Raw genomic sequence first — 144,179 nt, 5'->3', positions numbered from 1 at the left:
AAAGAGAAAGTATAGGTGAAATTATGGGTAGTATTTTCAGTGCACTGATACCTGGAGTGGGAGTGGTTCTGAACACTCACAGAATTTGCAAATTGTCTACTATAGTGGATGTGCTGTCTACTGAAACAGCTCATGGATTTCTGCTGGTCAATACTGAAATGGTTGCGATCAGATCGATGGTTTTGCAGAATCGACTTGCTCTTGACACCTTATTAGCGAAAGAGGGCGGAGTCTGCCGGATGTTGAAGGCGCAACATTGTTGCACTTATATTCCGGATAAAAGTATACAGATCAAAAGATATGTGAAAAACATTACTAATTTGACAAAAGAACTCAAACCACTCGAGGTTGATAGTGCCTGGAAGAGACTGGTAGATGGTCTCTCAAATGTAGGTCATTGGCTTGCTAGCATAGGTAAAAGCTTATTGTTCAAAATTCTGATGCCAATTGGTATTATAGGTCTTATTATACTTTCCATTTTCTTGTGCTGTAAATACCGCAAGCGCACCAAAAAGCACGAGGTAAATGCAAGAGGAGTGAAACGAAGTGTGGATGAGATTGAATTAGAGGAAGTGAATGATCAGATATACAAAAAGGTGAAGACTTCTCACCCTACTAAAACTGAGAGAGAAAAGTTAGAACGGTTGCTGGAAGAGATAGAACTTTATAAAGTGTGAAAGAAAGTTGGCATCTGGTTCCATTATAATTTGTGATGATAGTAAATATCATCAAAGAGGGGATTGATGAAGCAAAGCTTCGCATATTTTGCGGCTTGCCGAAGTCAAGAACCTCGTTTATGTGTAATACGGTAACAAGTGTATGTTCTACTAACATTTATGTTTAGTTTGGATAAGGATCGTGAAGCTTGCACATGTGTTTTACTAAAATAATTTACTCGAGTCATCTAAAATGGCCGCCGCTTGTATTTAGTTACTGCGCATGCGTCAGCCACACTCACGTGTCCTGACGCGTCTGCAGAAGTGGAGGGAAAGTTATGCGCATGCGTAATTCATAGCTGTGCTTATCATGTGGTACTGCTCGTGCCACTGCTTTTGTGACTGTATCAATGTGGCTAACATTTAAACGCAATAGTTTTATTTCTTGATGATGAGTTAAAAGTATAAATCCTGTGGTGTGTTTTCATAATGACATTACTATGTATTAATTTGTTTTCGCTTACTTTTCATGTACCGCGGGGAATGGGGTTTTGTCTGTGCCGAGAACCATCTTGGAGGTCCCTCTGCGCCTGCGCGACTTGCCGAGGCATGACAGACCTTGACTGATGGAACACAGCCAGTTGGCAGTGATGAGCAAGATGCTCCTGAGAAACGACCCGAAAACTCGGCTGAACCAATCATATGTGCTCACAGAGCAACAATGTTAAAGTTACCATTGTATTTCTGCACCAGTTCTCATGAGAACCCCAATCTAGTTAGGCGGTACCCTATTATGCAAATGTAGGCTTGAAACACTATGTCGTGATTGGTGTGTTACCCAAATCCTACCTTAGGACCAATCGAAATTAAGGGATTCTGACACTTTGCAACATTGGGGGGTGGTACACTGTCCCCAAACTGTATATCTACCCTGGGTTCACCTAGTGAACCGTCCGACTTGTCTGGTTTAGCTGACCTGTCACTGACCCAACGCACTCAATAGGTGACTGAAGATACAGAGCGCTGCGAAGCACTCTGTCCGAATTTGACCATAGACTGAGGTTCTACTGAACCTTAAAGTGCTGGCAAAGCACTTAGCTGGGAGTTCGCTGACCCAATCGGGGTCTTGATCGATAGCTGCAGAGCGGGTGGAGCGCAGGCGTTGCTTCCGAACTGTGGGTTCCGGTCCTGTCCTGAAGAGGGTCCTGTCCTGAGGGTTTGCTGTCCTGTCTTGAGGGTCCTGTCCTGACTCCTATTCCGAGGGTATCCTGTTCTGTCCTGGGTGTCCATTCTGCACCTGCTGTCCTTTGAGGGGTATCCTTCCTTGAGGGTTTCCTGTCCTTAACTGACCCGTGGCCAGGGTTTGGTTTCCACACCTTTCTAGGTAAATATTGCTCTGAAACTCTTAAATCTTGCACCTTCTGAATTTCTAACTTTTGCTTTAATAAAGTTCATCATTGCATATGTTATATTTTCCATGCCTTTCCGCAACTATTGAAAATCAATTACATATTTTTCAAAGGTTTGTTCCTATGTCTTCTCACTGGTTAGAAATTATATTTTGCATTGCAGTTTGTAATTTTCTGATATGGTCTAGAACTTCATTGCCTAGATTGTTCAAAGGCCCATTCACCTTAAGTGAAGCGTGTTACTCTTTATAGGCCCTCCCATAGTTATTCATGCATAAACTGTCCATGCTTAAACATTTCTGAGATTTTATAGTATTTTCCATCTGCATTTCATATTACATTTGAAAGATTACCCTGTCATTATTTCTTTATGCCTATATAATTTACGTTATCTTGGTTATTGATTGCCTTATTTTACTGTACCTCATGCAAGAAAATAATGAATTTTAGATAAACATTTTAAAACTTCCAGTTGTCCGTGGTCATTTAAACAGTATTTGAATGTTATTGTTTGGGTTTGTATTTTGCTGCCTTTCTTTTACAGCTAGCTCCCTGATTCATTGTGGTCATTAGGTACCCGCATCGGTGGATGGTAAGTCGGGTGCACTGAAAATTATTAGCAGGGAACACACACACATCAACTTGGTAGAGCTCGTGAAGTCACCTGATTAATGTATATGGTGATTTGAAAGTATATGGGCCCTGAAGCCGGAAACGGCGAAAACTATTGGTCGGGTGGCCTCGCGCGCTCTATCAGTAGCACCACACCACAAGGGGAGAGTTTGAACTTACTAATAACAGATCAGATTCTAGCTATTTAGCAAATAAAACATTGCTTAAAAAAGCCAACATTTTTAAATCGCACTACATTTTTTCCTTGAATAAAAGTAGGTTGTATTGCTTATGTTAAAAATCAGACAGTGAACTGCACCAGTGCCTAATTTGTAAATAAATAAATGTAAATAACTCCAAGGGTCCAAACGTTTTCTTTGTGGCCCATTGCTAGTGCCTTTAATTGACAGGGTTGTCAAATACCAAGGATGCCTAGTATTAATTCCACCTCTTGACTCTTTTTTTATCCACCACCCTACATTTATTGTCTCACTCGTGCTGGTTCTTCCTCATCGCCATCCATGCTTCTACCTTTATCTCTGTTTTTCTATTTTGTCCATGCTCTTTCTTTAGCCCTTTTCTGCTTTTCTCTCGCTTGTTCTAGGTCAGTGTTAGGTGATAAAAAAAATAAGACCAATCGCCAAAAAAGAGCGTCGCTGCCCAGCACCTGCACAAATTACCCACTTACCTATTCCCACGTTCTATCCAGGACGCAGCATAGATTGCAACGTGGTTTCCCTTTGCTGACCAATAAGAAGGAGGGAGCTAAAAACGGCGATAGGCCTACAAGAGAGAGAGCTGCTCTTGCGAACGAAATGAAATAACTCTGAAGATTGAGGAAAATGTTCAATTGGTCTTTTTCTGCTGCAGTCTCCCAAGACATTATTGATTTCCTGTAGAAATGTCGTCTGGGTGTGGGTGAGGGAGTAGGGAGGGGCTATCTTTACGTCTGTATTCCTAATCTTAGTTGAGTGTCTGGGGTGTTAGACATTTTATCTACAAGATGGCTGGTAGAAAAGAAAATTATTTTTGCCTCAGCTTGCCCCTTCCAACACGCTCTGATAGATTTCAACCCACTCTGAAATCTGTTGGACAAGGGTGCTCAATTTATCTTTCAGCCCAGGCACTTTTACACCTCCCTCTGTCCACTCAACCACGTTTGGTGCCTTTTGTATGATAATAAGAAACCACATTATGATTCGCTTGCAGACCCTCTCTAGTCTGGTCAAAGGTGTGATGCATAATAGGATTCGAGATATTATTATCTGTTTCTGTGAAATTACATACAGTTTTTTTCTTCTCAGATGCACCAGACGTTGTGTCCTACACTATCCAAATATACTCGTTCTTTACCAACCTGAGATAATTGACTATTTTCGCAAGGGTTTATAGTTGAGATTTTCAGGTGGAACACGTTTTTTTGTAGTGTCCAGTGACTGAATTGCCGAAAAAACAATGTTTTAGCAAAAATTCATATATGGAATTTTTTATTTTTCGATTAGTTTGGGCAACACAAGTATAAGTAGTTAAGAGAGAGAAAGGCAGGAAACATTTTTAAGCAGAAACATGTCATTAAAAGTGGGAAAGCAGCCAAGCGCTTTGCAAGAAATAAAAAACAGGCCTTGCGCCTATTCGAAATTATACAGTGGTGTCTAAATTGTATTGTAATGGAGTTGTATCTATATAACTTTTCACTCCATATTGCGTGGTACTTCAACATAATGTCGTAAAAGCAGCACGCTACACTGTGGAGGAGTGTTAGATCTGAAGGATGTTCCCTTTCTTTTGTTAACAATTACACATTTAAGAATGGCATTTCTGAAAGTTTCACCTTTACTGGTTTTGTGAAAAGCTGAAGTAATGTATCATAGACGTTTGGGAACACATTGTTTCTGTTCCGACAATGTAAGATAAAGAAGCCTGCTGTACTTTCTCAAGTAGTGCACTAAGAAAATGAGCTTTGATAAAGTAGAATATTTAGATCAAAATACCCACACATTAAAGCTGACATTTACCTAGAATTTAACATGGAGAATGTACATTAAAGGAGAATATAGTGCAAATGTGCCTTGCATACACGTGCAAATGTTATCGACCAGTATTATTATTTAAGCAGAAAGCTTTGATTTCTATCGTACTTTAGCTAGGCCCCAGTAGGCTTTATTTATTCTTTCCTTTTTCCTTTTTCCTTTGAATAAAATAGATGTCTTCTTAGAAAATACTACCTAAGCTGTATTAAACCTTAATCCTTACTGTGAAATGTGTTGTTTTAAATTTGTATTTATTCAGCTTCACCCACCATATGATTTCATCAATATGATTTCATCTATTTAGGATTCATTTCTCTATGCTTAGGACAGATTGTTAGAATAAATGACAGTGTATTACAATCAATAATGTTCAGTAGGAGCTTAATTCTCATGATGTAACTAGGAAATTGTGAATAGAGAATGTTTCATTTTATCGAATAGTTCATTGATACACAATGGAGCGCTGAACAGCTAGTAGAGTAGGTTTGCAGAGGTTCTCATGAGAACCTCATCGGTAGGTGACAATCATATGAATGCTTACAACAATTTAGATACTGTTATGCCATCCTGTGTGACTGAGTGAATTATCGGGAGGATTCATCCTGATAGTTTCAACATGATTTCACCGGTAGAAGCATGAATACATATGTTTTTAGGTTTATAATAATACGTGTTCCCGGCTAAAGAGACAAGTCTTCTTGTTTTCACTTCTATACCTTGAGCACTTAGCAGTGTTTTTCTCTCTTTTACTTGATTGCTGTAAGCTACTGCTGAAGGTGATTGTTGTTGCCTGATATTTTGTTGGTGACTACTTCTTTTCAAATGTCATAAGCTACTGCTGTGACTATTTTTCCTTGACCTAATTTCGAAAGTTGCTACTGCAACTGAAAGAGACTCTGCTGAGTTTGTAAAATGACTCTATGGGAGGGAGGGGGGCAAGCCTAGCCGAGACCAATTTGTGTGTGAAAAAGGCTGCTTTATTGAAACAGGTGCATATCACAATTTATTAACACTGGCAACTGCCCCACAAAACTAAAACCTCACTATGCATAAATTACCTGACCCCTTGTTCCCCCCCACCCCTATGATCCCCACATCAAAACCCCCACCCTGCTAAATACAAAATAACATTACATAACAATATCATTACACAATGCTACACAATATAGCATTTACAACTCCTAACCTCCCAAGATCCAAACCCCTACCTGCCTTTGTGCAACTGTAACTAACAAACCTCTAATGTAAACGTATCCTACCTGTATACCTTTTCTCTGCACCTGCTCACAAACTCCCAAAACTTAACTAAAAACTACACCCAATCTTGGCCACCATTCAACAACCCCGCCAGCACCTGTTCCAAGCGACAAATATACAACAAATCAAGCCCCTATGAACCTGTTCCAATAAACCACCTCTATAAAAAAAAACTGGATAACAAAACCCCCCAAAAACACGTAAATTAGGGAGGGAAGGCGGGGGCAAAAACCTAAAATGTGCAGCAATCCCAGCTACCAGGTCACCAAACCTAAAAAGGTGGCTGGGGGAGCGCGAAAAACCCATATATACCTAATGGGCTACAAATATAATTTTGGGCTACTATTGGGCTAGTCCCTAAGCAGCCCAAATATTGCAAAATGGCCACTCTTCGGCCCGCCCCTCCCCCTCCCAATCTGCCATGGGGGCAGACCTCACGGTGCTCGGCTGCCCCCCAAATGCACCTTGGGAGGGAGGGGGGCAAGCCAAACCAAGACCAATTTGTGTGTGAAAATGGCTGCTTTATTGAAACAGGTATATATTACAATTTATTAACACTGGCAACTGCCTCACAAAACTGAAACCTCACTATAAATATAATACCTGACCCCTTTGTTCCCCCCACCCCTACGATCCCCACATCAAATCCCCCCCTGCCAAATACAAAATAACATTACATAACAATATTATCACACAATATAGCATTTACAACTCCTAACCTCCCATGACCCAAACGCCTACCTGTCTTTATTCAACTGTAACTAACAAACCTCTAATCTAAACATATCCTACCTGTATACCCTTTCCCTGCTCCTGCTAACAAACTCTCAAAACGTAACTAAAAACTACAGCCAATCTTGGCCAACTTTCAACAAACCCCGCCACCCAGGAAAAGGCGGGAGGGTAGGCGGAAACGTAACCTCCCCATTTTCCTGGCCCCCCTGCTTCCTAGGTCTAACTCCCCCTTAGCGCCTTTGCACCTCCAACAGTCTGGTCAGGACTTCCCTAAGTTCCAGCAAGTACAAATCCAAGCCCATCCGGGGTAAATGGACACCATCCCCCATAAAAAATTCCAGCATGTCATACTTGATATCCCTGTGAGTAAGCCTAAAAACCCGCAACGGCCGACAAAAATGCACCATCTCTGTGTTGAGCTTCCTCCTGGCTTTATCCACTGCCCCTGAATTTACCGCTCCTCTCCAGACCCTACGAGGAACAAATTCTGTCCAAAGGACAACACAACCCGACCACTGTCGCCTAATCAAAGTCTAATCCCATTTCATACCTCTCATCAAAGTCGAACCGGTCTCGTTTAACACATCATTTTCTCCAAGATGAATGACTAACACCTTGGGGCACCTACCAGCAACCAAATCCCATTTAAAACTGGTATCAACTCCTCCTATCGCATACCCCCTTTTCCACTCCAACAAACTTGAAACATTTCTTTATTAAAGCCAAGGTTGTCCCCAAAATAACTGGCATGGGCCTGAACCTGTGCCAACTTCACAAAGGAATGCCCAACAATCCATATGCTCATCTCCCTCGCGAGGGGACCCATTACAGAACCTGAAATGATAAACATAAATAAGCAAAATGAAAACAACATAACCTTGCTAAAACACCCCAGCTGAGCTGCACATGTAACGCTGGTAGCAGTTCGAGGACCACCTACCTAACTTCATTATGTTCCCTCGCCCCCAACCCCGATTATTCGCTTCTGACGCTGCCCCAATTCCAAACAAATGTTTCCCAAAACATTTTCCCTCAATCCCCAGCCCAGTCAGCGCCTTCCTCAGCACTGCCAAAAGCTGGGAAGCTTTCACACCCACTGTTGGCATTCCTGAATACGGACCCCACCATGTCAAAGGCCAAAGACCTCCACCTTGCTCCCCACCTGCATGGGCAAGTCAGTTGTGGATCGGAAGCTTATAAAGAGACCCCTCCCCTCTGATCCGTCTTAGACTTCCAAAGCCAAATGCAGATCCCATCCCTGCAAAGGGACAACTCGCTCCATAACAGCCCCTGGTCGGATTTTGATCCTAGCAATTCCGAGACCCGAAAGGCCCCAAAGAACATCCATGACACCAGGGTAGAGAAAAGACAAACTTCAATACCGTCTGTACATATCCTAGGCAAAATCTGAAGCACCCTCCCCAAAAGGTCCCAAGACAGGGGGTTCCGAACCCTGGTCGCACGGCCACATTCGTGGGGCCAACCTTACAGAATGCGCGTCCCGATTTCTCCAGCGTATGGCGCATATCCACACAACAATTTCCACATGAAAGCAATCCCTGCCAATTTCCCCACTATCGTAACCTTAGAAAGTCCCCTCTCGATCAGATCCAGAATAAACTGAATCACATCTTCCCATCAGCATGCTGGTGAGTCCAGTCGCTTAGTACCTGAGCGGAAAAATTCCTCCCATGCTGCCCTGTATACCGTTTTGTTGATTGCACAAGAGAACCTAAAACCAGCTGCAACATCCTGTGTTGCCTACGTACCATAAATGCAGCAGCATTCTGGCTGGGGTCCTGTCCGCTTTCCTGGCTAGCCCACGGAATCTCCCCCACTGTGAACGAGACAAAGCATCCGCTATGTCATTGTCCACACCTGGCACATGCACCGTGCAAAAGACATTATCATGCAGTAAGCAGCCCAACACAAACACCCTCAGCAATTTCAAGACTTGCTCATCCCTGGCAGACTGGCAGTTCACAATTTCTAACTCTGAAAGTTATCTGTCTATGTGCCAGCTGCTCCCCCCACAGTGTGACTGCCACCACCAAAGGAAATAATTCCAAGAAGGCTATGCTCCTCCCCCCCACCCACTCTGAATGCCACTGCTCCACACACTACTTCCCTTGCCAATACAGCCCAAAGCCATTGCTCCCTGCCGCATCCAAAAATATTTGCCTATCCCAAACCATGTCACCCTCCCGCATCATGGGGATGCCATTGAGTTTCTGCAAGAAAAACTGCCAAATTCTCAAGTCTTCCCTCACCCCCGCTGACAAATGCACATGATGATGCGGACGTCCCTGTCCTGATAATGCCCTACCCAGTCGCCTACAGAACATCCTCCCTACTCTCACAACTTTACAAGCAAAGTTAAGGTGGCCCAGTAACACCTGAATCTCCTTCACAGTGACCTTATTCTTTGACAACATGGTTGCCAGCAGCCCCAACATTTGCAGCTTTTTGTCCCCCTGCAAGCATACTTGTATTAATTGAGAGTTCAATTCAATGCCCAAAAAGGACAGAGCCGTGCTGGGCCCCATAGTCTTCTCCGGTGACAAATGCATGTTCAATTCCCTCATGATGTCACTGAAAATGTCCAGCGCGTTCTGGCAGTCCGTGGAGTCTGAGGTGCCTATAAAGATGTCATCCAGGTAGTGTGTTACTCCTTGGTGACCCGTCCGTTCCGTAAACAACCATTGCGGGAACATGCTGAAACATTCAAAATGTGCACAAGACATAGAACAACCCATCAGTAATGCCTAGTCCACGAATCAGTGACCGTTAAAATGGATACCTAAATGGTCCCAATCATCTGGATGGACTGGAAGCAGCCGGAAAGCAGACTTTATGTCATACTTTGCCATCATCGCCGTTGCGCCCGCGGTCACTACCAGTGACATGGCCACATCAACTGATGAATATGACACAGTGGCCTCATGCTACACAATATTGGTATGCAGTTCCCATCATAAAAATGCAGGGTTTATAGAGTTCTATGTGCGGACATCATAACTACTATGAATACATCAGCGTGGGGAGAGGGATCATCTCCATTCGGAAAAAGACCCTCACACACCCAGCCAGCTAGGTGTCTTGCTTCATCATCGGGTCTGCTCCTTATCGGGTCGGCGGTGCAATACCCGATCGGCACCTGTGATGGGGCCTTCTTGGTGGAGATCTTTTTTCCTTTTCCGGTGGGTGAGGTGCGTGTGAGGGCCCTCAAGCACTACCAAAAAGTGTCGGTATGTCCTTATTGGTCCTGATGAATTGCCATCTAATAAGTTAAATAGGCAATATTGCCCTTTCCATATACGTTCCTTAGTGGTCAGCATTAAATGCGCGCCCAATGGCTTAGTGACACCCATATACGGCAGCCTTTTGATCTTTAACTCTTTACTTTCTAATTTGGTCTCCGTGTCCTCCATCGTTACCTCTACCATCCCCTTTGTGTTAGTCTTGCTGCCTCCTGTGTTCCCGGATACCTTACCTGTGCCCTCCGCTGACCCCTTACCTGGGTCATCCGTGCCTACTCCCTCATCAATCACAAACGCACCTTTACTCATCCTACCCCCTGCCCTTCTCCTCCTCAACCTCCCCACCCCCACTGACACCATTAACTGACCCTATCTTGCTGCCTTTTTACCTGGTGCTAGGGATGGTGCCTGTCGCTCCACTGGCCGTCCTGCTGAGAGGGCTGACCTCTCGTCCCGTGGGCTCTGCTGGGCGTCATGACCCCTGGAAGACACTATGCACAGCATTACTTGGAACCCCCTCTCCCACGCCTTCCATGTCCCTCAACTCTCCCTCCTACATACTATCCTCCACAAAGTCTAAAACCTCTTCCTTTGTACCCCCGGCCCTCGCCGCCAGGGGTGCCGACTGCACCCTCCTAGAATAACTTGAAAAGAGGTTCTCATCGCTCCTCCTCTTGCGGTGTCCCCATGACCATTAAGGCCCAGTGGGTGGTGGGGCCGGCGAGCCCGCTTTGGCCCTACTTCTGCCAGCCGTGACGGGATCCCCTTCTGGTACTGGGTACACTGTGTGAGGCTCCACCCTCCCTTCTTCTTGGCACCCATGGGCCGCTCCCAGTCCTACCAACTATGGTGCCCCGCATTGCTCTGCTGCCTGCAAAACAAAAGCATGGTCTGGTTTGCTGGGCCTACCCCTTTTCTCCTTTCTTTCCCAGCTCCACTTCCTGCCTGCCCCTAATGTGCTAGCCACCCATGTTCGCCCCACTCTGCTCAGATCTACCATCTCCTCTCTCTCTACATGCTATCCTTCCTCGTCACTTTACTCCCAACCTACAGCGCCCTGTGCCCCAGCCCAACTCGGCACTGCCACCTCCCCTAAGGGGCCCACCTCCACCATTCTTTCCATACCCGACTATCTCCCCCTGCCGGCAACCCTTCGTCCTCCCCCCAAATCCAAGGACCCACGCTTTAATCCCAAACTATAGCGCCCTGTGCCCCAGCCCAACTCAGCCCCACCACCTCCCCCAAGGGGCCCACCTCCACCCTTCTTTCCACACCCCCACTATCTCCCCCTGCCGGCAACCTTTCGTCTTCCCCCCACATCTAAGGACCCACCCTTCCTGAGACGCACCTCTCCCCCATGCACCCCCCAACCTCCTCAGCCCATGACTCAAAAATGTCCAGGCCGTCCCTGTCCCTCTCACTGCCCTCTGACTCAATCAACAGGGGAGAAACCTCCCCCCTTCTGCCCCACAGTCACCCCTCCCTCCACAACTTCACCTCCATCTCCTGTCCCAGGCAATCCACCCATGCCGCCCTCGCTAAGCCCAGGTGCCTCCCCACCTTGCTCCATAAATATTAGACCACTATCTCCCTGTTCCCTGTGCATGAGGGCCTGCCTTCCCCCAGACCCCACCTCCGCTACTGGGCCTTTCTTCCTGCCAGCCGAGGTCACCAAAAGTGGCAGCTCAGCCCCTTCTCCTTAATGTGGGGCTGCTCTCCTGGCATGCAAGCGACCCCTGTCTTCTTTGGACCTCGGCGGGGAGACGCATAAAGCTTCACCCCACCTGGCCCTCCTGCCATGCACCCCAGACCCCTCCCCGCCCACCTGAGTCTCTGCCGCAACCTCTCTCCCCGCCCGACCCGTACACTCACCTTCCCTTTTTTGGCCTTCCGGGGTGCGAGCAAGCCACGACGACAACCGCCACCCCTGCTGACGTGCGCCTTACTGGACATGTTCCACTCAAGACCACCAGCATCAAGAGGTCCAGCCGGCCGGCCTCGCTAAGCAATCGAACCGCTGCCAACACGCGGTAATCCTCAAAAGACATCCTCGTCACATGCTACTAATCCACCCCTTACACTACAACTCAAGCCACCAGCTACCACTAGGCCCTAACTGGCAAAAACCTAAAATGTGCAGCGCTCCCAGCCACCAGGTCAAGCCACCAACTACCACTAGGCCCTAACTGGCAAAAACCTAAAATGCGCAGCGCTCCCAGCCACCAGATCACCAAACCTAAAAAGGTGGCTGGGGGAGCACAAAAAAACCCATATACACCTGATGGGCTACAAACATAATTTTGGGCTAGTCCCAAACCAGCCCAAATATTGCAAAATGGCCGCTCTTCGGCCAGCCCCTCTCCCTCCGATTTGCCCAAAGGCCAGACCTTGCGGTGCTCGGCTGCCCCCCAAGCCCCCCTTATGGTCAGTTTCTCCTATTATAGATTTTAACCTCAAGCCCCAAAACTCTTACTCTTTTCCAAATAACTCTTCATGGGTTCTATCACACTTAGTACTTAGTAGATTAGATTAGGAACTGTTTCTTTATGGAATATGCTGTCATTTAATTGTTAATTTCCTAATCTCATTTTATTTGATATTTCTGTAAACAAATGTATCTTCAGTTATTCTATAAAGAAATGGGAAACCAATATTAAACTTTGACCGAAGACAATAAAGGTTTAGAAAACCTTAACTCTCATCATTGACTCCTAAATTTAAAGTAAACGATAAATGTGATTGATGTGATTTTATTTCATGCTCCATTCTAAACCGGTGCTGCAAAGAACAGGGTTTAACCCAAAAGGAGTCACTGGGACCTGGGTATACAAGTATTATGGACAGAGGGGTCCCGGACTTGAAAGAATAATTTTTATACAGTGCGAAGATTTTGTAGCAATGAAAAAAAGAAGGAATCAAATGAACAGGTACAATGTTTGTATTCACAAAGCACCTATATCAACCTTTTCATGGTTATATGATATGTATCCAAGATAAACATTAGTATCATCAAAATATTTTTGTGCCCACATACGAGGGGAGGGAAGTGTTTTGTGAGGGAGATCGGTGAATGGAGAAGTACGAGGCAGTGATTACCTTATTGAAAGGTAGAGTACCTCTGAGAGATCTGGATTGGCTAGAATTAAAAGAACCTCCAAAGAGCCAAAAGAGACTGTACATGAATATGAGAGATTGTTGCAGGTGTTTCAGCAGTACAGTGGTAGTAAATAGCTTAAAGAAATGGATATGGGGATTTTTGTATCTGAGTTTGTTTTCAGTTTGAAACCAGAGATCTGTACGCACATTATGCAAAGTGTGATCTGTTGGCAAAACAAATTTCTCAACGAGATCCTGTGGTATGCAAAATACTGCAGTGACAAATTAGATCTGAAGCAGAAGAAAATAAAAGAGAAATTCATGTCAGCACAGACCAAGCAGGCTCAGAAGTGTTTTCAGAATCCTTATTTTGCAAGAAAACAAGGGAATATGCAAGGAGTTGCAGAGCCACAAACTGTTTTTCAGGGAATTGAACGTGTCTCAAGATAGAGGTAGAGGTGTTCCTGTGAGTAAAGGTTGTGGATCAAATATTGCTGTTACAAAATGGATGACCCCTTGTCACATCTGTCATAAAATTGGACATTAGAAGAAGAAATCTCAATATAATCCTGATGATGCTGCTGCATATGTACAAATGTCAAGAAGTATACAATTTCATAACCCGTCTGCTCAACAGGTGCAAATGCACATGCAGGGCCAAATTCCAATGATGCCTGTTTGACCAGTTTAAATGAATGTCCTTAACATGGGAAATCCTAAATTTATTTGAATCAGATGCCAAAGATGAATACAAATTCATTTCAACCTGCAATGCCACAATTCCAGAATTCAAAACAGAATGTATCACAGCAATTTCTTTGTTCGAATTTGATGGTTCAGGTTCTGATGCTTTACATGGAAGATGTCTGAGAGGGGAGGAAAATTGCGTACTTGTCGCAGTATTAGAGCATATGTAGATAGAGAGGTTTATGGCCACCCAGTATCCTTTTTTGATAGATACTGGTGCTACCAGGTCCACTGTAAGTACAGCAGATTTTCCAGACCTGCCTCTCGCTGGGAAAATAATTCAAGTCATAGGAGTAATGAATAAACAATTCATGAACCCAGTTTTTGAAAAAGTCTGAGTAAAAATAGGTTAATTTGTTGTATGCAATTCAAGTCCTGTAAATCTGCCCAAATTAAATTACACCATATACTGCACCTGAGTTGGTGTGGTATTTCAAACACATGATGAGGGTAAGGGTTTTATAATAATTAGGCAACACAATGAAACTGGAATATTTCCCTTACCAACTATTGAAGAGTTACCTGGGGATCTGAAAGAGACAGTACACACAGAGGTTTCGGACTTCACAGGAAAGGACATTGGACTTATTAAAGCTGTAGAATCAGTCTGAATAAAAGTAAAAGCAAATGCGTTCCTTCCCAGAACCCCACCTTATCATTTTATCCCTGAGACATTTGCAGGAATAATGCCAGTTATTGATGATATGTTACAAAAAGGAATATTGAGGGAATTAATTGGAAGTCCATGTAACTTTCCAATTATGGGCTTACAAAAGCCCAAAGGAAAATTCTGGATAGGGCGGGATATAAGAAATAATAAATGAGATTATGGTCCCTTGTTTTTCTGTGATACCGAATCCAGCCACCATACTATTCCAAAATCCTTGTACTGCAGAATGGTACAAATTCATTGATCTCTGTCAGTCATTCTTTTCAGTCCCCTTACACGAGGAGAGTCAGTTTTTGATCTCATTCATGTTCCAGCAGAGGACATTAGTATGGTGTTGTGTCCCACAAGGGTATACAGAGAGTCCTTCCATATTCAACCAGATCTTAAAGAGAAACAAAGAGATCTTGCAAATGCCATAGAAGTCTACCCTTGTCCAGTCTATAGGTGACTTCCTCGTGGCATCAGAGACACAAGAAGTCTGTAAACCAGACACCATTGCTGTGTTGAATCAACTGGCTGAAAATGGGCACACATGATCTCCAGGGAAACTGCAGTACGGTCTAAATGAAGTTCAATATATAGGGCACATCATTGTGAAGGGAGCTAGGAAGGTGTATTTAGAGAGAGTGGACTTTTTAAACAACAGCGGTCCCAAACATTAAGGAATATCACATGAATAAAATATAGACAGAGTCAATCTATACTTTCAAGAAAGACATGTCCAGCCGGACAGGGGTCTTTCAGAGATTTTACTCAAGATTTATGTATTGAAATCACATAAAGATACCATCCAAAAATCAACCAAAGTGGACCACAAGCCTGTGTCCAGTACTAACAGAGCAAGTACAAGAGGTGATGTAGACAGCAGAGAAGGGCTTTGTAAGGCGAAAAAACGTTACTCTATAAACAGTACAATTGTACAGAGTATAACAGACATGCACTGGACATTTCAGTAGTAATCACAGTTAGGTTCACGTGCATAAAAGGTCGACGGCGTTTCGGACCCCTATAAAATATCAGGGAACATCATCAGGACAAATACAATGAAAAGCCTTAGGTTAATTAAGCCTCTAAATGCCAGAATCGGGTCGCGACGGCCGCGGAAAGATTAAAGTCCGTCGGCTGGCCAGGATACCGGGTTAGTCGGCATGAATCATTTCCTGGCGAGAGTGGAAGCATTCTTGCAGATGAACCCACCATAAAATCGAAAGGAAGTCAGGATGTTTTTAGGAATGATAGGCTACCATAGACCATGGACGCCAAACTGCGAAATGGCAAAACCTCTACTGAGGTTGACACACAGAGATGTATCTGATCCGATTCCATGGAACAGCGCATGTTCAAAAGCATTCCTAGAGTTGAAAGAAAAATTGTGTTGTTCCCCAGCACTAGGAATGCCTGAATATTCAAAACAATTTATACTATTTTGCGGTGGGAGAGATGGGTAGGATCTCTCAGCATTAACAAAAACGCATGGTGATGCCTGTAAACCAATCAATAACTTCTCTACAACTCTTGATGCCGTAGCAACAGGTCTTTCAAGTTGCCTTACGGTGGTGGCGGCGGTAAGTACTTGTCTGGAACTGAGTGAGAACATTGTAATGGGATACCCATTAAATGTTATGGCCCGACACTCCGTGAGTTGCTTTTTAACCAGAACAAAAACGCAGTACATTGCTCACAAAGGATTGGCACACTATGAGCAGAAACTAATTATTTCAGAAAACAAAGCATTGAAAAGATGTATTGTACTAAATCCTTCAACACTGTTATCAGTAAATGATGCTGATTTTGACATAATTGAAGAATACTGCCTAAATATCACATATCTATGCACCAAGCCCCAACCAGACATTAAGGATGAACCTCTGATTGAGCCCAATCATGCACTGTTTGTGGATTGCTCATACTTGAGAAGTAATGATGGCACACTAAAAGCAGCATGTCGTGTGTACTATAAATGATGTAGTTGAAGCCTCATGGCTTCAAAGAGTTACCTTAGCACAAGTTGCAGTATTGGTCTGGTAGGAGCTACCAGAGCATGCAATTTAACTGCACAAATGAGAGTCACCATATTTACAGACTGCTAGTACAGACGTTGGTGTCGTCCATGATTTTAGGCAGTTAGGGCCCCAAAGGGGATTTCTTACTTCTACAGGTATGCCGATCCAGAATGGAGCCTATTTCAAGGATTTATCAGATGCATTACAAATACCAGGAGAGATTGCAGTGGTCAAATGTGCAGCGCATCAAAGCGGCAATGGGTATGTTACCATGGACAACAGATAAAAGGATTTCATGTCTAGGTATTGTGCTTTGTTAACCTGCACATTCAATGGAGGGTTCACATGTGAGTCCGGGGAACAGAATCTATTCACAATGTTGATGAAAGTCTCTGACTCTTGCAACAAGTTGAAAAGGGTCCAGGAAAATGTGTCTGAAGTAGAACAAAATGGTTAGGTAAAGGCAATTATGAGAAAAACACAAATGACATTTGGATGTTGGCAGATTGAAGACCAGTATTGCCAGACAGCTTGTTTTTTCCAATGACACAATCCCACCATGGATAAAAACATTCACAAAGGGATGCAATGGTGAGGTTTTTCAGACAGAGTTAGTATAGCCCCAGATTCCAAATATTAGCAGATAAAATGTGTCACAGATGTATGATATGTCAACAGTTGAATTCAGGGAAAATATTGTATGGTGCTTTGACACACATAGGAAGGTCAGGTGGTCCTTTCAACAGGCTGCAGATATATTTTATCAAGATTCCTTTTTATAGTGGGCTGAGATATATCCTGTTGATTGTGTGTACCTTCTCAAAGATGTGTAGAAGCCTACCAAACTAGAAATGACAGTCTGACTGTAGCAAAACTATTATGTGAACTCATAATCAGATTCAGCATGCTGATTTCCCTTGAGTGAGATAGAGGAACTCATTTCAATAGCGAGGTCCCAAAGATGATCTGCACAGCCCTACAAATTGGACAATGATTCCATTGCAGCTATAGACCCGAGGATTTGGGCAGAGTAGAACAGCTAAACTATGCCATCAACTCTAGATGGGAGAAGGTTTGTGCTTCCTTCACTGTCTCTGAAATGGGCAGATGCAATGCCTTTATTGTTGATGAGCATTCTAAGTACTCCATACAGCAAAGCAGGATTATCACCCCATGAGATTCTGGTAGGTAAGGTAATGAGATGACCTGCCATACCTTCAAATGCCCTCTTAAATATCACTGACGATATTATCCTGGACTTCTACAAAGGATTGGTTAATGGGGTTCATTCAGTTTTTTATCAGGTTTCAACACAGATCCTCATCAAGAACACTGCCATGACCTAAATCTTGGTGACTGGGTCGTGATCAAGAAGCACATTCGGAAGACTTGTCGTGAACCCAGATGGAAAGGCCTCTTCCAGTTAATTCTGACTACAAATACTGCTGTTAAGTGTGTTGGGATTCCCAGCTGGATTCATACTTCACACAGTGAGAGAGCGAGCAATTCAGAATAAGTGTCAGTGGTTTATGATCCTGAATAACGAGTAATAGTGACTGTACCAACAGTTGAGAGGCCCCCTAGACCAGTAGCACCTTTGCCAGTTCAACAGCAATAAGAAGAGAAGGGTGAAGATCCACAAGCATAAAGGCAAGTTCAAGACCCTGAAATCACACAGAGTGGTGTTGAGATCTCTAATGAAGGAGAAGCAGAGACTGACCCACAGAGCCAAAGTGCAGTTGAACCTGTGTCTGCCAAGAGGAAGAGTCAGGTGAAGGAACCAGTATTGATTGAGGAAGATAAACTGACAAACTGAATGGCCACAAAACTAACAGACTGAGAATCTAAGGAGAAGTACTTCAATAGCTGATACAATATCTGAAGAAACTGAATTTAGTGATGAACTTAGTACTGACCCAATTCAATAAAGACTTAGAAAATCCAAAAGAGCAAAGTTGCTTTGTTGCAGGTATTCTACACCTGAATATTCATACTACGTGAACACTCCTTTGAATGTCACAAAGATTTGTACAATTTGAATCCATAACTCTTTGAACCTCCTTGAGTTCAAATAAAGAGAATATTGGTAAAAGAGCTGAGCACATTAAGAAAATCAAGTTCGCTCAATACGAAAAGAACAAATATTAACTTATGCCTTTAGACATTTTTTGTTTTTATTTTTTACTTTACAGAAGATCAACCTAGGTCCGAGTCTGATTTAGAAGAATAGCAATATAATTTTAGAAGAACAAGGAGTAGGGTTACCGATTGTCTTTTTAGAAAAAAGTTCAGAAGATTTTTTGTACTAGAATCTACTGTGAGGTGCTCGACTCAAGTGAATGAGATCTAACTCAAAGAGAATGTGTTGTTTTAGAAATAAGTGTAAATAGATCATGTGTTCAGTTTTCTTAATAATAGTAATAGTTTGTGGTATAATATTAATAGGATTCTACTTGAATACAGAATTTACACTCACAAGCAAAAGACATGGGCACTGCCTGGTATCGTTTCTTTCCACATAACCCTATAGATAGTGTTAAATCTTATAAAGAAAATATAACCTGCTCGATGCAACCATTGGAGAAAATATACATAGTGACTTTAGAGGAGAAGTACACTAACATGATACAAAATAGTGACAAAATTAACAATATTTTAGAAAATGCTTAGAAAAAGGAAGAAAACAAATTGTGTTTACAGAAGACGGACACCTAGGAGAAATAGATACACAGGAATTAGCAGCTGTAAACACACATTTGCATTAATGGGAAGGATATGGCAAATTCTACAGGGAGATGAAAATACAATTCCCTGAGTTTAATACATGTGTGGACAGAATGCTTATTTTTTGTTTTCAGGCAATATGGAAGGTATCTGCTATTTAGGCAAACTAATTCCAAAAATGTGTTACGTGAAAACTCAAGATGCTTTAACTATGACAGCAGCACACAGACAGAAATATAGAGCAGAAACTGTAACAAGACTAGTAGGAGATATGTTTGGAGTGATCAATCCACCTGGAGGCATCATATTAAATAAAAAAAATATTTGAGAGCTAGCAAAGGTTGTCAACAAAATGGCAACAATCACTTTAGGAGCTTTGCTTGTAATTGACATAGAACTAATCCCTATAAGGTCTATGGTACTCAAAGACCGGTTTGCACTATAAATTTTACTTGTAGAGAAGTGCGGAGTCTGCAAAATGCTCAAATGAACTAATTGCTGTTCTTACAAGCCTGACAAATGTAAGGAGATAGAAAGATTTGCAAAGAACATATCAGGTTTAGAATCTGAATTACATGAATTGGAAACACCAAGTCTGTTCGGAAATTTTGGAAAGCGGGTTGCTACAATTGTAAATTCATTTTCAACAGCAGGGAAAGGTACCTTGAGGGATATTCTGATGCCAATAATAATGATAATAATGGCTGTGTTTAATATTTCTTTATGCCTTGTTTTCAGGCTATAAATATTTAATACTAAAAGGAGAGAAATGATGCAAAGGAAATTACATGAGAAATAATTGGGACTGAAAGGCATTATGAATGATAATTAAATGAAGTCCTTGAAATTTAGAGGCCAGAAGGAAAAGACAAGACTTAACTGATGATGAAGGTGAAACAATTTTGTGTGATAGTTAAAAGAACCATTAGATAAGGGGAATTGGTAAAGTAGAACATTTTGATCAAAATAACCACATAGTAAAGGTGACATTTACCTAGAATTGGACGCTGAAAATGCATACTAAAGTAGAATGTAGAGGAAATGTGCCTTGCTAAAATATGCAAATGTTATCGACCAGTGTTATTATTTTTCAGAAAGATTTCATTTCTTTTGTACTTTACCTAGGCCCTAGGCCTTATTTATTGTTTCTTTCCTCTTCCCTTTTCTCATTGACTAAAATAGATGTCCTCTTAAAAAATACTCACTAAGATGATTTAAGGCCTTATCAGCACTGTGAAATGTATTGTTTTAAAAATGTCTTTCGTTCTTTCCTCAAGCCATATGATGTCATTGTATTTTAAATTCATGTGTCTATGCTAGGCACAGAATGTTAGAATAAAAGACAGCGTGTTAAAATCAATAATGTTCCGATGAAGCTTAATTATCTTGATTAAACTAGGAAACTGTGAATAGAGAATGGTTCATTTTATAGGCTAGTCCTCTGCAGCTAACAAAGTAGGTTTGCAGAGGTTCTCATGAGAACGTCACCAGCATGTAACAAGCATTCAAATGCTTGGCAACAATTTGGATTCCGTCATGTCATCCGGTGCATTTACCATGGGAATTGAAAGGAGAGGTGACAGATTATTCTTCCCTATTGGTTCAAAAAGATTTCACTGGCTGAAGCATGGACACATATGTTTTAAGGTTTATAATAATATGTGTTCCTAGCTAGAGAGGCAAGTCTCCTTTTTTCCCTTGTATACCTGGAGCACTTAACCTTGTGTTTTTCTCTTTTGCCTATTGCTGTGAGCTACTACTGACTGTGATTGTTGTTGCCTGACATTTTGTTGGTGACTACTTCTTTTTGAATGTCATAAGCTACTGCTGTTACTATTTTCCTTAACCAGATTTAAACAGTTGCTAATGTGAATGACAGAGACTTGGCAGAGTTCCTAGAGCTACTCTTTATGGGACGTTCGTCCTCTTATAGATTTTAACCTCAAGCCCCAAAACTCTTACTTTTTTCCAAAGAACTCTTCATGGGTTCTATCAAATTTAGAACTTTTTACATTTGATTAGGGATTGTTTCTTTATGGAACTGGCTGTCATTCAATTGTTGACTTCCTAATTTCATTATATTTGATATTTCTGTAAACAAATTTATCTTGATGTATTAAATGAAGAAATGAGAAACCAATACAAAACTTTAAACAAAGACAGTAAATGTTTTGAAAACCTTGCCAAACCTCTCATCATTGACTCCTAAATTTAAAGTAAATGATTAATGTGATTGAGATGAGGTGATTTGATTTGAGGCTCCATTCTAAAATGGTGACAAAGGTCTATCGACCTGAGGGGAATTGGCATGGAGTTGGAGATCCCTTGGCAGCAAGTTACGGGTTGAGCTCGTATATGCTCATAGATAACCCATCTATAAAAGCCTTAAAAAAAATACATCTCCACTGATTGAGAGATACTTCTATAAATAATCTTTTTATATTATGTACTTAATAAATAGGCTCAGATTTGCCACCTAAAAAGTGTAAATATGTGTTCAAGTTATCTCTCTACTTTGAGTTTTGTAATTAGATTCGAGTTTTGGTTTTCCCCATATTCTTTCTCAAACTGATGTTGGCCTTTCAGTATCCATCTTTGCCTCTCTGACTCGCTCTGTAATATAACTTTCCCATGTGTTTTGAAAAGCTCTCTGACCCCTCCAGGTCTTTTATGCTCCTTACAAAGCTACCAATAAATTAAGGTGTGACACACTGTAAGTGGGTAAAAAAAATCTCACCAATCATTCATTCAATCAGGACATTTGTAGTGCGCTTCGTGTCACCTGTGATGGTATCCAGGTGCTGGCAGGGTCCTCTGCCTTATCGAGTAGATGAGGTATCTGCGTTGGCTCCCCTACCTCTTTAATATTTTTCCCTGCCTTTCCCAAGGGCAGTTATGGTAAGTTCCTCAACCCCATGGCCTTGCCCAAAGACCAGGGAAGTTTCACTATGTCTCTACATTGCACACATATGTTGGAGGATTTTCATTATTTTTTATTTTCATCAGGGCATTTACCAGCTGCCTCAATGTAATGGCCTCACATTTGTACCATTACTTTCATAAAGCTTCCAGCCTTGATCAGGTGCATGGATGGATCTTTCTGCCCATAGACAACCATCTTGCCTGCCATCAGAGTAGGTAACAGGCACATTTGTTTGCCTCCTCACATCCCTACATAGCCCAAAGTTGAAGCAATGTTTTTATTTATTTTAAAAACAGAAACCATGGTAGTTGGCAACAATAGGGTGACTCTTAGCTGACCAAGTGTTCCTCCACCCTCAAAGGGGGGGGGGGTGAAAGTGGATCAGAACAGTCTGTCCTTTGTCCCTGCACCATGTTTGCAATTTTCAAACCAGACAAGGAGAATTGAAACAACTGACAGCTGTGTTCAGTGGCAAAAAGTCACAGGGCTCTTAAGACCTTGTGGACTGGCCAGAACTGACCACATGATGATGCTAACCTACTACAGAGATAAAGGGGTGGTGGTCTACAATGGGAGGGCTACTATTAGTACTGCATGGCCTAGGGCTATTTCCATTATTTGTAGACGAACAGGTATATAAAAAGGGCATATTAAACAAAGTTTAATTTGCCTACCTAACAGTGTTGGTGTCTTCCATTCCTATAATGAGCTGTCAAGCAACTGGGACATGGCAACTGGGAATGGGACAATTTAAGTACTGTGTGCTGTACATCTGAAAGAAAAGTGAAGAGGAGTGCCAAAGCCCATTATTTACTTCTTCCCAAGCAGTTGCCTGCTCCTCATCTTTGCTCTGTGTTTCACCATCCACACTTCATGACCCCATGTCGCTAATGGAAACAGTCATCATACTTGGGAGCTGCAAGTGCTTGTGCAAACATCCATGCAAGTGGGCAGTGCAAACCTGACACGAACCACTCAACACAGTCTGCCATTTTCAGATGGTTAGCCACCTTGCTTCTTGCAGTCTCCCAAGGCAGACATCTGTGGTTGGGGGTTAGAGGCAGGCAGCACAGGCATCTGCACCACAAGTGTGTCAGTGTGTCCTGCCACCGGAATTACCATTATTGCTGCCATGTATGTGAAAGAACAACCAACCATGTTTCTCTCTCCTTCTCATTGTCTTCAAGTGAGCTGTGCACAAAGGCAACTTTAAAACTGCCACCCTAAGCAGCTCTATCATCTGTACAGAAAGCCTGCATACCCATGGGGCATGGCCATGTTGTCCCTTTAACCATGGCACAGTATGAGGCACACCAGGTGTGGACATTTTGTAGTTCATTAGTACTGAAAGAAAACCAGCAGTACATAACCGCTATCGTGAGGATACAAAACAACAATCACAAAATCATATCAGTTTGGTACACGTCAAGTCTAGGTGCATCCAAAAACATCACAAAAAAAAGAAACAAAAGAAGAAGGAAAAATTGCCTGACAATACAGCAAAGAACAACAAAATGAGCCAAAAATAATAAAGTTAAGAGGCCAAATCAGTCACGTCATATCTGCTTGCCGTGATGTGGTAGAGCAGAAAACCACTTATAGAGCACCCACTTTTCTTAAGCTACTGCCTTCTTTTGACATGTCCAATAGACACAGCCTTAGGTCATGGCAGGCAGCATGGGTAAATTAATTTGAAGAGTTCATAAAGGCGATAAAGCAAACCAAAGACAAATATGTCCTGCAAATACTCAAGAACCATGCAAGGTAATGAGATTAAAGAGCTCATGGAGACAACCTTGGGGGTAGCCGTGCGCTCTGTAAGATGCATAAAAAAAAATAAAAAAAACTTGGATAAAAAGACCCACAGCACTTTTAATAAATAGTTTGCCCAGAAATCAAATTTAGGTTAGAAGCGATAGATGTTTAACATAGCCTACCATATTAAAGGTGAGTCACTAGAATAATTGACATGGGGCCAGATGTATTACCATTGGATTTAGCACCTCGCAATTTGTCGCAAATTGCGAGGTGCTACATCCAATGTACAACAGTGTCAGAGACACTGATAGCGATTCCCAATGGGGTCACAAAATGCAAGGCTCATCAATATTCATGACCCACTCGCAATTTGCGACCCCATTGGGTATTGCCAGCCTCACAGGGATGTTGACTTGCTGGGGTCTGCATGTCTGTGACTGTTTTTCAATAAAGCAGTTTTTTTTATAATGCAGCCCGTTTTACTTAAAGGAAAACGGGATGCATTTAAAAAAGAAAAAATTAAACATTTTTGTTACATTTTTTAATTCCAGGTAGTGGTCCCTGTGACCACTGCCTGCCAATGAAAAATATTTTGCCCTGCATTCCCAAAAAAGGGAAGGGTCCCCTGGGAAGGGTGGTAAACTGCAACTGTTTTGCAACCGCATTTGGGGTCGCAAAAGAGTCATACATACCTGGAGGACTCGCTATTCGGAAGGGACGCCCTCGGAACGCCCCTTCTTAATAGCAACGCGATATTCCTCTTTTGCGAAATGGGAATAGTACATGCCAACTCGTTTTTCACAGTCGCAAAGGGGTCTGAAAAAACACCTCTGAGACCGCAAGAAACGGTCATACATCTGGCCGAATGTCCCTCAGGAAAATGATTAAACAATGGTCATTCAATTAAATAATTGATGAGGTGGCCATACAGCTATAGACCATTGATGGTTGTGAGTAGGAATCATACAGGCAACAACATAAAAAAAAAAGCTTCAATTCATTCTTCAAAGTCCTGGTGGTGTTGATCGATCAGAGAGGAAAGCTACCAACAATTAATCCACCCACGCATGTGAACAAGTCATGGCTAGCAAAAAGGGACATCATAAGACTGATTCGAGGTTATGTGGCACACCATTATGGTCACAAGACAATGGAATGGCAGAGAGATTTATTAGCACAGTAAAACCCCAAAAGCTCTAGTCAGACAGACACTGGGAATTTTTCAGGACATCATAAGACAATATGGATAGTAAAGTGGTTTTGAGAAAAGGAAAACACATCATAGTTCAGTTGATGAACTCACTGTCATTCCAGGAGAAAGGTAACGGGCTCCATATTCGATTTCACGTGGCTGAAAAGATCAAGTAAAAAAACTAAGACTAGTAACCAAAGCAGGTCTACTCTGGAGACTTGGTTGTCTTGATCAATTCGCAATTAACATAATCGAGTTCTCGTTTAAGTATTGACTAAAGTGGAAAAAAATCTTTAGAGTGCAAATGAGAGATTTCGTTCTATCATGGATGGAAATCAGTGATAGCATCAACTCAGGTATTGAATTTTCTTAAAAACACTTCATGTTTAGCACATTTACTTTTTGAACGAGTACTTTTAGCTAGTGGATCTTAAGCCCATCGAGCCAGAGAAATTTTGACCTTCTCTTTAATACAATGTTACTGGCTAAATATGTATTATGTATACGTGGTCGTGTGTATCTCCTGCTAAAAAGCAAATTAATAAAGCATGCTATGACGTGTCCTGTCCTGCCCTGCCACGATCATTGCCAAGACTATCCCCTTCCATGTCTTCAACAATGTGGGGCTGATTTATCAAAGTCATTCCATGGGTGGAGCGTTGGTGTACCCACACATCCACCCATGGATTTTGGCGCATACCCAGATTTACAATAACTGGAAGACCTGGGAATGTGTCAAAATGCCACGCCTCCCAAGGGGAGATATTTTTCAGCGATTTTCTTCCTCTTTCTATTTTTGCTGCACTGCATTTTGCAGATCACATAGAAAGAGAAAAACACCTCAGAGGATTTTTTGTGCAGGAAGGTGTTCCTTCAATCCTGTCTGCAACACAGGCACCCTGGCACCACGGCGCAAGGGTGCCAGGAAAGGACAGGAATGCGCCGTATTGTGTCAAATATGGTGCATTCCTGCCCTTTGTCTTTCACTCAGCGCTGGAAACTGGTTTGCTGCGCCGCATAAAATAAGGATAATTCTGCCCCAGAGAGGCGTCCATGCAGCACAGTAGCATTCTCCCCCTGACAGTGATTCTCGTTGAAAGCCCCTACGAGAAAATTGTTTCAAAAGGATACATCTGGTGGGTTTCAGGAAGAACCAGCTCCTAGTGGCCACAAATATCAGTGCCGAAGCAAATGAGATCGGCTGCCTTTGCTCCATGTTTTCCCAGCAGTCATACAGGGTTGTATGACACTACAACGCACTTGTGCTGTAAGCGCTGGATAGTGGAATAGTTTCATTTTCTATTCCAACTCCAGCCCACGTTACAGTAGGGAAGGTGTTGGAATAGAAAATTAAACTATTCCCTATCCAACAGCGCCCTCCAGCGCAAGTCATCGTAACGACTTGCGTTGTAAAAGCAGCGTAGTATTAACAGCGCGTGGTAATGCGCGCGTTGTAAAGGCTGCTCACCGTCATACAGCATGCTTAGATGAGAGGAACAGAGGCAATGGCACTATTGTAAAAGGGTTGTTTGTCTTCATGAGTCAAACTTTGGAAGCCTGAACAACTAATTTTGAGACGAATGTCTGTGTCCTTTCCACTTGAAAACATGGAGTTAGGGCTCTTGCAATGGCACAGTTACCAGTCGATTGTGGAGTCTCTTTGGAAAGGCTGGTGTTGATGGTTGGCAGTTAAAGAACACCTGGAGACTGGAGAGGCACTGATTACTGGTTACTTTATGCTTCTTGGGCAGTAGCTGTAGTGGGAAAGGACCGATCTCACGGGAAAGCAGCTTAAATCCTGTGTCACAATCCATCATGGTCACCTTAATTTAAGATGGTTATTTACCATAAGGAAACAAGGAAGATTTCCCTATCTGGTAGGTGGTCTAATCCACGTAGGTTGCCTTGTCTAACATGATGGCTTCTATAGGGAAACAATTAAGGTTTCCCAATCATAGTTCCCAATAAATGTTTACGGCCACTAAAAATAAACTGCTCTGCTGAACTCAATTACCTCATTGTACTTCATTGGAAAAACGTTTGCTTTGTCTTGAAATCTTGAACGCTGCAATCTGCGCCTGCTCTGGATCGCCAGCCCACTGGAATTCTTTTGCTCGTCCCACATATCCTACATGATATATCTCTTTTTATTGTTTGGTTTTGGCGCAGTTAATGCTGCTGACATTTTCTGGATTGCAACTGATGTCTCGAGATAAACCGAAGCGCTTTTCTTGGACAAGTGTGTTCTGTCCTAGAGGTATTTTTTCACAGTGCCTGAGTCACCTTACATAAGTGGTCCTATAAAGATATTCGTCTCTGGATGTAACTTTCTTCTATTTTCATATTAGCCCCTGTGGGTTTAGGTGCCTCCAGAAGAGTGTGCTTTTCCCACCCAAGGCTTTAAGGGGGCCGGGTCCCTCCGGGTCTTAGACCCCGTGGCATTTTATAAAGGACATTAAAACACTGATTAAAACACTGATGATTTCTGAACAATAATGTAATAAATATTCATGTGATTTATGTGAGTGAATTAGTTCCAGTGTTTATTTCACATCTTTCACTGAATCTTTCTATGTGGATTCTAGCTGTTTCCAGGATGCTGTGTTTTTTGTATTTTTAATTACTCTTGTATAGTGCATGTGTAGACCTGAGTTGCCTCCAGATGTTTATAACTGGCCATGATTGAGAGCTCTGGAGCCGAGGCTGAAGGCAGAAAGAGTTTCTCGCCGTGCCTGTCTGTGGGTTAAAAAAAGTGTTCAAAATACATGGCCATCCCATCCTTGGACTCTCTGCAGAAAGCACAGAGACAACCATTGACAAGACCAGTAGCCCTGGCATGTTTCAGGTGTATATCAGTTGTTGTGTTATTATATCTCGATGCATTACAGAAAGCTCAGAGAGATGCAGAAATAGCAGGTGGGTGGCCACTGTGGGAATCGCAGGAATTTAGTTTATATGTTTAGGCCGTGGCTATAACTACATAGGACATGCCCCTATTAGAGGCCCCACTACTTTTTTTTCATTCCACTTAAAGCCCTGGTCCCACCCATATGACACTTTCCTTGGTTTGCCTTGTTACACCAACATGAAATGTGTAGAGTGTGGCAAGGAGGGTAGGAAGATGCGACAAGTGTCTTGTGGCACTTCTAGAACATTCAGTGTAGCGTCTCTATAATTCAACAGCAAACTCAGCCGCGGCCTTGCAGATAAGAGTAGTGGGGCAGTGGGGTCGGGTGGGGGGATTTTGACAGATGAGGGGAACATTAATTATTTATTTCATTTTCCCTTGTGGTCGTCTGTCGAATCCCCCCAACCCAGCCCCATAGCCCCACCACTCTTACCTGCACAGGTTGCAGCTGAGCAAACTGATGAGATACCTGGGAGCATCCAACAATGATACTACTAATCTCCTGTCATTGTAACTGCCACATTACAATTTTGTACGCACTAATCTCCTTGCTACATACGCATACTTGTACTAATGATATATCGGTGGGAAAATGTATCCTTTTCTTTTGCAGGCGTTGGCTTATTGGGTCTAACTCAATCCACACCACCTCTTCATTAAAAATGGCACTGGCATTTAATGTGCTCTTCCGGCAATCGCTTTGTTCATAGGGACTTACACTGTTAACACCCTGACAGTGCTTAATGTGTTAAAGACAGTGCCACTGCCCGAAGCTCTGCTCAGAAATCTCGGCCGCTGCTATTAAATGTCACTGCACTGAATAACAGGCAGGGTAGTGTTGAATTCACTTCAAGCCTCTTTTACCCATTACCAGACATTCCCTTCCCCTTTATCTCACTCTTACAAGTTCCTTCTTTCTCCCTTTTTGATGGGTTTTTATGTCTATCTTTTTTTAGATTGTGTGTTTCCCCCTCTCAGTAAATTTCTGATGAGGGAAAACAAGTGCTGGTCCCCAAAAATGAGTGCTGGTGGCTGCCACCGGAAATCCACCGCTCACGTTAAGCACTGCAAATCTGACCTAGTAAAGAATTCATGTACCACTTTTAAAGCACTGTGCGCCTTATTTAAAGTTTGGCAAACACGACACTGTCAAAACGTGGAGGATACGCCGTCCACTGCATTACAAAGGCCCTGGGCTATAATGTAATTTTAATTCGGCAGTCAGGGCATTCACCACATTTGTGACTGAATATCCCCTCTTCCAAACTTTAAATAAGGCCGTAAATTTGTAAAACTGAGTTTTATTATAAATTGGTACATCATATTCAAAGGAACAATTGACTAAACAAAGATGGCCGTTCTAAAAATGCTTAATTGAATGTAATCTGAGTTTATTCTCTGGTGAGACAGTATAAAAACAGCATTTACATTACACTGTGTGATCATTTCACACATAACAACTATTAACATTCCATCTTGTTAGAACATGATGTCTTAGCAGCATTGATATTTTAATTGATGGCTTTACCTGACAAAAATGCTAGACAGCCACTGCCTGTCACACCCATAATAAACCAAGCTTGAAAAACACATATGGTACATAAGACAGGCTGGAATGATCACAGTGTGAATGATGATAAAATGTATCCATCGAAACAAGTAATAAATCAGTTATTAACCATTTATCCCATAAAACATCAACCGCCTAAAAGGCAGTTAAAGGAATTTCACCCTTGTCAACACCTCCAGCTAAAACAATGTGTAGTCTAGCCATTGAAAGGACTACTATGTGGAGGCCCGCTCTCCCAAGGTTGTGACACACAGTACTCCTTTAAAGTGTGCATGGTAATGCAGCAGTGGTAATTCTGCTCCTATAATTGCCGTTTCTGAGCTTTATAACTATTACAAGTCATACAGAATTAGCATACTTTTCTCGGTGTGTTTTTCTCATTACTAGCTGCGTACCTGGGACATTCCCCACTTATTTTGATCATCCAGTACCCCAAGTGAAGTCAAACCGCAGCATCCAGATTCAACCATAAACAGGAGTTTTCCTTCGTTATAGGGTTATTAGCCCCTTCTAAGTGGACGCCTAGAGGCAACGAGAGAGCAAGATATGAGTACAGGCGGATCGGTGCCTCCAGGGTGTCTATTTTGAAGTGAATCCCTATGCTGGGTACTGGGGAAGAGAACGAGTTAAGGTTGAAGCATCAACTCCAAGGTGAGAGGAGAGATCATGGAAGATGTATCTCACCAGAATACCATCCATCTGAGTACGTTGATGGAAGTGCCCTGCCAAAAACAGAACTGGGCAAAAGTATACACATCATTCCACAAGGAAAGGCAACAGAAAAGATAGGGTTTAAAGATCTTGGCTGAGCTGGGGCAGTCAGATTCGCTCACACTAGTACACGTCTGAAAGGGGGGGGCGAGGAAAGCTGTCAACTAATAAGGAATAATGTATTCCTCACTTACAGAGAAATACAATCAAAGTGCACACAAGTTACCATATGCAGATAAACAGACAGCAATGAAGCAGCCCTAACCCCTCAGGAGTGATGGTGTACCGAATGTTATTGTGAGTCAGTCCGTGGATGCAGGATTCGCATACTTGCTCAACCAGAAAGATAGGGATGTGCTGCAGTGGTGCAACTCATGGTTATTATGCAGCAGCTCGTGGTATTATGCAGATACGAAGATCCCTGAAGTGATGATATAACAGTGTCATAGTGGACTAAAGGAACTTTAGGTGACAATGAACCAGTATGTAGAAAGTGTTGATTGTTTCAGTAAATCTAACAGTTCAGCAAATAGAATTCGGTAAACTGGCCTAGATAAACAGGTACTGCAGAGCATGTCAGCTGCTCATGATTCCTAAACGACACTTGAGGCAGCAGGGTTGCTATGTTTAGAGCACATCGTTTGTGGAGCTGATGAAGGAAAGGCTGCGTGGGTCTCATATGTTAGGTCTAGAAAGAAGGGAGCCTAACTCAGAAGCTAGGTTTCGGGTCAGAGTTGCTGCAAGACAAATGAACAGCATCGCCAATGTGAAAGGCATACCAGATGAGCCCCCCTTGGGCTGCCTTCAGAGACCCTGGATGTGACCCTTCAGGCCATCAATAAAGTGCTTCATGTCATTACAGGACAAATTTGACTTACACTATTGTGGAAAATTATTATTTCCCATAGATTATGTCCCATCATACACCCTCTTCAGTCACGTCCCGAGCCCATCATGCCGGAACACGAGCACACGAGCACAAGAGCATACGAGCACGAACCGATCACGCGCTCACAAAGTTGCACACGCACTCTCCTTCCCCAAAAATTCAAAGGTACATCCTTATGGTCAAAGCAATTCCGAGTACCAGCTACCTCACTCAAACCGTACATTTCTGTGGTCAAGCCGATGCCGAGAACAAGACCCCCCATTCGTAACCATTTCCCTATAATCGGGCCGATTCCGAGAAATGGGCCCCATTCTGTTAGACCACGACAACCAATTCCGAGAAGAAGAGCCCCCGAATGCTGAAACACGACAAACAGACATCCTGTCACGACCATCTCTCTCTTATCTAAGGAACCAGCCTAGTGTTACTTCTCCACATTTCTGTTTCTCTTGTGCTTCCTCATTCCAATCATGACGCAGCCTCATCTCCTCTGCTATGTTTCCTCTTTTCATGACGCAGCCTCTTTTCCTAGTCATGACTTCTGTTTTATTGCAACATATGATCCGGGCCTGCATTGAAGGGAAGCTTCTTCCTCTTTTCTGTGTATAAATACTGTGTGTTCAGATAATAAAGTTAGAGATTATTCCGATCCTCCTCAGGTGACGGAGCTCTCCCTTAACTCGAGTTACTGAATAAAGCCCCTGAATTCGAACCACCACGGACTCTGCTCTTCATACTTAACCTTATTGATATAGAAATTATGATCAAGGTAAATTACTAAAATATTTACCACAGCAAATTGGCGCCCGAACAGGAGCTTCCCTTTCTTCCCACATGCAGGTGATGCGGACCTAGACCGGTCTCTTCATGACATAGACGGACTTCTACGTGCACACTGCAGGGTGTTCCTGCATGAACTCCTTCATGTCCAAGAGAGGCTGTACCAAGATCTGAGCATCCATACGAGGCGTTGAGGACGGCAGCGGAAGTCTCGACCCAGAGCCCGAAAACCTGTGAAGATTGCCGAGTCCGAGGCCGTCTGAAACCCGACCAGTCCCTGTCCACAAGCGCTGCGTAATCAAGTGTCCAGATCTTCAAGGTCTTCAAGTTCTCTGCACCTCGGTGAGTACTGCTGGGGGTGTATCAAGACGGGTTCTGATTTTCAGAGCACGGTCAAGACGGGTTTTGATCTTTTCAGAGCACTGTAAAGACGGGTTCTAGGTTTTCTAGAAAACTGTATGTTTGTATTCTGATACTCAGAATATATCAAGTTTTTTTCACGTGTAAGTTTTATTTGTATCTAATACAATGTCTTTGTTCTCTAAACTGTGTAAACTGGGTACCCGGAAGGGGTTACTGGAACAAGCTGTACCAGTCCCCCCGAAGTATACTCCTGGTTACTTCATGTATACAAAGTATGGAATTGGTGCCATCTTGTATTTGGATCTTTGGGAAGGTTATACTAAAGATTTAGAGATTGCGGTTAGATGGCCAAAGAGTGGTACATGGGATTTGAATTGTATTATGGCCATAGAAAAGAAGTGTTGGGAAAAGAAAGCAAGACCCTCGATGTTAGAGAGTATAGAACTATGGCGAAAAGAAGCACATCGAAGGGAACAGAAAGAGCAAGGGAAAGTTGAGAAAGCACAGAGAATGTCAGAAGAAAGTAAGACGAAAAATGTTACAGAATCAGAATGATGATATTTGTTTTGAACAAAAGAAAAGAGACGTCTCGGCCTCAGTAACGGGTATATATCCTGTCCTCTCACCAAAAATAGGGTCCGAGGCTAGCTCAGACTCTAGTACCCCTACAGCACCTCCACGTCCTAAGGTTCCTTCCGTACCCGACGATTTTATTACTACCTACTTAATGGAACCTCCTCCCGCTTATACCAATCAGATAATAGCTAGACGAATAGTCACCCAGACTGAACCCACCTCTGACACCCCAAGCGAAGTTCCACCCATGTTAGAGTGCGATTATGACCCAACCCCAGGGGAAGGGTCACAAGCAAATATCTCCCTTCGCCTACGAGAGGCTCTAGAAGGTTTACAGGAGGTACCGAATGTCACAAATTGCCTAAACAAAATTTACGAGGCTCTTCGAACAGGAGAAAATTTAGAAACCTTACAGGAAGCTATTAAAAATAGACCCATAGCACATAAAAAATGCCTCTCACGATTCATGATCACTTGTTTTATCCGAATGATAGCTAGCACAGGAAAAAGAGTCCCTGATGATGTACTACAATTAGATCAAGCAGTAGTCGCAGGAAATTACAATAAAATAAAAGAAATAGATCTTTTTATTCCACTCTTCACAAGCAAGGTTTCTGATTACCATCGAAAAGATGCTCATACCCAGGAAACCCAGAATGAGAATACAAGCGAAGACGGGGAAGAAGGAACTGCCTTTCATGGTGCAGTACGCTCCAGTATCCCTCGTTCTCAGAACAATGGACAATTCAAACTTAAAACTAAGAAATTGTCAGCCCCTACAGATAGGTTGTTCCAACGAACACAAGAAGCTCTAGATGATTGGATGGACGACAAGCCTCCACTCACCACACAAGAGCAGGAACTCGCTAGAACAAGCACCCATTGGGTATCTCAATACTCTATATATGGCCCTGATATAGTTGCTCAAATGTTTTTATCGATCCCTCTAGCATCTCAAAGGCTAGCTAGCATCTATATGGTTCAACACCTCATTACAATGTACGAAGACACTGGTTGCCCACCCAGAAAGTTACACTCTCTCTTACGAGACTGTTTAGAAGGGAGGTGGGTGGCCAGGGGACAAGAGTTTCTTAATATCTTCCTTGAACTATGACAGCGGTATATTCAATGTTTTACAGACAATTATGATGCAAGTCCCCATCACTATGACCAAGGACAGTTCCTCTCCGAGAAGTACACCCCTTTGCAGATTCCGCAGGAAAGTTACAACAAACGTTTGTTTACACTCCCCTGACAAAACTAGAAATACTAGAAATGAAGAAAATGGTCCCTTCTCATGAAAAAGACCCCTCCAGTTTCCATAGGGAACTCAAGGATATTCTTCAAATGGGTTCCTTTACCTATAAAGACCTCAATATTCTCCTCAAGGTCCTGCTACCTCAAGGAACGTAGGACAAGCTAAAGGGAAAGGATTGGGAGGTTGAAGGGAAAAAGTGGCATGGCCAGATTTAGGGAAAGAAGACATTACTCGTAATCCTGGACAAGGCTTGGGACTTCTAGTTCAGGAACTCCCTCGCCTTCTCCCTAAAATACTATCCCAGTTGCTGACCACTAAAAAAGAAGATTGGGATGCTATCTCTGCATGCAAACAGAAACCAGATGAGGATATAGGGGACTATTATACAAGATTAGAGAAATGTTTTCTCATCAATAGCGGCCTCTCCTCAGGTGGAGACGCCTATAATCGATTATTTGTCTCCAAACTCGTAGAAAATGCTTTGCCCTCGATCAAAAATAGAGCACTGAAAGTAAAAAAGTACTTGGCAAGCAAGCTCCCCTTCACAAGCACTTCAGATGCTCCAATATCACCAAAATAGAATTAGGGACGAACAAGAACAAGAAAAGAAAAGGACAAAAGATACTAAAATGAAGGTATTGGTAGCACAAACTAATACGATCCAACAGAACCATAAACAACCCCAAATGTCACAGGAAAAAGTTACTTGTAATCATTGTAAAAAGTCAGGTCATTTTGTGCGTGACTGTCCAGTATTACAACATAATATTGCCACTGGGAAAACACAACCCCGTAACTATCCCCCTCGACCTTCTGTTCCCACGTCAGCTCCTCCAACTGATGCTAAACCTACCACCCAGTGTCATCCTATCCTGAATTCCCCACGATTTCATGAGACAGGTGGGAGGAACACGATAGTCGTCCACTGATCCCGGTCCCAGTTGATCAAGAGGGTCCCTATGTACATGCTAAACTCCTAGGTAAAGAAGCAAAATTTCTGATCGACACCGGGGCTAGTAGGACGACAGTACAACACAACGAAGTTCCCAAGGTACCCCTCTCTGGCTCAAATAGTATTTCCTTGGGTTTTTCAGGTACACCTGTCATCAACAAAGTTTCTGAACCAATATCACTTCAAGTTGGTCCTCTTACAACTTCCACCGACTTGGTGCTTACAAAGTCCTGTCCCGAAAATCTCCTTGGCATCCAGACACTAAAAGAACTAGGTGCTATAATATGTTGTTGAGAATATGTTGTTCCCCGGAAGGGGTATGACTGTTTTTGCGAGATTTCAAAGGTCATTTCACCACACGAGAACTAGATGTCAGACTAAGAGACATTCCTGTTACGCTATGGGCTACTGATCCAACAGATGTAGGATTCATGGAAATTACACCACACCTAGTGACATTGAAGGAAGGCGTTGTCCTACCCCGTGTCCGCCAATACAAATTACCGCCAGATGCAGAACAAGCCCTTATTCAGATTATCGATGATTTGATAACAAAAGGAGTAGTCAGAGAAGTACCTTCCAACATACGTAACTCGCCAGTTCTGCCAGTCCGAAAGAAAACTGATGATGGTGCGCCACCAGTCTACAGACTCGTGGTTGACTTACGCGAACTCAATAAATGTGTAGTACCACAATACCCCGTGGTCTCAGACATCAGTACTCTGTTAACAGCTATAGATCCTGAGGCCACACACTTTACTGTAATCGATTTGAAGAATGCTTTCTTCAGTGTACCCATTCATCCAGACAGTCAGTACCTATTCGGATTCTCCCTACAAGGTCGTAGCTTCTGTTTCACAAGAGCTCCCCAAGGATATACAGAAAGTCCCAGTATCAACAGTCAGGCACTCAAAAGACAGTTAGATGACATTGACCTGCCCGCCAATACGACATTGTTACAATATGTCGATGACTTGCTGATCACCGCACGCTCTGAACCAGAATGTGAGCAAGCATCACAAGTTGTCCTAATGTTCCTTGCACAACATGGCCACAAGGTGTCACCCTCGAAGTTACAATTATTTTTACAGCAGGTGGCCTACCTAGGACATCTACTGTCAAAGGAGGGTAGAGCACTCACACCTGAAAGAATTCAACTCATTTTTAACATTCCTGTCCCCAAAACACAGAAAGAAGTCCGTGCCTTTATTGGCCTCACGTCCTACTGTAGATAATGGATTCCCCAGTTTGCATACTTGGCCAAACCCCTGATACAGCTAACGACCACAACCTCTTCCCCATTGCCATGGATACCTGATCATACTTTTTCTTTTGACACCCTCAAACAAGCATTATGCTCTGCACCTGTCCTAGCTACACCTGATTATGCCAAACCTTTTGTCCTCTTTGTCACAGAACGGGAAGGTACAGCCTTGTCAGTACTCACACAAACACAAGCCAACAAACATCGTCCCTGTGCTTATTTTTCTAGCACTCTTGACCCTGTTGCACAAGGTTTGCCTGCCTGCCTGAAATCTGTTGCAGCTACAGCTCTAGCAATACGACAAAGTGATTCCATAGTACTAGGACACTCTCTTGAAGTACAAGTTCCACATGCAGTAGAATTACTCTTGAATAGAACACAGACACAACACTTGACCATAGCTCGACTCACAGGTTATGAAGTCACTCTGTTCCAACCCCACATCATCATCAAAAGATGCAATATCCTCAACCCAGCTATGCTACTGCCTACTGTTCCAGTTGACAAGCAAATTCATGACTGCCTAGAGGTAGTCGAACTAGTCACAAAACCCCGGTCTGATCTTACAGATGTTCCTTTGAGTACACCAGAACACACACTGTTTGTAGACGGTTCCTGTATGCGCCTCCAAACAGGTGAACTTTCAGCAGCCTATGCTGTCACTACAGAGAACACAGTCCTTTTAGCCACCAGAATATCTGTACATTCAGCACAAGCAGCAGAACTAATAGCCCTTACTCAAGCATGTGAATGGTCCAAAGGAAAACGAGTCAATATCTACACCGATTCGCATTCGGGGTAGTCCAAAACTTTGGCATCCTTTGGAGGGAGAGAGGTTTCCTAACCTCTCATGGTACCAAGATCCAACATGGAGATCTTATCCTCCAGCTACTAGAATCAATTCACAGACCCACAGAAATAGCCATACGGAAATGCAAAGCACACACCAAGGTCACAGACTCTATCACAAGATGTAATGCTCTGGCAGACGCCACAGCTAAACATGCTGCTCAGACAAAAACACTCAACACCGAAACCACCATTAGAACTGTCTGTCCAGTTATCGATCCCACCAAAGATGTGGTAGACATCCAAAACCAAGCCACAGAGACCGAAAAGGGAAAATGGGAGGAGGAGGGAGGTTCACACACAGATCAAGGTTGGGTAACAAAGGACAAGTCCAAATGGTTTCTCCCTGACCTAATGGTTCCCATAATGATAGAAACTGCCCATGGTCACGCACATCTAGGAGAGAAAGGAATGTTAGACAGTATGAATCTGATATGGCACAACAAGCATCTGCGTGCAGCAGCCAAACAAAAAGTACGAACCTGTATGATTTGCTGTCAGTTTAATCCAGGGAAAAGTGTATCCGTTGAACAAGGAGGGTTCCATCCTCCAGATCACCCCTTCAAAGTCCTACAAATGGACTACATACAGATGGAGAGATGTCGGGGATATAAGTATGTCCTCGTAGTAGTCTGTACCTTAACTCGATGGACTGAAGCTTACCCCGTCCCAGACTATGGTGCCCAGATGACTGCCAAGCAATTGGTAAGAGAATTCTTCCCTCGCTATGGGTTGCCAAGAGTCATTTACTCTGACAACGGACAACCATTCTCCTCTAAATTGATGGAGGCTGTCTCCTTACTGTTAGGATACACCTGAAAGTTTCACTGTGTTAGGCATCCCCAAGCAGCAGGCCTAGTCGAACGACATAACCAGACATTAAAAACGAAGTTAGCAAAAATATGCGCTGACAAACAAATAGATTGGGTTACAGCTCTTCCGTTTGCCCTCTTCTATATGAGAATGGTGGCACACTCCTGGACGGGTCTGTCCCCTTACGAGATCACATTTGGGAGGCCTCCGAATATCTGGCGTGTCCCATCTCCTAAAAAGCTAATTCACATTGATGCAAATGTACTGACAGAATACTTGGCTTCTTTGATGTCTGCACTACGTTCTTGCCATTCACAGGTGGCTGCAGCCTTTTCAGACAGAACCACGCCAGACGAGCACTCCCTTCAGCATGGCCAATGGGTGCTCGTCAGAAACTTTGACCGAACCAGCCCTCTGGAAAGAAGGTGGACGACTCCCAAGCTGGTGCTGCTGACGACTAGGACCGCCGTCAAAATCGAGGGACGGAAAGGGTGGCTACACGGATCCCATTGTAAACCCTTCTACGGACCAACTCCTTTGGACGCTGTTGCTGATCCTGAGACCAGAGACATTGAGAAATCAGACTTTAAAGACATTGAAATGACAGACTTTATTTCACCCCTTCCAGAACTTTTACCCAAAGAAGAGTACGAATCACGGCTGCGATCCTATCCCAAACAGACTTGAGACATTGCATCTGACCTCGGCCTGCCAGTGGCTATTCAAGCCCAAGACGGACGCTTGGTGAAGCGGTTGCTGGGAAGTGTCCGGTCACTGGTGCATCTTTTACTCAAGACTAAGCAGCCGAAATCATGAAGATAAAGACTCATTGTGCGAAATTGTTACAGAACAAAATTTCCCTTTTTCTTTCTATCATGATTCTTATTTTCTGCATCATGGCTTGTCTAGGTTGGTTCCTTCATCTAGCTTTTCCCACCGTCTTCCCCCACGCCTTTGAACAACACTGCTATGCATTCGCACGTAGATCTTCCTCCACATCTCAAGAACAGAAGAAAAGAGTTCTTCAATAACACATTCATCTCCACACTCCACCAACATCAATTGGTGATTAACAAAACCAATTGTTGTGTCTGTGGTTTAATGCCACACTCTGTGCACGGAGGAATGCCTTTTATTCCTCTCCCTTTTGGCTATGCTGGATCTACCTATGCACTCTCTATGATATTTTCGGCCTCTGTTAGAAACATTCCTGAGACCCCAGATCAAGAACGCTAGTACCTGGAATGAGATAAAAACAAAAACAGTACGAGCTGTCGAAAGGATGGTAACTTTCACAGCAACATGGGGACAAGCAGACATTAGTGAAAACACCAGTTATTCCCTCTTTAATGACACTACCTCCTTAAGGTAGATATTCTCAGTCCAGAAGAGACAGACAGACCAGGGAGGATGGACCGTGCCCCACAAGGGCCTATTCTGCGTAGGAGGAAAGGGCAAGGGTCAGAAAATGGGAGATAGTGAATGTAACAAGACCTACACCCTACCTGATCCAAATTTCCCAACGATGGCCACTGCCCCCAACACCTACTTTATCTGTGGACCTCACACCCGCACTTGGCTACCTCAAGGCTGGTCCGGAAAATGCTACATTGCATTTCTCCTGCCCCCACCTACACCGCCCCAGCAGATCTCAGTGACCCTCCGACGGTAATTAATAGACGGCGAAGGGGGGCCATAGATGCTGAAGATACAGCGGACCAAGAGGCCGGCGACTTCTTTAAAGGAGCCATCCTATTCTGGGGGCCTATGATCAACCGCCGCCACATAAGACAACTGACTCGTGTAGTCCAGGGAGCCACAAACGAAACAGCTGGTGCATTAAGTAACATCACCGCTGAGATGGCTGCCGACAGACTCATGACGTTACAGAACCGTATGGTCCTGGATATCATAGTGGCTGACCGTGGTGGTGTATGTGAACTGATCGGGTTCAGCTGCTGTATATTTATCACAGATAATGCACCCTCGGTGTATTCCGCTATTTCCCGCCTTCATATACTTTCCAGAAAACTAGATGCAGACACTGGTGCCTGGTCCCTGACGGGTTGGCTCTGGGGCCTCCTGTCCTCATGGGGATGGAAGGTGCTTACAGTCATAGGTCTTGCTCTAGCTATTCTCTTCACCTGCTGCCTCTGTATTCAGTGCGGTCCAGCACTCTGTAGTTTCTGTATTACTACCTGCATTCCCAAAACCCAGTCCAGAAAGAAAGAAAAGGAAAGACTCATGTTACAGGAACAAGTAAACGGCCTAATGAGTATAGAAATGGATTAGAAAAGGAAAATATATTTTAGAAGGGTATATTATGGGACAAGGAGGGAATGTGGAAAATGATTATTTCTCGTAGGTTATGTCCCATCATACACCCTCTTCAGTCACGTCCCCGAGCCCATCATGCCGGAACACGAGCACACGAGCACACGAGCACAAACCGATCACGCGCTCACAAAGTTGCACACGCACTCTCCTTCCCCAAAAATTCAAAGGTACATCCTTATGGTCGAAGCACTTCCGAGTACCAGCTACCTTACTCAAACCGTACATTTCTGTGGTCAAGCCGATGCCGAGAACAAGACCCCCCCCATTCGTAACCATTTCCCTATAATCGGGCCGATTCCGAGAAATGGGCCCCATTCTGTTAGACCACGACAACCAATTCCGAGAAGAAGAGCCCCCGAATGCTGAAACATGACAAACAGACATCCTGTCACGACCATCTCTCTTGTCTAAGGAACCAGCCTAGTGTTACTTCTCCAAATTTCTGTTTCTCTTGTGCTTCCTCATTCCAATCATGACGCAGCCTCATCGCCCCTGCTATGTTTCCCCTTTTCATGACGCAGCGTCTTTTTCTAGTCATGACTTCTGTTTTATTGCAACATATGATCCGGGCCTGCATTGAAGGGAAGCTCCTTCCTCTTTTCTGTGTATAAATACTGTGTGTTCAGATAATAAAGTTAGAGATTCTTCCGATCCTCCTCAGGTGACGGAGCTCTCCCTTAACTCGAGTTACTGAATAAAGACCCTGAATTCGAACCACCACGGACTCTGCTCTTCATACTTAACCTTATTGATATGGAAATTATGATCAAGGTAAATTACTAAAATATTTACTACACTATAACGATTTCTTTGAGTACCTCCAACTCTGTCTAGAGATATTGGAGATCGCATTGTATGAGCCTTGAGAGGCCAGTTTTCATGGAAAGAGGATGTCCACAAATTCTTTAAAAAATATGGAAATACTGGGTGCAGTACAAGTTCATAATGCTGGAACTCTATGTGCAAAGTACCTAGTCTTTAAAGACGGAAATCCTCAACTAAATGCCTAAAAAGTAACTTGCCTTGTGTTCTGGAGATGATGGAGATGGAGTTTCTGAAAAACAAATAAATTGTCCTATTAAAAAAAGAAAATGTTCTGTAGACATCTTGTCACTCCTTATTCGGGAGCACTTGACAGGGGTTAGCATTTCAGACAGTTCAATTAGTGACATCAGTGGGATCCCCAGGTGAGTTGGCACTAAAAGTGAATCGGCTTAACCCCTTCGCTGCGGCGGCTATTCTGCCGCAGCGCTACGGGGAGGCGGGGCGGCGCGGTGCTCCCGTACTCGTGACGGAACCGCTCCGTCACGGCCCTCGGGTGAGCTGTAGAAAAAAAAGCAATGGACCGCACACCGCTAGCCCCTCCTCCGGGTCGCCCCTAAGCACTCTGGTATGTGCAGTGCCTGAAGTTCGAAGAATTACTGAAAGTTCATAAGTGGTTCACCTATGTAGGTGCAAGTAGATACTTGTTATTCCCCCGATCTCTAGACCCGGGACATGGCCCAGGTTTCGGATATCTTCCCTCATCAGTAGAGAAAGTCAATAGGGGTGGAAGAGAAGGCTGCCTCGTAACCATCACGGGCCTCGTTGCCCAGCACGCAGGTGCGTCGTCCAGAAGCTCGTCAGCTTGGGAGGCTCAAGGGAGCCCTTATGTAGAAAAAACAGCAATGGACCGCTCCCCGCTAGCACATCCTCCGAGTCACCCCTAAGCACTCTTGTATGTGCAGTGCCTGAAGTTCGAAGAATTACTGAAAGTTTGTAAGTGGTTCACCTATGTAGGTGCAAGTAGATCCTTGTTATTTCCCCGATCTCTAGACCCGGGACATGGCCCGGATTTCGGGATATCTTCCCTCATCAGTAGAGAAAGTTAATAGGGGTGGAAGAGAAGGCTGTCTAGTAACCGTCACGGGCCTCGTTGCCCAGCACGCAGGCGTGTCGTCCAGAAGCTCGTCAGCTTGGGAGGCTCAAGGGAGCCCTTATGTAGAAAAAACAGCAATGGACCGCACACCGCTAGCCCCTCCTCCGGGTCGCCCCTAAGCACTCTGGTATGTGCAGTGCCTGAAGTTCAAAGAATTACTGAAAGTTCGTAAGTGGTTCACCTATGTAGGTGCAAGTAGATACTTGTTAATCCCCGATCTCTAGACCCGGGACATGGCCCGGGTTTCGGGATATCTTCCCTCATCAGTAGAGAAAGTCAATAGGGGTGGAAGAGAAGGCTGCCACGTAACCGTCACGGGCCTCGTTGCCCAGCACGCAGGCGCGTCGTCCAGAAGCTCGTCAGCTTGGGAGGCTCAAGGGAGCCCTTATGTAGAAAAAACAGCAATAGACCGCACACCTCTAGCCCCTCCTCCGGGTCGCCCCTAAGCACTCTGGTATGTGCAGTGCCTGAAGTTCGAAGAATAACTGAAAGTTCGTAAGTGGTTCACCTATGTAGGTGCAAGTAGATACTTGTTATTCCCCCGATCTCTAGACCCGGGACATGGCCCGGGTTTCGGGATATCTTCCCTCATTAGAAGAGAAAGTCAATAGAGGTGGAAGAGAAGGCTGCCTCGTAAGCGATACGGCCTCGTTGCCCAGCACGCAGGTGCGTCGTGCAGAAGCTCGTCAGCTTGGGAGGCTCAAGGGAGCCCTTATGTAGAAAAAACAGCAATGGACCGCACACCGCTAGCCCTCCTCCGGGTCGCCCCTAAGCTCTCTGGTATGTGCAGTGCCTGAAGTTCGAAGAATTACTGAAAGTTCGTAAGTGGTTCACCTATGTAGGTGCAAGTAGATATTTGTTATTCCCCCGATCTCTAGACCCGGGACATGGCCCGTGTTTCGGGATATCTTCCCTCATCAGTAGAGAAAGTCAATAGGGGTGGAAGAGAAGGCTGCCTCGTAACCGTCACAGGCCTCGTTGCCCAGCACGCAGGTGCGTCGTCCAGAAGCTCGTCATCTTGGGAGGCTCAAGGGAGCCCTTATGTAGAAAAAACAGCAATGGACCGCACACCGCTATCCCCTCATCCGGGCGCCCCTAAGCACTCTGGTATGTGCAGTGCCTGAAGTTCGAAGAATTACTGAAAGTTCGTAAGTGGTTTACCTATGTAGGTGCAAGGAGATACTTGTTATTCCCCGATCTCTAGACCCAGGACATGGCCCGGGTTTCGGGATATCTTCCCTCATCAGTAGAGAAAGTCAATAGGGGTGGAAGAGAAGGCTGCCTCGTAACCGTCATGTGCCTCGTTGCCCAGCACGCAGGTGTGTGGTCCAGAAGCTCATCAGCTTGGGAGGCTCAAGGGAGCCCTTATGTAGAAAAAACTGCAATGGACCGCACACCGCTAGCCCCTCCTCCGGGTCGCCCCTAAGCACTCTGGTATGTGCAGTGCCTGAAGTTCGAAGAAATACTGAAAGTTCGTAAGTGGTTCACCTATGTAGGTGCAAGTAGATACTTGTTATTCCCCCGATCTCTAGACCCGGGACATGGCCCGGGTTTCGGGATATCTTCCCTCATCAGTAGAGAAAGTCAATAGGGGTGGAAGAGAAGGCTACCTCGTAACCGGCACGGGCCTCGTTGCCCAGCACGCAGGTGCGTCGTCCAGAAGCTCGTCAGCTTGGGAGGCTCAAGGGAGCCCTTATGTAGAAAAAACAGCAATGGACCACACACCGCTAGCCCCTCCTCTGGGTCGCCCCTAAGCACTCTGGTATGTGCAGTGCCTGAAGTTCGGAGAATTACTGAAAGTTCGTAAGTGGTTTACCTATGTAGGTACAAGTAGATACTTGTTATTCCCCCGATCTCTAGACCCGGGACATGGCCCGGGTTTCGGGATATCTTCCCTCATCAGTAGAGAAAGTCAATAGGGATGGAAGAGAAGGCTGCCTCGTAACCGTCACGGGCCTCGTTGCCCAGCACGCAGGTGCGTCGTCTAGAAGCTCGTCAGCTTGGGAGGCTCAAGGGAGCCCTTATGTAGAAAAAACAGCAATGGACCGCACACCGCTAGCCCCTCCTCGGGGTCGCCCCTAAGCACTCTGGTATGTTGAGTGCCTGAAGTTCAAACAATTACTGAAAGGTCGTAAGTGGTTCACCTATGTAGGTGCAAGTAGATACTTGTTATTCCCCCGATCTCTAGACCCGGGACATGGCCCGGGTTTCGGGATATCTTCCCTCATCAGTAGAGAAAGTCAATAGGGGTGGAAGAGAAGGCTGCCTCGTAACCGTCACGGGCCTCGTTGCCCAGCACTCAGGTGCGTCGTCCAGAAACTTGTCAGCTTGGGAGGCTCAAGGGAGCCCTTATGTAGAAAAAACAGCAATGTACCGCACACCGCTAGCCCCTCCTTCGGGTCGCCCCTAAGCACTCTGGTATGAGCAGTCCCTGAAGTTCGAAGAATTACTGAAAGTTCGTAAGTGGTTCACCTATGTAGGTGCAAGTAGATACTTGTTATTCCCCCGATCTCTAGACCTGGGACATGGCCCGGGTTTTGGGATATCTTCACTCATCAGTAGAGAAAGTCAATAGGGGTGGAAGAGAAGGCTGCCTCGTAACCGTCACGGGCCTCGTTGCCCAGCACGGAGGCGCGTCGTCCAGAAGCTCGTCAGCTTGGGAGGTTCAAGGGAGCCCTTATGTATAAAAAACAGCAATGGACCGCACACCGCTAGCCCCTCCTCCGGGTCGCCCCTAAGCACTCTGGTATGTGCAGTGCCTGAAGTTCGAAGAATTACTGAAAGTTCGTAAGTGGTTCACCTATGTAGGTGCAAGTAGATACTTGTCATTCCCCCGATCTCTAGACCCGGGACATGGCCCGGGTTTCGGGATATCTTCCCTCATCAGTAGAGAAAGTCAATAGGGGTGGAAAAGAAGGCTGCCTCGTAACCGTCACGGGCCTCGTTGCCCAGCACGCAGGTGCGTCATCCAGAAGCTCGTCAGCTTGGGAGGCTCAAGGGAGCCCTTATGTAGAAAAAACAGCAATGGACCGCACACCGCTATCCCCTCATCCGGGCGCCCCTAAGCACTCTGGTATGTGCAGTGCCTGAAGTTCAAAGAATTACTGAAAGTTCGTAAGTGGTTCACCTATGTAGGTGCAAGTAGATACTTGTTATTCCCCCGATCTCTAGACCCGGGACATGGCCCGGGTTTCGGGATATCTTCCCTCATCAGAAGAGAAAGTCAATAGGGGTGGAAGAGTAGGCTGCCTCGTAAACGTCATGGGCCTCGTTGCCCAGCACGCAGGTGCGTCGACCAGAAGCTCGTCAGCCTAGGAGGCTCAAGGGAGCCCTTATGTAGAAAAAACAGCAATGGACCGCACACCGCTAGCCCCTCCTCCGGGTCGCCCCTAAGCACTCTGGTATGTGCAGTGCCTGAAGTTCGAAGAAATACTGAAAGTTCGTAAGTGGTTCACCTATGTAGGTGCAAGTAGATACTTGTTATTCCCCCGATCTCTAGACCCGGGACATGGCCCGGGTTTCGGGATATCTTCCCTCATCAGTAGAGAAAGTCAATAGGGGTGGAAAAGAAGGCTGCCTCGTAACCGTCACGGGCCTCGTTGCCCAGCACGCAGGTGCGTCATCCAGAAGCTCGTCAGCTTGGGAGGCTCAAGGGAGCCCTTATGTAGAAAAAACAGCAATGGACCACACACCGCTAGCCCCTCCTCCGGGTCGCCCCTAAGCACTCTGGTATGTGCAGTGCCTGAAGTTCGAAGAAATACTGAAAGTTCGTAAGTGGTTCACCTATGTAGGTGCAAGTAGATACTTGTTATTCCCCCGATCTCTAGACCCGGGACATGGCCCGGGTTTCGGGATATCTTCCCTCATCAGTAGAGAAAGTCAATAGGGATGGAAGAGAAGGCTGCCTCGTAACCGTCACGGGCCTCGTTGCCCAGCACGCAGGTGCGTCGTCCAGAAGCTCGTCAGCTTGGGAGGCTCAAGGGAGCCCTTATGTAGAAAAAACAGCAATGGACCGCACATCGCTAGCCCCTCCTCCGGGTCGCCCCTAAGCACTCTGGTATGTTCAGTGCCTGAAGTTCAAATAATTACTGAAAGGTCGTAAGTGGTTCACCTATGTAGGTGCAAGTAGATACTTGTTATTCCCCCGATCTCTAGACCCGGGACATGGTCCGGGTTTCGGGATATCTTCCCTCATCAGTAGAGAAAGTCAATAGGGGTGGAAGAGAAGGCTGCCTCGTAACCGTCACGGGCCTCGTTGCCCAGCACTCAGGTGCGTCGTCCAGAAACTTGTCAGCTTGGGAGGCTCAAAGGAGCCCTTATGTAGAAAAAACAGCAATGTACCGCACACCGCTAGCCCCTCCTTCGGGTCGCCCCTAAGCACTCTGGTATGAGCAGTGCCTGAAGTTCGAAGAATTACTGAAAGTTCGTAAGTGGTTCACCTATGTAGGTGCAAGTAGATACTTGTTATTCCCCCGATCTCTAGACCTGGGACATGGCCCGGGTTTTGGGATATCTTCCCTCATCAGTAGAGAAAGTCAATAGGGGTGGAAGAGAAGGCTGCCTCGTAACCGTCACGGGCCTCGTTGCCCAGCACGGAGGCGCGTCGTCCAGAAGCTCGTCAGCTTGGGAGGTTCAAGGGAGCCCTTATGTATAAAAAACAGCAATGGACCGCACACCGCTTGCCCCTCCTCCGAGTCGCCCCTAAGCACTCTGGTATGTGCAGTGCCTGAAGTTCGAAGAATTACTGAAAGTTCGTAAGTGGTTCACCTATGTAGGTGCAAGTAGATACTTGTCATTCCCCCGATCTCTAGACCCGGGACATGGCCCGGGTTTCGGGATATCTTCCCTCATCAGTAGAGAAAGTCAATAGGGGTGGAAGAGAAGGCTGCCTCGTAACCGTCACGGGCCTCGTTGCCCAGCACTCAGGTGCGTCGTCCAGAAACTTGTCAGCTTGGGAGGCTCAAGGGAGCCCTTATGTAGAAAAAACAGCAATGTACCGCACACCGCTAGCCCCTCCTTCGGGTCGTCCCTAAGCACTCTGGTATGAGCAGTCCCTGAAGTTCGAAGAATTACTGAAAGTTCGTAAGTGGTTCACCTATGTAGGTGCAAGTAGATACTTGTTATTCCCCCGATCTCTAGACCTGGGACATGGCCCGGGTTTTGGGATATCTTCACTCATCAGTAGAGAAAGTCAATAGGGGTGGAAGAGAAGGCTGCCTCGTAACCGTCACGGGCCTCGTTGCCCAGCACGGAGGCGCGTCGTCCAGAAGCTCGTCAGCTTGGGAGGTTCAAGGGAGCCCTTATGTATAAAAAACAGCAATGGACCGCACACCGCTAGCCCCTCCTCCGGGTCGCCCCTAAGCACTCTGGTATGTGCAGTGCCTGAAGTTCGAAGAATTACTGAAAGTTCGTAAGTGGTTCACCTATGTAGGTGCAAGTAGATACTTGTCATTCCCCCGATCTCTAGACCCGGGACATGGCCCGGGTTTCAGGATATCTTCCCTCATCAGTAGAGAAAGTCAATAGGGGTGGAAGAGAAGGCTGCCTCGTAACAGTCACAGGCCTCGTTGCCCAGCACGCAGGTGCGTCGTCCAGAAGCTCGTCAGCTTGGGAGGCTCAAGGGAGCCCTTATGTAGAAAAAAACAGCAATGGACCGCACACCGCTATCCCCTCATCCGGGCGCCCCTAAGCACTCTGGTATGTGCAGTGCCTGAAGTTCAAAGAATTACTGAAAGTTCGTAAGTGGTTCACCTATGTAGGTGCAAGTAGATACTTGTTATTCCCCCGATCTCTAGACCCGGGACATGGCCCGGGTTTCGGGATATCTTCCCTCATCAGAAGAGAAAGTCAATAGGGGTGGAAGAGTAGGCTGCCTCGTAAACGTCATGGGCCTCGTTGCCCAGCACGCAGGTGCGTCGACCAGAAGCTCGTCAGCCTAGGAGGCTCAAGGGAGCCCTTATGTAGAAAAAACAGCAATGGACCGCACACCGCTAGCCCCTCCTCCGGGTCGCCCCTAAGCACTCTGGTATGTGCAGTGCCTGAAGTTCGAAGAAATACTGAAAGTTCGTAAGTGGTTCACCTATGTAGGTGCAAGTAGATACTTGTTATTCCCCCGATCTCTAGACCCGGGACATGGCCCGGGTTTCGGGATATCTTCCCTCATCAGTAGAGAAAGTCAATAGGGGTGGAAAAGAAGGCTGCCTCGTTACCGTCACGGGCCTCGTTGCCCAGCACGCAGGTGCGTCATCCAGAAGCTCGTCAGCTTGGGAGGCTCAAGGGAGCCCTTATGTAGAAAAAACAGCAATGGACCACACACCGCTAGCCCCTCCTCCGGGTCGCCCCTAAGCACTCTGGTATGTGCAGTGCCTGAAGTTCGAAGAAATACTGAAAGTTCGTAAGTGGTTCACCTATGTAGGTGCAAGTAGATACTTGTTATTCCCCCGATCTCTAGACCCGGGACATGGCCCGGGTTTCGGGATATCTTCCCTCATCAGTAAAGAAAGTCAATAGGGATGGAAGAGAAGGCTGCCTCGTAACCGTCACGGGCCTCGTTGCCCAGCACGCAGGTGCGTCGTCCAGAAGCTCGTCAGCTTGGGAGGCTCAAGGGAGCCCTTATGTAGAAAAAACAGCAATGGACCGCACATCGCTAGCCCCTCCTCCGGGTCGCCCCTAAGCACTCTGGTATGTTCAGTGCCTGAAGTTCAAAGAATTACTGAAAGGTCGTAAGTGGTTCACCTATGTAGGTGCAAGTAGATACTTGTTATTCCCCCGATCTCTAGACCCGGGACATGGTCCGGGTTTCGGGATATCTTCCCTCATCAGTAGAGAAAGTCAAGAGGGGTGGAAGAGAAGGCTGCCTCGTAACCGTCACGGGCCTCGTTGCCCAGCACTCAGGTGCGTCGTCCAGAAACTTGTCAGCTTGGGAGGCTCAAGGGAGCCCTTATGTAGAAAAAACAGCAATGTACCGCACACCGCTAGCCCCTCCTTCGGGTCGCCCCTAAGCACTCTGGTATGAGCAGTGCCTGAAGTTCGAAGAATTACTGAAAGTTCGTAAGTGGTTCACCTATGTAGGTGCAAGTAGATACTTGTTATTCCCCCGATCTCTAGACCTGGGACATGGCCCGGGTTTTGGGATATCTTCCCTCATCAGTAGAGAAAGTCAATAGGGGTGGAAGAGAAGGCTGCCTCGTAACCGTCACGGGCCTCGTTGCCCAGCACGGAGGCGCGTCGTCCAGAAGCTCGTCAGCTTGGGAGGTTCAAGGGAGCCCTTATGTATAAAAAACAGCAATGGACCGCACACCGCTTGCCCCTCCTCCGGGTCGCCCCTAAGCACTCTGGTATGTGCAGTGCCTGAAGTTCGAAGAATTACTGAAAGTTCGTAAGTGGTTCACCTATGTAGGTGCAAGTAGATACTTGTCATTCCCCCGATCTCTAGACCCGGGACATGGCCCGGGTTTCGGGATATCTTCCCTCATCAGTAGAGAAAGTCAATAGGGGTGGAAGAGAAGGCTGCCTCGTAACCGTCACGGGCCTCGTTGCCCAGCACGCAGGTGCATCGTCCAGAAGCTCGTCAGCTTGGGAGGCTCAAGGGAGCCCTTATGTAGAAAAAACAGCAATGGACCGCACACCGCTAGCCCCTCCTCCGGGTCGCCCCTAAGCACTCTGGTATGTGAGGTGCCTGAATTTCGAAGAATTACTGAAAGTTCGTATGTGGTTCACCTATGTAGGTGCAAATAGATAATTGTTATTCCCTGATCTCTAGACCCGGGACATGGCCCGGGTTTCGGGATATCTTCTCTCATCAGTAGAGAAAGTCAATAGGGGTGGAAGAGAAGGCTGCCTCGTAACCGTCACGGGCCTCGTTGCCCAGCACGCAGGTGCGTCGTCCAGAAGCTCGTCAGCTTGGGAGGCTCAAGGGAGCCCTTATGTAGAAAAAACAGCAATGGACCGCACATCGCTAGCCCCTCCTCCGGGTCGCCCCTAAGCACTCTGGTATGTTCAGTGCCTGAAGTTCAAAGAATTACTGAAAGGTCGTAAGTGGTTCACCTATGTAGGTGCAAGTAGATACTTGTTATTCCCCCGATCTCTAGACCCGGGACATGGTCCGGGTTTCGGGATATCTTCCCTCATCAGTAGAGAAAGTCAATAGGGGTGGAAGAGAAGGCTGCCTCGTAACCGTCACGGGCCTCGTTGCCCAGCACTCAGGTGCGTCGTCCAGAAACTTGTCAGCTTGGGAGGCTCAAGGGAGCCCTTATGTAGAAAAAACAGCAATGTACCGCACACCGCTAGCCCCTCCTTCGGGTCGCCCCTAAGCACTCTGGTATGAGCAGTGCCTGAAGTTCGAAGAATTACTGAAAGTTCGTAAGTGGTTCACCTATGTAGGTGCAAGTAGATACTTGTTATTCCCCCGATCTCTAGACCTGGGACATGGCCCGGGTTTTGGGATATCTTCCCTCATCAGTAGAGAAAGTCAATAGGGGTGGAAGAGAAGGCTGCCTCGTAACCGTCACGGGCCTCGTTGCCCAGCACGGAGGCGCGTCGTCCAGAAGCTCGTCAGCTTGGGAGGTTCAAGGGAGCCCTTATGTATAAAAAACAGCAATGGACCGCACACCGCTTGCCCCTCCTCCGAGTCGCCCCTAAGCACTCTGGTATGTGCAGTGCCTGAAGTTCGAAGAATTACTGAAAGTTCGTAAGTGGTTCACCTATGTAGGTGCAAGTAGATACTTGTCATTCCCCCGATCTCTAGACCCGGGACATGGCCCGGGTTTCGGGATATCTTCCCTCATCAGTAGAGAAAGTCAATAGGGGTGGAAGAGAAGGCTGCCTCGTAACCGTCACGGGCCTCGTTGCCCAGCACTCAGGTGCGTCGTCCAGAAACTTGTCAGCTTGGGAGGCTCAAGGGAGCCCTTATGTAGAAAAAACAGCAATGTACCGCACACCGCTAGCCCCTCCTTCGGGTCGCCCCTAAGCACTCTGGTATGAGCAGTCCCTGAAGTTCGAAGAATTACTGAAAGTTCGTAAGTGGTTCACCTATGTAGGTGCAAGTAGATACTTGTTATTCCCCCGATCTCTAGACCTGGGACATGGCCCGGGTTTTGGGATATCTTCACTCATCAGTAGAGAAAGTCAATAGGGGTGGAAGAGAAGGCTGCCTCGTAAACGTCATGGGCCTCGTTGCCCAGCACGCAGGTGCGTCGACCAGAAGCTCGTCAGCCTAGGAGGCTCAAGGGAGCCCTTATGTAGAAAAAACAGCAATGGACCGCACACCGCTAGCCCCTCCTCCGGGTCGCCCCTAAGCACTCTGGTATGTGCAGTGCCTGAAGTTCGAAGAAATACTGAAAGTTCGTAAGTGGTTCACCTATGTAGGTGCAAGTAGATACTTGTTATTCCCCCGATCTCTAGACCCGGGACATGGCCCGGGTTTCGGGATATCTTCCCTCATCAGTAGAGAAAGTCAATAGGGGTGGAAAAGAAGGCTGCCTCGTAACCGTCACGGGCCTCGTTGCCCAGCACGCAGGTGCGTCATCCAGAAGCTCGTCAGCTTGGGAGGCTCAAGGGAGCCCTTATGTAGAAAAAACAGCAATGGACCACACACCGCTAGCCCCTCCTCCGGGTCGCCCCTAAGCACTCTGGTATGTGCAGTGCCTGAAGTTCGAAGAAATACTGAAAGTTCGTAAGTGGTTCACCTATGTAGGTGCAAGTAGATACTTGTTATTCCCCCGATCTCTAGACCCGGGACATGGCCCGGGATTCGGGATATCTTCCCTCATCAGTAGAGAAAGTCAATAGGGATGGAAGAGAAGGCTGCCTCGTAACCGTCACGGGCCTCGTTGCCCAGCACGCAGGTGCGTCGTCCAGAAGCTCGTCAGCTTGGGAGGCTCAAGGGAGCCCTTATGTAGAAAAAACAGCAATGGACCGCACATCGCTAGCCCCTCCTCCGGGTCGCCCCTAAGCACTCTGGTATGTTCAGTGCCTGAAGTTCAAAGAATTACTGAAAGGTCGTAAGTGGTTCACCTATGTAGGTGCAAGTAGATACTTGTTATTCCCCCGATCTCTAGACCCGGGACATGGTCCGGGTTTCGGGATATCTTCCCTCATCAGTAGAGAAAGTCAATAGGGGTGGAAGAGAAGGCTGCCTCGTAACCGTCACGGGCCTCGTTGCCCAGCACTCAGGTGCGTCGTCCAGAAACTTGTCAGCTTGGGAGGCTCAAGGGAGCCCTTATGTAGAAAAAACAGCAATGTACCGCACACCGCTAGCCCCTCCTTCGGGTCGCCCCTAAGCACTCTGGTATGAGCAGTGCCTGAAGTTCGAAGAATTACTGAAAGTTCGTAAGTGGTTCACCTATGTAGGTGCAAGTAGATACTTGTTATTCCCCCGATCTCTAGACCTGGGACATGGCCCGGGTTTTGGGATATCTTCCCTCATCAGTAGAGAAAGTCAATAGGGGTGGAAGAGAAGGCTGCCTCGTAACCGTCACGGGCCTCGTTGCCCAGCACGGAGGCGCGTCGTCCAGAAGCTCGTCAGCTTGGGAGGTTCAAGGGAGCCCTTATGTATAAAAAACATCAATGGACCGCACACCGCTTGCCCCTCCTCCGAGTCGCCCCTAAGCACTCTGGTATGTGCAGTGCCTGAAGTTCGAAGAATTACTGAAAGTTCGTAAGTGGTTCACCTATGTAGGTGCAAGTAGATACTTGTCATTCCCCCGATCTCTAGACCCGGGACATGGCCCGGGTTTCGGGATATCTTCCCTCATCAGTAGAGAAAGTCAATAGGGGTGGAAGAGAAGGCTGCCTCGTAACCGTCACGGGCCTCGTTGCCCAGCACTCAGGTGCGTCGTCCAGAAACTTGTCAGCTTGGGAGGCTCAAGGGAGCCCTTATGTAGAAAAAACAGCAATGTACCGCACACCGCTAGCCCCTCCTTCGGGTCGCCCCTAAGCACTCTGGTATGAGCAGTCCCTGAAGTTCGAAGAATTACTGAAAGTTCGTAAGTGGTTCACCTATGTAGGTGCAAGTAGATACTTGTTATTCTCCCGATCTCTAGACCTGGGACATGGCCCGGGTTTTGGGATATCTTCACTCATCAGTAGAGAAAGTCAATAGGGGTGGAAGAGAAGGCTGCCTCGTAACCGTCACGGGCCTCGTTGCCCAGCACGGAGGCGCGTCGTCCAGAAGCTCGTCAGCTTGGGAGGTTCAAGGGAGCCCTTATGTATAAAAAACAGCAATGGACCGCACACCGCTAGCCCCTCCTCCGGGTCGCCCCTAAGCACTCTGGTATGTGCAGTGCCTGAAGTTCGAAGAATTACTGAAAGTTCGTAAGTGGTTCACCTATGTAGGTGCAAGTAGATACTTGTCATTCCCCCGATCTCTAGACCCGGGACATGGCCCGGGTTTCGGGATATCTTCCCTCATCAGTAGAGAAAGTCAATAGGGGTGGAAGAGAAGGCTGCCCCGTAACAGTCACAGGCCTCGTTGCCCAGCACGCAGGTGCGTCGTCCAGAAGCTCGTCAGCTTGGGAGGCTCAAGGGAGCCCTTATGTAGAAAAAACAGCAATGGACCGCACACCGCTATCCCCTCATCCGGGCGCCCCTAAGCACTCTGGTATGTGCAGTGCCTGAAGTTCAAAGAATTACTGAAAGTTCGTAAGTGGTTCACCTATGTAGGTGCAAGTAGATACTTGTTATTCCCCCGATCTCTAGACCCGGGACATGGCCCGGGTTTCGGGATATCTTCCCTCATCAGAAGAGAAAGTCAATAGGGGTGGAAGAGTAGGCTGCCTCGTAAACGTCATGGGCCTCGTTGCCCAGCACGCAGGTGCGTCGACCAGAAGCTCGTCAGCCTAGGAGGCTCAAGGGAGCCCTTATGTAGAAAAAACAGCAATGGACCGCACACCGCTAGCCCCTCCTCCGGGTCGCCCCTAAGCACTCTGGTATGTGCAGTGCCTGAAGTTCGAAGAAATACTGAAAGTTCGTAAGTGGTTCACCTATGTAGGTGCAAGTAGATACTTGTTATTCCCCCGATCTCTAGACCCGGGACATGGCCCGGGTTTCGGGATATCTTCCCTCATCAGTAGAGAAAGTCAATAGGGGTGGAAAAGAAGGCTGCCTCGTTACCGTCACGGGCCTCGTTGCCCAGCACGCAGGTGCGTCATCCAGAAGCTCGTCAGCTTGGGAGGCTCAAGGGAGGCCTTATGTAGAAAAAACAGCAATGGACCACACACCGCTAGCCCCTCCTCCGGGTCGCCCCTAAGCACTCTGGTATGTGCAGTGCCTGAAGTTCGAAGAAATACTGAAAGTTCGTAAGTGGTTCACCTATGTAGGTGCAAGTAGATACTTGTTATTCCCCCGATCTCTAGACCCGGGACATGGCCCGGGTTTCGGGATATCTTCCCTCATCAGTAAAGAAAGTCAATAGGGATGGAAGAGAAGGCTGCCTCGTAACCGTCACGGGCCTCGTTGCCCAGCACGCAGGTGCGTCGTCCAGAAGCTCGTCAGCTTGGGAGGCTCAAGGGAGCCCTTATGTAGAAAAAACAGCAATGGACCGCACATCGCTAGCCCCTCCTCCGGGTCGCCCCTAAGCACTCTGGTATGTTCAGTGCCTGAAGTTCAAAGAATTACTGAAAGGTCGTAAGTGGTTCACCTATGTAGGTGCAAGTAGATACTTGTTATTCCCCCGATCTCTAGACCCGGGACATGGTCCGGGTTTCGGGATATCTTCCCTCATCAGTAGAGAAAGTCAATAGGGGTGGAAGAGAAGGCTGCCTCATAACCGTCACGGGCCTCGTTGCCCAGCACTCAGGTGCGTCGTCCAGAAACTTGTCAGCTTGGGAGGCTCAAGGGAGCCCATATGTAGAAAAAACAGCAATGTACCGCACACCGCTAGCCCCTCCTTCGGGTCGCCCCTAAGCACTCTGGTATGAGCAGTGCCTGAAGTTCGAAGAATTACTGAAAGTTCGTAAGTGGTTCACCTATGTAGGTGCAAGTAGATACTTGTTATTCCCCCGATCTCTAGACCTGGGACATGGCCCGGGTTTTGGGATATCTTCCCTCATCAGTAGAGAAAGTCAATAGGGGTGGAAGAGAAGGCTGCCTCGTAACCGTCACGGGCCTCGTTGCCCAGCACGGAGGCGCGTCGTCCAGAAGCTCGTCAGCTTGGGAGGTTCAAGGGAGCCCTTATGTATAAAAAACAGCAATGGACCGCACACCGCTTGCCCCTCCTCCGGGTCGCCCCTAAGCACTCTGGTATGTGCAGTGCCTGAAGTTCGAAGAATTACTGAAAGTTCGTAAGTGGTTCACCTATGTAGGTGCAAGTAGATACTTGTCATTCCCCCGATCTCTAGACCCGGGACATGGCCCGGGTTTCGGGATATCTTCCCTCATCAGTAGAGAAAGTCAATAGGGGTGGAAGAGAAGGCTGCCTCGTAACCGTCACGGGCCTCGTTGCCCAGCACGCAGGTGCATCGTCCAGAAGCTCGTCAGCTTGGGAGGCTCAAGGGAGCCCTTATGTAGAAAAAACAGCAATGGACCGCACACCGCTAGCCCCTCCTCCGGGTCGCCCCTAAGCACTCTGGTATGTGAGGTGCCTGAATTTCGAAGAATTACTGAAAGTTCGTATGTGGTTCACCTATGTAGGTGCAAATAGATAATTGTTATTCCCTGATCTCTAGACCCGGGACATGGCCCGGGTTTCGGGATATCTTCTCTCATCAGTAGAGAAAGTCAATAGGGGTGGAAGAGAAGGCTGCCTCGTAACCGTCACGGGCCTCGTTGCCCAGCACGCAGGTGCGTCGACCAGAAGCTCGTCAGCCTAGGAGGCTCAAGGGAGCCCTTATGTAGAAAAAACAGCAATGGACCGCACACCGCTAGCCCCTCCTCCGGGTCGCCCCTAAGCACTCTGGTATGTGCAGTGCCTGAAGTTCGAAGAAATACTGAAAGTTCGTAAGTGGTTCACCTATGTAGGTGCAAGTAGATACTTGTTATTCCCCCGATCTCTAGACCCGGGACATGGCCCGGGTTTCGGGATATCTTCCCTCATCAGTAGAGAAAGTCAATAGGGGTGGAAAAGAAGGCTGCCTCGTAACCGTCACGGGCCTCGTTGCCCAGCACGCAGGTGCGTCATCCAGAAGCTCGTCAGCTTGGGAGGCTCAAGGGAGCCCTTATGTAGAAAAAACAGCAATGGACCACACACCGCTAGCCCCTCCTCCGGGTCGCCCCTAAGCACTCTGGTATGTGCAGTGCCTGAAGTTCGAAGAAATACTGAAAGTTCGTAAGTGGTTCACCTATGTAGGTGCAAGTAGATACTTGTTATTCCCCCGATCTCTAGACCCGGGACATGGCCCGGGTTTCGGGATATCTTCCCTCATCAGTAGAGAAAGTCAATAGGGATGGAAGAGAAGGCTGCCTCGTAACCGTCACGGGCCTCGTTGCCCAGCACGCAGGTGCGTCGTCCAGAAGCTCGTCAGCTTGGGAGGCTCAAGGGAGCCCTTATGTAGAAAAAACAGCAATGGACCGCACATCGCTAGCCCCTCCTCCGGGTCGCCCCTAAGCACTCTGGTATGTTCAGTGCCTGAAGTTCAAAGAATTACTGAAAGGTCGTAAGTGGTTCACCTATGTAGGTGCAAGTAGATACTTGTTATTCCCCCGATCTCTAGACCCGGGACATGGTCCGGGTTTCGGGATATCTTCCCTCATCAGTAGAGAAAGTCAATAGGGGTGGAAGAGAAGGCTGCCTCGTAACCGTCACGGGCCTCGTTGCCCAGCACTCAGGTGCGTCGTCCAGAAACTTGTCAGCTTGGGAGGCTCAAGGGAGCCCTTATGTAGAAAAAACAGCAATGTACCGCACACCGCTAGCCCCTCCTTCGGGTCGCCCCTAAGCACTCTGGTATGAGCAGTGCCTGAAGTTCGAAGAATTACTGAAAGTTCGTAAGTGGTTCACCTATGTAGGTGCAAGTAGATACTTGTTATTCCCCCGATCTCTAGACCTGGGACATGGCCCGGGTTTTGGGATATCTTCCCTCATCAGTAGAGAAAGTCAATAGGGGTGGAAGAGAAGGCTGCCTCGTAACCGTCACGGGCCTCGTTGCCCAGCACGGAGGCGCGTCGTCCAGAAGCTCGTCAGCTTGGGAGGTTCAAGGGAGCCCTTATGTATAAAAAACAGCAATGGACCGCACACCGCTTGCCCCTCCTCCGAGTCGCCCCTAAGCACTCTGGTATGTGCAGTGCCTGAAGTTCGAAGAATTACTGAAAGTTCGTAAGTGGTTCACCTATGTAGGTGCAAGTAGATACTTGTCATTCCCCCGATCTCTAGACCCGGGACATGGCCCGGGTTTCGGGATATCTTCCCTCATCAGTAGAGAAAGTCAATAGGGGTGGAAGAGAAGGCTGCCTCGTAACCGTCACGGGCCTCGTTGCCCAGCACTCAGGTGCGTCGTCCAGATACTTGTCAGCTTGGGAGGCTCAAGGGAGCCCTTATGTAGAAAAAACAGCAATGTACCGCACACCGCTAGCCCCTCCTTCGGGTCGCCCCTAAGCACTCTGGTATGAGCAGTCCCTGAAGTTCGAAGAATTACTGAAAGTTCGTAAGTGGTTCACCTATGTAGGTGCAAGTAGATACTTGTTATTCCCCCGATCTCTAGACCTGGGACATGGCCCGGGTTTTGGGATATCTTCACTCATCAGTAGAGAAAGTCAATAGGGGTGGAAGAGAAGGCTGCCTCGTAAACGTCATGGGCCTCGTTGCCCAGCACGCAGGTGCGTCGACCAGAAGCTCGTCAGCCTAGGAGGCTCAAGGGAGCCCTTATGTAGAAAAAACAGCAATGGACCGCACACCGCTAGCCCCTCCTCCGGGTCGCCCCTAAGCACTCTGGTATGTGCAGTGCCTGAAGTTCGAAGAAATACTGAAAGTTCGTAAGTGGTTCACCTATGTAGGTGCAAGTAGATACTTGTTATTCCCCCGATCTCTAGACCCGGGACATGGCCCGGGTTTCGGGATATCTTCCCTCATCAGTAGAGAAAGTCAATAGGGGTGGAAAAGAAGGCTGCCTCGTAACCGTCACGGGCCTCGTTGCCCAGCACGCAGGTGCGTCATCCAGAAGCTCGTCAGCTTGGGAGGCTCAAGGGAGCCCTTATGTAGAAAAAACAGCAATGGACCACACACCGCTAGCCCCTCCTCCGGGTCGCCCCTAAGCACTCTGGTATGTGCAGTGCCTGAAGTTCGAAGAAATACTGAAAGTTCGTAAGTGGTTCACCTATGTAGGTGCAAGTAGATACTTGTTATTCCCCCGATCTCTAGACCCGGGACATGGCCCGGGATTCGGGATATCTTCCCTCATCAGTAGAGAAAGTCAATAGGGATGGAAGAGAAGGCTGCCTCGTAACCGTCACGGGCCTCGTTGCCCAGCACGCAGGTGCGTCGTCCAGAAGCTCGTCAGCTTGGGAGGCTCAAGGGAGCCCTTATGTAGAAAAAACAGCAATGGACCGCACATCGCTAGCCCCTCCTCCGGGTCGCCCCTAAGCACTCTGGTATGTTCAGTGCCTGAAGTTCAAAGAATTACTGAAAGGTCGTAAGTGGTTCACCTATGTAGGTGCAAGTAGATACTTGTTATTCCCCCGATCTCTAGACCCGGGACATGGTCCGGGTTTCGGGATATCTTCCCTCATCAGTAGAGAAAGTCAATAGGGGTGGAAGAGAAGGCTGCCTCGTAACCGTCACGGGCCTCGTTGCCCAGCACTCAGGTGCGTCGTCCAGAAACTTGTCAGCTTGGGAGGCTCAAGGGAGCCCTTATGTAGAAAAAACAGCAATGTACCGCACACCGCTAGCCCCTCCTTCGGGTCGCCCCTAAGCACTCTGGTATGAGCAGTGCCTGAAGTTCGAAGAATTACTGAAAGTTCGTAAGTGGTTCACCTATGTAGGTGCAAGTAGATACTTGTTATTCCCCCGATCTCTAGACCTGGGACATGGCCCGGGTTTTGGGATATCTTCCCTCATCAGTAGAGAAAGTCAATAGGGGTGGAAGAGAAGGCTGCCTCGTAACCGTCACGGGCCTCGTTGCCCAGCACGGAGGCCCATCGTCCAGAAGCTCGTCAGCTTGGGAGGTTCAAGGGAGCCCTTATGTATAAAAAACAGCAATGGACCGCACACCGCTTGCCCCTCCTCCGAGTCGCCCCTAAGCACTCTGGTATGTGCAGTGCCTGAAGTTCGAAGAATTACTGAAAGTTCGTAAGTGGTTCACCTATGTAGGTGCAAGTAGATACTTGTCATTCCCCCGATCTCTATACCCGGGACATGGCCCGGGTTTCGGGATATCTTCCCTCATCAGTAGAGAAAGTCAATAGGGGTGGAAGAGAAGGCTGCCTCGTAACCGTCACGGGCCTCGTTGCCCAGCACTCAGGTGCGTCGTCCAGAAACTTGTCAGCTTGGGAGGCTCAAGGGAGCCCTTATGTAGAAAAAACAGCAATGTACCGCACACCGCTAGCCCCTCCTTCGGGTCGCCCCTAAGCACTCTGGTATGAGCAGTCCCTGAAGTTCGAAGAATTACTGAAAGTTCGTAAGTGGTTCACCTATGTAGGTGCAAGTAGATACTTGTTATTCTCCCGATCTCTAGACCTGGGACATGGCCCGGGTTTTGGGATATCTTCACTCATCAGTAGAGAAAGTCAATAGGGGTGGAAGAGAAGGCTGCCTCGTAACCGTCACGGGCCTCGTTGCCCAGCACGGAGGCGCGTCGTCCAGAAGCTCGTCAGCTTGGGAGGTTCAAAGGAGCCCTTATGTATAAAAAACAGCAATGGACCGCACACCGCTAGCCCCTCCTCCGGGTCGCCCCTAAGCACTCTGGTATGTGCAGTGCCTGAAGTTCGAAGAATTACTGAAAGTTCGTAAGTGGTTCACCTATGTAGGTGCAAGTAGATACTTGTCATTCCCCCGATCTCTAGACCCGGGACATGGCCCGGGTTTCGGGATATCTTCCCTCATCAGTAGAGAAAGTCAATAGGGGTGGAAGAGAAGGCTGCCTCGTAACAGTCACAGGCCTCGTTGCCCAGCACGCAGGTGCGTCGTCCAGAAGCTCGTCAGCTTGGGAGGCTCAAGGGAGCCCTTATGTAGAAAAAACAGCAATGGACTGCACACCGCTATCCCCTCATCCGGGCGCCCCTAAGCACTCTGGTATGTGCAGTGCCTGAAGTTCAAAGAATTACTGAAAGTTCGTAAGTGGTTCACCTATGTAGGTGCAAGTAGATACTTGTTATTCCCCCGATCTCTAGACCCGGGACATGGCCCGGGTTTCGGGATATCTTCCCTCATCAGAAGAGAAAGTCAATAGGGGTGGAAGAGTAGGCTGCCTCGTAAACGTCATGGGCCTCGTTGCCCAGCACGCAGGTGCGTCGACCAGAAGCTCGTCAGCCTAGGAGGCTCAAGGGAGCCCTTATGTAGAAAAAACAGCAATGGACCGCACACCGCTAGCCCCTCCTCCGGGTCGCCCCTAAGCACTCTGGTATGTGCAGTGCCTGAAGTTCGAAGAAATACTGAAAGTTCGTAAGTGGTTCACCTATGTAGGTGCAAGTAGATACTTGTTATTCCCCCGATCTCTAGACCCGGGACATGGCCCGGGTTTCGGGATATCTTCCCTCATCAGTAGAGAAAGTCAATAGGGGTGGAAAAGAAGGCTGCCTCGTTACCGTCACGGGCCTCGTTGCCCAGCACGCAGGTGCGTCATCCAGAAGCTCGTCAGCTTGGGAGGCTCAAGGGAGCCCTTATGTAGAAAAAACAGCAATGGACCACACACCGCTAGCCCCTCCTCCGGGTCGCCCCTAAGCACTCTGGTATGTGCAGTGCCTGAAATTCGAAGAAATACTGAAAGTTCGTAAGTGGTTCACCTATGTAGGTGCAAGTAGATACTTGTTATTCCCCCGATCTCTAGACCCGGGACATGGCCCGGGTTTCGGGATATCTTCCCTCATCAGTAAAGAAAGTCAATAGGGATGGAAGAGAAGGCTGCCTCGTAACCGTCACGGGCCTCGTTGCCCAGCACGCAGGTGCGTCGTCCAGAAGCTCGTCAGCTTGGGAGGCTCAAGGGAGCCCTTATGTAGAAAAAACAGCAATGGACCGCACATCGCTAGCCCCTCCTCCGGGTCGCCCCTAAGCACTCTGGTATGTTCAGTGCCTGAAGTTCAAAGAATTACTGAAAGGTCGTAAGTGGTTCACCTATGTAGGTGCAAGTAGATACTTGTTATTCCCCCGATCTCTAGACCCGGGACATGGTCCGGGTTTCGGGATATCTTCCCTCATCAGTAGAGAAAGTCAATAGGGGTGGAAGAGAAGGCTGCCTCGTAACCGTCACGGGCCTCGTTGCCCAGCACTCAGGTGCGTCGTCCAGAAACTTGTCAGCTTGGGAGGCTCAAGGGAGCCCTTATGTAGAAAAAACAGCAATGTACCGCACACCGCTAGCCCCTCCTTCGGGTCGCCCCTAAGCACTCTGGTATGAGCAGTGCCTGAAGTTCGAAGAATTACTGAAAGTTCGTAAGTGGTTCACCTATGTAGGTGCAAGTAGATACTTGTTATTCCCCCGATCTCTAGACCTGGGACATGGCCCGGGTTTTGGGATATCTTCCCTCATCAGTAGAGAAAGTCAATAGGGGTGGAAGAGAAGGCTGCCTCGTAACCGTCACGGGCCTCGTTGCCCAGCACGGAGGCGCGTCGTCCAGAAGCTCGTCAGCTTGGGAGGTTCAAGGGAGCCCTTATGTATAAAAAACAGCAATGGACCGCACACCGCTTGCCCCTCCTCCGGGTCGCCTCTAAGCACTCTGGTATGTGCAGTGCCTGAAGTTCGAAGAATTACTGAAAGTTCGTAAGTGGTTCACCTATGTAGGTGCAAGTAGATACTTGTCATTCCCCCGATCTCTAGACCCGGGACATGGCCCGGGTTTCGGGATATCTTCCCTCATCAGTAGAGAAAGTCAATAGGGGTGGAAGAGAAGGCTGCCTCGTAACCGTCACGGGCCTCGTTGCCCAGCACGCAGGTGCATCGTCCAGAAGCTCGTCAGCTTGGGAGGCTCAAGGGAGCCCTTATGTAGAAAAAAAAAAAAATGGACCGCACACCGCTAGCCCCTCCTCCGGGTCGCCCCTAAGCACTCTGGTATGTGAGGTGCCTGAATTTCGAAGAATTACTGAAAGTTCGTATGTGGTTCACCTATGTAGGTGCAAATAGATAATTGTTATTCCCTGATCTCTAGACCCGGGACATGGCCCGGGTTTCGGGATATCTTCTCTCATCAGTAGAGAAAGTCAATAGGGGTGGAAGAGAAGGCTGCCTCGTAACCGTCACGGGCCTCGTTGCCCAGCACGCAGGTGCGTCGACCAGAAGCTCGTCAGCCTAGGAGGCTCAAGGGAGCCCTTATGTAGAAAAAACAGCAATGGACCGCACACCGCTAGCCCCTCCTCCGGGTCGCCCCTAAGCACTCTGGTATGTGCAGTGCCTGAAGTTCGAAGAAATACTGAAAGTTCGTAAGTGGTTCACCTATGTAGGTGCAAGTAGATACTTGTTATTCCCCCGATCTCTAGACCCGGGACATGGCCCGGGTTTCGGGATATCTTCCCTCATCAGTAGAGAAAGTCAATAGGGGTGGAAAAGAAGGCTGCCTCGTAACCGTCACGGGCCTCGTTGCCCAGCACGCAGGTGCGTCATCCAGAAGCTCGTCAGCTTGGGAGGCTCAAGGGAGCCCTTATGTAGAAAAAACAGCAATGGACCACACACCGCTAGCCCCTCCTCCGGGTCGCCCCTAAGCACTCTGGTATGTGCAGTGCCTGAAGTTCGAAGAAATACTGAAAGTTCGTAAGTGGTTCACCTATGTAGGTGCAAGTAGATACTTGTTATTCCCCCGATCTCTAGACCCGGGACATGGCCCGGGTTTCGGGATATCTTCCCTCATCAGTAGAGAAAGTCAATAGGGATGGAAGAGAAGGCTGCCTCGTAACCGTCACGGGCCTCGTTGCCCAGCACGCAGGTGCGTCGTCCAGAAGCTCGTCAGCTTGGGAGGCTCAAGGGAGCCCTTATGTAGAAAAAACAGCAATGGACCGCACATCGCTAGCCCCTCCTCCGGGTCGCCCCTAAGCACTCTGGTATGTTCAGTGCCTGAAGTTCAAAGAATTACTGAAAGGTCGTAAGTGGTTCACCTATGTAGGTGCAAGTAGATACTTGTTATTCCCCCGATCTCTAGACCCGGGACATGGTCCGGGTTTCGGGATATCTTCCCTCATCAGTAGAGAAAGTCAATAGGGGTGGAAGAGAAGGCTGCCTCGTAACCGTCACGGGCCTCGTTGCCCAGCACTCAGGTGCGTCGTCCAGAAACTTGTCAGCTTGGGAGGCTCAAGGGAGCCCTTATGTAGAAAAAACAGCAATGTACCGCACACCGCTAGCCCCTCCTTCGGGTCGCCCCTAAGCACTCTGGTATGAGCAGTGCCTGAAGTTTGAAGAATTACTGAAAGTTCGTAAGTGGTTCATCTATGTAGGTGCAAGTAGATACTTGTTATTCCCCCGATCTCTAGACCTGGGACATGGCCCGGGTTTTGGGATATCTTCCCTCATCAGTAGAGAAAGTCAATAGGGGTGGAAGAGAAGGCTGCCTCGTAACCGTCACGGGCCTCGTTGCCCAGCACGGAGGCGCGTCGTCCAGAAGCTCGTCAGCTTGGGAGGTTCAACGGAGCCCTTATGTATAAAAAACAGCAATGGACCGCACACCGCTTGCCCCTCCTCCGAGTCGCCCCTAAGCACTCTGGTATGTGCAGTGCCTGAAGTTCGAAGAATTACTGAAAGTTCGTAAGTGGTTCACCTATGTAGGTGCAAGTAGATACTTGTCATTCCCCCGATCTCTAGACCCGGGACATGGCCCGGGTTTCGGGATATCTTCCCTCATCAGTAGAGAAAGTCAATAGGGGTGGAAGAGAAGGCTGCCTCGTAACCGTCACGGGCCTCGTTGCCCAGCACTCAGGTGCGTCGTCCAGAAACTTGTCAGCTTGGGAGGCTCAAGGGAGCCCTTATGTAGAAAAAACAGCAATGTACCGCACACCGCTAGCCCCTCCTTCGGGTCGCCCCTAAGCACTCTGGTATGAGCAGTCCCTGAAGTTCGAAGAATTACTGAAAGTTCGTAAGTGGTTCACCTATGTAGGTGCAAGTAGATACTTGTTATTCCCCCGATCTCTAGACCTGGGACATGGCCCGGGTTTTGGGATATCTTCACTCATCAGTAGAGAAAGTCAATAGGGGTGGAAGAGAAGGCTGCCTCGTAACCGTCACGGGCCTCGTTGCCCAGCACGGAGGCGCGTCGTCCAGAAGCTCGTCAGCTTGGGAGGTTCAAAGGAGCCCTTATGTATAAAAAACAGCAATGGACCGCACACCGCTAGCCCCTCCTCCGGGTCGCCCCTAAGCACTCTGGTATGTGCAGTGCCTGAAGTTCGAAGAATTACTGAAAGTTCGTAAGTGGTTCACCTATGTAGGTGCAAGTAGATACTTGTCATTCCCCCGATCTCTAGACCCGGGACATGGCCCGGGTTTCGGGATATCTTCCCTCATCAGTAGAGAAAGTCAATAGGGGTGGAAGAGAAGGCTGCCTCGTAACAGTCACAGGCCTCGTTGCCCAGCACGCAGGTGCGTCGTCCAGAAGCTCGTCAGCTTGGGAGGCTCAAGGGAGCCCTTATGTAGAAAAAACAGCAATGGACTGCACACCGCTATCCCCTCATCCGGGCGCCCCTAAGCACTCTGGTATGTGCAGTGCCTGAAGTTCAAAGAATTACTGAAAGTTCGTAAGTGGTTCACCTATGTAGGTGCAAGTAGATACTTGTTATTCCCCCGATCTCTAGACCCGGGACATGGCCCGGGTTTCGGGATATCTTCCCTCATCAGAAGAGAAAGTCAATAGGGGTGGAAGAGTAGGCTGCCTCGTAAACGTCATGGGCCTCGTTGCCCAGCACGCAGGTGCGTCGACCAGAAGCTCGTCAGCCTAGGAGGCTCAAGGGAGCCCTTATGTAGAAAAAACAGCAATGGACCGCACACCGCTAGCCCCTCCTCCGGGTCGCCCCTAAGCACTCTGGTATGTGCAGTGCCTGAAGTTCGAAGAAATACTGAAAGTTCGTAAGTGGTTCACCTATGTAGGTGCAAGTAGATACTTGTTATTCCCCCGATCTCTAGACCCGGGACATGGCCCGGGTTTCGGGATATCTTCCCTCATCAGTAGAGAAAGTCAATAGGGGTGGAAAAGAAGGCTGCCTCGTTACCGTCACGGGCCTCGTTGCCCAGCACGCAGGTGCGTCATCCAGAAGCTCGTCAGCTTGGGAGGCTCAAGGGAGCCCTTATGTAGAAAAAACAGCAATGGACCACACACCGCTAGCCCCTCCTCCGGGTCGCCCCTAAGCACTCTGGTATGTGCAGTGCCTGAAGTTCGAAGAAATACTGAAAGTTCGTAAGTGGTTCACCTATGTAGGTGCAAGTAGATACTTGTTATTCCCCCGATCTCTAGACCCGGGACATGGCCCGGGTTTCGGGATATCTTCCCTCATCAGTAAAGAAAGTCAATAGGGATGGAAGAGAAGGCTGCCTCGTAACCGTCACGGGCTTCGTTGCCCAGCACGCAGGTGCGTCGTCCAGAAGCTCGTCAGCTTGGGAGGCTCAAGGGAGCCCTTATGTAGAAAAAACAGCAATGGACCGCACATCGCTAGCCCCTCCTCCGGGTCGCCCCTAAGCACTCTGGTATGTTCAGTGCCTGAAGTTCAAAGAATTACTGAAAGGTCGTAAGTGGTTCACCTATGTAGGTGCAAGTAGATACTTGTTATTCCCCCGATCTCTAGACCCGGGACATGGTCCGGGTTTCGGGATATCTTCCCTCATCAGTAGAGAAAGTCAATAGGGGTGGAAGAGAAGGCTGCCTCGTAACCGTCACGGGCCTCGTTGCCCAGCACTCAGGTGCGTCGTCCAGAAACTTGTCAGCTTGGGAGGCTCAAGGGAGCCCTTATGTAGAAAAAACAGCAATGTACCGCACACCGCTAGCCCCTCCTTCGGGTCGCCCCTAAGCACTCTGGTATGAGCAGTGCCTGAAGTTCGAAGAATTACTGAAAGTTCGTAAGTGGTTCACCTATGTAGGTGCAAGTAGATACTTGTTATTCCCCCGATCTCTAGACCTGGGACATGGCCCGGGTTTTGGGATATCTTCCCTCATCAGTAGAGAAAGTCAATAGGGGTGGAAGAGAAGGCTGCCTCGTAACCGTCACGGGCCTCGTTGCCCAGCACGGAGGCGCGTCGTCCAGAAGCTCGTCAGCTTGGGAGGTTCAAGGGAGCCCTTATGTATAAAAAACAGCAATGGACCGCACACCGCTTGCCCCTCCTCCGGGTCGCCTCTAAGCACTCTGGTATGTGCAGTGCCTGAAGTTCGAAGAATTACTGAAAGTTCGTAAGTGGTTCACCTATGTAGGTGCAAGTAGATACTTGTCATTCCCCCGATCTCTAGACCCGGGACATGGCCCGGGTTTCGGGATATCTTCCCTCATCAGTAGAGAAAGTCAATAGGGGTGGAAGAGAAGGCTGCCTCGTAACCGTCACGGGCCTCGTTGCCCAGCACGCAGGTGCATCGTCCAGAAGCTCGTCAGCTTGGGAGGCTCAAGGGAGCCCTTATGTAGAAAAAACAGCAATGGACCGCACACCGCTAGCCCCTCCTCCGGGTCGCCCCTAAGCACTCTGGTATGTGAGGTGCCTGAATTTCGAAGAATTACTGAAAGTTCGTATGTGGTTCACCTATGTAGGTGCAAATAGATAATTGTTATTCCCTGATCTCTAGACCCGGGACATGGCCCGGGTTTCGGGATATCTTCTCTCATCAGTAGAGAAAGTCAATAGGGGTGGAAGAGAAGGCTGCCTCGTAACCGTCACGGGCCTCGTTGCCCAGCACGCAGGTGTGTCCTCCAGAAGCTCGTCAGCTTGAGAGGCTGACGAGCCCGGGTTACGCACCTGCGTGCTACGAGTGGTACCGGACCTGAGGATATTTTTTGGCAGCCTACGCAGCACTCTAAATTTATGCCTATTCCCTGCTGACGAGACGTAACAACCTCGAAACACGTGTCCAGGGATGGCCAACGTGACAGTGATTTTTTTAACAAGACCCTGGCAGAGGCGCACCCGCTGATGCTTACTTCATGGACCACAATGCTTTGGGGCAACACGCTGATAGGACAAGCAGTGTGCGACCAATTGGACTTTCTTTTATATTCAAGCTCCCTTGAGCTGGTGGGGCTGACGAGCCCGGGTTACACACCTGCGTGCCACGAGTGGTACCAGACCTGAGGATATTTTTTGGCAGCCTACGCAGCACCCCTACATTTATGCCTATTCCCTGCTGACGAGAGGTAACAACCTCGAAACACGTGTCCAGGGATGGCCAACGCGACAGTGATTTTTTGCTCAAGACCCTGGCAGAGGCACACCCGCTGATGCTTACTTCATGGACCACAATGCTTTGGGGCAAAACACTGATATGACAAGCAGTGTGCGACCAATTGGACTTTTTTTTATATTCAAGCTCCCTTGAGGTGGTGGGGCTGACGAGCCCGGGTTACGCACCTGCGTGCCATGAGTGGTACCGGACCTGAGGATATTTTTTGGCAGCCTACGCAGCACCCCTACATTCATGCCTATTCCCTGCTGACGAGAGGTAACAACCTCGAAACACGTGTCCAGGTATGGCCAACGCGACAGTGATTTTTTGCTCAAGACCCTGGCAGAGGCGCACCCGCTGATGCTTACTTCATGGACCACAATGCTTTGGGGCAACACGCTGATAGGACAAGCAGTGTGCGACCAATTGGACTTTCTTTTATATTCAAGCTCCCTTGAGCTGGTGGGGCTGACGAGCCCGGGTTACGCACCTGCGTGCCACGAGTGGTACCGGACCTGCGGATATTTTTTGGCAGCCTACGTAGCACCCCTACATTTATGCCTATTCCCTGCTGACGAGAGGTAACAACCTCGAAACACGTGTCCAAGGATGGCCAACGCGACAGTGATTGTTTGCTCAAGACCCTGGCAGAGGCGCACCCGCTGATGCTTAGTTCATGGACCACAATGCTTTGGTTCAAAACGCTGATAGGACAAGCAGTGTGCGACCAATTGGACTTTCTCGGGTGAGCTGTGCTTGTGATGGAACGGTTCCGTCGCGGCCCCGCCCCCTCTTTAGAACGCAGGCGCAGCCCACCCGAGGCTCGTGACGGAACGGTTCCGTCACGAGCATGGGAGGGGTAAAAGAAGAGACTGACACTTATCTTTTCTACATATCTTGCCTGCTTCTCTTCACAGTTGTGGTCTTGATGGAAGCATTAAATCAATTGGAATAGCACAGTAATAGGACAACAAATATTATCAGTGACATAACACTTAAATTGGGGCTAATAAACAAATAGGCAACAGAAGGTTGTATAAGAGAAAGTTAAACAGAATGTGCTAAGCCTAGGAAAGAGGGAGAAGAGGACCAGGTAGTTAGGCAATAAAGACACTATATATAAATATATTACCTACTGGCGGTCGCCAGTAGGTATATATAGTTAGGATTTTTTCCCTATGGGATTTTTGAAAATTCTATGTCTAATAACTTTGGCGTTTGTGGACGGAATTGGCTGAAATTTTCTGGAGAATGGAACATTCTGTTTCTGAGCAGCCCTTGGAAATTTGGGGGGGTTTCGTCAAGGGGGGGCCGAGAAAAAAGGGGGGTCCCAAAACGTGATTTTAACATTGAGTTTTCCATAGGGCGGTTGGCCTCACTTTTAGCCCGAACGGCTGAATGGATTTGCATGAAACTTGGCAAAATTGTAGGGACTGGTAGCCCGATGTGCCTTTTCTAGGTCTCAATATATGTGCTCCAGTGGATTTTGAGAAATTAACGTTTAAAAAAAGATATATATCTGTAAGCGTGCTCTGGGCAGCGCTCCGGTCCGCGGACCTTAAGCGTACCGGAACTTCGCGTAGCTAAGCTGATTGGCTCTCCGGTGTCTGTCAACATTCTAAACAGTCCGGAGCGGCCGCCATCTTGTCTCTCGGTAGGATTGAGAGACAAGAGGAGGCCAAAACAAAGGCGAAAATGACCATAAGGGGGCATACTAGATCCTCCCTGACCCCCTAGGTTTAATGTGGAGGTTTTAAAAGGGCCCCGCGGGGCAAAAAAAACAAAAACATTTTTTTGTTTTTTTTTGCGTGGGGAGCGCCCGGTCCGCGAACCGGGAAGCGTTCTGGGCAGCGTACTGCAATGAAAAATGAATGATAGACTTTTCAAATGCTGTATGTTAATTGATTGTTGTTTTTGTTGATTATTTTTTATTTTCTTTATTTTTTAAGCATTTTTTTTTATTGTGATTGTGTTTCATAATTTATTAAACTTTCTAACATTTCATTGTCAGAAATTTCATAATTATCATTGAATATACATTGTAGTCTCTGAGGGTGTAAAATGTCCTCATTTTCAAGGAGGTTATCTACTGCTTGTACACATTGCAGTAGTTCTTTGTCTAAAGTTTCATCGAAAAATTCAATATCATTTTCATCATTGATTTCTTGGCTGCTCTCTTGCAGGACAATTTGAAATTCAACTTTCTGTTCGCCTTCCATTTTGCCTGAAATTTAGATTAAAAAAATATATATATTAGTAGAGATAGGGCACTGTTGGGATTAATTTTGGGCAGTGTATAGTATCAGAGTGGAAGTAGGAATATAAAAAAGTGTATGTGATTTAACGTAAGTAAATTCATAATTATACAAGAGAAGCCTAACTCCATCCATAACTATAACAGAGAAGTCTATCTAAATCTATAACTACTACAGAGGGATAGTATATAACTATCAGAAAAAGTTTACCATATTAACTTATAGTGCACAATATACTTCAGTTTTAAAAATAAAAACTTACCTTTAGATAGAAGTTGAAGGAATTAGTGAAAATCCTATTGAAATGTACACCAAGAAGTAGTAGTCAAAATGGCTGTGTTTTCTTCTCTTCCTTTATATATATTCAGGTATATAACCAATCAAATGTCAGGTAAAAAAAGTAGAAAATGAAAGTAACATTTTAATTGGTTGTCAATTCCAACACTTCAGATGTGTTTTGTGAAGTAATTTACCTCACGGTATTTCGAGAGGTCTACAGGCTAAATGGCTAAATGGAATTCCAATCAAATTTGTGAAAATGGTAGGGATTGGTATGTAGTATGAGCTAGTCTATATTTGGTGAAATTGTCTCCAGTGGCTTTTCTGTGAACTACTTTCCCACCTTTTTTGATGGTGCGCTTCCCAGGGAGCGACCCGGTACGCGAACCGTTGAGCGCCCCGGTTCGCGAACCTTAAGCGTAACGGGAGTCCACCATTTTGTGTTTCGGTCGAATTAAGATACAAGATGGAGGGCAAATAATGTTCAGAATGGGTAGAAGGGGGCACGGTAGACTTATCTTGACCCCCTAGGTTTTGTGAGGGTGGCTGAGGAGGCCCATATGTGCGAAAAAAAAAACATTTTTTTTTTAAATTTCGCGAGGTTAGCTCCCGGTTCGCGTACCGGGTAGCGCCCCAGGGAGCGTACTTTGTTGAAAATTAGTGAAAAATGTTAGAGTAAAATAATAATTGTGAGTGATGAGATGTAGGGTAGCTCTGAGAAGAGCTTTTGGGTTTATGGTACATTTAGGTACTTATAAGTAGGTACCAATGCACATTCTTAAATTCAGAGTGAAAATTCTGTTGCCCTCATCTGAGAAGTGAACTCCATCTCCTCTGTAGATATCTTGCATGTAGTAACGCAAGTTATTGTTGTACAGGGAGCCCATTCCATGGTCTCTCATGTAAGCTGAAACAGATTTGTTTACATGCTTCCTCGACTTCTCAATTTGTGGACAAAATTGGTTTGACCACCTCCATTTCTGTCTTTGGCATATATTTGAATATACCAAGGCAGTCTGAGGAAAAAGTGCCATTAATTGCTCAAAGGTGTCCTTTAAAAGCATTTCCAGACCTACACCAGTCAAAGTGCCCAAGTCATTACCTCCACAGTGCACAATTAACAGGTCAGGTTTGGGCAAATGCATAAAGGTTTTCACCAATGGTATCAATTGGTGACATTTTAATCCTCTGTGGCCAAACCACTTAATTTCCACATCTTGTAAATTGAGGTTAGGTAAATTCCTGTTTTCAGTGTACCTTTGAGCCCAGTGAATATAACTATGTCCAACAATCCAGACAGAAAACATGGTGAGAGAAGGTTCTCCTGCAGTCAGATGAAGTGTGGCAATGAAATGGCAGTTGAAAAAATGAGAGTTTAAAATGAAAAAAACTGTGGAGTTTCTGTGTTCATGAAGCAGTAACAGTGATTGGTGGATTTTGATTGCTGAAAACAGAAAGTTAGGGTGCACGGATGAGTTATTTGAAAGATGTATTTTGAATGGTCAATAAAAAATCATTAAATGAAAGAATGCACTGGATATGCAGGTGCACTGAGAGTTCAGAGTTCAATTGCAACATTGTTGTGTGAACTTGCAAACACCAGAAGTCTTCCAAGAGGTGGTTGCTATGCAGAAAAGGCATGAAATGGCAGAGGGCGGAAGGGTTTTCATTTGAAAAAAAGTGAGGGAAGAGTTTTGATTGGGTGACATGAGAGATATGTGTGAAGAATTACAGCATTTCTGTGCTTTTGATAGCTGCAGACTCTGGAGTGCATACCTTTTGCTCTGCTGAAGACAAATTGGTGTGTTTCTGAGACTGTTTTCAAACTCAAAGTATTTGCTAAGGTGAGAAAATATTTCTTTAATTTAGATAGAGAATAGTGTGCTTTAAGGAGAAAATTATGAATTATGTGGCGCAAATTGCTTGTAAATATGCTCCCACCTGTACAAGGAAAATTTAGATTTTAAATGTTTGTGTTACATAGCCATGTTAAAAGTGATACAAACATGCTGCAAAGGCAATTAAAAAACGCTTTTATGTGTCTTAAGGACATTTTAAGTAATTTTCCCATGTGCAGTGTTTTGAAATTATGATTTGAAAATCGTTTTTGGGGAAAAGGAATTGTTTTTAAATTTATGACAAGGACATAATGGTGTATGCTTCTTTATAAGGCAATTGACTGTCCCTGATGTTATTTTTCCCATTTTAATGTAAGACCTTTCTCTGTGGCGCAAATTGCTTGTAAATATGCTCCCACCTGTGCATGGCAAATTTAGATTTTAAATGTTTGTGTTACATAGCCATGTTAAAAGTGACCCAACCATGCTGGAAAGGCAATAAAAAAACACTTTCATGTGTCTTAAGGACATTTTAAGTAATTTCCCTGTGGGCAGTGTTTTCAAATTATGAATTGAAAATCGTTTTTGAGGTAAAGGAATGTTGTTAAAATTTATGTGCGCCATATGCCCCCAAATTTCTTTTCCAGGGGTGCGGCAGGGTGTTATTGATACACCCCTACACCTTTGGAAAAATTCCTAATTTGCGATGAGCTAATTGCTAATTGCAAATTGCACCTTCTTTCATATGGGCATCCTGGCGCATGGAAATGAATGGGTAATTTGCAATTAGCAATTTGCTCATCGCAAATTTGGAATGGTAAAGAATCGCTATTTATTCCTTAAAATTCGCTATTTTGGAAATGCAAAATAGTTATATGATACATATGGCGGTTGATGTCTAACAAGATAAGAAGCTTAGGGATAGATTTATGATGACTGGCGCAATGAAGTGGACATCACTTACTTCATTGGTAGAGCTTTACATGTATTATGTCCTCTGTATTCTTCATCAAGCGTAACTTTAATCTGCAATCCTGAGTAGGCCTCACCTTAAACAAACCTCTGGATAGGCCACATCTTATCGTCATCCTGAATTAATCATTTAAAATGCTAGGGACATATTTATGATAGGTGTATGCCTCTTTTGCGCCACTTACAAAACACTGTCCATGGGGAAATGACTTAAAATGTCCTTAAGACACATGAATGTGTTTTTTTAAAGCGTTTGCAATTTTTTTGGGTCACTTTTAACATGGCTATGTGACTCAAACAGTCAAAATCTAAATTCACCATGCACAGGTGGGAGCATATTTACAAGGAATGTGCTCCATGGGGAAAGGTCTTATAATGTAATATGGGAAAAATGACATCAGAGACACTGAAATGCCTTATAGAGAAGCATACACCATTATGTCCTTGTCATAAATTTGCAAACCATTACTTTTCCCTAAAAACGATTTTCAAATCATAATTTGAAAACACTGCACATGTGGAAATGACTTAAAATGTCCTTAATTCAAAATTTGCTATTCCTTATTTTGCGATTGCACTGAAGGATTTGCAAATTTTGCGATTACTTAAATTCAATGTATCAAACAAAAAATATGTAAAAAAATGACATTAAGGATTTGGAAACTACCACCAACTTCTAGTTGGTGGTAATTTGTGAATTCTTTTCAAAAAGCTTTTTTTCCAAAAAACAAAAGGTGCCATATGACGCCCATACATGCCCTTACGGCATGTATGTGCGCCATATGCCCCCAAATTTCTTTTTCAGGGGGTGCAGCAGGGTGTTCTTGAGACACCCCTGCACCCTTGGAAAAATTCCTATTTTGTGATGAGCTAATTGCTAATCGCAAATTGCACCTTCATTCCTATGAGCCTCCTAGCCCATGGAAATGAATGGGTAATTTGCAATTAGCAAATTGCTCATTGCAAATTAGGAATGGTAAAGAATTGCTATTTATTCCTTAAAATTCGCTATTTAGGAAATGCAAAATAGTTTGATGGTACATATGGTGGTTCATCTGTAACAAGATAAGAAGCTTAGGGATACATTTATGATGACTGGCGAAATAAAGTGCAAATCACTTACTTCATTGGTAGGCCTTTACATGTATTATCTCTTCTGTATTCTTCATCAAGCGTAACTTTAATCTGCAATCCTGAGTAGGCCTCACCTTAAACAAACCTCTGGATAGGCCACACCTTATCGTCATCCTGGATTAATCATTTAAAATGCTAGGGACAGATTTATGATAGGTGTATGCCTCTTTTGCGCCACTGTGCGTCACTTTTATGATGCAGCGGCGGTGCAAAAGATTTGCTATGAGGCGACAAAATTACAAATTGATGCTTTTAGGCAGATATGTCATGGTGTAAAAAAAACGTACCACATGAAACCGATGCAGCAGTGATGCAAAAGATGCACCATGTTGCAAGACAGGCCTCACTTGGGGCCATATGTATCAAGCTAATTAGCATTCGCAAAGATCAAAATTCTGCGAATTTCGGCCTTTGCGAATGCTAATTAGACAAATGGTATGTATCAAACAAGTTTGATGCAAAATAAGGAATAGCAAAATTTGCTATTCCTTATTTTGCGATTGCACTGAAGGACTTGCAAATTTTGCGATTACTTAAATGCAATGTATCAAACAAAAAATATGTAAAAAAATGACATTAAGGATTTGGAAACTACCACCAACTTCTAGTTGGTGGTAATTTGTGAATTCTTTTCAAAAAGCTTTTTTTCCAAAAAACAAAAGGTGCCATATGACGCCCATACATGCCCTTAGGGCATGTATGTGCGCCATATGCCCCCAAATTTCTTTTTCAGGGGGTGCAGCAGGGTGTTCTTGAGACACCCCTGCACCCTTGGAAAAATTCCTATTTTGTGATGAGCTAAGTGCTAATCGCAAATTGCACCTTCATTCCTATGAGCCTCCTAGCCCATGGAAATGAATGGGTAATTTGCAATTAGCAAATTGCTCATTGCAAATTAGGGATGGTAAAGAATTGCTATTTATTCCTTAAAATTCGCTATTTAGGAAATGCAAAATAGTTTGATGGTACATATGGTGGTTCATCTGTAACAAGATAAGAAGCTTAGGGATACATTTATGATGACTGGCGAAATAAAGTGCAAATCACTTACTTCATTGGTAGGCCTTTACATGTATTATCTCTTCTGTATTCTTCATCAAGCGTAACTTTAATCTGCAATCCTGAGTAGGCCTCACCTTAAACAAACCTCTGGATAGGCCACACCTTATCGTCATCATGAATTAATCATTTAAAATGCTAGGGACAGATTTATGATAGGTGTATGCCTCTTTTGCGCCACTGTGCACTTTTATGATGCAGCGGCGGTGCAAAAGATTTGCTATGAGGCGACAAAATTACAAATTGATGCTTTTAGGCAGATATGTCATGGTGTAAAAAAAACGTACCACATGAAACCGATGCAGCAGTGATGCAAAAGATGCACCATGTTGCAAGAAAGGCCTCACTTGGGGCCATATGTATCAAGCTAATTAGCATTCACAAAGATCAAAATTCTGCGAATTTTGGCCTTTGCGAATGCTAATTAGACAAATGGTATATATCAAACAAGTTTGATGCAAAATAAGGAATAGCAAAATTTGCTATTCCTTATTTTGCGATTGCACTGAAGGATTTGCAAATTTTGCGATTACTTAAATGCAATGTATCAAACAAAAAATATGTAAAAAAATGACATTAAGGATTTGGAAACTACCACCAACTTCTAGTTGGTGGTAATTTGTGAATTCTTTTCAAAAAGCTTTTTTTCCAAAAAACAAAAGGTGCCATATGACGCCCATACATGCCCTTAGGGCATGTATGTGCGCCATATGCCCCCAAATTTCTTTTTCAGGGGGTGCAGCAGGGTGTTCTTGAGACACCCCTGCACCCTTGGAAAAATTCCTAATTTGTGATGAGCAAATTGCTAATCGCAAATTAAACCTTCATTCCTATGAGGCTCCTAGCCCATGGAAATGAATGGGTAACTTGCAATTAGCAATTTGCTCATTGCAAATTAGGAATGGTAAAGAATTGCTATTTATTCCTTAAAATTCGCTATTTAGGAAATGCAAAATAGTTTGATGGTACATATGGCGGTTCATCTGTAACAAGATAAGAAGATTAGGGATAGATTTATGATGACTGGTGCATCACCAGGGATGTGTCAGTCATCCTGTGCCGCTGTTCCGCCACCCATGGTGTGCTGCATTTACAATGCGGGGCATCATGGGGCAAAAATGGCACAGATGCGTGATGTATCTGTGATGTAAAGGTAGTGATTGCTGGAGTTGTATCGCAAGTGCGATTCAGCTCAAGCAAGGCTCAGGGGTGCCCCATCTCCACAATGTTGCGTCAAGACCTATGCCTGCTTAAAGCAGGCGCAGGGTTTTGACGCAGTTTTCTCCTATCTGATTGTAAATACGGCACACCATGGGTGGCAGAGCAGCGGTGCACGTTAACTGGTGCATGCCTGGGGATGTGCCATTTAACATAAATCTGCCCCTTTACATTTAAGTATGTGCAGGACACACAGAGTCGGTGAGGCTTATCCAAGGTTAAGAAGAGATGAGTCCTGTTCACTGAAAAATTAGACATAGTCTTCACCTGATCAGCATTGCTGGACATGGCTAAATAATAGCTGCAAAATATTACTCTTGTTAAACAATTTTACTATTATAATCTCTGAGATTTGTCTCTTACTCTGCAACATCTCATTGTTGTTATCTTTCTTTAAAGATAAAGACAACATCAACATGAGTGACAATCTGCAATCAGTTGATTTTGACCTCATCATTGAACTTGTAATTGAAACATCAGTGGATGTTGATCCATTGGATGATTTAAATCCTGAGGATGAAGAAGAGCGTGATGAGGATGCAGATTTGTCCGAATTATATGACATAGGGTGGGAAGCTGACCTGCTTGAGCCTATGGAAATATAAACATTTATTTTTAAAATGTATAATTAATAAAAAGTAAAAATGTAAACCGTTTAATTTAAAAATAAAGACACCTTCAAAAACAGGTTATGTGTAGTGTCTTCAATAAAATATTAAAATATGCTCATAAAATTAGATCAGATTCACATATAAAATAGCACAGGTAACATAAATATAAATGTCATTTCTTTTCTGCTATTTCTGTATTGTAAATTTGCCAAGGACTAAAAAATCTTCTATTTAAAATGTCAAGTAGTGTGTTAAGTTTTTGATCATTGTTATTGATTTACTGTTTGGTAATAGTGGTTAATAACATTTTTTATTATATTTTACCACAGATTCAACTGCAGATCATTTCAAGATTTCACCATGCCAACAATAGAAAGACAGAGAAAGGCTGCAAAACGTCAAAGACAGCAGGTGAAACAAAATAAGCAGCAGTCCTCTAACAAAAAGATTTGTCAAGTCACGAAGAAAGCACCGGGTAAGAGCACAAAATATTTCATAAGAAATATGTGTAGTAAAAAAAATATTACTACAGAAAATGTTTCAGTCCATAAAAAGATAAGCAAATCAAATGGAAAGGAAAGGCCAATCAAAAATGTTACTGCTAGAGCAAGAGATAACTCTGTGCATGATAGTAGAAGGAAACAACAGTTTAGGGACATTCGTAAACGAATGTTCCACAACAGGATAATTGGCAATTTGTTAAAAAATATTAAGAAAGGTCAACAGAAACTGGTTTTTTATAAGAGAAAAAAAAAAGTTGAGAAAGTTATTGATCAGGCATTTGAAATTAAACGTAAGTTATTTATTTTGATAATCAATAGAATTAGGAAGCTAAACAAGGCAATTTATGATTTCAAAAGAAATAGTAGATGGAAGAGAATAGTTAATCGTAGTAATTTTTGTGACGTTTTTTCTGGAGAATGGATGCATAGTTCAAGCTGTGAGGCATTTTTTAATGAGGAGAGTTATTTCCAGGATAATGATTTGGTGCATGCAGTTGACACCAGTGGTCGTGCTTATGAAGTGAAAGATGGTTGTCCAGTTGAAAAAGAAAAACTTGTGACAACAGAGGCAGAAGAGGTGTTAGGTAATGAGGTTTTAGGAAGACGTGCTAAGGGTCCTGTGTACACCTGGAAGTGTAGTAGTATTTGCAGTGTGCGACAGGATTCCATCAATTTGCTTTGTGATTTTGTACGGTCATTTAATAAGAAAAGTTTGAAGCAGAAAATGAAGTTGTTGCAAGAATTAGATCCTTGCAGAGTGAGAGAAGTGACAGGTTTGCATGGTCATTCACTGGCTTGTCTTTCCAGGAGAGTATGCCAGAGTGTTTTTCATCATTTCAGGATGCTAGCAGTGCATCATAATAAAGTGAGGAAATTAGTTAGAATGTTGTATTATGCTAAGAGTCCAGCAATTATGCTTAAACAATTATGCGCTGCTCTTTTGCATGGTTCTGAAATAGATGTGAAGAACATATGTGAAGAAATTGAGTTTTGTTACTTTGGAAGTAAAGAGGAGAATGATGAAATTGACCCAGAAGAAGAGGGTAATGTGGAAGATAGTGTACAGGTTTCCAGTACAGATAATTTCCAGAGGGAAATTGCGACGTTTCAGGTGAAATCAAGTGAGAGGCCTAATTTCACTTGTGTGTGTTGTCGACGCACTTATTATAAGAATCAGACTAAGTTAGTGGAATAATATATGCAAAAAGTGAAAGGGAAAATAATAGTGAATGGAAGGATTTTGCAACATACTTGATGGTAGAAAATTGTTTTGATTTGGGATTTGATCAACGTGTGTGTACTTATTGTTGTTGCAAATTAAATCAAAACCAGATGCCTGCTAGAGCAGTTCATAATAATCTGGAATTGGTTGAGATTCCTTCTGAATTGAAGGATTTAAATACTTATGAATCTATTTTGATTCAAAGTATCCATCCCTTTCAGGCTATTGTAAGAATGGAGCCAAAGACAGGGAAATTGCCTCCATCAGATTTACAGAGAGGATTAAAGGGAAGAGTTGTTTATTTGCCTCTAGATTTGAAGAAAAACATTAACACAATTGGAGTAGAAAAAGTGGAAGAGGAACCTCTGGTTATCTTAGTTAATGGGGTTCCGACAAAGAATAAGAAAATATGGCAAGATTTAGTAGATGTTAGGAAAGTTAAAAAGGCAACATTGTATTTGAAAAAAAATAATAAATACTATAAGAATGTATATGTTGCAGAAGAGGAAGTAAGTGAGGAAGAGGATAGCGATTTGTGTGCTGGTCAAATTGAGAAAGTAGAACCCTCTACTAGTGAAGAAATATATGAACATTATAGTGTTCATCCTTTGCATTCCAAGGAAGTCATGGGGAATGCTATCGAGTTGTTTCAAATGAAACAAGCCAAAGGGAGTCCCATTAGTGTTTGGGAGGAAAGTTTGGAAGCTCGGTGTTTCCCACAGCTTTTTCCAACAGGTCAGGGAGGAAGATATGATGAGCGACCTCATCAAATTCCTGCTTCTGAATACCGGACTTTGCGATTGTATGCAGGAGATGCTAGGTTTCGACAATGCATTCTCTATTTGTTTCATCTCCTGTTTGAAAGCGATCTGTCTGGACTGTCATATGCAGTGAACCACATCTTGAAAAGTGGTATACACATGCAAAACATCTCGGCAAGTGACTTTATGGATAAAGTCAATGTCCAAGACAGTATTTTGGATTCTCACCTGATTAATCTCATGGCGTGTCAGCGTGGTACTAATGAGTACTGGTACCGTCGTCATGGTGATTTAAAATGTATGCTGAGGAACTTAGGTACTCCCACATGGTTCCTCACTCTGAGCTGTGCCGAGTATGGCTGGGAAGACTTACTTGAATTTCTACGAGAGGCAAATGCTAACGTAGATAACATCGAATTCAAGACACCCGGAGAACTGTGCTCTTTGGATCCAGTCAATGTATGTAGGTACTTCAATCATAGATTTGAAGCTATGATGTCTTTCATCATGAATAAGAAGAATCCACCTCTTGGAGAGGTGTTGGATTTCTTCTGGAGAAAGGAGTACCAAGCAAGAGGTGCTCCTCATATACATATGTTGCTGTGGATCAAGGATGCACCTAAATTTGGAACGGATCCAGAAGACTCAGTGATGAGTTTCATCCAACAGTATTCTACGTGTGCTGTTCCAAACGCAAAGGAGAAGAAAAGCCTAAGAGAAAAAGTTCTGCGTTTCCAAAGCCATCGATGTGGAAAGTACTGCCGTCGTAAATTCCGAAACAAGGACAAGTTCTAAACCAAATGTCGTTTCGGCTTTCCACGACCGGTGATTTCTAAAGGAAGAGTAAACAGTTTGATGTCTTTGCTGCGACATAATGTCATGAAGAAATCACCTAAAAACACATACAATTTGAAGAGGAACGAAGAGTCCAAGTACATCAACGACCACAACCCGGTGATTTTATCCATGTGGAATGCTAACATGGATATACAGTTTGTGGCTGATAACTGTATGGCTGTGGCTCGGTATGTGACGTCTTACATCACCAAAAAAGAGAAGACAGAATTGAAGGATATGTGGGAGGACATTTCCCATGAAAAGAGCCTCAGCAAGAAGTTGTACAGTTTCAGTCTGAAGATGTTGTCGCATCGAGAAATTGGAGCTTACGAATGCTCTGACCGGTTGTCTTCAGCAAGTCTCTATGCCAAGTCCAGGAGTATCATTTGGGCGAGTCTTGGTCTTGCTGCAACGCGTAATCGAGTTCTGAAACCTGTGCGGGAAATTGAGTATTTGGCGGAAAAGGAGCCAAACAGTACCGACATTTTGAAGACCAACATGTTGGATACATATTATCCAAATAGAAGCAGTCACCTCGACAATGTTTGTCTGTATGAGGTTCTTCAAAATTACATATTCAAGAGGAACATCAAAGAAGATACTGAGAAAGGAGTGTATGCTGTAATAGGAAGTGAGGGATGTCTGGTCAAGCAAAGAAAATGCCACTTGGTAAACCATCGAAAATTGAGTGGCGAATCTCCTGAAAAAAAGGAGTTTTTCTATTTAGCACTTTTGCAACTTTTCAAGCCTTGGCGTGCAGAAGAGGAACTGCTTGGAGATTTCCTCTGTTACGAAGACTCTTTCAATGCCGCCAAGGAGACCATAGAATGTCCTGCTTTTCCCAAATATGTAGAAATGTTGAATGCGGAAATTGAGCAGGAAGCAACGATTGCAGCCGAGATTGCCAGAGACAGTTCTCAGGACAGTCAGAGTTCTGCTTCATTGAGTCAGGATCCACTAGGAGGACCTGTTATCGAAAATGAAGCTGCCACTGCCATGAATGAAGTGGAAAGAGCCATGGCACATGCTCAGGAGGATGCGGTTAACTTAGAAGAGTTGGAAAGACAACTCAACGTTGAGCAGAGGAAAATATATGACGAAGTTACCATGCAAATTGATCATGGATTAAGTCATGACAAGAAAGAGTGCTCATGTACGTCGTTGAAGCCTGTCCGACTGTACGTGAGTGGAGAAGCGGGAACTGGAAAAAGTTTCCTCATTAAAGCAATGTCATGCTATTTGCAGGAAAGGACAGAGTCATCGCTGTCTTGTGTTGTCACCGCTCCAACTGGACTGGCAGCACATAACATTAAAGGGATTACTTTACATCGTTTACTGATGCTGCCAGTGGAGCATGACAACAAATTACAATATCACAAGCTATCTGGAGATGCTTGTTTTGAAGTTTCAAGAATCTTGAGGAAAATGAAACTTCTTATCATTGACGAAGTAAGCATGGTTTCCAATGTCATGCTTGCCTTTGTGCATTTGAGAATGCAAGAAGTTCTCAAAACAGAGTATGATGTGTTATTTGGTGGCAAACACATCATTGTTTTCGGAGATCTTTTGCAGCTGACACCAGTGAAAGGGCAACCTGTGTTCAAAATGCTCACGCATGAAGATACCAGGAAGTGCCTAGGCAGCATTGGCAACGTCAATATATGGTTAAACTTCAATTATGCTGAACTGCATGAAAATATGCGTCAGGCGAAGGATGAAGTTTACAAGACTATTCTACAAGATGTTAGAATTGGAAAAGTGACCGAGCATGGGAAAGAAGCTTTACATGCACGATTACTGTCAAATTTATATCCAGAACAAGATGTTGTGCCTGAGAATATTTTTCAGAAAATTACTGATAAGAAATCTGGAATATGTTTGATGCCAACTCTTGCAGAATGTGCCATCTTCAACAACAAAATGTTGCATTTAGAAAAGCAAGAGATTGTGAAACTGGAAGCTATTGACAGAGTAGAGCATATGGGATCAACAATTATTTTGTCTGAGAATCTGAAAACAAAATTGGATTCATTAGAGAAGAGTATATCTAAAGCTGCAGGTTTTGAAAAGACTCTGAATGTGTGCTTGAACTGCCGTATAATTTTAAGAAGGAATTTACATGTTGAAAGAGGTCTGGTAAATGGATCAATGGGTAATGTTGTTGATTTTGTAAAATACAGAAATAGAGATGGAATTGAATTTTTAAAAATTAAATTTGATGGCATTGAGGAAGTACAGCTAATTGGTCGTTGCTCTGCTAGATTTTTGCTTGTAAAAGACTTATATGTTCGCCGTAAGCAGTTTCCTGTTTGCTTGGCATATGCGGTGACAATCCATAAATCGCAAGGTTTAAGTGTAGACTGTGCATTGGTGAATATTGGCAGTTCTGTGTTCAAGGAGGGTATGGCATATGTGGCATTGTCACGAGTTAGAACTTTATCGGGATTGTACTTGATTGAGTGTGATGTCACAAACATTTGTGCGGATCTAGATTGTGTTAAGGAATACAATAGGTTAAGAAGAGAGTATGCGCCACATTTGCCTCAATATCCTTTGTTTGAGAAACGTGTGGTAGGCCGGAAACGAAAAAATGTGACCAATACTGGGGAGGTTGTAGCAAAAAGACGAAAAGTCGATGAACCTGAAATTATAAGCAGAAACAAAAAGGATTCTGTTGAAGATGTTGTTGGTTTTCAATTTGAAAACAGTTCTGGTGTCAACTGCTATGCTAATGTAGTGGTTAATGTTTTGTTTTCTCTAGAAAATGTAAAAGAAGAGATTGTGGTCAATTCTGATCAAAGATTTTGCAGTTTGTTAAATTCTGTGTTAGAGAAATGTAGCACTGATAGAACAAACATAGAAAGTGTGTCTGAAATTCGAAATCTGTTAGACAGATGTTCAGGCCAAACACAATTCTCTCAAAATATTCAGCAAGATTGTCAGGAGTTTTTAATGTATATGCTTGATGTATTGCATGCTGAAGGTGTAGATGTAGATCAGCTGTTTGGGCTTTCTTATCAATGGCAGCATGACTGCGAGAACTGTATGGTATCAAGTACTACTAGTGTAGACTCAGAAAGATTTATATATTTAACTTTGCCAGACAGTAAATCAGTCTCCTTTAATAAGCTAGTAAAAGCAGCTGATCACAACATGGAGTGTAGCCAATGTAAATCTGAAATGATGTCCACATTATTTATACGAACATATGGCCAGTATGTCATTTTAATGTTCCAACGATGTAGGCCTGATGGAACAAAATTGACAACTTTAATAAACAATTTTGTAGCTTCGCAGTTGTCAATATCAGGAAGGACTTTTGTAACTGCAGCAATTATATATCATGACGGCCCTTCAATAACATCAGGACATTACACAGCTTATTTAAAGTCTAGAAATGGCTGGTCATTCTGCAACGATTCTGTTTTAATTTTCAAAACAAAATTGCCGTATGACCTTAAAAACTCTTACCTGGTGTTTTTAAAACCAAAATTTTAGGGAAATAATCTCGGGATGTGCTCTGTGGAATTTCAAGAAGTTCTAATGGCTCCTACACAATTTGGCCTTGAGGATAAGTGTAGTTCAGAGACATAACTTCTAACCATAAGACTGGACGTCATGGAGAAATAAGTGCACTTTGAATGAGTTCAGAAAAACTATTTCTTTTTATAAGCTAATTGAAGCAGCCAATCAAAACATAGAGTAGAGGGAATGTAAGTCTGCAATGCTGTCTACTGTTTTACATTGCTTTGTGATTGAAAGTGATGTAGAGAATTAAATAATTGTACTAGTCATAGAGTTAGTGTAAGTCTGCTTCATAGTAAGCAGTATCAGTGTCATAGGAAATGTAGAACATGACTGAGCAAGAAGAGGAAGATATTACTATTCCTGGATTGTGAAAATGATCTTCAACATTTTAATTCTGAAAGTTGCAGAAATGCCAAATGACGGGATTGGCTTACAAGAAATCCAAGAGTTATAAATGGCTCTGACAAGATTTGGCCTTGTGGAAACTTGTGGTAGAGAGCAAGAAGTCATTTATTGCATGTAACATGTTTTTAAAAACGATGGAGATTTTCTTTCAGAAAGTGGCGGGCTGAAAGTAATAACAGCACAACAGAGTGTAAGCTGTTCATAGGACATCCTTTGACGTCATGGAAAGTAAGTTAACTTTAAGGAGTTCTGAATTCTGATTTGTTATGTTGTATGGGTTTTTTAAACACAATCATTTTGATTGTGTTTTTTTTCCCCGCTGTTATATGATGAATACCTTCAAGTCACTGTTTTTAGTGAATTTTGATACATTCTGAGAACAGCAAAAATAAACCATTTAACATGTATAATTAATTCTGTACTGTTTGCATTTATGATGTATATGTAGAACTGTGTAGGAGGCATGGAGAAGGTGAGGCTTCTGTAAGTGTCAAAGTTGTTGCATGCAGTGCTGCGCTTCTGCGTATTCTTTCATATGCTAGACTACATCTGCACAATGAGATACCTAAGCAAAGGAAACACAAGTGATGTGATTGTGAAATGAGCAAAATAAATTGCACGTATTTCATTTACATCACCTGTGTTTCCTATCATTACGAAGCACATTGTGTAGATCAAGTTTAGGTCTGTCCAGGGAAACATAGGAGGTTTGGACTTTGTTCAAGAGTGCAGTGGACATGACTCACTTCATTGGTAGACCTTCACATATATTATGTCCTCTATTCTCTTCAACAACTCGAAATTTCATCTGCAACCCTGAGTAGGCCTCACCTCAAACAAACCTCTGGATAGGAGACATCTTATTGGCATCCTGAAGCAATTATTTAAAATTTTAGTGTCTTGCGACACTTTTCTGAGACAACAGCAATGCAAAAGATGCACCATGTTTTAAGATAGGCCTCACTTCATCTGCATCAAGATACTGTTAGTTTAAAATGTATATCTTTAGGACTGTGTAGGGGGCCTGGAGAAGCAGAAGCTTCTGTAAGTGTCAAAGTTGTTGAAAAACTGTTTGTCCTTCAATCTTTTCCCTTGTCTTTTGTAATTTTTAAATACATGTTTTAATATTTTTCAAATGTTTGTTCTCTCTTTCACAGATTGAAAGTATAAAAACAAAAAGTGAGTAATTTAACGACAATTATAAGGTAAATGTTTTGTACTCTTTTCGTTACATTTCTATCACATTTAACTTCTATTAGTTCCACTGCTTCATTTCTTTAACCCTCAGTTTCCTGCCTTTGCTACTTCCCTCATTCCTTTCTCTATTACCTACTTACTCAACTCCTTCCACTCTTTTTCTCAGTCCCTCTCTTCTCATAGTTCCTCACTCTTGTTCACTCACTCCGTCTCTATTACTCTTAGTGTCTTTGACTGATCACTCTATCACTATTTGTTCATAATGCTTTCTCTGTGTAGTTGAAGCACACTAAGGGGCATATTATGAACACAGCCAATAAAATTATTGCTCTTTTTATTGGCAGAAAACTGGTGCAAAAGTGGTTTTAGCGGCAGTTTTCTGCCGCAAAAGCAGCTTTAGCGACACATTTCTGCCAATAAAAGCTGCAAAACTTTTATTGCCTATGTTGATGATATGGCTCTATGTTACTTAAATTTCTTTGCTATTTCAATTAATCTTTTTCTGTTATTTTTTGTTTTCTGTTTTCTATTTTTTCTCTCTGTTATTCCTCATGTTTTAATCTTATTTTGAACATTCACTCACATTCTCCAAGAAACTCTTCTTTGTTAATGTTATACTCTGTTTTTTTTTCTTTCACTTCGTTATCTATTTTGTTTTTCACAATTATACCCTCTTCCGTCTTTTCTTCGGTAAATAGATCTATTAAACAGTATCTCTTCTTTACTCCCTATAGCTGTCTTTCTTTTAACATCACTCTCTGTTTACTTTCCTTATACTTACTCTTTTTTTAAAAAAAAATGTTTTTTGGTTAGCTCCCGGTCCGCGTACCGGGAAGCTAACCGGGAAGCGAACCAAAAGAAATAGAGCTTGCCAGAGTGCTAAACATTCTAGCAATTTTTTTTGAAAGGGAAGGTAGTTCTGAAAAGAACTTTTTTAAAAATATTTTTGTTGTTTTATATTTTTTTTATTTTTTTTTTTAATTTTTTTTTTTTTTGTATTTTTTGAACGATTTTATATTTTTTTTGTTTTTTTTGGGGGGGGGGAACAACAAAAAACAGGCATTGAAAAGGGCTCAACAGGAGCAAAAAAAAAATTACTGGGGGCGGTTAGGGCAATTATGGTGTTCATACGCCAGGTTGATAGCATTTATGCTCATATTGCCACATGCTAACAACGCACGACAGTGCATACAAGTGTGGATCATGTGGCCAAAATGTTCTTGTATGTTTGGCACAGTTTCCCGTGCCTCTGCTGGTGTCAATGAAATGGATATTCTTGATCTGGCCACAGGAGTTGATCTTGGATTTTCCTGCAAATCCGTATTTCCGCCCGGCTATAATTCAGTGGATGCTTCCTTGTCATGTGCCTGTGCATAGTATGGTTGCCATAACTATATTTCTTATCCGTCCCTCTGGATAATTTTTCTTTACAGATGAGGCAGGTGACATACCTCGCATTCACTTTTTTTTGGCCAGGAGGGATCGAATAAAACTGCCAGATGAAACTGGCTTTCTTATGGGAAACCCGGGGCACTTCTTCTAAGAACTGTGGTTCTTCTCCCTCCTCTTCATCCATTTCTTCCTCTTCCTCCTCAGTGTTGGTCATCACCTGGGGAGGTGGTCCTCTCTTCCCATGAGGAGGTGGAGGTGGTGGTGGGGGTCCACCAGCTGAAGCAACTACTGAAGCCATTTCTGATATAGTAATAAAGGTCTTCCTCTCACAATGATGAAAGTCAGAGTGAGGAAAGAAGGAGGGGTTTTCATCATTTGGGAAAAACAATACTTCTCAACCAATGAAAAGTGTTATTTTTAGGTCACCTGACCTAGCCTTACATCATTATGAAACCAAAAGTGAAATGAACCAATGAAAAGTTTTATTAACAAGTCACATGACCTCTCACGCTCATGTTACGCGCTGCGGAACGCGCCCCGGTTAGCTTCCGGGTCGCTGAGCTTCGCGCCTCGGTCCGCGCCCCGGGACACTTCCGGGTGCGCCAACGCGGTACGTCACAAGACGCATTACGCGGCAACGCGATACATCGCGCTTTCGCGACGCGCCGCGGATCGCTTCCGGAGAGCTGCGTTTCGCGCCTCGGTCCGCGCCCCGGGGCACTTCCGGGTGCGCTAACGCAGTACGTCATAAGACGCATTACGCGGCAACGCGATACCGTCACTATGTTGATTTCTTACCGGTTCGCGGACTGGGTCGCGGCATCAATTTGAGCTAACGGAAAGCTTCCCGGTTCGCGGACCGGGAGCGAAACAAAAAAAATATTTAAAAAAAATTATTAATAAACATATAAAATATATTTTTGGATTTAAAGAAGAATACATTTTACAGCTATAGATATTAGCTTTTAAAAAACCAATGAAATTCACTGAAAAAACCATAGGTTATAGACCATATATAGTTAGGAATTAGCATTTACAAAACCTTGAAAATTCACTGAAAAAACCATAGGTTATACACCATATATAGTTAGGAATTAGCATTTAAAAAACCTTATTTTACTCACACAAAACCAATGAAATTCCATATATAGTTAGTTGTACTAACTATATATCGCGCACCCGCAATCCACTGCTGATCATGTCACATATTACATCATTCATGACATGGTCAGTGACATCACTGATGACATCACTGATGACATCTCAAATGACATCACTGATGACATCACTGATGACATCTCAAATGACATCACTGATTTCTTTAGTCTATCACCACCTCTAGTTCCCCCTGCCACAAAATCAATTCCAAAATATTGCAGTTTGCTTCTGTCTCTCTGGTGCACTTGATCAAAATGTCTTGCCACAGGGTATGCCGGGTCTGCTTTCTCAAAAGAAATTGAGACGCCTGGAATCCAGGTATATCATCGACCTCATGACAAAGGCCCCACGGGGATTGAACAGCGGAGAAGAACTGGCAGTTCATTTGGGCAAATAATTTATGAACTAGCCAGTGACTGCCCTTTGGTTGAGTAATCCGAATCTGTAATTTTTTGTAATTTTTTGTAATTTTGAGTAATTTTGAATAATTTTGTATAACTTTTTCACAGGTGGAGGGTTGTCCTGCACTTGGTATTAATTGACTGCTGTGCACAAGTATATTATTATTGCCAATACATGGCATGATGGACAAGTATGAACCTTGAGATTGGGGATTGCGAGGCTTCACAATCCCCCTCACAGTATCTCCCCACGATCATCATGGGGAGCAAGGCCGATACACGGCAAGATGAAAGTAATTCAAGGAATACTTGAGTAAATATAGATCGCGCAGCGTATTATTATGCAGCAATGTATTAAACACACTCCAAGATGGCGCGACCTACAAAACACATAGTCCGTCAACCATGTCTATGAACGTTTTGCTTTAATACCCATGCTAACCCTCGCAGTGTAATTGACACTGACGAAGGCTTTATGCTGAAACGCGTCTGTTGATCCGTGTGATTAAACTTTGATGGTGTGAGCACAAGAAACTTTGACTCCACGAGTGCGGTTCTTTGGAAAATAAAAATTCTGGAGTTGAGCGCTGTGTATATATATATATATATATATATATATTACCTACTGGCGGTCGCCAGTAGGTATATATAGTTAGGATTTTTTCTCTATGGGATTTTTGAAAATTCTATGTCTAATAACTTTGGCGTTTGTGGACGGAATTGGCTGAAATTTTCAGGAAAATGGAACATTCTGTTTTCTGAGCAGCCCCTGAAAACTTGGGGGGGTTCGTCAAGGGGGGGCAGAGAAAAAAGGGGGGTCCCAAAACGCGTTTTTCCCATGTTAATTTCCATAGGGCGGTTGGCCTCACTTTTAGCCCGAACGGCTGAATGGATTTGCACGAAACTAGGTCTCAATATATGTGCTCCAGTGGATTTTGAGAACTTAACGTTCAAAAAAAGATATATATCTGTAACAGCGCTCCGGACAGCGCTCCGCTTCGCGTACTTTTCGCGTTACGGAGCTTTGCGAAGCGAAGCTGATTGGTTCTCCGGCGTCTGTAAACATTCCAAACAGTCCGTAGCGGCCGCCATCTTGTCTCTCGGTAGGATCGAGAGACAAGAGGAGGCCAAAGCGAAGGGGCAAATGACCATAAGGGGGCATAGTAGATCCTCCCTGACCCCCTAGGTTTGATGTGGAGGTTTTAAAAGGGCCCCGCGGGGCAAAAAAAAAACAAAAAAAAAAAAAACGAATGGCTGAATGGATTTGCATGAAACTTGGCAAAATTGTAGGGACCGGTAGCCCGATGTGCCTTTGCTGGGTCTCAATATATGTGCTCCAGTGGATTTTGAGAATTAACGTTCAAAAAAAGATATATATCTGTGACAGCGTCCCGGGTAGCGCTCCGTTTTGCGTACTTTTCGCGTTACGGAGCTTTGCGAAGCGAAGCTGATTGGCTCTCCGGTGTCTGTAAACGTTCCAAACAGTACGGAGCGGCCGCCATCTTGTCTCTCGGTAGGATCGAGAGACAAGAGGAGGCCAAAGCGAAGGGGCAAATGACCATAAGGGGGCATAGTAGATCCTCCCTGACCCCCTAGGTTTGATGTGGAGGCTTTAAAAGGGCTCCGCGGGAAAAAAAAAATCGGTTTTTTTTGGTGGGGTGCGCCCGGTTCGCGTAACGGGAAGCGGACTGGGGAGCGAACTACAAGGAAACAAGAATGATTGACTTTTAACTTATTGTATGTTTATAGACTTTTTTTTTCTTTTTTTTCTGCTGAGTGACGTCTCGGCCTATCTCCACGGGATGCAGTCCCTACCATCTCGGCGTCTAAGCCCAGGGGGACCGGTAGTGTGGGAGAGATAACGTCTGTTAACGTTCGATTCGAAGGAAATCAGGAAGTGTTGATAAACATTGTCTGCGCCATCTTGCCTTTTTTCAAATGCCACACTTTTGTCGTGCACGGCCGCCATTTTAGATGCCTTGAACAGACCCACTCTCTGCACGCTGTCGATCCTTAGCATGGCTCCCCACCCTCGCAAGCATCTCCCCCAGGCACTGGTCACCCCCGCTCTCTGTCTTATGCATGGGCAATAAACCTCCCTCCATCTGCGCTGCTCTTCCCTGAGAATCACACCCTGTGCCCGCCCGACACCTCCCTTTCGCCCTATTCACTACCGCACCCTCTGACACTCCTCTTCCTCTGTGTCCGATTGTCCAGGCCGGTCCCAGGCTATCAGCTAGCCCTGCAGATGTAGTTTATGGCCCCAGCTTTAAAGAATCACCCCTCTTCAAAGGAGTTACAGTAGATCAAGGCCCCCACCCGATGAGATCCGTCACACCACACGCGTTCCTACTATCTGAAAACCATCCTGTATTGTGATTTGGGAGGGGACCGAGCCTGAAGCGGAAGATTCCAGGGATGCCTCTTTGTACATCAAAGTTTTTACAATTATGTGTCACATTAAAAATATATAGCACTCCAACAAAGTAGTAGGATTATAAAACTTTAATAACTTATAAATATATACAACGCAACAAAAACAGTAAAAACATTTAAACATTTTTAGGAAAAAAGAAGCAACAATGGTCAGTAGCTGTGTTTTGTGCGAATAGTCCCAAGGCAGCACAACGTGCTGAGTTCTGGACGGCACCCAGGTGATGTTGCCTGGGTGCCGCACTGGTTTTGGGTATCCTACAATGCAGCTCCGAAAAACGGCGTGGGGCGTCCCGGGGGGTGGCCTCGTCAGTAGCGGTCTGTTGTGCGAATAGTCCCAAGGCAGCAGAACGCGCTGAGATGTGGATGGCACCCAGGTGATGTCCAGTAAGTTGCCGCACTGGTTTTGGTATCCTACAATGCTGCTCCGAATAACGGCGTGGGGCGTCCCGGGGGGTGGCTCGTCAGTAGCGGTCTGTTGTGCGAATAGTCCCAAGGCAGCAGAACGCGCTGAGATGTGGATGGCACCCAGGTGATGTCAAGTAAGTTGCCGCACTGGTTTTGGTATCCTACAATGCTGCTCCGAATAACGGCGTGGGGTGCCCGGGGGGGGGGTGAGGCGGCGTGAACGGGCCTCCCCAGGTGGAGGCTCGTCTGCTGTAGTGGGGTGCCCCTTTACCGTTTCAGTTGCCATTCCGCTCGCTTTTGGTACACTGTGCCAAAATCCGCCATTCAGCTGAGTTGCGCCCACTCTTGCGGTGCAGCGATAGGCGGCTGCCACAGGACTCTCAAAATGGCGGCAGGCTCTTTCCTTTTTGGGCCTGGTCCACTGAAATGGCCCTGGGACACCTTGGAAATCGGACGCTTGTCTGCTAGGTCTTGGACCCCATTCTCGAAAGCGTCCCCTCAGCCTTGAAGATTCTACAAAAGTCTTGGGGGCCCCCGACTCCTGCAGGCTTCCGGTGGGGAGCGGCTGCCATGATTGCTCGCGGAATGACCACGACGGAGCCACGAGATGGTGGTGCTTTCATGCTGACGCCAGCTTCAGTCTGAAACATCCAGAAACAAGGTGGGGCTTTCATCGTTTGGAAAAAAAAAAGTTTTCATCCAATGAAAAGTGTTATTTTTAGGTCATATGATCAAGCCTTCCATCATTAGGAAACCAAAAGTAAAATGAACCAATGAAAAGTTTTATAAACAAGTCACATGACCTGTTATGCGGCATAGGGTATAAAAAGCGTAGAAAATCCGTTGGCACGTGAGGCGGCGTCAGTAGCGGACCGATGTGCGAATAGGCCGAAGGCAGCACAACGCGCCAAGATCCGGATGGCACCGAGGTGGGGTCCAGCAAGTTGCCGCACTGGTGTGGCCATCCTACAATGCTGCGCCGAAAGTCGGCGTGGGGCGCCCCGTTGGCCTGTGAGTTCGCGTCAGTAGCGGACCGATGTGCGAATAGGCCGAAGGCAGCACAACGCGCCAAGATCCGGATGGCAGCAAGGTGGTGTCCACTAAGTTGCCGCACTGGTGTGGCCATCCTACAATGCTGCGCCGAAAGTCGGCGTGGGGTGCCCCGTTGGCCTGTGAGGCGGCGTCAGTAGCGGACCGATGTGCGAATAGGCCGAAGGCAGCACAACGCGCCAAGATCCAGGTGGCACCGAGGTGGGGTCCAGCAAGTTGCCGCACTGGTGTGGCCATCCTACAATGCTGCGCCGAAAGTCGGCGTGGCCCGCCCCGTTGACCTGTGAGTTCACGTCAGTAGCGGACCGATGTGCGAATAGGCCGAAGGCAGCACAACGCGCCAAGATCCGGATGGCACCGAGGTGGGGTCCAGCAAGTTGCCGCACTGGTGTGGCCATCCTACAATGCTGCGCCGAAAGTCGGCGTGGGGTGCCCCGTTGGCCTGTGAGGCGGCGTCAGTAGCGGACCGATGTGCGAATAGGCCGAAGGCAGCACAACGCGCCAAGATCCGGATGGCACCGAGGTGGTGTCCAGCAAGTTGCCGCACTGGTGTGGCCATCCTACAATGCTGCGCCGAAAGTCGGCGTGGGGCGCCCCGTTGGCCTGTGAGGTGGCGTCAGTAGCGGACCGATGTGCGAATAGGGCCAAAGGCAGCGCAACGCGCCAAGATCCGGAGGCACCGAGGTGGGGTCCAGCAAGTTGCCGCACTGGTGTGGCCATCCTACAATGCTGCGCCGAAAGTCGGCGTGGGGCGCTCCGTTGGCCTGTGAGTTTGCGTCAGTCAGTGGGGGTTGTTTGAAGATCTGACTGCATTGGAAAGCAATGTGATGCTGTGCGTCGCCCCCAAGATGAAGGTTCCTCGGCTGCAGTGGGGCGCCCCTTGGTGTTTCACTCGCTATGCAGCTGAGTTGCGTGCGCACTTGCGGCGAAGAGGCCGAAGGCAGCACAACAATATTTTTGGAATGGAAGACACCACAAGGCGCTGAGATTCGGTTGGCACCGAGGTGGTGTCTAGCAAGTTGCCGCACTGGTGTGGCCATCCTACAATGCTGCTCCAAATAACGGCGTGGGGTGCCCGAAGGGGGGGGGAGGCGGCGTGAACGGGCCCCCCAGGTGGAGGCTCGTCTGCTGTAGTGGGGCGCCCCTTTCCCGTTTCAGTTGCCATTCAGCTGAGTTTCGGCCGCTCTTGATGCTACAGCGACAGGCGGCTGCAACAGGACTCTCAAAATGGCGGCCTGTTCTTTGGATTTGGTCCTGGTCCACTAAAATGGCCCTGGGACACCTTAGAACTCGGATGCTCGAATTTTTTTTCCTTTCCTCTACATGCAAAAAAGGTAAATGCCCGGTACGTTATTTGCCTCATCTGCCACGATGTACTCTCCAGAGGAACCGAAAAAAAATATAGTTATGGTAACTATACCATGCATCGTCATATGGAGAGGTGGCACCGATTAATTATAGTGCTGCACAAAAGAGAGATTTGGAGGAGAACCCCCGACTTGCCAGTACATTCACCAAAGAAGTGGCACTGACAGCATCAGAGGCAAGGGAAACGGTCCCAAATATTTAGAAGAACTTTGGAAAGATTAAAATGACATGTTTAGATTGTGGCAAATTAATTTCATGTGGACAGAGGAGTGTTACTCTAATAAATACAGCATATGAACATCATCATAGTCGCTGGTTGGTGGAGACATTTTGAATATATCCTGGACCTGCCCGTCCTCGCCCAAAATGGCGCCGGAATAAATGGGACTCGTAACTCCTTGTTGTGTACTGGTTGCACAACCTTGATATCACGAGATACGTATGCAGTTTTGAAGCACATGGCGGGCGGGGACGAGAATTGATTGAATATTTCGACATCCCTATTGATATTAAGTTCTGATGTGTTATTGATTACTGTACTATTGAAAGTTCGAATTAACGTCACCCATGGTACTTGCCCGCAAATGTATATCTAGATAATTTTATTGTAACTGGCCCTGTCGTATTTTAATTATAAAATGTACTTCCACCGATTCCGCAACTGTTAGACACCTTAGTTCTTGCAACCTAATGGCCCGCCCGTTACGTTCCTCTACAGTGTAAATGTCTACTCATCATATACGATTACAGTTTGCTCCGTGGCCGGCCCACGTGGTTATAGGCCCGTATTTGTATACTGACATTTTCACAATAAAGGTTTTTAAAAGAAAACATGGTAGTAGTATTTACATTGGTAAAGTTTTTAATAATAGTCACTGTTTTAGAATCAGTAAAAGGCAAGTGAAATAAAGCAGTCCAATTACATGAAGGTTAAAAGGTATAATACGCAGGAACGCAGTAAAGATAAATGGTCAAGGGCTGTTGTGTTTTCTACTCCTGCAACATAAAGTGATCGATAAGAATCTGATATTCAGGCGTATCGGCGACTAAGACAGCAGGCCGAGCCTCTTTTGCTCAACGGCTCCGTCATGGGACGAAGAAACGCCCTTTTTCTCGAAAAAGGAATATATTTTACTTGCAGGACAGTTGTAAATTTTCCGGGAAAGTACATTAGCCTGGAACATTATAACATATGTTCAAGAAAAAATAATGTTCGAAAGTAATAAAAAGCGTAATTTTTAGGTCATATGACCAAGCCTTTCATCATTAGAATAAGAAAAGTAAAATGAACCAGTGAAAAGTTTTATTAACAAGTCACATGACCTGTTATGCTTACGTTACGCGCTGCGCGCCGCGCCCCGGATCGCTTCCGGGAAGCTGCGCTTCGCGCACCGGAGCACTTCCGGATGCGCTAACACGGCGCGTCATATGACGCATTACGCGACAACGCAGGTCCAGAATATAGTCAAAATGTCTCCACCAACCAGCGGTCGGAACACAACCCCTTTCAGCAGGCTAAATAGTTCTGTTAAATGACAACAGAAGGGACAGGCAACAAGAACCATCAGTCAAAGAGAGGAGGGCAAGTTCTTCTCTACCGGGTCACGTTGGGGCGCTACCGGAACTGATCGAATTGGTAGTCTACAGTGTTTCTGGATGTTTCAGACTGAAGCTGGCGTCAGCATGAGAGCACCACCATCTCGTAGCTCCGTCGTGGCCATTCCACGAGCAATCATGGCAGCCGCTCCCCACCAGAAGCCTGCGGGAGTCGGGGGCCCCCAAGACTTTTGTAGAATCTTCAAGGCTGAGGGGACGCTTTCGAGAATGGAGCCCAAGCTCTAGCAGACAAGCGTCTGAGTTCCAAGGTGTCGCAGGGCCATTTTAGTGGACCACGCCCAAATCTGAAGAGCCGGCCGCCATTTTGAGAGTCCTGTGGCAGCCGTCTATCGCTGCACCGCAAGAGCGGGAGCAACTCAACTACATGGTGAGCGAGACGCTGTAGTCGAAAGAGCGGGCGGTAAACAGCTGAATAGCGGAAGAGGCACAGTGTAGCAAAAGCGGGCGGAATGGCAACTGAAACGGTAAAGGGGCGCCCCACTACAGCGTGTCTTTAGGTGAAACGGATTGTGGGACAAGGTCAAGAATGGATGAGTTACCAAAAGGCAAAAAGTTCCGCTTGACCCCGGGAGCCGGCCACCTATGTCGGGGGCGATCTCAGGCCACACCAGGGCAACACGACTTGCGGAGGGGGCTGGAGCCAAGCGCCCCCTCCGAGTCCGCGCCATCACACCGTCCCTCGGGGGCCTCCGTCAAGCGGTTCAGGGTGGCACCGCATCACATTGTTTTCAAATGCAGTCACGTCCTCAAACAGCCCCCACTTACATTGAGAATAGTGAAGCTGTAGCAAGTGCAAATAAGCTTCAGACAGTGTTACAAGCACTCCTCAAAACTTTGAACTATCAGAGTGCATGAGTTTCATGCTAGATCGATTGAGCTAGCCAGATCGGGCAACAAAAAGTATAAAATAGTTATGTAAATAGTTATTTAATAAAATGTTTTACCCTGTTACTTTGCTGGTGTGTTGTATATATTTGTAATATTTGCATAGAGTTTATCGTTATTTTGGGCGGGGTGGGTGGCGGAGCCGAGCTGTCTTGCAGCCATCATGGTGTGGAGCTCAGTTCATCTCACTAGTTTCGTATTTCTCATGAGGGGTTGTTCCTAATGTTTCTATTTTAGCGAGGTTAAAAAGAGATCCCATTAGTGGCCTACTGATTTTGCTCGATTCCTTTTGTTTTTTTACACGATTTTTCACTATCTGCAAAGACTAAACAGAGTATTGCGACTCTGTGCTTGTTTGTAAATAGAGAATGAACCAAAGAGAACCAATTCTAAAACAGTAAATGCTTGGATAACAATCAATCAAATGGAGAGAGAAGCAGGCACGACGGATTACAACGGGGGCAAAGGCCTGCGTTAACTACCCTTCACTATCTGCAAAGAGAGAGTACTCCTAATAGAAATGAGGGGGAGGGGGGGCAGCATTCAAAGCAGATCAGTGTGCATAAACACGAAAATGTTTTTACTTACCATGTACTTGACATTCGACAGCTTATGATATTTGCTATTAAAAAACCATTGAAATTCACTGAAAAAACCATAGGTTAGAGACCATATATAGTTAGGAATTAGCATTCAAAAAACCTTGAAAATTCACTGAAAAAACCATAGGTTATAGACCATATATAGTTAGGAATTAGCATTTAAAAAACCTTATTTTACTCACACAAAACCATTGAAATTCCATATATAGTTAGTTGCACTAACTATATATCGCGCACCCGCAATCCACTGCTGATGATGTCACATATTACATCATTCATGACATGGTCAGTGACATCACTGATGACATCACTGATGACATCTCAAATGACATCACTGATGACATCACTGATGACATCTCATTTGACATCATTCTTGTGCTAATACGATAAACCTCTTCAGACTCTAATATAACCTTAGATACACTCAGTGTATACAGACACTCACACACTGTCACTCATCCATGGAGTTACTCACACACCTAGTCAGTCATGCAAAGAAACAATCTCACCTCCATTTCCTCAACTATACAGTTATACACACCTTACTTATTCAAACATATACTAACACATATTTACTCTCTTATACAATCCCTGATACAAGTTCACAATGATCCATACAGCCACTCACACATTCAGTGGCTCTCATGCACAGTTATTTATATATGCCAACTCTCACATGTACTGTGTTTTACATATGTACTTACTATGACATGTAGCATTGAGATATCCATTCACTCATCAATACACTCATGCACACAGTCAACCGCCCATGTAGCTGTTTCCACATGCACTCTTGAACTCATACACCTAGTGAATCAACTGCTCACACATCTATGCACAGAGTCACACACCTCCCAGCCACCCCCACACAAACTCAATCTCCCATACAAATACTTGGGCAACCAATCAATAACACATATAACCTCTCGTATAGCTAATGATCAACACATGCAGCAGTTTACATCACAACAGACATACTGATGCACATATTCAGACAGTTTAGTCACTAACCCATGCATTTAGTACGACACATTTATTCACTCACTCATACAGTCAGTCACGCACCTACTAAATCCTTCATTCAGACACTTATACATCCACTCATTCTTCAATAAATCAAACATATTTAAACTTTACAGAAACACACAGTCACTGGATGATGTCATCAGTGATGTCATCAGTGATGTCATTTGAGATGTCATCAGTGATGTCATCAGTGATGTCATTTGAGATGTTATCAGTGATGTCATTTGAGATGTCATCAGTGATGTCATCAGTGATGTCATTTGAGATGTCAGTGTGTGAGTGTCTGTATACACTGAGTGTATCTAAGGTTATATTAGAGTCTGAAGAGGTTTATCGTATTAGCACAAGAATGATGTCAAATGAGATGTCATCAGTGATGTCATCAGTGATGTCATTTGAGATGTCATCAGTGATGTCATCAGTGATGTCACTGACCATGTCATGAATGATGTAATATGTGACATCATCAGCAGTGGATTGCGGGTGCGCGATATATAGTTAGTGCAACTAACTATATATGGAATTTCAATGGTTTTGTGTGAGTAAAATAAGGTTTTTTAAATGCTAATTCCTAACTATATATGGTCTATAACCTATGGTTTTTTCAGTGAATTTTCAAGGTTTTTTAAATGCTAATTCCTAACTATATATGGTCTCTAACCTATGGTTTTTTCAGTGAATATACATATATATATTCACTGAAAAAACCATAGGTTATAAACCATATATAGTTAGGAATTAGCATTTACAAAACCTTGAAAATTCACTGAAAAAACCATAGGTTATAGACCATATATAGTTAGGAATTAGCATTTAAAAAACCTTATTTTACTCACACAAAACCAATGAAATTCCATATATAGTTAGTTGTGCTAACTATATAACACGCACCCGCAATCCACTGCTGATGATGTCACATATTACATCATTCATGACATGGTCAGTGACATCACTGATGACATCACTGATGACATCTCAAATGACATCACTGATGACATCACTGATGACATCTCAAATGACATCACTGATGACATCATTGATGACATCATACAGTGACTGTATTTTTCTGTAAAGTTAAAATATGTCTTACATATTTAAGAATGAGTGGATGTATAAGTGTCTGGATGAAGGATTTAGTAGGTGCATGACTGACTGTATGAGTGAGTGGTTAAATGTGTCTCACTGAGTGCATGGGTTAGTGACTAAACTGTCTTAATTTGTGCATCATTATGTCTGTTGTTCTGTAAACTGCTGCATGTGTTGATCAGTAGCTATATGAGTAACTATATGGGTTATTGATTGGTTGCCCAAGCATTTGTATGGGAGACTGAGTGTGTGTGTGGGTGGCTGGGAGGTGTATGACTCTGTGCATAGATGTATGGGTTCAAAAGTGCATGTGGAAACAGCTGTATGGGCGGTTGACTGTGTGCATGACTGTATTGGTGAGTGAATGGATATCTTAGTGCTACATGTCAAAGTAAGTACATATGTAAAATACAGTACATGTGAGAGTTGACATATATAAATAACTGTGCATAAGAGCCAGTGAATGTGTGAGTGGCTGTATGGATCATTGTGCTCTTGTATCCAGGATTGTATAAGTGAGTAAATATGTTTTAGTATATGTTTGAATAAGTAAGATGTGTATAACTGTATAGTTGTGAAAATGGAGGTGTGATTGATTCTTTGCATGACTGACTAGGTGTGTAAGTAACTCCATGGATGAGTGACAGTCTGTGAGTGTCTGTTTACACTGAGTGTATCTAAGGTTATATTAGAGTCTGAAGAGGTTCATCGTATTATCACATGAATGATGTCATCAGTGATGTGATCAGTAATGTCAAATGAGATGTCATCAGTGATGTCATCAGTGATGTCATTTGAGATGTCATCAGTGATGTCATCAGTGATGTCATTTGAGATGTCATCAGTGATGTCATCAGTGATGTCATTTGAGATGTCATCAGTGATGTCATCAGTGATGTCATTTGAGATGTCATCAGTGATGTCATCAGTGATGTCACTGACCATGTCATGAATGATGTAATATGTGACATCATCAGCAGTGGATTGCGGGTGCGTGATATATAGTTAGTACAACTAACTATATATGGAATTTCATTGGTTTTGTGTGAGTAAAATAAGGTTTTTTAAATGCTAATTCCTAACTATATATGGTCTATAGCCTATGGTTTTTTCAGTGAATTTTCAAGGTTTTGTAAATGCTAATTCCTAACTATATATGGTTTATAACCTATGGTTTTTTCAGTGAATTTCAATGGTTTTTTAATAGCAAATATCTATAGCTGTAAAATGTATTCTTATTTAAATCCAAAAATATATTTTATATGTTTATTAATAATTTTTGTTAAATATTTTTTTGTTTCGCTCCCGGTCCGCGAACCGGGAAGCTTCCCGTTAGCTCAATTTGATGCCGCGACCCGGTCCGCGAACCGGTAAAAAATCAACTTAGTGACGGTATCGCGTTGCCGCGTAATGCGTCTTATGACGTACTGCGTTAGCGCACCCGGAAGTGCCCCGGGGCGCGGACCGAGGCGCGAAGCTCAGCGACCCGGAAGCTAACCGGGGCGCGTCGCGAAAGCGCGACGTATCGCGTTGCCGCGTAATGCGTCTTGTGACGTACCGCGTTAGCGCACCCGGAAGTGTCCCGGGGCGCGGACCGAGGCGCGAAGCTCAGCGACCCGGAAGCTAACCGGGGCGCGTTCCGCAGCGCGTAACATGAGCGTGAGAGGTCATGTGACTTGTTAATAAAACTTTTCATTGGTTCATTTCACTTTTGGTTTCATAATGATGTAAGGCTAGGTCAGGTGACCTAAAAATAACACTTTTCATTGGTTGAGAAGTATTGTTTTTCCCAAATGATGAAAACCCCTCCTTCTTTCCTCACTCTGACTTTCATCATTGTGAGAGGAAGACCTATTTTGCTTGTTGGAAAATGGCTTCATTGGTTGCTTCAGCTGGTGCACCCCCACCACCACCTCCACCTCCTCATGGGAAGAGAGGACCACCTCCCCAGGTCATTACCAACACTGAGGAGGAAGATGAAGAAATGGATGAGGAGGGAGAAGAACCACAGTTCTTAGAAGAGTTGCCCCGGGTTTCCAGAAAGAAAGCCAGTTTCATCTGGCAGTTTTATTCGATCCCTCCTGGCCAAAAAAAAGTCAATGCGAGGTATGTCACCTGCCGCATATGCAAAGAACAATTGTCCAGAGGGACGGACAAAAAATATAGCTATGGAAATCACACAATGCACAGGCACATGACAAGGAAGCATCCACTAAATTACAGCCGGGCGGAAATAAGGGATATGCAGGACAATCCAAGACCAACTCCTGTGGCCAGACCAACAATACCGATTTCTCTAACACCAGAAGAGGCACGGGAAACTGTGCCAAATATTCAAGAAAATTTTGGGCACATGATTCACTTATGTATGCACTGTCGTGCATTATTAGCTTGTGGCAACATGAGCATCAATGCACTCAACCTGGCGTATGAACACCATGATTGCCCTAACCGCCCCCAGTAATTTTTTTTTGCTCCTGTTGAGCCCTTTTTAACGCCTGTTTTTTGTTGTTTCCCCCCCCCCAAAAAAACCCCAAAAAAATATAAAATCGTTCAAAAAATACAAAAAAAACAAAAAATGTTCAAAAAATAAAAAAAAAATATAAAACAACAAAAATATAAAAAAAAAAGTTCTTTTCAGAACTACCTTCCCTTTCAAAAAGAATTGCTAGAATGTTTAGCACTCTGGCAAGCTCTATTTCTTTTGGTTCGCTCCCGGGTTAGCTTCCCGGTACGCGGACCGGGAGCTAAAAAAAAAATTTAAAAAAAAAAAAAGTTTAAGTATAAGGAAAGTAAACAGAGAGTGATGTTAAAAGAAAGACAGCTATAGGGAGTAAAGAAGAGATACTGTTTAATAGATCTATTTACCGAAGAAAAGACAGAAGAGGGTATAATTGTGAAAAACAAAATAGATAACGAAGTGAAAGAAAAAAAAAGAGAGTATAACATTAACAAAGAAGAGTTTCTTGGAGAATGTGAGTGAATGTTCAAAATAAGATTAAAACATGAGGAATAACAGAGAGAAAAAATAGAAAACAGAAAACAAAAAATAACAGAAAAAGATTAATTGAAACAGCAAAGAAATGTAAGTAACATAGAGCCATATCATCAACATAGGCAATAAAAGTTTTGCAGCTTTTATTGGCAGAAATGTGTCGCTAAAGCTGCTTTTGTGGCAGAAAACTGCCGCTAAAACCACTTTTGCACCAGTTTTCTGCCAATAAAAAGAGCAATAATTTTATTGGCTGTGTTCATAATATTCCCCTTAGTGTGCTTCAACTACACAGAGAAAGCATTATGAACAAGTAGTGATAGAGTGATCAGTCAAAGACACTAAGAGTAATAGAGACGGAGTGAGTGAACAAGAGTGAGGAACTATGAGAAGAGAGGGACTGAGAAAAAGAGTGGAAGGAGTTGAGTAAGTAGGTAATAGAGAAAGGAATGAGGGAAGTAGCAAAGGCAGGAAACTGAGGGTTAAAGAAATGAAGCAGTGGAACTAATAGTAGTTAAATGTGATAGAAATGTAACGAAAAGAGTACAAAATATTTACCTTATAATTGTCGTTAAATTACTCACTTTTTGTTTTTATACTTTCAATCTGTGAAAGAGAGAACAAACATTTGAAAAATATTAAAACATGTATTTAAAAATTAGAAAAGACAAGGGAAAAGATTGAAGGACAAACAGTTTTTCAACAACTTTGACACTTACAGAAGCTTCTGCTTCTCCAGGCCCCCTACACAGTCCTAAAGATATACATTTTAAACTAACAGTATCTTGATGCAGATGAAGTGAGGCCTATCTTAAAACATGGTGCATCTTTTGCATTGCTGTTGTTTCAGAAAAGTGTCGCAAGACACTAAAATTTTAAATAATTGCTTCAGGATGCCAATAAGATGTCTACTATCCAGAGGTTTGTTTGAGGTGAGGCCTACTCAGGGTTGCAGATGAGATTTACACTTGTTGAAGAGTACAGAGGAGATAATACATGTGAAGGTCTACCAATGAAGTGAGTCATGTCCACTGCACTCTTCAACAAAGTCCAAACCTCCTATGTTTCCCTGGACAGACCTAAACTTGATCTGCACAATGTGATTTGTAATGATAGGAAACACAGGTGATGTAATTGAAATACGTGCAATTTATTTTGCTCATTTCACAATCACATCACTTGTGTTTCCTTTGCTTAGGTATCTCATTGTGCAGATGTAGTCTAGCATATGAAAGAATACGCAGAAGTGCAGCACTGCATGCAACAACTTTGACACTTACAGAAGCCTCACCTTCTCCATGCCTCCTACACAGTTCTACATATACATCATAAATGCAAACAGTACAGAATTAATTATACATGTTAAATGGTTTATTTTTGCTGTTCTCAGAATGTATCAAAATTCACTAAAAACAGTGACTTGAAGGTATTCATCATATAACAGCGGGGAAAAAAAACCACAATCAAAATGATTGTGTTTAAAAAACCCATACAACATAAGAAATCAAAATTCAGAACTCCTTAAAGTTAACTTACTTTCCATGACGTCCAAGGATGTCCTATGAACAGCTTACACTCTTTTGTGCTGTTATTACTTTCAGCCCGCCACTTTCTGAAAGAAAATCTCCATCGTTTTTAAAAACACGTTACATGCAATAAATGACTTCTTGCTCTCTACCACAAGTTTCCACAAGGCCAAATCTGGTCAGAGCCATTTATAACTCTTGGATTTCTTGTAAGCCAATCCCGTCATTTGGCATTTCCGCAACTTTCAGAATTAAAATGTTGAAGATCATTTTCACAATCCTGGAATAGTAATATCTTCCCCTTCTTGCTCAGTCATGTTCTACATTTCCTATGACACTGATACTGCTTACTATGAAGCAGACTTACACTACCTCTATGACTACTACAATTATTTAATTCTCTACATCACTTTTAATCACAAAGCAATGTAAAACAGTAGACAGCATTGCAGACTTACATTCCCTCTACTCCATGTTTTGATTGGCTGCTTCAATTAGCTTATAAAAAGAAACAGTTTTTCTGAACTCATTCAAAGTGCACGTATTTCTCCATGACGTCCAGTCCTATGGTTAGAAGTTATGTCTCTGAACTACACTTATCCTCAAGGCCAAATTGTGTAGGAGCCATTAGAACTTCTTGAAATTCCACAGAGCACATCCCGAGATTATTTCCCTAAAATGTTGGTTTTAAAAACACCAGGTAAGAGTTTTTAAGGTCATACGGCAATTTTTTTTTGAAAATTAAAACAGAATCATTGCAGAATGACCAGCCATTTCTAGACTTTAAATAAGCTGTGTAATGTCCTGATGTTATTGAAGGGCCGTCATGATATATAATTGCTGCAGTTACAAAAGTCCTTCCTGATATTGACAACTGCGAAGCTACAAAATTTTTAATTAAAGTTGTCAATTTTGTTCCATCAGGCCTACATCGTTGGAACATTAAAATGACATACTGGCCATATGTTCGTATAAATAATGTGGACATCATTTCAGATTTACATTGGCTACACTCCATGTTGTGATCAGCTGCTTTTACTAGCTTATTAAAGGAGACTGATTTACTGTCTGGCAAAGTTAAATATATAAATCTTTCTGAGTCTACACTAGTAGTACTTGATACCATACAGTTCTCGCAGTCATGCTGCCATTGATAAGAAAGCCCAAACAGCTGATCTACATCTACACCTTCAGCATGTAATACATCAAGCATATACATTAAAAACTCCTGACAATCTTGCTGAATATTTTGAGAGAATTGTGTTTGGCCTGAACATCTGTCTAACAGATTTCGAATTTCAGACACACTTTCTATGTTTCTTCTATCAGTGCTACATTTCTCTAACACAGAATTTAACAAACTGCAAAATCTTTGATCAGAATTGACCACAATCTCTTCTTTTACATTTTCTAGAGAAAACAAAACATTAACCACTACATTAGCATAGCAGTTGACACCAGAACTGTTTTCAAATTGAAAACCAACAACATCTTCAACAGAATCCTTTTTGTTTCTGCTTGTAATTTTAGGTTCATCGACTTTTCGACTTTTTGCTACAACCTCCCCAGTATTGGTCACATTTCTTCGTTTCCGGCCTACCACACGTTTCTCAAACAAAGGATACTGAGGCAAATGTGGCGCATACTCTCTTCTTAACCTATTGTATTCCTTAACACAATCTAGATCAGCACAAATGTTTGTGACATCACACTCAATCAATTACAATCCCGATAAAGTTCTAACTCGTGACAATGCCACATATGCCATACCCTCCTTGAACACAGAACTGCCAATATTCACCAATGCACTGTCTACACTTAAACCTTGCGTTTTATGGATTGTCACCGCATATGCCAAGCAAACAGGAAACTGCTTACGGCGAACATATAAGTCTTTTACAAGCAAAAATCTAGCAGAACAACGAGCAATTAGCTGTACTTCCTCAATGCCATCAAATTTAATTTTTAAAAATTCAATTCCATCTCTATTTCTGTATTTCACAAAATCAACAACATTACCCATTGATCCATTTACCAGACCTCTTTCAACATGTAAATTCCTTCTTAAAATTATACGGCAGTTCAAGCACACATTCAGAGTCTTTTCAAAACCTGCAGTTTTAGATATACTCTTCTCTAATGAATCCAATTTTGTTTTCAGATTCTCAGACAAAATAATTGTTGATCCCATATGCTCTACTCTGTCAATAGCTTCCAGTTTCACAATCTCTTGCTTTTCTAAATGCAACATTTTGTTGTTAAATTTGGCACATTCTGCAAGAGTTGGCATCAAACATATTCCAGATTTCTCCTCAGTAATTTTCTGAAAAATATTCTCAGGCACAACATTTTGTTCTGGATATAAATTTGACAGTAATCGTGCATGTAAAGCTTCTTTCCCATGCTCGGTCACTTTTCCAATTCTAACATCTTGTAGAATAGTCTTGTAAACTTCATCCTTCGCCTGACGCATATTTTCATGCAGTTCAGCATAATTGAAGTTTAACCATATATTGACGTTGCCAATGCTGCCTAGGCACTTCCTGGTATCTTCATGCGTGAGCATTTTGAACACAGGTTGCCCTTTCACTGGTGTCAGCTGCAGAAGATCTCCAAAAACAATGATGTGTTTGCCACCAAATAACACATCATACTCTGTTTTGAGAACTTCTTGCATTCTCAAATGCACAAAGGCAAGCATGACATTGGAAACCATGCTTACTTCGTCAATGATAAGAAGTTTCATTTTTCTCAAGATTCTTGAAACTTCAAAACAAGCATCTCCAGATAGCTTGTGATATTGTAATTTGTTGTCATGCTCCACTGGCAGCATCAGTAAACGATGTAAAGTAATCCCTTTAATATTATGTGCTGCCAGTCCAGTTGGAGCAGTGACAACACAAGACAGCGATGACTCTGTCCTTTCCTGCAAATAGCATGAAATTGCTTTAATGAGGAAACTTTTTCCAGTTCCCGCTTCTCCACTCACGTACAGTCGGACAGGCTTCAACGACGTACATGAGCACTCTTTCTTATCATGACTTAATCCATGATCAATTTGCATGGTAACTTCGTCATATATTTTCCTCTGCTCAACGTTGAGTTGTCTTTCCAACTCTTCTAAGTTAACCGCATCCTCCTGAGCATGTGCCATGGCTCTTTCCACTTCATTCATAGCAGTGGCAGCTTCATTTTCGATAACAGGTCCTCCTAGTGGATCCTGACTCAATGAAGCAGAACTCTGACTGTCCTGAGAACTGTCTCTGGCAATCTCGGCTGCAATCGTTGCTTCCTACTCAATTTCCGCATTCAACATTTCTACATATTTGGGAAAAGCAGGACATTCTATGGTCTCCTTGGCGGCATTGAAAGAGTCTTCGTAACAGAGAAAATCTCCAAGCAGTTCCTCTTCTGCACGCCAAGGCTTGAAAAGTTGCAAAAGTGCTAAATAGAAAAACTCCTTTTTTTCAGGAGATTCGCCACTCAATTTTCGATGGTTTACCAAGTGGCATTTTCTTTGCTTGACCAGACATCCCTCACTTCCTATTACAGCATACACTCCTTTCTCAGTATCTTCTTTGATGTTCCTCTTGAATATGTAATTTTGAAGAACCTCATACAGACAAACATTCTCAAGGTGAATGCTTCGATTTGGATAATATGTATCCAACATGTTGGTCTTCAAAATGTCGGTACTGTTTGGCTCCTTTTCCGCCAAATACTCAATTTCCCGGACAGGTTTGAGAACTCGATTACGCGTTGCAGCAAGACCAAGACTCGCCCAAACGATACTCCTGGACTTGGCATAGAGACTTGCTGAAGACAACCGGTCAGAACATTCGTACGCTCCGATTTCTCGATGCGACAACATCTTCAGACTGAAACTGTACAACTTCTTGCTGAGGCTCTTTTCATGGGAAATGTCCTCCCACATATCCTTCAATTCTGTCTTCTCTTTTTTGGTGATGTAAGACGTCACATACCGAGCCACAGCCATACAATTATCAGCCACAAACTGTATATCCATGTTAGCATTCCACATGGACAAAATCACCGGGTTGTAGTCATTGATGTACTTGGACTCTTCGTTCCTCCTCAAATTGTATGTGTTTTTAGGTGATTTCTTCATGACATTGTGTCGCAGCGAAGACATCAAACTGTTTACTCTTCCTTTAGAAATCACCGGTCGTGGAAAGCCGAAACGACATTTGGTGTAGAACTTGTCCTTGTTTCGGAATTTACGACGGCAGTACTTTCCACATCGATGGCTTTGGAAACGCAGAACTTTTTCTCTTAGGCTTTTCTTCTCCTTTGCGTTTGGAACAGCACACGTAGAATACTGTTGGATGAAACTCATCACTGAGTCTTCTGGATCCATTCCAAATTTAGGTGCATCCTTGATCCACAGCAACATATGTATATGAGGAGCACCTCTTGCTTGGTACTCCTTTCTCCAGAAGAAATCCAACACCTCTCCAAGAGGTGGATTCTTCTTATTCATGATGAAAGACATCATAGCTTCAAATCTATGATTGAAGTACCTACATACATTGACTGGATCCAAAGAGCACAGTTCTCCGGGTGTCTTGAATTCGATGTTATCTACGTTAGCATTTGCCTCTCGTAGAAATTCAAGTAAGTCTTCCCAGCCATACTCGGCACAGCTCAGAGTGAGGAACCATGTGGGAGTACCTAAGTTCCTCAGCATACATTTTAAATCACCATGACGACGGTACCAGTACTCATTAGTACCACGGTGACACGCCATGAGATTAATCAGGTGAGAATCCAAAATACTGTCTTGGACATTGACTTTATCCATAAAGTCACTTGCCGAGATGTTTTGCATGTGTATACCACTTTTCAAGATGTGGTTCACTGCATATGACAGTCCAGACAGATCGCTTTCAAACAGGAGATGAAACAAATAAGGAATGCATTGTCGAAACCTAGCATCTCCTGCATACAATCGCAAAGTCCGGTATTCAGAAGCAGGAATTTGATGAGGTCGCTCATCATATCTTCCTCCCTGACCTGTTGGAAAAAGCTGTGGGAAACACCGAGCTTCCAAACTTTCCTCCCAAACACTAATGGGACTCCCTTTGGCTTGTTTCATTTGAAACAACTCAATAGCATTCCCCATGACTTCCTTGGAATGCAAAGGATGAACACTATAATGTTCATATATTTCTTCACTAGTAGAGGGTTCTACTTTCTCAATTTGACCAGCACACAAATCGCTATCCTCTTCCTCACTTACTTCCTCTTCTGCAACATATACATTCTTATAGTATTTATTATTTTTTTTCAAATACAATGTTGCCTTTTTAACTTTCCTAACATCTACTAAATCTTGCCATATTTTCTTATTCTTTGTCGGAACCCCATTAACTAAGATAACCAGAGGTTCCTCTTCCACTTTTTCTACTCCAATTGTGTTAATGTTTTTCTTCAAATCTAGAGGCAAATAAACAACTCTTCCCTTTAATCCTCTCTGTAAATCTGATGGAGGCAATTTCCCTGTCTTTGGCTCCATTCTTACAATAGCCTGAAAGGGATGGATACTTTGAATCAAAATAGATTCATAAGTATTTAAATCCTTCAATTCAGAAGGAATCTCAACCAATTCCAGATTATTATGAACTGCTCTAGCAGGCATCTGGTTTTGATTTAATTTGCAACAACAATAAGTACACACACGTTGATCCAATCCCAAATCAAAACAATTTTCTACCATCAAGTATGTTGCGAAATCCTTCCATTCACTATTATTTTCCCTTTCACTTTTTGCATATAAATCCACTAACTTAGGGGCCGATTAGGATGGCGGTTTTTCCGTATCCTCCGGGCCGGCGGAAGTGTCCGCCGGCCTGGAGGATGCGGAAAAACCGCTGCGGAGCCTCCAAAGACCCACCGCCAAATTAGGATGGCTGGTGGGTCTGGAATTCCGTCCGCCGCTTTTCCGCCGCGGTCGGCTTCCGACCGTGGCGGAAAAGCTATAACATGGCAGGCGGTGTCTATGAGACACCGTCCGCCATATTAGGATGTTCGTGAATACATGCTTTTCCACTGCGGCTTTTCCGCCATGGAAAAGCATACGGACATTCACTTTGGGGGCCCGTTGCGGGCCCCCTGGGTGAATGGGGGGTGGGGGGTGCACATGGGGGGTACCTATGGTACCCCCTGCATTTGCGTGCACAAAGCAGCAGGCACCGTGCGGTGCCGGCCGCTTTGTGCATGTAAATGTAAAACATGCTTTTTTAACATTGCGGCGGGTGCAGCTTGAAGCTGCACCCGCCGCAATGTTAAATATAGAGGATGTGACCGCCACCCTGGCGGTCACATCCTAATCAGCACGGAGGGAACGCCGCAGCCCCTGCGGACGTTCCCTCCTCCTCAAGGGTGGCGGACGGACGCAAGTCCGTCCGCCATCCTAATCGGCCCCTTAGTCTGATTCTTATAATAAGTGCGTCGACAACACACACAAGTGAAATTTGGCCTCTCACTTGATTTCACCTCAAACGTGGCAATTTCCCTCTGGAAATTATCTGTACTGGAAACCTGTACACTATCTTCCACATTACCCTCTTCTTCTTGGTCAATTTCAACATTCTCCTCTTTACTTCCAAAGTCACAAAACTCAATTTCTTCACAAATATTCTTCACATCTACTTCAGAACCATGCAAAAGAGCAGCACATAATTGTTTAAGCATAATTGCTGGACTCTTAGCATAATACAACATTCTAACTAATTTCCTCACTTTATTATGATGCACTGCTAGCATCCTGAAATGATGAAAAACACTCTGGCATACTCTCCTGGAAAGACAAGCCAGTGAATGACCATGCAAGCCTGTCACTTCTCTCACTCTGCAAGGATCTAATTCTTGCAACAACCTTATTTTCTGCTTCAAACTTTTCTTATTAAATGACCGTACAAAATCACAAAGCAAATTGATGGAATCCTGTCGCACACTACAAATACTACTACACTTCCAGGTGTAGACAGGACCCTTAGCACGTCTTCCTAAAACCTCATTACCTAACACCTCTTCTGTCTCTGTTGTCACAAGTTTTTCTTTTTCAACTGGACAACCATCTTTCACTTCATAAGCACGACCACTGGTGTCAACTGCATGCACCAAATCATTATCCTGGAAATAACTCTCCTCATTAAAAAATGCCTCACAGCTTGAACTATGCATCCATTCTCCAGAAAAAACTTCACAAAAATTACTACGATTAACTATTATCTTCCATCTACTATTTCTTTTGAAATCATAAATTGCCTTGTTTAGCTTCCTAATTCTATTGATTATCAAAATAAATAACTTACGTTTAATTTCAAATGCCTGATCAATAACTTTCTCAACTTTTTTTTTTCTCTTATAAAAAACCAGTTTCTGTTGACCTTTCTTAATATTTTTTAACAAATTGCCAATTATCCTGTTGCGGAACATTCGTTTACGAATCTCCCTAAACTGTTGTTTCCTTCTACTATCATGCACAGAGTTATCTCTTGCTCTAGCAGTAACATTTTTGATTGGCCTTTCCTTTCCATTTGAATTCCTTCTCGTTTTATGGACTGAAACATTTTCTGTAGTAATATTTTTTTTACTACACATATTTCTTATGAAATATTTTGTGCTCTTACCCGGTGCTTTCTTCGTGACTTGATAAATCTTTTTGTTAGAGGACTGCTGCTTATTTTCTTTCACCTGCTGTCTTTGACGTTTTGCAGCCTTTCTCTGTCTTTCTATTGTTGGCATGGTGAAATCTTGAAATGATCTGCAGTTGAATCTGTGGTAAAATATAATAAAAAATGTTATTAACCATTATTACCAAACAGTAAATCAATAACAGTGATCAAAAACTTAACACACTACTTGACATTTTAATTAGAAGATGTTTTAGTCGTTGGCAAATTTACAATACAGAAATAGCAGAAAAGAAATGACATTTATATTTATGTTACCTGTGCTATTTTATATGTGAATCTGATCTAATTTTATGAGCATATTTTAATATTTTATTGAAGACACTACACATAACCTGTTTTTGAAGGTGTCTTTATTTTTAAATTAAACGGTTTACATTTTTACTTTTTATTAATTATAAATTTTAAAAATAAATGTTTATATTTCCATAGGCTCAAGCAGGTCAGCTTCCCACCCTATGTCATATAATTCGGACAAATCTGCATCCTCATCACGCTCTTCTTCATCCTCAGGATTTAAATCATCCAAAGGATCAAAATCCACTGATGTTTCAATTACAAGTTCAATGATGAGGTCAAAATCAACTGATTGCAGATTGTCGCTCATGTTGATGTTGTCTTTATCTTTAAAGAAAGATAACAACAATGAGATGTTGCAGAGTAAGAGACAAATCTCAGAGATTATAATAGTAAAATTGTTTAACAAGAGTAATATTTTGCAGCTATTATTTAGCCATGTCCAGCAATGCTGAGCAGGTGAAGACTATGTCTAAATTTTCAGTGAACAGGACTCATCTCTTCTTAACCTTGGATAAGCCTCACCGACTCTGTGTGTCCTGCACATACTTAAATGTAAAGGGGCAGATTTATGTTAAATGGCACATCCCCAGGCATGCACCAGTTAACGTGCACCACTACTCTGCCACCCATGTTGTGCCGTATTTACAATTAGATAGGAGAAAGCTTCGTCAAAACCCTGCGCCTGCTTTAAGCAGGCATAGGTCTTGACGCAACATTGTGGAGATGGGGCACCCCTGAGCCTTGCTTGAGCTGCATCGCACTTGCGATACAACTCCAGCAATCACTACCTTTACAGCACAGATACGTCATGCATCTGTGCCATTTTTGCCCCATGATGCCCCGCATTGTAAATGCAGCACACCATGGGTGGCGGAACAGCGGCGCAGGATGACTGACACATCCCTGGTGATGCACCAGTCATCATAAATCTATCCCTAAGCTTCTTATCTTGTTGGAGATGAACCGCCATATGTATCATCAAAGTTTTTTCCATTTCCTAAATAGCGAACTTTAAGGAATAAATAGCGATTCATTACCATTCCTAGTTTGCGATGACCTATTTGCTAATGACAAATTACCCATTCATTTCCATGCAGCAGGAGGCCCATAGGAATGAAGCTGCAATTTGCGATTAGCAATTTGCTCATCGCAAATTAGGAATTTTTCCAAGGGTGCAGGGGTGTCTCAAGAACACCCTGCTGCACCCCCTGAAAAAGAAATTTGGGGGCATATGGCGCACATACATGCCCTAAGGGCATGTATGGGCGTCATATGGGACCTTTTGTTTTTTGGAAAAAAAGCTTTTTGAAAAGAATTCACAAATTACCACCAACTAGAAGTTGGTGGTAGTTTCCAAATCCTTAATGTCATTTTTTTACATATTTTTTGTTTGATACATTGCATTTAAGTAATCACAAAATTTGCAAATCCTTCAGTGCAATTGCAAAATAAGGAATAGCAAATTTTGCTACTCCTTATTTTGCATCAAACTTGTTTGATACATACCATTTGTCTAATTAACATTCGCAAAGGCCGAAATTCGTAGAATTTTGATCTTTGCGAATGCTAATTAGCTTGATACATATGGCCCCAAGTGAGGCCTGTCTTGCGACATGGTGCATCTTTTGCATCACTGCTGCATCGGTTTCATGTGGTACGTTTTTTTTACACCATGACATATCTGCCTAAATGCATCAATTTGTAATTTTGTCGCCTCATAGCAAATCTTTTGCACCGCTGCTGCATCATAAAAGTGACGCACAGTGGCACAAAAGAAGCATACACCTATCATAAATCTGTCCCTAGCATTTTAAATGATTAATCCAGGATGACGATAAGGTGTGGCCTATCCAGAGGTTTGTTTAAGGTGAGGCCTACTCAGGATTGCAGATTAAAGTTACGCTTGATGAAGAATACAGAGGAGATAATACATGTAAAGGCCTACCAATGAAGTAAGTAATGTGCACTTTATTGCGCCAGTCATCATAAATGTATCCCTAAGCTTCTTATCTTGTTACAGATGAACCACCATATGTACCATCAAACTATTTTGCATTTCCTAAATAGCAAATTTTAAGGAATAAATAGCAATTCTTTACCATTCCTAATTTGCAATGAGCAAATTGCTAATTGCAAATTAGCACCGCCGCTGCATCATAAAAGTGACGCACAGTGGCACAAAAGAGGCATACACCTATCATAAATCTGTCCCTAGCATTTTAAATGATTAATCCAGGATGACAATAAGGTGTGGCCTATCCAAAGGTTTGTTTAAGGTGAGCCCTACTCAGGATTGCAGATTAAAGTTACGCTTGATGAAGAATACAGAAGAGATAATACATGTAAAGGCCTACCAATGAAGTAAGTGATTTGCACTTTATTTCGCCAGTCATCATAAATGTATCCCTAAGCTTCTTATCTTGTTACAGATGAACCACCATATGTACCATCAAACTATTTTGCATTTCCTAAATAGCGAATTTTAAGGAATAAATAGCAATTCTTTACCATTCCTAATTTGCAATGAGCAATTTGCTAATTGCAAATTACCCATTCATTTCCATGGGCTAGGAGGCTCATAGGAATGAAGGTGCAATTTGCGATTAGCAATTAGCTCATCACAAAATAGGAATTTTTTCAAGGGTGCAGGGGTATCTCAAGAACACCCTGCTGCACCCCAGAAAAAGAAATTTGGGGGCATATGGCGCACATACATGCCCTAAGGGCATGTATGGGCGTCATATGGCACCTTTTGTTTTTTGGAAAAAAATGCTTTTTGAAAAGAATTCGCAAATTACCACCAACTAGAAGTTGGTGGTAGTTTCCAAATCCTTATTGTAATTTTTTACATATTTTTTGTTTGATACATTGCATTTAAGGAATCGCAAAATTTGCAAATCCTTCAGTGCAATCGCAAAATAAGGAATAGCAAATTTTGAATTAAGGACATTTTAAGTCATTTCCACATGTGCAGTGTTTTCAAATTATGATTTGAAAATCGTTTTTGGGGAAAAGTAATGGTTTGCAAATTTATGACAAGGACATAATGGTGTATGCTTCTCTATAAGGCATTTCAGTGTCTCTGATGTCATTTTTCCCATATTACATTATAAGACCTTTCCCCATGGAGCACATTCCTTGTAAATATGCTCCCACCTGTGCATGGTGAATTTAGATTTTGACTGTTTGAGTCACATAGCCTTGTTAAAAGTGACCCAAAAAAATTGCAAACGCTTTAAAAAAACACATTCATGTGTCTTAAGGACATTTTAAGTCATTTCCCCATGGACAGTGTTTTGTAAGTGGCGCAAAAGAGGCATACACCTATCATAAATATGTCCCTAGCATTTTAAATGATTAATTCAGGATGACGATAAGATGTGGCCTATCCAGAGGTTTGTTTAAGGTGAGGCCTACTCAGGATTGCAGATTAAAGTTACGCTTGATGAAGAATACAGAGGACATAATACATGTAAAGCTCTACCAATGAAGTAAGTGATGTCCACTTCATTGCGCCAGTCATCATAAATCTATCCCTAAGCTTCTTATCTTGTTAGACATCAACCGCCATATGTATCATATAACTATTTTGCATTTCCAAAATAGCGAATTTTAAGGAATAAATAGCGATTCTTTACCATTCCAAATTTGCGATGAGCAAATTGCTAATTGCAAATTACCCATTCATTTCCATGCGCCAGGATGCCCATATGAAAGAAGGTGCAATTTGCAATTAGCAATTAGCTCATCGCAAATTAGGAATTTTTCCAAAGGTGTAGGGGTGTCTCAATAACACCCTGCCGCACCCCTGAAAAAGAAATTTGGGGGCATATGGCGCACATAAATTTTAACAACATTCCTTTACCTCAAAAACGATTTTCAATTCATAATTTGAAAACACTGCCCACAGGGAAATTACTTAAAATGTCCTTAAGACACATGAAAGTGTTTTTTTATTGCCTTTCCAGCATGGTTGGGTCACTTTTAACATGGCTATGTAACACAAACATTTAAAATCTAAATTTGCCATGCACAGGTGGGAGCATATTTACAAGCAATTTGCGCCACAGAGAAAGGTCTTACATTAAAATGGGAAAAATAACATCAGGGACAGTCAATTGCCTTATAAAGAAGCATACACCATTATGTCCTTGTCATAAATTTAAAAACAATTCCTTTTCCCCAAAAACGATTTTCAAATCATAATTTCAAAACACTGCACATGGGAAAATTACTTAAAATGTCCTTAAGACACATAAAAGCGTTTTTTAATTGCCTTTGCAGCATGTTTGTATCACTTTTAACATGGCTATGTAACACAAACATTAAAAATCTAAATTTTCCTTGCACAGGTGGGAGCATATTTACAAGCAATTTGCGCCACATAATTCATAATTTTCTCCTTAAAGCACACTATTCTCTATCTAAATTAAAGAAATATTTTCTCACCTTAGCAAATACTTTGAGTTTGAAAACAGTCTCAGAAACACACCAATTTGTCTTCAGCAGAGCAAAAGGTATGCACTCCAGAGTCTGCAGCTATCAAAAGCACAGAAATGCTGTAATTCTTCACACATATCTCTCATGTCACCCAATCAAAACTCTTCCCACACTTTTTTTCAAATGAAAACCTTTCCCCCCTCTGCCATTTCATGCCTTTTCTGCATAGCAACCACCTCTTGGAAGACTTCTGGTGTTTGCAAGTTCACACAACAATGTTGCAATTGAACTCTGAACTCTCAGTGCACCTGCATATCCAGTGCATTCTTTCATTTAATGATTTTTTATTGACCATTCAAAATACATCTTTCAAATAACTCATCCGTGCACCCTAACTTTCTGTTTTCAGCAATCAAAATCCACCAATCACTGTTACTGCTTCATGAACACAGAAACTCCACAGTTTTTTTCATTTTAAACTCTCATTTTTTCAACTGCCATTTCATTGCCACACTTCATCTGACTGCAGGAGAACCTTCTCTCACCATGTTTTCTGTCTGGATTGTTGGACATAGTTATATTCACTGGGCTCAAAGGTACACTGAAAACAGGAATTTACCTAACCTCAATTTACAAGATGTGGAAATTAAGTGGTTTGGCCACAGAGGATTAAAATGTCACCAATTGATACCATTGGTGAAAACCTTTATGCATTTGCCCAAACCTGACCTGTTAATTGTGCACTGTGGAGGTAATGACTTGGGCACTTTGACTGGTGTAGGTCTGGAAATGCTTTTAAAGGACACCTTTGAGCAATTAATGGCACTTTTTCCTCAGACTGCCTTGGTATATTCAAATATATGCCAAAGACAGAAATGGAGGTGGTCAAACCAATTTTGTCCACAAATTGAGAAGTCGAGGAAGCATGTAAACAAATCTGTTTCAGCTTACATGAGAGACCATGGAATGGGCTCCCTGTACAACAATAACTTGCGTTACTACATGCAAGATATCTACAGAGGAGATGGAGTTCACTTCTCAGATGAGGGCAACAGAATTTTCACTCTGAATTTAAGAATGTGCATTGGTACCTACTTATAAGTACCTAAATGTACCATAAACCCAAAAGCTCTTCTCAGAGCTACCCTACATCTCATCACTCACAATTATTATTTTACTCTAACATTTTTCACTAATTTTCAACAAAGTACGCTCCCTGGGGCGCTACCCGGTACGCGAACCGGGAGCTAACCTCGCGAAATTTAAAAAAAAAAATGTTTTTTTTTTGCACATATGGGCCTCCTCAGCCACCCTCACAAAACCTAGGGGGTCAAGATAAGTCTACCGTGCCCCCTTCTACCCATTCTGAACATTATTTGCCCTCCATCTTGTATCTTAATTCGACCGAAACACAAAATGGTGGACTCCCGTTACGCTTAAGGTTCGCGAACCGGGGCGCTCAACGGTTCGCGTACCGGGTCGCTCCCTGGGAAGCGCACCATCAAAAAAGGTGGGAAAGTAGTTCACAGAAAAGCCACTGGAGACAATTTCACCAACTATAGACTAGCTCATACTACATACCAATCCCTACCATTTTCACAAATTTGATTGGAATTCCATTTAGCCATTTAGCCTGTAGACCTCTCTAAATACCGTGAGGTAAATTACTTCACAAAACACATCTGAAGTGTTGGAATTGACAACCAATTAAAATGTTACTTTCATTTTCTACTTTTTTTACCTGACATTTGATTGGTTATATACCTGAATATATATAAAGGAAGAGAAGAAAACACAGCCATTTTGACTACTACTTCTTGGTGTACATTTCAATAGGATTTTCACTAATTCCTTCAACTTCTATCTAAAGGTAAGTTTTTATTTTTAAAACTGAAGTATATTGTGCACTATAAGTTAATATGGTAAACTTTTTCTGATAGTTATATACTATCCCTCTGTAGTAGTTATAGATTTAGATAGACTTCTCTGTTATAGTTATGGATGGAGTTAGGCTTCTCTTGTATAATTATGAATTTACTTACGTTAAATCACATACACTTTTTTATATTCCTACTTCCACTCTGATACTATACACTGCCCAAAATTAATCCCAACAGTGCCCTATCTCTACTAATATATATTTTTTTAATCTAAATTTCAGGCAAAATGGAAGGCGAACAGAAAGTTGAATTTCAAATTGTCCTGCAAGAGAGCAGCCAAGAAATCAATGATGAAAATGATATTGAATTTTTCGATGAAACTTTAGACAAAGAACTACTGCAATGTGTACAAGCAGTAGATAACCTCCTTGAAAATGAGGACATTTTACACCCTCAGAGACTACAATGTATATTCAATGATAATTATGAAATTTCTGACAATGAAATGTTAGAAAGTTTAATAAATTATGAAACACAATCACAATAAAAAAAAATGCTTAAAAAATAAAGAAAATAAAAAATAATCAACAAAAACAACAATCAATTAACATACAGCATTTGAAAAGTCTATCATTCATTTTTCATTGCAGTACGCTGCCCAGAACGCTTCCCGGTTCGCGGACCGGGCGCTCCCCACGCAAAAAAAAACAAAAAAAATGTTTTGTTTTTTTTGCCCCGCGGGGCCCTTTTAAAACCTCCACATTAAACCTAGGGGGTCAGGGAGGATCTAGTATGCCCCCTTATGGTCATTTTCGCCTTTGTTTTGGCCTCCTCTTGTCTCTCAATCCTACCGAGAGACAAGATGGCGGCCGCTCCGGACTGTTTAGAATGTTGACAGACACCGGAGAGCCAATCAGCTTAGCTACGCAAAGTTCCGGTACGCTTAAGGTCCGCGGACCGGAGCGCTGCCCAGAGCGCGCTTACAGATATATATCTTTTTTTAAACGTTAATTTCTCAAAATCCACTGGAGCACATATATTGAGACCTAGAAAAGGCACATCGGGCTATCAGTCCCTACAATTTTGCCAAGTTTCATGCAAATCCATTCAGCCGTTCGGGCTAAAAGTGAGGCCAACCGCCCTATGGAAAACTCAATGTTAAAAACACGTTTTGGGACCCCCCTTTTTTCTCGGCCCCCCCTTGACGAAACCCCCCCATATATATATATATATATATATATATATATATATATATACATTCACCGCAAGGAGGGAGAGGTTTTGGTACATATATATATATATATATATATATATATATATATATATATTACCTACTGGCGGTCGCCAGTAGGTATATATAGTTAGGATTTTTTCTCTATGGGATTTTTGAAAATTCTATGTCTAATAACTTTGGCGTTTGTGGACGGAATTGGCTGAAATTTTCAGGAAAATGGAACATTTTGTTTCTGGGCAGGCCCTGAAAATGTGGGGGGGGTTCGTCAAGGGGGGGCCGAGAAAAAAGGGGGGTCCCAAAACGCGTTTTTCCCATGTTAATTTCCATAGGGCGGTTGGCCTCACTTTTAGCCCGAAAGGCTGAATGGATTCGCACGAAACTTGGCAAAATTGTAGGGACTGTTAGCCCGATGTGCCTTTGCTAGGTCTCAATATATGTGCTCCAGTGGATTTTGAGAAATTAACGTTCAAAAAAAGATATATATCTGTAAGCGCGCTCCGGGCAGCGCCCCGGTTCGCATACTTGACGCGTAACGGAACTTCGCGAAGCGAAGCTGATTGGCTCTTCGGTGTCTGTCAACATTCTAAACAGTCCGGAGCGGCCGCCATCTTGTCTCTCGGTAGGATCGAGAGACAAGAGGAGGCCAAAACAAAGGCTAAAATGACCATAAGGGGGCATAGGTGATCCTCCCTGACCCCCTAGGTTTGATGTGGAGGCTTTAAAAGGGCCCCACGGGGCAACAAAAAAAAAGAATTTTTTTTGGTTTTTTTGCGTGGATAGCGCCCGGTTCGCGAACCGGGAAGCGTACTATAAGGAAAAAAGAATGATAGACTTTTCGAATACTGTATGTTAATTGATTGTTGGTTTTGTTGATTATTTTTTTATTTCTTTATTTTTTAAGCAATTATTTATTGTGTTTCAAAATTTAATAAAATGTCTAACATTTCACTGTCTGAAATGTCGTTATTTTCATTGAACATAGCTTGTAATGTTTGAGTGTGTAAAATGTCCTCATTTTCAAGGAGGACATCTACTGCTTGCACACATTGAAGTAGTTCTTGGTCCCAAGTTTCATCCATAAATTCTATATAATTTGGATCAATTATTTCTTGGTTGGTCTCTTGCAGGACAATTTCAAATGAAACTTTGTGTTCGCCTTCCATTTTGTCTGAAATTTGGATAAAAAATATATTAGTAGAGATAGGGCACTGTTGGGATTAATTTTAGATAGGCAGTTTTTAACAGTGAATTTATCTTTGGGCAGTGTATAGTATCAGAGTGGAAGTAGGAATATAAAAAAGTGTATGTGATTTAACGTAAGTAAATTCATAATTATACAAGAGAAACCTAACTCCATCCATAACTATAACAGAGAAGTCTATCTAAATCTATAACTACTACAGAGGGATAGTATATAACTATCAGAAAAAGTTTACCATATTAACTTATAGTGCACAATATACTTCAGTTTTTAAAATAACAACTTACCTTTACAAAGAAGTTGAAGTGATTAGTGAAAATCCTATTGAAATGTACACCAGGAAGTAGTAGTCAAAATGGCTGTGTTTCCTTCTCTTCCTTTATATATATTCAGGTACATAACCAATCAAATGTCAGGTAAAAAAAAAATAGAAAATGAAAGTAACATTTTAATTGGTTGTCAATTCCAACACTTCAGATGTGTTTTGTGAAGTAATTTACCTCAGGGTATTTAGAGAGGTCTACAGGCTAAATGGCTAAATGGAATTTCAACCAAATTTGTGAAAATGGTAGGGATTGGTATGTAGTATGAGCAAATCTATATTTGGTGAAAGTGTCTCAAGGGTTTCTTCTGTAAATTACTTTCCCACCTTTTTTAATGGAGCGCTTCCCGGGGAGCGCCCCGGTACGAGAACTGGCGAGCGCCCCGGTACGCGAACCTTAAGCGTTACGGGAGTCCACCATTTTGTGTTTCGGTCGAATTAAGATACAAGATGGAGGGCACATAATGTTCAGAATGGGTAGAAGGGGACACGGTAGACGTATTTTGACCCCCTAGGTTTTCTGAGGATTGCTGAGGAGGCCCATATGTGCGAAAAAAAAACATTTTTTAAAACAAATTCGCGCGGTTAGCTTCCGGTTTGCGTACCGGGTAGCGCTCCGGGGAGCGTACTTTGTTGAAAATTAGTGAAAAAAGTTAGAGTAAAATAATAATTGTGAGTGATCAGATGTAGGGTAGCTCTGAGAAGAGCTTTTGGGTTTATGGTACATTTAGGTACTTATAAGTAGGTACCAATGCATAGTCTTAAATTCAAAATGAAAATTCTGTTGCCCTCATCTGAGAAGTGAACTCCATCTCCTCTGTAGATATCTTGCATGCAGTAACGCAAGTTATTGTTGTACACGGAGCCCATTCCATGGTCTCTCATGTAAGCTGAAACAGATTTGTTTACATGCTTCCTCGACTTCTCAATTTGTGGACAAAATTGGTTCGACCACCTCCATTTCTGTCTTTGGCATATATTTGAATATACCAAGGCAGTTTGAGGAAAAAGTGCCATTAATTGCTCAAAGGTGTCCTTTAAAAGCATTTCCAGACCTACTCCAGTCAAAGTGCCCAAATCATTACCTCCACAGTGCACAATTAACAGGTCAGGTTTTGGCAAATGCATAAAGGTTTTCACCAATGGTATCAATTGGTGACATTTTAATCCTCTGTGGCCAAACCACTTAATTTCCACATCTTGTAAATTGAGGTTAGGTAAATTTCTGTTCTCAGCATACCTTTGAGCCCAGTAGATGTAACTATGTCCAACAATCCAGACAGAAAACATGGTGAGAGAAGGTTCTGCTGCAGTCAGATGAAGTGTGGTAATGAAATGGCAGTTGAAAAAATAAGAGTTTAAAATGAAAAAAACTGTGGAGTTTCTGTGTTAATGAAGCAGTAACAGTGATTGGTGGATTTTGATTGCTGAAAACAGAAAGTTAGGGTGCATGGATGAGTTCTTTGAAAGATGTAATTTGAATGGTCAAGAAAAAATCATTTAATGAAAGATTGCACTGGATACGCAGGTGCACTGAGAGTTCAGAGTTCAATTGAAACATTGTTGTGTGAACTTGCAAACACCAGAGGTCTTCCAGGAGGTGGTTGCTATGCAAATAAGGCAGAGAGGGCAGAGGGGGGAAGGGTTTTGATTTGAAAAAAGTGAGGGAAGAGTTTTGATTGGGTGACATGAGAGATATGTGTGATGAATTACAGCATTTCTGTGCTTTCTATAGCTGCAGCCTCTGGAGTGCATACCCTTTGTTCTGCTGAAGACAAATTGGTGTATTTCTGAGACTGTTTTGAAACTCATAAAGTATTTGCTAAGGTGAGAAAAGATTTATTTAATTTAGATAGAGAATAGTATGCTTTAAGGAGAAAATTATGAAGAAAGTTGTGTTTTTAAAATGTTGCTTTGTCTCAAGTGTTTTACAAATAGATTTTGTTTCTTTGAGAAATTGTAATTGGAGATAATGTGAAGTATTAGTACTGACAGGGTGTTTTTGTACATAGGAGCTGTGCAGTGTTTTCAAATTATGACTTGAAAATCGTTTTTGAGGAAAAGGAATGCTTTTAAAATTTATGACAAGGAAATAATGGTGTCTGCTTCTTTATAAGGCATTTGAGTGTCTCTGATGTTATTTTTCCCATTTTAATTTAAGACCTTTCTCCGTGGGGCAAGTTCCTTGTAAATATGCTCCCACCTGTGCTTGGCAAATTTAGATTTTGATTCTTTGAGTTACATAGCCATGTTAAAAGTGACCCAAAAATGGTGCAAGGGCAATCAAAAAACGCTTTCATGTGTCTTAAGGACATTTTAAGTCATTTTCCCATGAATGTAGGTATACAATTGATTTATATGTTGTGTTTAAAAACGTTTTTTGAAATCAATTACATTTCTGGATATGTACTGCTAGAGCTTCATAGGTTGTTTGGGGCATATTTATAAGGCATTTGAGTGTCTCTGATGTTATTTTTCCCATTTTAAATTAAAAGACCTTTCTCCGTGGGGAAAGTTCCTTGTAAATATGCTCCCACCTGTGCTTGGCAAATTTAGATTTTGATTCTTTGAGTTACATAGCCATGTTAAAAGTAACCCAAAAATAGTGCAAGGGCAATCAAAAAACGCTTTCATGAGTCTTAAGGACATTTTAAGTCATTTCCCCATGAATGTAGGTATACAATTGATTTATATGTTGTGTTTAAAAACGTTTTTTGAAATCAATTACATTTCTGGATATGTACTGCTAGAGCTTCATAGGTTGTTTGGGGCATATTTATAAGGCATTTGAGTGTCTTTGATGTTATTTTTCCCATTTTAATTTAAGACCTTTCCCCGTGGTGCAAATTCCTTGTAAATATGCTCGCACCTGTGCTTGGCAAATTTAGATTTTGATTCTTTGAGTTACATAGCCATGTTAAAAGTGACCCAAAAATGGTGCAAAGGCTTTAAAAAAACACTTTCATCACCTGTGTTTCCTAAGTTTACGAATGACATAGTGCAGATGAAGTTTAGCTCTGTCCACGGACACAAAAGAGGTCTGGCCTTTGTTCAAGAGTGAAGTGGACATGACTTACTTCATTGGTAGGCTTTCACATGTATTATCTCCTCTGTATTCTTCAACAAGCGTAAATTTGATCTGCAACCCTGAGTAGGCCTCACCTTAAACAAACCTTTGGAGAGGCCACACCTTATCGTCATCCTGAATTAATCATTTAAATTGTTAGGGACAGATTTATGATAGGTGTATGCCTCTTTTGCGCCACTGTGCGTCACTTTTGTGACGCAGTGGCGGTGAAAAAGATTTGCTATGTGGCGACAAAATTACAAATTGATGCATCTAGGCAGATGTGTCATGCTGTAAAGTCCTGTGCCACATGAAACCGATGCAGCAGTGATGGAAAAGATGCACCATGTTGCAAGACAGGCCTCATTTCATCTCCAACAAGATAAGAAGCTGAATCTTCTGTAAATGTCAAAATTGTTGTATACACTGCTCAACTTCTGTGTACTCTTTCATATGCTACAGTCCATCTGCACTATGAGATACCTTTTTTTTTTTTTTTTTTTTTATTGAGTTGGGTTAGAATAGTACTACATAATACAAAGAGAAATAGATACATTCATACATATGATAAGATATCGAATGGATAAGATGGCAGGTACAAAAATACAAAAGAGTTTAAAAAGCCACAATTCTACAGTATATAATAATACAAATCTCCATCTAAAAATAATTTGCAAACAGATAGAGATTCAATCAATTCCTCCTCTTGTTTCCCTCCATTTACTAAGGGGTGCCCAGATTTTTTCACCGAATAATTTCTTCTTCTGTCCCTTAAATTTATATAGGCATTCTTCAATATTATGAATTCCTAGCAATCTTGTCAACCAAACCTGGAATGAGGGAGCAACTGAGTCTTTCCATGCTGCCGCTATTAAAATTCTTAACACTGCAACACAAAGAAAGACAAGGGCTTCCGCTTCATGTGTGATTTTCAGATTTTCATCCCTGCCAATTAGCACAATCGTTGGGGATAGAGAAATTTGACCCTCTAGCAGCCCCGATAAAAATTTCTCCATTTCAGTTAAAACAGGTTTCAAGTTTGGGCAAGAATAAAACATATGAATTAGATCTGCCTGGCTTTGATCGCATCTCGGGCACTTATCTGTATCCCTTTTCCCCCATTGGAACAGCTTGGATGGGGTGTAATATAAATTAAAAATCGTTTTATAATGTTGTGTTTTTAAGTTGGTTGCTCTTAATATTTTCTTATTCAGTGCTAAAGCATAGTCTACATCAACATTTGGATCCCCAATTCTAAGAGCCCACGCGTTTTCTACTTGCACCATGTCATCTTCCAAGCTCTGCAACAGGAGACCATAGCCTATTTTGATCTTACGACCACCATTCCTTATATATTGAACAATTGGGTGCATCTCTTGAATGGAAACCCTGGGTCTTATAGATTTCACTGTTTGTTCTAATTGATTATACAACATCCAGTGATTTACTGAAATATCATATTTTTGTTGCAAAGTCTCGAACCCCACCAACTCCTCATTGCTCATTACATCTCCCAGATATCGGATACCCAGTATTTTCCAAAGGGCGCTGTTTCTATTCTGTCCAAGATGTTTAAAAGGGTTTGAATCCCAGAGATCTAGACTACCATTAATCTTCGGGATCTTAAGAAATTTCAACAATTGTTTCCATACTCCCCATACATCTAGCATCAATTTGCTTTTACTCTTCTTATAAAATTGTGCATTTATTTCCCGTATCAAAATCCCCTTGGCTTTTTCTCCAATTACTAATTCGTAAATTGTGGGAATTCTTGATAAGCCAGACTGACCTACCGGGATGTTACAGCATAATAATTGTTTCATATGTAACGCTAAGCAGACCCAATGGTATAGTCTGAGGTTGGGGGCTGTTAATCCTCCCCTCTCTAAGGGTAGTGACATTTTGGCTAACGATCTTCTTACTTTACCATATTGCCAGATAAACTGTGAGAAGACTGATTCCATTCTTTTTATCAGAGGTTCCTCAATTAATAAGGGGATAGCACGAAATAAATACAGCAGTTTCGGGAACATTGTCATTTTAAGAACATTGACTCGCCCAATCAGAGATAAATGTAAAACATCAATTCTCTTCAGTTCTTTATCTATCGCAGCCAACACTGGTAAATAATTTTCCTGGATTATCTTTCCCACATCTGCATTAATTTTAACTCCTAAATAAATAGCAGCATCAACATACCTTTGATCTCTTTTCTGGGTATTCTTTGTTCCAATTATTAGGGTTTTTTCCGTATTAAGTTTATACCCTGAATATGCCCCGAACTGATAAGCCAGATTATTTAATTCCTGTATTGCTATTTCCGGATTGTTAGTAACGATTGCCAGGTCGTCCGCATATGCTAGTATCTTAGTGGTATGACCATGCGAAATAACAGGGGATATTCTATCTGAAGCCAGGATTTTCCTAATCAAAGGATCTATATATAGCGCAAATAGTATAGGTGAGCAGGGACAGCCCTGGCGAGTGCCTCTTTTGATTGTTACCTCCTCTGATTGAAGCCCCATAGCTGTGATTCTGGCGACTGGATCCGCGTACATGGCTTTAATGCCTTTCCTACAATTTACACCGAAACCTCTTTTCTCCAACACATCCCACATAAAATCCCATACAACACGGTCAAACGCCTTCTCGGCATCTAATAAAATCATAGCCATATCACTCCCTGTCATATTTGCGGCATCAAATAATGAGATAGCCCTTGCAGTGTGTTCGGTAGTACCCCGTCCGGGAACAAACCCATGTTGCCAGGGCGATACCAATTTACCTATAATCCCTCCTAATCTATTAGCCCAAACTTTTGAATATAGTTTCGCATCTGTATTGATTAGGGAGATCGGTCTATATGAGCCCGGGTTTTCTTCCGGTTTTCCCTTTTTGTGGAATACCACAATGTTAGTTTGCTTCCAACTATCTGGAATAACACCTGAACATATGACTCCATTAAAGAGATCTTCCAGTATTGGCAAAATTTCCTCCCTCAGAGCCCTATAAACCTCGATCGGGATCCCATCTGGTCCTGCCGCTTTACCTAATGCTAATTCAATCAAAGCGTTTTCTATCTCCTCCTTTGTTATACCCAATTCCAGCCGATCTCTATCTTCCTCCTCCACCCTGGGTGTTACAAACGATTGGTCTTGTATAGGAAATACAGCCACTGGATCCTGATCATATAGTTTTTGGTAAAATTCATGAAATACCTGCAGTATAGAGTTCGGGTCATTATATTCTCTCCCATTATAACTTAGCTTACTAATGTTATTTCTATTCATATCTTGCCTTATACGCAATGCTAATGCTCTGCCTGCCTGCTCCCCGGTCTCATAACGCCTTGCTCTTTGTGTTTGGTATGCGCAGATCTCCTTCTGAGTGATTATTTTTAAAAGGTCACCCTTGGTCCTGGCCATATTTCTGGTAGTCTCACTACTATCTTTGCCAGTTATTATTTCTTCAATATGATGTCTCTCTATTTCAGCCAGGGTTGCTATCAAATTATCTGTCTTGCTCTTATCTTCCTTCCTGATTCTTGATGCGCAACTGATCGTCTCCCCTCTTAGTGCCGCTTTATACGATTCCCAGACACCATTTCTGGATGCACTGTATCTATTAAAATCAAAAAATTCTCTTGACCACATTTTCATGTGATTTAAAAATCTTTCGTCATTTAATAATTTCCTGTCGAAAGTCCATCTAGAGGTTTTCCTTGATACACTGGGAGCTTTATAAGTAAGCACCAGAGGATTATGATCAGAAATTATTCTTGGTAATTTCTGAATGTTTACTTTCCCGATCTCTCCCATTGAGATGAAAAAGTAATCTAGCTTAGAGTATTTTTGTACTGGATGGGAGAAATATGTATAGCCACTATCCCCTGGCATCTTGTCTCCCCAGACGTCTACCAGGCCGTAAGACTGTATCATGGAGCTTATTGCTGCTTTAACCTTTCGTTTCCGGCCTGTATATAAGCTCCCCTGACACCAATCTGCAGAAATATTCATATCCCCACATACGATCAACGGAGCATCCCAATTAGCCAATTCCTCTTCCAGCTTATCAAACACCACAGAATCGTCTTCATTTGGGCCATATATTACGCATAATGTGAACCCAATATTCATTTCCACCAGCAGCCATCTACCTGAGCCATCTGTTTTAATACGTTTCGCTCCACCAAGATGGTTTTTAGCTAACACTGCCACTCCTCTTATCATTGATGACTGGGTGGAACAACCAATCAGGGTAAACCCATACATTTCCAGAATCTTCCTTTTATTCCAGGGAATATGGGTTTCCTGAACGCATACTATATCAATGTTATTTAATCTAATTAGATGGGCCAGTCTCTGCCTCTTCCTCCAATCGTTTAAACCCCCTGTATTGATATTACAAATTCTAATGTCTGACATGTTTTAGATATTTGCCTTTCCTACCTTGAATCTTATCCAGATACCTGAAATTAACTTGCAGCCTATTCCTTTCCAACTCCTGTTTTTCACATTTTTTTTCCCCCCACCTTTCCCCCCCCTCCCCCACCCCAGCCCTCTCCTCCCACTGCACTTCTTCCCTCCCCCTATCAAGCTCCAGAATAGAGCTCGCCCTCAACCCTCCCACTTGATTTGAGGCGCTCAGACCACTGGTCTGTGCATGTGATGGTTACAGCTCAGCGTGAGGAGAAACATCAGCAAAAGTAACTTTTTGTGCCCCTTACTTTACCCTCCACCATATTTACATTCTCAGAGCAGAACTCCCCCACCCTTATACCAACCACTCCACCCTATGTGTTTAACTACCAGTTAGAATCCGCCAGATTTTCTCTTTGGGCTCCTTCAGTGGTACATCAGTATTACACGGGGGGTACCCCCCTACTCTTTTAATTACCCGGATGCTACGTTGCTCCCTTTTTAATTCCCTTTCCCATTTGTGTCAACGTCAGATCATTCTTTAGTACACCAATTACGTCATCAAAAACTCTTTAGCTTTGATCTCTGACGAGAAATAAAATGTTTTTCCATCCCGTATTATTTTCAGCTGGGCGGGATTAATCAGGTAGGCCTGCATACCCTTGTCTTGAAAGGGTTTGATCATCTGCCGCAGTCTCCAGCGTCTCTCGACTGTAATATGGCAGAAGTCCGGACGAACAAAAAAGGTATATTCATCAACTGTTTTTTTTTTGTCAGGTCTTGCCATCTCAGAAATTGCTTGTCTCAGATTGAAATTGCCCAGAAAGATCAGGATTGCTCTAGGCTTGGCTCCTTCTTTTGCTTTTTGATAGTTGTTTGCTGGGGTGCGATGTGCTCTCTGGATCTCCCTCTCAAAATCCCAATCTTTCAACTCTTTAAAGGCGGTCACAAAGAGCCTGACGATGAATGCTTTCATATCCGTCCCCTCGGCCCCCTCGGGAATTCCGAGGACACGAAGGTTGTTTTGCCGTGACCTATTTTCTAACGATTCCAGTTTCCACTGAACGTCGGTAAACTGTTTTGCTTGCATGTCTACTTTCTTAACTGCGGCAGCAGAGTCCGCTTCAGTGGATACTACTCTCTCCTCCAAATTGGTCACTCGCTCCCCCAGGTTTACACATGCCTTTGTCAGCTTTCTCACCTCACCTTGTATTTTCCTCACTGCCGCCTGGGATTTCCGACTGTCTTGCCTTGCTTCCTCTCTGTGAGCCAGTATCTCCTGATGGATAATCTCCAGGAGCGACATTTGTGCCGAGGCCCCCTCAGGGCTGTCTAGGGGCGGATTCGAAAGCAGTGGCTCTCCATTTTGGTTAAGTATTTTTGCTCTCACCACCGTTTTCACCGCTGTAGTTGGTGGTGTATTTTCCTCAGGTTCTGAGTCACTGCCAGTCTCTATATCGCTGATTTCTTGTTCCAAGCTATCGTCTCCTTCCTCGGACCATTCGCCACCCTCTGATACCGAAAAAAATGCATCACTTTGAGCTTCTTTTTTGCTACCACTGCTTTCCCCTGTGTTATCCTGCAAGATCACTTCCATACCGTGCTGTGAAGATTTAACCACGCCCAGCTGATCTGCCTCTTGCAGGTCCCTTTCCTCAACCAATACTACATGATCCAACTGCTCTGCTATATCACCAGTTACATTGCTTGGTGGTACCTCTTCATTGCCATTGCCATTATCCTTATCCGGGGGAGCCTGTATGACAGACTCCTTCTGGTCTTTTATATCTTTAGTGTCTTTACTTTTATTCACCTTCAGGAAAATGTCTGAGATAGAGGCAGTACCCTGATTGTCCAAATTCCCCTTGCTAGCGCTCTGCTGGGTAAGTTTTTTTGTCTGAGGGGAGCCTTGTCTCTTCCTCTTAGTACCATCAATGTCAGCCATAGATTCTGCAAGCGCCGCTGCAGCTTTCCTTCTAGCTGCTGCTTTAGCGCTAGCACTCATTTTTGGAGCCATAATCGCCCTCCGCCTCTCTTCTGGCCCAAATGTCTCCTTACCGCCAGACAGATCCTCGGTTTCCACAGTCTCCGCTTGTGAAGCTCCAATGCCCTCCAGATTGTTGACTCTCCGCTTCTCCCCGTCTTTTGGAAGGTGATTATCCTGTTTCAGTCGCTTCTTGGCTCGAAACTTCTTTCCCTGCTGGGATTGCCGATGTTGGAAACGGCTCCGCAGGGCTTCGACTCTGTAGATTGACTCCGTGAGCTCCGCTACCTCCGCCTGCAATCTGGAAGCAGCTCCGCCTCTGACCCGCCGCGTCAGCTAGAACACCTCCTGTAGCAGCCGCTGCAGTGGCTGACAGCGCGTAAGTCTCATGCGCGTCAATTACACCAGCCGCGATTTCTTGCCAATTGCCGCTTACTCGAGCACTTCTTGCCCCTGTGTCAGAGACCCTCGCAGATACCGCCCAGCATCCGAGTCACCGCTACTGTTAGGGGAAAAGCAGGGTCATTTCACAACTACACTCCTCCTCACGCGAGCCGTCTCCCGACCGTCTTACACGGTCGCCATCTTGCCTCTATTTCCTGCACTATGAGATACCTAAGCAAAGGAAACACAGGTGATGTGATTGTGAAATGAGGAAAAGAAACTCCACATTTTTCAATTACATCACCTGTGTTTGCTAAGTTTACGAATGACATTGTGCAGATGAGGTTTAGGTCTGTCCATGGACACAGAAGAGGTGTGGCCTTTGTTCAAGAGTGAAGTGGACATGACTTACTTCATTGGTAGGCCTTCACATGTATTATCTCCTCTATACTCTTCAACAAGCGTAAATTTAATCTGCAACCCTGAGTAGGCCTCACCTTAAACAAACCTCTGGATAGGCCACACCTTATCGTCATCCTGAATCAATCATTTAACATGTTAGGGACAGATTTATGATAGGTGTATGACTCTTTTGCGCCACTGTGCGTCACTTTTGTGACGCAGCGGCGGTGCAAAAGATTTGCTATGTGGCGACATATTTACAACTTGATGCATCTAGGCAGATGTGTCATGCTGTAAAGTCCCGTGCCACATGAAACCGATGCAGCAGTGATGTAAAACATGCACCATGTTGCAAGACAGGCCTCATTTCATCTCCAACAAGATAAGAAGCTGAATCTTCTGTAAATGTCAAAATTGTTGTATACACTGCTCAGCTTATGTGTACTCTTTCATATGCTAGAGTCCATCTGCACTATGAGATACCTAAGCAAAGGAAACACAGGTGATGTGATTGTGAAATGAGGAAAAGAAACTCCACATTTTTCAATTACATCACCTGTGTTTCCTAAGTTTACGAATGACATTGTGCAGATGAGGTTTAGGTATGTCCACGGACACAGAAGAGGTCTGGCCTTTGTTCAAGAGTGAAGTGGACATGACTTACTTCATTGGTAGGTCTTCACATGTATTATCTCCTCTATACTCTTCAACAAGCGTAAATTTAATCTGCAACCCTGAGTAGGCCTCACCTTAAACAAACCTCTGGATAGGCCACACCTTAATGTCATCCTGAATCAATCATTTAACATGTTAGGGACAGATTTATGATAGGTGTATGACTCTTTTGTGTCACTGTGCGTCACTTTTGTGACACAGCGGCGGTGCAAAAGATTTGCTATGTGGCGACATATTTACAACTTGATGCATCTAGGCAGATGTGTCATGCTGTGAAGTCCTGTGCCACATGAAACCTGGGTCAGTTTTATATAGGTGTTTTGTTGCAAGGTATGCATTAATTTGCATGAAAGCCCTGTAAAACTAACACAGTGAAATTTAGAAGATTTCACTGAGTCAGCTTTATAGCATTGCTGAATCAAATCCTTACGCCTGTTTGAAACAGGCATAAGAAGTGATGCACCATGCAATGTGAGGGTTCCTCCTGTGCATTGCAGTAGACATGTCGCGCTTATGACGTGATTCCTGCAATGTGCTGCTTTTGCAGCACAGATGCGTGACGCATCTGTGCTGTTTTTGCTCAATGGTGCTCCACATTGTAAATTCGGGACACTATGGCTGGCAGAGCAGCGGTGCACATTAACTGGTGCATCCGTGGGGATGCGCCACTTAGCATAAATCTGCCCCTGTACATTTAAGTATGAGCAGGGGACACAGAGTCGGTGAGGCTTATCCAAGGTTAAGAAGAGATGAGTCCTGTTCACTGAAAACTTGGACATAGTCCTCACCTCCTCAGCATCGCTGGACATGGCTAAATAATAGCTGCAAAATTTTACTCTTGTTAAACAATTTTACTATTATAATCTCTGAGATTTGTCTCTTACTCTGCAACATCTCATTGTTGTTATCTTTCTTTAAAGATAACGATAACATCAACATGAGCGACAATCAGCAATCAGTTCATCTCGACCTCCTCATTGAACTCGTAATTGAAACATCAGTGGAAGTAGATCCCTTGGATGATTTAAATCCTGAGGATGAAGAAGAACATGATGAGGATGCAGATTTGTCAGAATTGTATGACATAGGGTGGGAAGCTGACCTGCTTGAGCCTATGGAACTATAAACATGTATTTTTAAAATTTACAATAAATGAAAAGTAAAAATGTAAACTGTTTAATTTTAAATTAAACACACCTTCAAAAACAGGTTATGTGTAGTGTCTTCAATAAAATATTAAAATATGCTCATAAAATTAGATCAGATTCACATATAAAACAGGACAGGTAAATGAAGAAGAATTCCATTTCTTTTCTGCTATTTGTGTATTCTAAATTTGCCAAAGCACTAAAAAATATTCTATGTAAAAATGTCAAGTAGTGTGTTAAGTTTTTGACGACTGTTATTGATTTACTGTTTGGTAATAGCGGTTAATAACATTTTTTATTATATTTTACCACAGATTCAACTGCAGACCATTTCAAAATTTGAAAATGCCAACTAAGGCTCGAATTAGAAAGGCTACAAAACGTCAAAGACAGCAGGTGTATCAAATACTGCAGCAGTCCTCTACAAAAAAAAGTTGTCAAGTCACCAAGAAAGCACCGGGTAAGACCACGAAATCATTCATAAGTAATATTTGTAGTAAAAAAAGTATTATTACAGAAAATGTTTCAGTCCAGAAAAAGAGAAGCAATTTAAACGGAAAGGAAAGGCCAATGAAAAATGTTACTGCTAGAGCAAGAGATAACTCTGTGCATGATAGTAGAAGGAAACAACAGTTTAGGGACATTCGTAAACGAATGTTCCGAAACAGGATAATTGGCAATTTGTTAAAAAATATTAAGAAAGGTCAACATAAAGTGGTTTTTTATAAGAGAAAAGAAAAAGTTGAGAAAGTTATTGATCAGGCATTTGAAATTAAACGTAAGTTATTTATTTTGATAATCAATAGAATTAGGAAGCTAAACAAAGCAATTTATGATTTCAAAAGAAATAGTAGATGGAAGAGAATAGTTAATCGTAGTAATTTTTGTGAAGTTTTTTCCGGAGAATGGATGCATAGTTCAAGTTGTGAGGCATTTTTTAATGAGGAGAGTTATTTCCAGGATAATGATTTGGTGCATGCAGTTGACACCAGTGGTCGAGCTTATGAAGTGAAAGATGGTTGTCCAGTTGAAAAAGAAAAACTTGTGACAACAGAGACAGAAGAGGTGTTAGGTAATGAGGTTTTAGGAAGACGTCCTAAGGGTCCTGTGTACACCTGGAAGTGTAGTAGTATTTGCAGTGTGCGACAGGATTCCATCAATTTGCTTTGTGATTTTGTACGGACATTTAATAAGAAAAGTTTGAAGCAGAAAATGAAGTTGTTGCAAGAATTAGATCCTTGCAGAGTGAGAGAAGTGACAGGTTTGCATGGTCATTCACTGGCTTGTCTTTCCAGGAGAGTATGCCAGAGTGTTTTTCATCATTTCAGGATGCTAGCAGTGCATCATAATAAAGTGAGGAAATTAGTTAGAATGTTGTATTATGCTAAGAGTCCAGCAATTATGCTTAAACAATTATGCGCTGCTCTTTTGCATGGTTCAGAAGTAGATGTGAAGAATATTTGTGCAGAAATTGAGTTTTGTTACTTTGGAAGTAAAGAGGAGAATGTTGAAATTGACCAAGAAGAAGAGGGTAATGTGGAAGATAGTGTACAGGTTTCCAGTACAGATAATTTTCAGAGGGAAATTGCGACGTTTCAGGTGAAATCAAGTGAGAGGCCTAATTTCACTTGTGTGTGTTGTCGACGCACTTATTATAAGAATCAGACTAAGTTAGTGGATTTATATGAAAAAAGTGAAAGGGAAAATAATAGTGAATGGAAGGATTTCACAACATACTTGATGGTAGAAAATTGTTTTGATTTGGGATCGGATCAACGTGTGTGTACTTATTGTTGTAACAAATTAAATCAAAACCAGATGCCTGCTAGAGCAGTTCATAATAATCTGGAATTGGTTGAGATTCCTTCTGAATTGAAGGATTTAAATACTTATGAATCTATTTTGATTCAAAGTATCCATCCCTTTCAGGCTATTGTAAGAATGGAGCCAAAGACAGGGAAATTGCCTCCATCAGATTTACAGAGAGGATTAAAGGGAAGAGTTGTTTATTTGCCTCTAGATTTGAAGAAAAACATTAACACAATTGGAGTAGAAAAAGTGGAAGAGGAACCTCTGGTTATCTTAGTTAATGGGGTTCCGACAAAGAATAGGAAAATATGGCAAGATTTAGTGGATGTTAGGAAAGTCAAAAAGGCAACATTGTATTTGAAAAAAAATAATAAGTACTATAAGAATGTATATGTTGCAGAAGAGGAAGTAAGTGAGGAAGAGGATAGCGATTTGTGTGCTGGTCAAATTGAGAAAGTAGAACCCTCTACTAGTGAAGAAATATATGAACATTATAGTGTTCATCCTTTGCATTCCAAGGAAGTCATGGGGAATGCTATTGAGTTGTTTCAAATGAAACAAGCCAAAGGGAGTCCCATTAGTGTTTGGGAGGAAAGTTTGGAAGCTCTGTGTTTCCCACAGCTTTTTCCAACAGGTCAGGGAGGAAGATATGATGAGCGACCTCATCAAATTCCTGCTTCTGAATACCGGACTTTGCGATTGTATGCAGGAGATGCTAGGTTTCGACAATGCATTCCTTATTTGTTTCATCTCCTGTTTGAAAGCGATCTGTCTGGACTGTCATATGCAGTGAACCACATCTTGAAAAGTGGTATACAGATGCAAAACATCTCGGCAAGTGACTTTGTGGATAAAGTCAATGTCCAAGACAGTATTTTGGATTCTCACCTGATTAATCTCATGGCGTGTCAGCGTGGTACTAATGAGTACTGGTACCGTCGTCATGGTGATTTAAAATGTATGCTGAGGAACTTAGGTACTCCCACATGGTTCCTCACTCTGAGCTGTGCCGAGTATGGCTGGGAAGACTTACTTGAATTTCTACGAGAGGCAAATGCTAACGTAGATAACATCGAATTCAAGACACCCGGAGAACTGTGCTCTTTGGATCCAGTCAATGTATGTAGGTACTTCAATCATAGATTTGAAGCTATGATGTCTTTCATCATGAATAAGAAGAATCCACCTTTTGGAGAGGTGTTGGATTTCTTCTGGAGAAAGGAGTACCAAGCAAGAGGTGCTCCTCATATACATATGTTGCTGTGGATCAAGGATGCACCTAAATTTGGAACGGATCCAGAAGACTCAGTGATGAGTTTCATCCAACAGTATTCTACTTGTGCTGTTCCAAACGCAAAGGAGAAGAAAAGCCTAAGAGAAAAAGTTCTGCGTTTCCAAAGCCATCGATGTGGAAAGTACTGCCGTCGTAAATTCCGAAACAAGGACAAGTTCTACACCAAATGTCGTTTCGGCTTTCCACGACCGGTGATTTCTAAAGGAAGAGTAAACAGTTTGATGTCTTCGCTGCGACACAATGTCATGAAGAAATCACCTAAAAACACATACAATTTGAAGAGGAACGAAGAGTCCAAGTACATCAATGACTACAACCCGGTGATTTTGTCCATGTGGAATGCTAACATGGATATACAGTTTGTGGCTGATAATTGTATGGCTGTGGCTCGGTATGTGACGTCTTACATCACCAAAAAAGAGAAGACAGAATTGAAGGATATGTGGGAGGACATTTCCCATGAAAAGAGCCTCAGCAAGAAGTTGTACAGTTTCAGTCTGAAGATGTTGTCGCATCGAGAAATCGGAGCGTACGAATGTTCTGACCGGTTGTCTTCAGCAAGTCTCTATGCCAAGTCCAGGAGTATCGTTTGGGCGAGTCTTGGTCTTGCTGCAACGCGTAATCGAGTTCTCAAACCTGTCCGGGAAATTGAGTATTTGGCGGAAAAGGAGCCAAACAGTACCGACATTTTGAAGACCAACATGTTGGATACATATTATCCAAATCGAAGCATTCACCTTGAGAATGTTTGTCTGTATGAGGTTCTTCAAAATTACATATTCAAGAGGAACATCAAAGAAGATACTGAGAAAGGAGTGTATGCTGTAATAGGAAGTGAGGGATGTCTGGTCAAGCAAAGAAAATGCCACTTGGTAAACCATCGAAAATTGAGTGGCGAATCTCCTGAAAAAAGGAGTTTTTCTATTTAGCACTTTTGCAACTTTTCAAGCCTTGGCGTGCAGAAGAGGAACTGCTTGGAGATTTTCTCTGTTACGAAGACTCTTTCAATGCCACCAAGGAGACCATAGAATGTCCTGCTTTTCCCAAATATGTAGAAATGTTGAATGCGGAAATTGAGCAGGAAGCAACGATTGCAGCCGAGATTGCCAGAGACAGTTCTCAGGACAGTCAGAGTTCTGCTTCATTGAGTCAGGATCCACTAGGAGGACCTGTTATCGAAAATGAAGCTGCCACTGCTATGAATGAAGTGGAAAGAGCCATGGCACATGCTCAGGAGGATGCGGTTAACTTAGAAGAGTTGGAAAGACAACTCAACGTTGAGCAGAGGAAAATATATGACGAAGTTACCATGCAAATTGATCATGGATTAAGTCATGATAAGAAAGAGTGCTCATGTACGTCGTTGAAGCCTGTCCGACTGTACGTGAGTGGAGAAGCGGGAACTGGAAAAAGTTTCCTCATGAAAGCAATTTCATGCTATTTGCAGGAAAGGACAGAGTCATCGCTGTCTTGTGTTGTCACTGCTCCAACTGGACTGGCAGCACATAATATTAAAGGGATTACTTTACATCGTTTACTGATGCTGCCAGTGGAGCATGACAACAAATTACAATATCACAAGCTATCTGGAGATGCTTGTTTTGAAGTTTCAAGAATCTTGAGAAAAATGAAACTTCTTATCATTGACGAAGTAAGCATGGTTTCCAATGTCATGCTTGCCTTTGTGCATTTGAGAATGCAAGAAGTTCTCAAAACAGAGTATGATGTGTTATTTGGTGGCAAACACATCATTGTTTTTGGAGATCTTCTGCAGCTGACACCAGTGAAAGGGCAACCTGTGTTCAAAATGCTCACGCATGAAGATACCAGGAAGTGCCGAGGCAGATTTGGCAACGTCAATATATGGTTAAACTTCAATTATGCTGAACTGCATGAAAATATGCGTCAGGCGAAGGATGAAGTTTACAAGACTATTCTACAAGATGTTAGAATTGGAAAAGTGACCGAGCATGGGAAAGAAGCTTTACATGCACGATTACTGTCAAATTTATATCCAGAACAAGATGTTGTGCCTGAGAATATTTTTCAGAAAATTACTGAGAAGAAATCTGGAATATGTTTGATGCCAACTCTTGCAGAATGTGCCAAATTTAACAACAAAATGTTGCATTTAGAAAAGCAAGAGATTGTGAAACTGGAAGCTATTGACAGAGTAGAGCATATGGGATCAACAATTATTTTGTCTGAGAATCTGAAAACAAAATTGGATTCATTAGAGAAGAGTATATCTAAAACTGCAGGTTTTGAAAAGACTCTGAATGTGTGCTTGAACTGCCGTATAATTTTAAGAAGGAATTTACATGTTGAAAGAGGTCTGGTAAATGGATCAATGGGTAATGTTGTTGATTTTGTGAAATACAGAAATAGAGATGGAATTGAATTTTTAAAAATTAAATTTGATGGCATTGAGGAAGTACAGCTAATTGCTCGTTGTTCTGCTAGATTTTTGCTTGTAAAAGACTTATATGTTCGCCGTAAGCAGTTTCCTGTTTGCTTGGCATATGCGGTGACAATCCATAAATCGCAAGGTTTAAGTGTAGACAGTGCATTGGTGAATATTGGCAGTTCTGTGTTCAAGGAGGGTATGGCATATGTGGCATTGTCACGAGTTAGAACTTTATCGGGATTGTACTTGATTGAGTGTGATGTCACAAACATTTGTGCTGATCTAGATTGTGTTAAGGAATACAATAGGTTAAGAAGAGAGTATGCGCCACATTTGCCTCAGTATCCTTTGTTTGAGAAACGTGTGGTAGGCCGGAAACGAAGAAATGTGACCAATACTGGGGAGGTTGTAGCAAAAAGACGAAAAGTCGATGAACCTAAAATTACAAGCAGAAACAAAAAGGATTCTGTTGAAGATGTTGTTGGTTTTCAATTTGAAAACAGTTCTGGTGTCAACTGCTATGCTAATGTAGTGGTTAATGTTTTGTTTTCTCTAGAAAATGTAAAAGAAGAGATTGTGGTCAATTCTGATCAAAGATTTTGCAGTTTGTTAAATTCTGTGTTAGAGAAATGTAGCACTGATAGAAGAAACATAGAAAGTGTGTCTGAAATTCGAAATCTGTTAGACAGATGTTCAGGCCAAACACAATTCTCTCAAAATATTCAGCAAGATTGTCAGGAGTTTTTAATGTATATGCTTGATGTATTACATGCTGAAGGTGTAGATGTAGATCAGCTGTTTGGGCTTTCTTATCAATGGCAGCATGACTGCGAGAACTGTATGGTATCAAGTACTACTAGTGTAGACTCAGAAAGATTTATATATTTAACTTTGCCAGACAGTAAATCAGTCTCCTTTAATAAGCTAGTAAAAGCAGCTGATCACAACATGGAGTGTAGCCAATGTAAATCTGAAATGATGTCCACATTATTTATACGAACATATGGCCAGTATGTCATTTTAATGTTCCAACGATGTAGGCCTGATGGAACAAAATTGACAACTTTAATTAAAAATTTTGTAGCTTCGCAGTTGTCAATATCAGGAAGGACTTTTGTAACTGCAGCAATTATATATCATGACGGCCCTTCAATAACATCAGGACATTATACAGCTTATTTAAAGTCTAGAAATGGCTGGTCATTCTGCAATGATTCTGTTTTAATTTTCAAAAAAAAATTGCCGTATGACCTTAAAAACTCTTACCTGGTGTTTTTAAAACCAAAATTTTAGGGAAATAATCTCGGGATGTGCTCTGTGGAATTTCAAGAAGTTCTAATGGCTCCTACACAATTTGGCCTTGAGGATAAGTGTAGTTCAGAGACATAACTTCTAACCATAGGACTGGACGTCATGGAGAAATACGTGCACTTTGAATGAGTTCAAAAAAACTGTTTCTTTTTATAAGCTAATTGAAGCAGCCAATCAAAACATGGAGTAGAGGGAATGTAAGTCTGCAATGCTGTCTACTGTTTTATATTGCTTTGTGATTAAAAGTGATGTAGAGAATTAAATAATTGTAGTAGTCATAGAGGTAGTGTAAGTCTGCTTCATAGTAAGCAGTATCAGTGTCATAGGAAATGTAGAACATGAGTGAGCAAGAAGGGTAAGATATTACTAGTCCAGGATTGTGAAAATGATCTTCAACATTTTAATTCTGAAAGTTACGGAAATACAAAATGACGGGATTGGCTTACAAGAATTCCAAGAGTTATAAAAGGCTCTTACATGATTTGGCCTTGTGGAAACGTGTGGTAGAGAGCGAGAAGTCATTTATTGTATGTAACATATTTTTCAAAACGATGGAGGTTTTCTTTCAGAAAGTGGCGGGCTGAAAGTAATAACAGCACAACAGAGTGTAAGCTGTTCATAGGACATCCTTCGACGTCATGGAAAGTAAGTTAATTTTAAGGAGTTCTGAATTCTGATTTGTTATGTTGTATGGGTTTTTTAAACACAATCATTTTGATTGTGGTTTTTTTTCCCCGCTGTTATATGATGAATACCTTCAAGTCACTGTTTTTAGTGAAATTTGATACATTCTGAGAACAGCAAAAATAAACCATTTAACATGTATAATTAATTCTGTACTGTTTGTATTTATGATGTACATTTAGAACTGTGTAGGAGGCATGGAGAAGGAGAGGCTTCTGTAAGTGTCAAAGTTGTTGCATACAGTGCTCACATTCTACGTAGTCTTTCATATGATAGACTACATTTCCACAATGAGATACCTAAGCAAAGGAAACACAGGTGATATGATTGTGGAATGAGCAAAAAAAATTGCACGTTTTTCAATTATATTACCTGTGTTTCCTAACATTACACATCACATTGTGTAGATGAGGTTTAGGCCTGTTCCAGGAGACAGAGGAGGTCTGACATTTGTTCAAGAGTGCAGTGGACATGACTCACTTCGTTGGTAGGCCTGCACATGTATTATCTCCTCTGTATTCTTCAACAAACCTAAATTTCATCTGCAACCCTGAGTAGGACTTACCTGAAACAAATCTGTGGATAGGTTACACCTTATCGGCATCTTGAAACAATCATTTAAAATGTTAGGGTCAGATTTATGATGGCCGTGCGCCTCTTTTGCGCCGCTGTGGGTCACTTTTGTGTAAAAGATGCACCATGTTGCAAGATAGGTTTCAGTTCATCTCCAGCAAGATACCATCAGTTTAAAATGTATATAATTAGCACTGTGTAGGGGGCATGCAGAAGCTGAAGCTTTTGTAAGTGTCAAAGTTGTTGCATGCAGTGCTGCACTTCTGGGTACTGTTTCATATGCTGGACTACATCTGCACAATGAGATACCTAAGCAAAGGAAACACAAGTGATGTGATTGTGAAATGAGCAAAAGAAATTGCACGTTTTTCAATTACATCACCTGTGTTTCCTAAGTTTACGAATGACATTGTGCAGATGAAGTTTAGGTCTGTCCACGGACACAGAAGAGGTCTGGCCTTTGTTCAAGAGTGAAGTGGACATGACTTACTTCATTGGTAGGCTTTCACATGTATTATCTCCTTTGTATTCTTCAACAAGCGTAAATTTGATCTGCAACCCTGAGTAGGCCTCACCTTAAACAAACCTCTGGAGAGGCCACACCTTATCGTCATCCTGAATTAATCATTTAAAATGCTAGGGACAGATTTATGATAGGTGTATGCCTCTTTTGCGCCACTGTGCGTCACTTTTGTGACGCAGTGGCGGTGCAAAAGATTTGCTATGTGGCGACAAAATTACAAATTGATGCATCTAGGCAGATGTGTCATGCTGTAAAAAACCTGTGCCACATGAAACCGATGCAGCAGTGATGCGAAAGATGCACCATGTTGCAAGACAGGCCTCACTTCATCTCCAACAAGATAAGAAGCTGAGTCTTCTGTAAATGTCAAAATTGTTGTATACACTGCTCAACTTCTGTGTACTCTTTGATATGCTAGACTCCATCTGCACTATGAGGTACCTAAGCAAAGGAAACACAGGTGATGTAATTGTAAAATGAGGAAAAGAAACTCCACATTTTTCAATTACATCACCAGTGTTTCCTAAGTTTACGAATGACATTGTGCAGATGAAGTTTAGCTCTGTCCACGGACACAAAAGAGGTCTGGCGTTTGTTCAAGAGTGAAGTGGACATGACTTACTTCATTGGTAGACCTTCACATGTATTATGTCCTCTGTTCTCTTCAACAACTCGAAATTTCATTTGGAACCCTGAGTAGGCCTCACCTCAAACAAACCTCTGGATAGGACACATCTTATTGGCATCCTGAAACAATCATTTAAAATGTTAGTGTCTTGCGACACTTTTGTGAGACAACAGCAGTGCAAAAGATGCACCATGTTTTAAGATAGGCCTCACTTCATCTGCATCAAGATACTGTTAGTTTAAAATGTATATCTTTAGGACTGTGTAGGGGGCCTGGAGAAGCAGAAGCTTCTGTAAGTGTCAAAGTTGTTGAAAAACTGTTTGTCCTTCAATCTTTTCCCTTGTCTTTTCTAATTTTTAAATACATGTTTTAATATTTTTCAAATGTTTGTTCTCTCTTTCACAGATTGAAAGTATAAAAATAAAAAGTGAGTAAGTTAACGACAATTATAAGGTAAATGTTTTGTACTCTTTTCGTTACATTTCTATCACATTCACCTACTATTAGTTCCACAGCTTCATTTCTTTAACCCTCAGTTTCCTGCCTTTGCTACTTCCCTCATTCCTTTCTCTATTACCTACTTACTCTACTCCTTCCACTCCTTTTCTCAGTCCCTCTCTTCTCATAGTTCCTCACTCTTGTTCACTCACTCCGTCTCTATTACTCTTAGTGTCTTTGACTGATCACTCTTTCACTACTTGTTCATTATGCTTTCTCTGTGTAGTTGAAGCACACTAAGGGGCATATTATGAACACAGCCAATACAATTATTGCTTTTTTTATTGGCAGAAAACTGCTGCTAAAGTGGTTTTAGCGGCAGTTTTCTGCCGCAAAAGCGGCTTTAGCGACACATTTCTGCCGATAAAAGCTGCAAAACTTTTATTGCCTATGTTGATGATATGGCCCTATGTTATTTACATTTCTTTGCTGTTTCAATTATTCTTTTTGTGTTACTTCTTCTTTTCTGTTTTCTGTTTTTTCTCTGTTATTCCACATGTTTTAATCTTATTTTGAACATTCACTCACATTCTCCAAGAAAATCTTCTTTGTTATTCTTCTACTCTCCTTTTTTTCTTTCACTTCCTTATCTATTTTGTTTTTCACAATTATATCCTCTTCCCTCTTTTCTTCGGTAAATAAATCTATTAAACCGTATCTCTGGTTTAGACCCTATAGCTGTCTTTGTTTTAACATTACTCTCTGTTTACTTCCCTTATACTTACTCTTCTTTTTTTTTAAAACATTTTTTGGGTTCGCTCCGGGTTCGCGTACCGGCGAGCGAACCAGGAAGCGAACCAAAAGAAATACAGCTTGCCAGAGTGCTAAACATTCTAGCAATTTTTTTGGAAAGGGGAGGTAGTTCTGAAAAGACCTGTTTTTTTATGTTTTTGTTGTTTTATATATATATTTTTTTTTTCTGAACATTTTTTGTTTTTTTTGTATTTTTTGAACAGTTTTATGTTTGTTTTGTTTTTTTTGGAGGGGAAACAACAAAAAACAGGCATTGGAAAGGGCTCAACAGGAGCAAAAAAAAATTTACTTTCTGGGGCGTTTAGAGCACTTGTGGTTTTCAAATACTCTGTTGATTAAGTTAATGCTCATGTTGGCACATGAGAGTAATGCACCGCAATATAAACAGGTAATCTTCATATGGACAAAGTTGTCCTGAATGTTTGGCACGGTTTCCCGTGCCTCTGGCCCTGACAAAGATATCTGTGTTGATGTCCTGGCCACAGGAGTTGGAGGATTGTCCTGAAGGTCACGCATCTCTGCCCGGCTGTAGTTTAGTGGATGCCACCTCTGCATGTGACGGTGCATGGTGTAGTTGCCGAAGCTATACTTCTTTAAGGTGCCTCTAGATAAGTCCTCTTTACATATCAGGCACGTCACATATCGAGCATTAACTTTTTTCTGCCCTTCAGGGATTGAAAAAAACTGCCAAATGAAACTAGTTTTCCGATGAGAAACCTGGGGCTCCTCTTGTAAAAACTGTGGTGCCTGTATCTCTTCTTCCTCTTGTTCATCCTCTTCCTCCTCTGTGTTGCTAATGAACTGTGGAGGTGGTCCTCTCTTCCCATGAGGAGGTGGTGGTGGTGGTGGGGGTTCACCAGCTGAAGCTACCAATGAAGCCATTGCTCAGTGATCACAAAGGGTCTTCCTCTCACAAAGATGAAAGTCAGAGTGAGGAAAGAAGGAGGGGTTTTCATCATTTTGGAAAAAAAATAGGTCTAAACCAATGAAAAGTGTTATTTTTAGATCACATGACCTAGCCTTACATCATTAGGAAACCAAAAGTGAAATGAACCAATGAAAAGTTTTATTAACAAGTCACATGACCTGTTACGCT

The sequence above is a fragment of the Lissotriton helveticus genome, chromosome 5_1, assembly GCF_964261635.1.
Source record: "Lissotriton helveticus chromosome 5_1, aLisHel1.1, whole genome shotgun sequence".
Classification (NCBI taxonomy): domain Eukaryota; kingdom Metazoa; phylum Chordata; class Amphibia; order Caudata; family Salamandridae; genus Lissotriton; species Lissotriton helveticus.
The sequence above is the reverse complement of the archived record's forward strand: the minus strand, read 5'-3'. Positions refer to the sequence as shown.